Raw genomic sequence first — 144,179 nt, forward strand, 5'->3', positions numbered from 1 at the left:
AGGGGGAGGAGGAGCATTTTATCACTGACATTGTTGAGCGTGGTAATAAAAAGTGGGCTGACTTTAGTCAGTTTTATGATTGTTTGAAATTCTCTACAGGCAAGGTGCCCCCTTGTTTCTCTCCCACAGGACAGAACTTGCTCCCCACCCTTCACGCCTGTTCGCCACTCTGTAGATCCAAGGGCGCCAGGTCCAACAGGGGAAGCTGCAGCTAAAACCCAGCTGTCCTGAGTCCCACCTCAGCGCTTTTCTGTGTCGAACACGTTTGTGCAGAAAGCATTTGTTTCTGAAAGGGGCTCAGAAACACCAGGGGAAACTTCCCAACCACTCTATAATGAACAGTAACAACAACGCGATCTGAAGCCTACGCATCAGCCAAAACGCCTGTTTGGTCCTGTGTGTATTGCGTTTCAAATCATTTCAGCCCACAAGTCTGGGTGACATGTGTCCCTTTAGAAAATAGAGATTGCTTTCGCTTTAATAAGGAGAAAATTGTTATTTCATTTTATTAACAAGAAGCTTGTATCATCCTGAGAAATTCATTGTCTGCGTGCAGCTTGAATATTGTATTCATTATGTTTCCTAATCTGTGTGATTACTACCTGTGTAATTTGATGTCTGGCATCTGCGATCGGAATTTTTTCGGCCCATTATATTTCCCATCTTTTTTTTTTTGTAATGAAGGGTAAGATTGGGACATGGAAAATTGCAGCAGACTGCCTAAGGCGAATTGTAACCAGCCAGCAGCTGGATGGATCAGCAAAGGATGCGAAGTTACATGGGGAGACTGAGAAAGGTGGCCTCCAGGTCTGCAGTCTGCTGTGACAGCCCCGCATATGAAATGGAATTGGCCAGTTTTCCAACAAGGCAATGGACCATTCCCAAATTATCTATGATAACGTGGGTTGGCATTATCCATGCAGTGAAATTACTTGGATAAAATACGTGGGGTATAAGTGGGTAGTACACTGCTAACAATTTTTTTTATCAGAGGTAAAAAGTGGGTGTTGGGACAAAACCAACAAACATGTAACTGATTATTTTTAGATGAATATTAAGTGCATGGAAACAAATCCCAGAAGAAAAAAAAAATGATGCAAATTACCCTTTGCTTTTCTCTCCACTCTAACTACAAGCAGCCATTTCATTTAACGGAGAAGTCAGGTGGTATACCAGATGGATGTACCTACGTGTGAATCCTTTGTCTGATCCATAACACGAGCAAATTATAAGTCTTGTATTCTTTATTTACAAGGAGGACTAAGAGAGCTGTTACTAAATGACATATTCACTCATACATGATAACATATGTAACATGTCTAGTTGGACCATGGATCATAAATGGACCTTAATAATTGATTAGAGCGATTTAATTTTTACGTCCTAGAGGCAAGTGGGATATTGATGTTGTAGAGCATTTACTTGTCACTGTGTTTCCTGATCTTTGTTGGATAGTCTTGTCCAAAAGTTTCCTGACAAATATGGCAGTCTAGTCAGGAAACGGCCACTTGAGTCATTCAGACCTAAATTCAGATATTTAGACGAGATACTGAGGAAGCTCTGAACTCTGGCAGCTGTTTACTTTTTTAATGAAAACCCTCGCCTGAAAACATCCTGCTTGATGTTTTGTCACAGAAACTATTACAGGGTGAAGCTAGCTCTATCACTCCCCTCACATCCCTGATGGCCCGCCAAGTTTCTCCCGTTGTGTCCACAGGACACCACTGCTCTGTGAAGCACCACCAGAATTCCAGTGGGTTAAAGAGTACCATGAGTGGTTTTATTTTTTTTTAATCAAATTTACCAGGATATACAAAATCATGACATTAAGCACATTTATAGAGTTCTTATGATGCAGTTAGTTACCCTTAAAAAATGTAGATGCCCAAGAGTGTGAGGAAGGCTCCTGAAAAATGACATTACAGGTAGGATCCAATATAACGGGAGCAGAGCAGAAAATGGCAGAGGTGCCACCTGAGCCTTCATGCCAACAACATAGCATTTACCTCCTCATAGGTGTATCGGACATCATTTAATGAGATGCTCCCAGAGATCATTTTACACAACTTGTCTCAACATTTCAATATACACTTGGGATGCTATCTAGGGATAGTGTACATGAAAGCTGTCCAATCCAACTTGCTGTCATGGGGAAATTTTCTAGATCTGCACAGCCCAATGCAGTAGCCATCAGCTGTGCATGGCTACAGAGCACTTGCAATGTGCTCAGTGCAATGGAGGAACTGATTTTTTAATTTTATTTTAATCAGTTAAACAGGAATAGCTCTGTGTGGTCTAGTGACTATATCATTGGACATCACAGCTGTACATGAACTGTGTGAATTCCCACTTGATCTTTTCTTGCAGCAGCAGATTTAGCTGGGTGACACTGTTGCTATCTCCTTTAGACCAGGCTAATGTTCCCTTGGCAAACCAGCTTCATCTCATGTTATTTTCTGTTTGGCTTTAGTGATAGTAGAGCCTTTCATATTCTTCATCTATACTCTGCTATTTCTTTCCTTATCCCATTTGCTCACTGCCCTCCCTGTCTCCTCCTTCCACTACTCAATCTGTGATTCAGCTCAGGTCTCCTTAAGTTTTCTGCTGTTATAGTACTTCTATTTTTTTTGCTGTGTGCATCCTCAGTTCTTAGCAGAATGCCTATTTAGTCCCTTCAGTAAAACCGTAATCTATGTATGACAAGCATGTTTTTTGTTGGTGGTGGTGGTGGCACTCTTTGTAGGGTTTTTGTCAAGCATCTTTCTTAGATGAACAGCACTAAAGTATTAGAAATTAGAACAGTTCCCTTTCCCTGCCATGATTCCTGAGTGCCTCAGAGCAGAAATGCTGTGGCACACACAGTATATTAGCTATCTATTGGTCTGTAAAACGGTACCCCCACACTTAGTTGGTTAAAGCAACACACCTTTATGATCTCAGTGTCAGTGGCTCAGGAATTTAGGAGCAGCACTGCTGGGTGGTTCTGGTTCACAGTTTCTCATGAGGTTGCAGGAAGCTATCAGCTAGGGCTGCTATTGTCTAAAGGTTTGACTGGGAAAGATCCATTTCCAAGCTTGTCCATGAGGTCATGGGAGGGCCTCAGCTTCAAACTGGCTGTTGACTACAGAACTGTTTCTTGTCATGGGGCCTTTCAGTAGGCTACCCTCATACTATGAAAGCTATACAAGCTGGCTGCACATACACACATACACACACACACACACACACACACACACACACACAGAGAGAGAGAGAGAGAGAGAGAGAGAGAGAGAGAGAGAGAGAGAGAGAGAGAAGGGAACCCAAAATGGAGGCCCAGTCTTCTGTGTCTCTTTCCTTTTGCCATTTCTCTTGGACGTCCACACCATGCCTAGTACAATGAGGGAGGGACTACACAGGCTATGAATGGCAAGAAGCGGGGTTTGGGGAGCTGGCTGCTATCTACTTTAATGGCTCTTTATGCAGTACGATTCTAACCTAAGGGTCTCTGGGCCTCGGCTAATAGTGCTGGAATCAATGAGTGAGAACGTTCCCTAATGTTTCTTTTGGTGTCAGGCCCCCAGCAACCAACTCTGACTCACAACCTTCTTGAATGTGGACACAGATGAGGAAACTTATGGGCAGAGGTAGAATTAGGCTCAGGACCCTTGTCTTGTCTTTAGATCTGCATCATTGTCACCAGATGACACTGTGCAGATAGTATAATTTCTGTCTGGTTTCCCTTGGCCAAAGCCAACACTCTAGCTTTCTTTTATATATATATATATATAATTGATTTTACACAGAGAGGAATTGAGAGGGATAGAGAGCTAGAAACGTCGATGAGAGAGAAACATCAACCAGCTGCCTCTTGCACACCCCCCACTGGGGATGTGCCTGCAACCAATGTACATGCCCTTGACCGGAACTGAACCCGGGATCTTTCAGTCCACAGGCCGCCGCTCTATCCACTGAGCCAAACCGGTTTCGGCCACTCTAGCTTTCTTACCTAACAAATGGGTATACTAATATAATACTTCTGTGTTACCCAATAGGCCTGGTATGGACCCAACAAGAGAATTTAGTAACCCAGAAGGCACTTGACATGTATGGTGAGACCTTGGTGGGCCTAATACACTAATTATGAACACCTCCCCTTGGTTCTCTTTCTCATCACACCAGCTTTCCCACCATCATGCTGTTCTCTACATGGCCACACATGGCTCCTACTTGAACAAGTCCAACCAGACCAGCTGTTTTCTTTTGGTATCTTTTTATTGCAGCTAAAATTCCAAGGGCTTCAGGGGAAAAGCTGCTGAAAACACCACAGGCCCTGGGCCTCACTTCAAAGCAGCTTTCATCATTCTTCACACGCTGTTTTTGGGACCCTCGTCTGTTCTCTCCCAGGACCCAGATTCTCCTGGAGATTTTCCTCAGTGATATCACTATTTACAGAACTCTGGCCCTGGACATCATGTTTATATCTGATTTGTACATGTCCACATGGCCCATAAAGTTTATAGAGGGGTTAGAGAGCTTTTCTTTGTTCATAAATCTTTCCCTATGGCCTCCCTCTAGGAGTGGGAAAGAAGTGAGTGGAACTAAATAGGAAGGGTGTACCAACTTGAAGCAAGAGAATTATTAGAAGCATGAGGCTCCTCTCTTTGAGCTTCTCTCCATTATTCCCCTCCCTTGGGATCAGTTGGACAGCAGAGCAGAGAGGGTATATATGTGAGGCTGTGAAAGCTGGCCACTGTGGGCAAGTCAGATAAATGTTCTAAATCTCTCTTTCATTATATGTGAAATGGAGATAATGATAGATTGTCCTCAGGATCAAAGAAAATAAGGAACATCACATATTTAATGTAGGCCGTAGAAAATACCAAAAATGCAATGCATTTTAAGTGAGAAAAAGTGTTAAGGGTCTTCTGTGGTATCCATCCACTGCTCTGCTCCTGTCTCTCAGGAATCCAAAAAACAGTCACCTAGCTGACTCTGCAGATGCCCTCACCCCAAAAACCTGGCTTCCCAGAACTCACTGCAATGGGCAAGCTAATACCCACCCCCCAAAAACTCCACTACACATAAGTCTTTCCAGGCATAAGTTTTGCCTTTTTAAAGCTGAGATCTGTTCCATTTCATATTATTGGGTACAACTCTATGGGTGTCTATGTAGAAGCTTCTGAATTTTAGGAGAAAGCATTTCAAAATTTAAAAATGAACATTACATATGTACCTTCCAACTCCCACCCTGTTTGGAATAGGAAATGTCTGCAGGCCAATGGAGGTACACTGGAAGAATACTAGATCAATAATAATTCACCACTGGTCACACAAATTCCCTTGGCAGTTCCAACCAATTGGGATTCAGGAAATTTATTACAGGATGTGTCCACCCAGGCAAGGCAAAGAAGAAATGATTGCCAAATTATTTTTTGAATTGCTTCCACCTGTCAAAATAGGTAACCTAGACTCTAGGTCCTAGAGTAAAATAAATTTGATTCCTGAATCATTTACAGTTGTCTTGAGGATGTTCTCATCTCTGAAATCTAAGTGCCACCCCCAGCTCCCTAACTGCCATTGTCCTCCACGATGTAGTAAGAGTAATTTTTTTTTAAAGAATGCAAATCTGAGTAGCCAGCCTTGTTTATAAAACCTCAATGACCTCTCATTGCTTTTAGGTTAAAACAGAACAGATGAATATGGTCTTCCTGACCTGACCTAATGGGGCCATGCCCACCACCCCAGGCCCACTGTGCAGCTCATTGGGTTCCTTCTGACTTCCAAGCACCTTGTGCCTTCCCCTCTGTCTGCAAAGTCTTCTCCTACTTCCCTTTGTCTCATTAACTCCCACTTGTCCTTTGGATCTTATCCCAAACACCGCTTGTTCTGAGAAGCCTCCTTAACACTCCCCAACCCACAGAGACCACCTAGGGATTTTCCAGTAGCATGCTGTCTTCAATGTGGTGGCCCATTCTGCAACCACCATTAAATGATCCACTGTGTTTGCTTGTATACTATTTGTCTTTCTTGCCAGAATGTGTGTTCACGGGGAATCTGGGCTTTGTCTGTCTTTTCCATCCGCTCAGCACCTTAAACAGTGCTCAGAGCTGAGTAGGTGCTTAATGAATAAACATTGCTCCATGAATGTCAGAATTCATGTCCACAGATATTCACCCATTTCTCTATCTTGTAAGGCCTTGATAACTAAAATGTGGCTCACTGATGGATCCAGAAAGTCCCTAGCTTGCTTAGAGTAATAGAGTCAGAACATTCTAGCAATGGAAAGTATGTTGGATTTTATTAGCCCAATCTCTTCATTTTATAGATGAGGAAACTAATGAGCAACAGGGGTAAGGTCGTTCAACTATTTACTATAGAGCCAAGGCCAGATACAGTCTTCAAAATCCCTATCATGCATTCAAGCTAGTAGATGTCCAGAATACCAAATAAATGCATATTTCAGACATAACTAATGTGAATTGCTGCCCCCCTTCTCCCCACCACTTGGCCAGCTCCTATCCCTGCCTGAGAAGACACAAGCCTTCATTACATGATCACTCTCCCCTGTTCTGATACCACCAAGGGCCCTTCCTTTGAACTCTGCGTTGCCTTGGCAACTGCTCCTTCATGAACATCAACATCTCTGTCCACAATTGCCTATGCTGAGGTGGATGGCTGCCAAGCAAATCATAGGCAATTTTTTTTTTTTTTTTTTTTTTCAGTCAAGAGGGCCGAAAGCCTCAGATCAAGTTCAAATTATTTGGAGGATGTGTGTGTCAGGGACACTTAGCATCAGTTCCGATGGGAAGGCAGATAAAAGCCTGATTTAGGATGCGGGTAGGGGAGGTGCAGGGCAGCTCAGCCTCAGAGCTTGGAGAGCTCCTCCCGAGGCTCTTTGATGTGAAGGAGATGTTGGAAATTGCGTAATTCTTGCAGGCGGTCCAGACACAAAGGCTGCTCCAACAATGCTGAGGGGCCAGTGCACCAAAAGCTTGTTTTGTTTTTCCTTTCTCCCCTGCTCCCCTTCCCCTTCATCTTTCCCAGAGACCCAGGATCCAACATGTAGGCTTTATTCCAAGAAGAGGAACATCAGTGTCGCAGGAGTCAATGTTCAAGGCTCTTGGACTTGGGATGTCACAGGGGCCACGAAAGGTTCTGTGTATGAGGAGAGGTGGTCAACACCGGCACAGTGACGAGGGTGGGGGTGAGAGGGTTGCCTAAGGTGACCCCCGCGGAGAGGGAAACAAATGCCTTACAAATTGGTCACATCCCATTTAGCTCATATTAATTTACATCACCACCCCGGGGCTAGCAGGCAGCATTTTTCTTCCTTTGGTTTCTTCTCCCCATCCCCCAAGTGACTTCCTCTCTTCTTTTCTCTTTCATCCAATAGTGTTGGCCCGACTGTTTTGAGTTTGCTCAAATTTTATTTTCCGATTTAACTGTTGCGCTTGCCAACCCCCAGATCTTTCACATTGTAAAACCCGTACTACACATGTCCCCTTGCAGCCTGCTTTCCATCAGCTTTGCCTAAATCAAGTTGCTGGATCAGTCCCGTGTGTTCGCAGGATAATAACTTTCCTTAGCAGGACAGAACGGTGCGGAGCGAGGGCTGCCTTTTCCGCTTCAAAGGCTTGAGAGATGCCTCTAACCGCAAAAATGAGAAGAGAAGGTAATGGATCTACGAGAGTCCCACGATGGCCATCTCGCTGCTGGAAATGTTCATGAATTACCTGTAATTTACCTCAACATGTACCATATGTTGGACTGCAAGATGCACTTTTCCATTTAAAAAAAAAAATTTTTTTTCTTAAATGGACTGCTATTCAGAACACTTTCCTTCCCTTGACATGGAAATGGATGTTGGGGCTAGGCTGGGGGGAAGTGCCTGTGGAAGTTTCCCAAATTAAAGTAGGCACATGCTATCACCCGAGTGCTTTGTACACGGGAAAGAAGGCGGAATTAGGAGCATGTCCCTCCTTAATGCACTGTCAGCCCCACGGGGTCAGGATGAGAAGATGAAAGACACTTTGGGAGGAGAGAAGGCGGTGAACCTCCACCTCGCTCATTCCTTCATGCATTTCGAGCAAAGGGACGACGTGACAGGCCTCTCCATGGCTTGATTGATGAAGTCAAGAGCCTTGAGGAGTGACTCTGCCAAGACAGAGGGAGGCCCGTTTCCTCATCTCCTGGAACGCCCCCTTGCGTTCTGCAGTTTCCCGGACACATCTCCCCTGTGCTCTCTCCCCTGTGCTCTCTTCCCTGATACACAGTGGTGCCTCGTTCACGTCAGTTTCTAAGTGTCGGAACCTCTACTTTTTCAGATCTGTTGAACACCCTGGGAACCTCAGTTTCCTCATCCCTCTGAAGCTGAACAGAGGTAGAGGGGAAGAGCTGACCATGGCCAACCTTGTTTTCTACCCAGAGCCCTGGCCTTGTCACTCGCCCTGCCACATCTGCGTTTTTGAAAGGAAATGTCATAATATTGCTAATCAATAGGAAGAGTGACAGGCCCATTTGTCAAGAACAATCCAGCACCACAGCTGTTGTCCTCCTCTGCAGCCTTCTCTTGGGCTTTGCAAAGGGAAGCCCAGAGAAGGGCCTGGTGTGTGTCGGGGGACAATGGGAGTCAAGGGGGGGATACAGTGGACATCTTGCCGATGCTCCGCACACGTGGGGCCGAATATAACGGCAGGACGAGGGAGGAAGCATGGAGCTCCTAGCAGCGGCGTGCAAAAGCAGCCAGACACCCCGTAAGCGGAGAGGATCTCCTCCATCAGGAAGTCTATTGACCCTTAATCCAGAGTGCAGCTATTTGTATGTTTCTTTTGAGCTGCAGATGTTTCTTGCTGGTCGGCTGGTCAGAGGGAGGAGCAGGTCATCTCAGAGGAGGAATGAAGTGGGGATGATGATTCTCATCTTTTCTCCGGAGGGAAATGTAACCAGAGGGTGAACCATGGTGGCAGGGCAGGCCGCCGTCTCTGCCTCACTCCCCGGTGCCCCCGTGCTGACATAAACACATATGGGCAGGCCGGCCACAGTAATCAGATCGGTCATGCGTGGGGCCTGGGAGTGTGTCGAGGTCACAGGACTAAAGTGCCCTTTCCCACCCCACCAAAGTAATTTTTAAATTAGGAAATTAATCTTAATCAACTCTTGTATCTCCAACTTTAGTTAGGCCAGATTATTGTTATAGCTTTTCATGCTTGGGGAAGCTCCAAGACCAGTGATTTTGTTAGCTTGGGGCCAGGGAGCCAATGCTGACATCAACAAGGGAGGCCGCAAAGAAAAATTGATAACTTCTTGGCAATTTGCACCTCTTTCCTCTGCGTCTTCTTGCCTTAAGAGAGGCGGTGCTCCAGAAAATAAGCGCCTTTGTTCTTACGGTACACCCAGATTGTGGCATTAGAAAGCAAATATTAATAATATCCAATGTAAAGACAACGGTGATATTGATAGTTCATTGTCAGATATATATCTTTTAGGAAATATGTGAAAGCAAAAAAATATCAGGATGGAATATCTTGCCAATTAATAGTCCAACCCTGAGGTCAGTGAATGCGTTTGCAGGATCCAAAATTCAAAAGCCATTGGAAAAAAAAAATTCTTGATTAAAGGAGGACAATGAGCTTAAAATACTATAACATGTTGTTATAAACTACAATACATTGTGCCCTCCCCTCCCTTAACCCCTCACCAAATTCACATGCTAAAGGCTTAATACCCAATATGTGAGTGTATCTACAGATAGAGTCTTAGGGGGTAATTAACATTAAAGGAGGTAATAACAGGGGGGCCATAATGCAGCAGAACTTATAAGAAAGATGACCTCTCTCTCTCTCTCTCTCTCTCTCTCTCTCTCTCTCTCTCTCTCTCTCTCTCTCTCTCTCTCCACCTTGTGAGGACATAGTACAAAGGTAGCCATCTGCAGTGCAGACAGAGAATAGTCACTGGAAACCAAATCAGCTGGCACTTGGTCTAGACCTACAGCCTCCTCCAGAACTGTGAGAAATAAATGTCTGTTGTTTAATCCGCCCAATCGATGATATTTTATGGCAGCCCACGCTGATTCATTAACGTAGATTCTCCATCAAAGTAAAGTACCCTGATAATCACATTCCAGGCACGGCGTTCTTGCTGTTTCCCTGGAGGCATCAGTATAGGGTAATAAGATTGATTTTATGAAACATTAAAACACCCGTGCAGACGAAAGCAGTTCCCTTTATGGCAGTTTACTCAGAAGACCAGTGTAATCCCAGTGATGACCTCTTTGCTGGGAATCCTGTTGGAGAGCCTCTTACAATCCAGTCAGCAAGTTATCCTTGAATAGCTTCAGTAGTGACCTGTTCTTATTTTAAAAGATAATTTAAGTTCTTTCTTTCTTTTACATGTATAAGTTTGTTCAGAGCAAGTCTGGGAATCAAGCTGATAATTAGAAGTACGTTACAATGGTTTGGGTTAACCACAGGGTGTAGAAGTGCAGTGATAAGGCTTATGGGACTTCCAGCGACCTCAGAAGATTGTTCTAGAAGTGTAGCCTGGGCCATCATTGGCCAGGGGACCCTTGTAGAGCAGGAGGCTGGCTTTCTAGGGGAGTACCTTGCTCTCAGGGGCTTTCAGGTTTATTTTATTTGATCCTTACAAATCTTTGGAGGCAGATTATTTTCATCCACAGAAAGGCAGAGCTTATTTTGTTGACTAAATTCTGGTAAATTTGTTCAAACCAAGCAAAACAAGACACTGATGTGATGACAAAGGACAGATTCTGGAGCAAACAGTGAATGTGAGTCTCAGATCTGCCACTTACAGGCTGTGTGATCCTGACTCAGTCACATAAGCTCCATATGACTCAGTTTTATCACCCATAAAATGGGTGGAGGTCGAACACTTAGTTAAATCAGATGAGAAAATGAATGTGAAACACCCATGTAAAACGACGTTCATGTAGAGCAGGCATTCTGTTCAGTTAATTCCCTTCTCTGTTGCTTTCGTATTTGAGGATAAAAGCTGATATTCAGAGGCAAGGATAAAACAGTAAATAATCAGTGTCAGCTTAACAATGACCTAGACATGGAGTGGAAGGAGCTTTTACTCTGACTTTGAGGTACCGAAGGAAAGGACCCTGTCATTTGTGAAAAGGGCTCTGAATGACTTTCATTTCCTCATGTGAGAGTTCTGCCTCTGTTTATTTAAAACTGTCACTTGACAGCTTTTCCACTGATCCCCTTATCACTCTCTCACTCAGGGATGACAACATCAAGGTGCCCTCACTCTAGATCTCTACACCTGGAGAAGGGTTTTCAGGCCAAAGAGTTTTTTCCTACGACATTAAAGCTGACCACGTTATTCTTCAAAGGAACAGTTCCAAGATTAGGAGGTAAGGAGCGCAATGAAATAAAGACTTGTTGATCGAGGCAGAATGAATGTCAGGGGACATTCCAGGGTTTCTTTGGGTGTTTGTTTTCCTATTTGGGTTTTGTCTTTTACACAAGGAAAATTTCCTAAATCTTATTTTTTTCTCGATGATCAAAAGTAGTAAATCAGTCTAATACAATTGAAGACATCTTCTGGGTTGTCCTATTGTATGTCTAGGCTCACCTGGTGCATAGAGCTCCTAGTGATTGACTGCTGAGGTCGCCATGGCATATGGAGGTCTTTGAGTGGGTGGGAAGAGCAGTGTCCATGCTGACAAATGGTCTTTCTAGGACCTGAAGAAATATGCCCAAGTGGTGTCTGTGCAATTCATCCTCTCACCCAGTAGAATTCTTACCCACAAGTAACTCTACTGCTGTGTCAATATACCAACAGAGAAAAGACTTAAGAATTTTTCTATGATGTGAAATCTTTCAAATTAGGCAATGAGTTAAAGTTGCCAACTTTTCCCATTTCCAACATCCTCACCAAACAACTGGGGAATATCATATTGTCAAGTACTAGGTCAATCGATGTAGACAAGATCTGGCTTAGGGAAAGAGAGGTGGGTAGACAAATGTTCTGTGTGCTCCCTAATTTAATGAGGAAAATCTTTTGGGGATGAATGCACACACAAATGAACTTGGGAATCAGACAAACCTGGATTTGAATCTCAGCACTACTGTAAGAGAATTCATTAACCTGAGCCTCAGTTTCCCTATTTATAAAATGAAGGAAATAATACCTACCTATAAATGAGGACCCAGGTTGTCTCTCCATCAGGAAGCTGGGCTGTAGGTTCCATTATTTTGTAATAAGCATCCCTTAAGGATGATTTCCCCTTAGATTGACCAATTTCGCCTTAGGCTGACCAATAAAATTGGGAAATTGATGAGGCTGTATTAAAACAGTAGGTGCCAGTTTGCTGAGTCTGAATAATCTGCTGTTACAAAATTCTTTAAAAAGCTAAGTTAAAAGGAAGTGGGCTTAAACCTGCAGAACTAACAGGTTGGCTTAGGAAGCTTATAGCAATCTGTACTTCTTTTAGTCTTAAGTAGAGAAATTCCCTACTTAGAAATTTTAACAGAGGACGTTTGTTTGTTTGTTTATTTATTTATTTATTTATTTATTTATTTTTAAAATATATTTTATTGATTTTTCACAGAGAGGAAGGGAGAGGGATAGAGAGTTAGAAACATCGATGAGAGAGAAACATTGACCAGCTGCCTCCTGCACCTCCCCTCCCACTGGGGATGTGCCCGCAACCAATGTACATGCCCTTGACTGGAATCAAACCCGGGACCCTTCAGTCCACAGGCCGACGCTCTATCCACTGAACCAAACTGGTTTTGGATTCACCAGAGGACTTTTAAAGAATGGAGTTGAACTGGAGACAATGAACTGGCAAGTGAGAGAAATGTGGGTCTAGCTGCAGGGTCTGCTGGCCCTCCTCATAGGGAAACCAGGGTTTGGTTCTAATAATAGGCTGAGTCTCCCTATTATTCTATTCACATTTGACTCATCCCAAGGGGAATGAAACAGTGACCCTGTCCCCTTCCCACCAGTCCAATAAGTCTTCCTTGTTTGGGGAGGGGAAACTGTGAGAATTGAGGGGACATTAGAAGCATTGGTTTTCATATGATTTGCTCCCTTGTGTGATGAAATAGAATCAAGTAGACATGGTGACGAGAGATAGAAATCTTCCTGGAGCAAGTGCCAAATAAATGATATGAGAAGTGGGAACTGTGAGGCTGAAACTGTGAAGAGGTAGGATGTTGTGATCAGGGGGAGGTGCCATAGATGCTGAAGAGTTGACATGGGTCTTGAAGAAGAAACAGGAACTGAACTAATGAAATCTTTGGTGTAATATTTTCCAATGCCCTGACCTACGGTGTGGAGTGACTTTTAGAATCTTAGGGACCGGTTTGAATAAAGACACTATGGCTAATAGACTACTGACTAGTCAGGCCAGTAGTCTGTTAGCCATGTGCCAAATGCCACTTTGGAGTTGGTAATGGTAGCCCGGGATCTTAAGGATCTGTGACCGCGGTAGGATTTTGTTCAGCCAAGTTGGCTAAATAGTCATTTTGAGAAACACTACTTTTTATTTTCTTCTTAAATGTTGACAAGAATGAATGTCACAACTGTGAAGAAAAGGATTTATCATATCACCATGCCCTGGGACAGTGTTGGCTGGAGCCAGCAAACCCTAGATTTCAAGCGTGGCCCTGACACTTATTATGGGTTTGACCTCAGACATGTGACATGCCCCCTCTAAAGCACACTTTCCCCCCAGAAACATGAGGATGATAGCAGCATCTATTTCAAAGGGTTTTTATGAGCTTTCAATGAGATACCTAATGTGTGATGTGAAGAGTTTAGCTCCTGATGTACAGTGCATGCTTAGTAACTGCAGTGGCCATAATTGTTGTTTATTGTTATTACTGACATCCTGAAATTCATACTAATGTACAAATGATTCTCAATGGGTTGTCAGAGCCAGACCGCCTAACTGTGGCCAAAAACATGCCTTGCCTTGCTTTTTGTCATCTCTGGGCCTCAGACCTTTCCTTTGACTTACAGGAGATTGTCACCTTGGCTGAGAAGCTGAAGCAGATCTCTTCCCCTCTATTAACATTCCTTCATCTCTCAAGTTCCATTTTGAATTCTATTTGGGGATGTAAGGAAACATTTTATGGTGGGGCTGCTATTCATCTCTCCCTCTCTGCTCCCGCAGGTCTTTATGATTTTATTATGGCATTTATCATACTCTGTCCAGCATTGCAGTTGCATACCATCTGTCTCTTTCACCACAGTAACTGACCTGAGGGTAGGAATAAGAGTCCATTTGTCTTGGAATCATTCAAAGCAGATAGTAGAGAACCTGGCACACAGTAGATGCTCAAGAAATATCTGTTGAATTGGAATGATTCAAAAATTTTAAGAGACTGCTTTATAATCATTCACCTCCTTAGCTGTTCATTCATTATTACAACTGTTAAGGTTAGTTTGGGGAACTATCTATCATTAAGCAAGCCTAGGCTTCATGAACCAAAGGCAGGGTGATTATCTTGAGTTTTTAAACATATTTTTATTGATTTCAGAGAGGAAGGAGAGGGAGAGAGAGAGAAAAAAACATCAATTATGAGAGAGGATCATTGATTGGCTGCCTCTTGCCCTCCCTCTACTGGGGATCAAGCTCAGAAATGGGCATGTGCCTTGACTGGGAATTGAGCTAGTGACCTCCTAGTTTACTGGTATAGGTCGATGCTCAAGCACTGAACCCACACTGACCGGGCTCATTCTTGAGTGTTTGATGCCCTCCCTCGTGGAGATAGATATAAAATACAGAGCAACAAAGTACTGGAAAAACTACAGGTAACTGGCATGTATGTGCTCCAACCCTGCCATTGTGCTACAGTGTGATCTTCAACAAGCTCGGAACCTCTCTGGGCCTCAGTTTCTCCATTTGTAAAATGAAAGTGCTCTCTCCTTTTTATTTACAAATTTATGTAATTCCTAGCTCCTTTATTTAGATATAAAGGAGAATTTTGTCATTGTCCTTTACACCTCTTCCCCCTCAAAACAATGTTGAACAGGTGTTTTTCTTTAATTACTGCTATATTCCTAGTACCTATAACAGTGTCTCACACATAGGAGCTGCTCAACAAATACTTACTGAATAAATGAGTAAACAAATAAATACATTTTGACATAATTTAGTAATGATGTGACTAGTACTTAGGAATAGTTCTAGTCTGGCCCTCCAAGATCCCTGTGCCCTGGGGGACTCACACTCAGGCAAGATGAGCACAGAGGAGGCAGATGAGAATATATGGATTAACCTTCTGGGTTAAGTCCCTCTATACCCATGTAATTAATATTTCAGATGGGACAATTTTTATTGTGTGCAAATGTCCAATATGATATGAAACATTTCCTGCCTGGTGTCAGTACAAACCCCAGTCATTTGTGCCAACCAAAAAATCCACCCCACCCCCAAACACGAACACATCTGAATGCAGGGCACACTCTCATGGAGGACCGCTGACTTGTCCTCGGACCAGATTAGAATATAAATGGGGAGCACTGCCTGTCCTCTCACTTCACTGCAGGAATCTATAATTTAGTTATGAATTTGTCTTCATACCAACTCTGGTCCTGCTTTGTTGGAGTGACTAACTACATGAGAGTTGTAGTCTTGTGGAAAGGCCTGTCCTTTCTTTCCTCTGAGGACAGAATGAATTCCTGCTGGAGAATTGGGTCACTCTTCCAGTCCGTCTTCCAGGAGATAATGGCCAAACCCAAACTGGAAACTCGTGTAGATACAGAATTCCATGAATATGTGTTTAATTCTACTTTGAATTCTGAACAACCTGAGTTACAAAAACCTTTAGTGGCCGATATTAAGCCCAAATTTTCCTGGCAGTGAAGAGAACCTTGATTTGAATTCAGGTCCTGGGGCACAGAAAAACAGACAGTCCTGGCAAAGGTTTTAATACATGAATTCTTTTTTTTTTAATTTTTATTAAATATTTTATTGATTTTTTACAGAGAGGAAGAGAGAGGGATAGAGAGTTAGAAATATCTATGAGAGAGAATCATCCATCAGCTGCCTCCTGCATTACCCCCACTGGGGATGTGCCCGCAACCAAGGTACATGCCCTTGACAGGAATCGAACCCCAGATCCTTCAGTCCACAGGCCAATGCTCTATCCACTGAGCAAAACCGGTTTCAGCTAACACATGAATTCTTGACCAGCCTGCATGGGAGAATCACATCGTTAGATGTAACAGAAGAGATGACTCAAAACAGGACTCCAGTGAGCCATGTGCCTGGAACTGCCCCCTGACCGCATGCCCGTGCGGAAAGACTAAGGAACGTTAAGTCTGTCCTCACCCCTCTTTCTCAGCCAGAGTGGAAATGGTGTTGCCTAGTCACAGAGGTGAGCTCCGCCAAGGGGCAGCACTTCATATTGTGTTTCGTGAAGAATCTAGGTCGTTCTAGTGAAAAGACGGCTAGAACTTCCAGGGGAGATCACAGACCCCGCTTGTCCCCGAATTCTGCTCCTTGGCCACGGAAGTAGTGTGACCAAATGCAGTGTGTGGGGAGAGGCTCGGGTTACTTACATGTGCTAGTAGTAGGTTCTTTTCCCTCTGACTTGGGAAATCTGAATTTTTACACTTTGCAGAACAAATAGATCTCTGACTAATGTTATACAATTTATGTAGCTGGTCTCACGTAATTTTCATAGTTGGTTCACATTTACAACATGAAAGGTGTTTTTCCCACTCTGAGATTTATGAGGTGGAATGGAGTTTGCCTACCCACAGTCCTCTGTGAGATATATATATATATATATATATATATATATATATATATATATATATATATATATATATATCTCCAAAGACCCTCTTCTCCACTTCACCCGGTTTTCAGATGAGGACACTGAGATTTCCAGTGGTTCAATGACTTGTCTAAGGCCCCATAGCTGGCATGCGGCAGAGTAACAACCAAAGCTAGGTCCCACAAGTCCTGGTCATGAGCACATTTATTTGGATGGTTAGGATTCTGCAGGAAAAAATGATATTCCTGATTCTCTTCTTTTTAAAAGCAATGGAGACATCTCCTTGTGTACTACCCATTTTGTCACCATTGTGTGCTATCCATTTTGCATTTTAGCTGCCACACAGTGGGAGGAGAGAGCTGAGGGAAGCTCGGTTCACTGTCTGCAGACTGATGGTAACCCCTTGTGTCTGTTTCTCGAACTGTCAGCCCACGGGTGGGCTAGATCCCGTCCTAGGGAAGGAGGGTGGGGATGGGGGAGGGGGTAGCGTTCAATTGTCTATTTAGCGGAAAAAATAAAACGTTCCCTAGGAGAGTGGGAAAGCAAATAGAAGTGCCTCATAATTTAGTTAGTGTGGCTTTTCTTTGACCCAATTCTCTTAATGTTGGATGAATTTCTTTTGCAAATTGAATAATTTTCACAAGTCAATTACATACATTCCCTCAGCCCATCTGAGTGTAATGAAATAGCTTAATAGAATAAAACAATAACCCCCGAGATGATGATGTTGGCCATTATTAAGTATAACAATAAGAATTAATTATGATAGCAGAAGGGATAATTGATGACTCGGAAAATGGATTCGAAAGCTTTTCTCTATCGTGACTTCCTATTCTTTCAAACAGGTTTATTAATAATACTAGGGCCCAATGCATGAATTCATGCACCTTGAAAGGAACTGTGGGTTGTGAGGCTGAGGTGGGCACAGAGGTGGGTCTTGGCCCATCCTCCACACCCCCACCATGCCCCTCCTGCTGTGCCCCCCACTCCCATCCCCTGTCTGCCAGCAGCCCTGCTCCTGCCTCTGCCACTCCCATGTGCTGATGGTGCCAGCCCCTTTTGCACCTGCTGATTGCACAATTTGGGCCGGCACTGTCAGCGGGTATGAGCAGCAGCTGCTGCCCCATCACCTCTCAGATACAGGGGGAGGTGGAGAAGCCCTCAGGGGTGACCGGGGCCAGCAGCCACTGCTTGCACCCACTGATGGTGCTGAGTAATCGGGACCAGCGCTGGGTGTCAGCAGGGGGTGCAAGTGGGGCCAATGCCCAGTGGGACCATGGTGAGCAGGAGCAAGGAATTTTCATTAACTACCAGAGGCTCACCCTGATTACAGTGATTGGTGCCCCAACTTGGCCTGGCGGCCCCATTCACCTGCTCCACCATTCTGCCAATACCAATGCCCGCCATGTTTCTCACACGCCCCCTGGTGGTCAGCACACATTATATCGACTGGTTAGTTGGTTGTTCTGCCATTCGGTCCATTTGCATACCAGGGTTTTATATATATAGATGTGTTTTTTCCCTTTAATTCCTTACAGTTGGTTAGTCCTTTACAAAACACCTTCATTGACAGAATCTTGTTTCTAATTTAAACAGCACTTAGAGCTTGCTATGTGCCAGGCCCCATTCTGAGCATCTCACACATATTATTAATAAGTCACTTGAGACCAGATGCCAACTCTCTGCTCTGTGATTCTGGGGGCTCTTCACAAATGAGGAAGCTGAAGCTGAAGGTCAGTCTGACATTGACTCCGGGTCCTCCATCTGGGAAGTGGTAGAGTGAGGATTGGGAGTCAATCAGCTTCCTAAGTCCCTGTTCCACCTGCTGCTGAGCATTACAACTGCCTTCAAAGTGGGGATGCCCAGCTCCATTTTCCCAAGAACTAAACATCCCCTGAAACAGAAATTAAATTATTTATCAAAAACATAGATCTAGTTGGTAAGTGCCAGAGCTGGAATTCAAATTCTGGCTTATTCCTCTCCAGTCAGTATACTTCCTGATGTACGTTCATGAAGCAAATTTTTTTTTCTATAAAGTGGTCTGTAATCTTTCTAGAACTCTGGTGCAGTAAGTAAAACATAATATTTCCTTTGGAGAAAAAAAAATCTTGAGGGGCAATGGAAACATATGCAGCTTGTTTTATTGTTAATTTGGGAAAATAGTCTTATAGAATGCTTAAACTACAAGGGATCCTATGGTCTCCTAGTGATTCTTACATTTACTGTGCATATGCAGTCCTAAGATCCTGCCCAGGAATTCTCCTCAGTAGATCTGAGGTCAATTTCAAGACGCTGAATTTTAATAGACACGCTCAAGTTATTAATTACTTAGTGAGATTGGTACTCATTGCTCAGATTTACCGAGATGCTGGGAGAATTAGGACTGTGAGGTCAATACTCACTGCGCACATCCGTTTGTTTGTAAGAGGACATGTTTTATTTATAAAAATCAAAGATTAATTTATTCTCAGAAGAATCACAAACTCGCTAGTGCAATTTATTCTTGTGTTACATTTTTCTTATAAATGGTTCTAAGAGCCACTGAATTTTAAGGAACTAAATGCTACAAATAACTGAGGTTATACAATTTAATGACTGTAAGTGGCAGCACTTACTTTCCCCCAGAATGTAGTTTAATCAATTTATCAACATTAATGCATGAAATTAAATATACGCAAAGTTATGTTACAGAAACAGAGATCTAGAGAGTAGACTGTAGCCAAGTCAGTGGGATTAGCCCATTTAGAAATGAATAGATTGCCCCGGCCAGGTGGCTCTGGCTTAGATAATTGGAGCATTATCCTATCCACCAAAAGGATGTGGGTTTGATCCCCAGTTGGGGCACATGTTGGGGAGAACTGATCGATGTTTCTCTCTCATGTTGATGTTTCTGTCTCTCTAAAAATGAATAAATATATTCTCCTGTGAGAATAAAATTTTTAAAAAGAAAGAATATATCAACAGAAGGAGGCAGTCTGCGTGAAATATGAAAAGTGGGGATTGGAGAACAGAAGGGCTGGAACCATCTGGAACTGTGTGGTGAACAGGAAACCTGGCATCTGTTCCATTCAAGGGTGTGCTCAAGACCCTTCTAAAGAGCCTGCCCAGCCACAGCCCCATTCTCCCGGCCTTCTCTGACCAGTGACTGGTTGGTTCTGGAAGGCGTACTTGCAGTATACTACCTGCCCACAGGCCACCATTGATTGGAGGATCCAGGCACCTGACAAAGAACTGGGCATTTGATTCTCCATCACAGAAAATGATAATTAGGATTCAAAAGCTCTCAGTTTCTTCTGGTTGCTTTAAATACAAACAGGAATTTCTGGAGCCCAAATGGGGGAAAAGGTGCTGTAAAGAAAATTTCAGAGAACATGAGCTATGGCTTCTGCAATTTGGGTGCCTCGGACCTGGTTTCTGAACCGCACCTGAGAAGTTAAAGGGTGTGTGCAGGGCTGAAGAGGTGTATGGCAGTAGAAGTAAGGGGTATCACTTGGAAAGAATCAGCCTTCCCAGAATTCTTCGGGGAGGCAGGGAGGAAGAAGGTGCATACGTTTTTCTCAGGCCTTTAAAAGGCACCACAGACTTGGATGGCTTGAAACAAGAGCAAGTTATTCTCTCACTGGGAGCCAGAGTCCAAAGTCAAGGTGTTGGCAGGATCACACTCCCTCTGAATCCTGCAGGGAAGGACCCTTTCTTTGCCTCTTCCAGCTTCTGGAAGCTGTAGGCAGCCTCATTCTCATCTTCATACAGCCCTTTCCCCTGTGTGCCTCTCTGTCCAGATTGCCCTCCTCCTATAAGAACACCGGTTCACCAAATCCACTATGACCTCATCTCCACTTACCTAATTACATCTGAAATTTGGAAATAAGGTCATATTCTGAGGTTTAGGACTTCAATGTGTGTGTGTGTGTGTGTGTGTGTGTGTGTGTGTGTGTGTGTTTTGCCTGAGGAGGTGGGATAGTTAACTCCTAACAGATGCGTGGGTATTGAGGTAGAACTCTCCAGAACAGGCAGAATAGAGACACATGGTAGACTTGCTGTGGTAGAGTTTTTAGGGATACTCTGGAGTAGTAGAGCCAATCATGGGTCTATGATGAGCATTTATCCTGAATGTAGAAAAACGATTTTCTGTCCACGTTTGCTTCCTCTGTACACACACACACACACACTCCTTTACTTCTCCCCTTTGTTCCCTTTCTCCTAGAAAAGATTTTAAAAGGCTGAAAAACTACCTTTGTGCATTTGGATCAATTTTCCATTTGAAAAAGCTCAGCAAATGGCTGACTACACCTGATGGGCCTCTGGCACACTCTCTTTCATGAAAATCCAGATTTGCAAAGGGCTTACTACAAAGAAAGGGGCAGAGGCCCAGGTGGATGTTAGGACAATGAAGACAAAATTGAGGCTCTGACATTATAATAAAATATCCAAGAAACAAAGCAATAAGAAGGAGTTAATAAAGCCAGAGGTAAACAATGCAATATGCAGGAACCAGACAAAAATGATTTTAAAAGGAAGAGCCATTCTCATTGTTTGAATTAGCCCCTATAACTACAGCTGCTCTTATTATGTGTGCAGTAAAATAGGCCATTTAAAAGAGCTCTTGATATCCCTTATCTTCCTCAGCAGCTTAATGAAAATTGAAGCTTTAGCCAGTTTGGCTCAGAAGATAGAGCGTCAGCCTGGAGACTGAAGGGTCCCGAGTTCAATCTCGGTCAAGGGCACATGCTGGTGTTGTGGGCTCGATCCCCAGTAGGGGGTGTGCAGGAGGCAGCCAATCAATGATGCTCTCTCATCATTTGATGTTTCTATCTCTCCCTCCCCCTTCCTCCCTCTCTGAAATCCATAAAAATATATTTAAAAAAATAATAAAATAAAAAGAGGACACGGAGCCCATAAGTGAAGTCAGCTGTGTCCTCTCTCTTCTCCCCCCTTCGTGGCCAGCTCAGGACATGATTAGGCTATCTTATTTGACTTCCTTCTTTCCAGGCAATGCATTATGAACCTATCAAGTAATGTTTGGCAATCAATTCTTGATCTCTCCTGGAGGTTAGTCAATGACACCATCTAAACTGTCATCTCATTTCTTTCCTTAAAGAGAATCCATCTTTAAGGAAAGAAATGAGATTTCAAGCACATAGAGATTTCAGACTCAGGTACGATACTAACCCATTCATGAGCAAGATGACATTTTTTCTCATCAAGACTGTCAGGCGTTGCTTCTGTGGGAAGATGGACTCAGTTATTAAAGGTGTCTCTTTCATTTAAAGCCCAGTTAATATATTGTTAACTCATCTCACCTCTTCATTGTACGGTCTCTTCATCTCTTACTTTTATTTTGGGGGCAGAGGAAGGATTTTGAAGATTCAGCTATGGAGAAACAGAGGTTTAAAGCCAGAATTCTGAGGTTCAAATCAGGGGAAATTATAGACTGCTGAATATTCATGAGGCAGACGATATGTAAATGAGGCAGGTGATGATGCAAATATGTTGGGAGTACTCCCAAGAAGATAAATGGGATAGAGGTAATAGCCTAAAAGTTAATAGGTTAAACCAAGTGCAAAAACCTTGAGATTGTGGCTCAGTGATTGAGGGCGTCATTTAAAAATGAAAGGCTTGAAAATGCTCCTACTTTTTGTGCTCACTCTGTCTCTTGCACGTGCAACATCCATTTACCGAGAGCACGGTCGGTTGTGTGGAGTGTTCCGTCTCCTCCAGGTCCTGAGCCTTTCAGAGACAGACAGAATGTTCTTGTGGGAGTGTTCGGTGAAAACTCCAACGGCGGCACATCTTTCTGAATGCTTGTGCTTCGAGTTGGCTGGGGGCCATTTTTTTTGGCTTTTCAAATTAATAATTTGAAAAAGATGCAATGCCTATCCATAACGACTTCATCTTGTCTGCAGAAATGATTCAAAACAGCAGTTGCTACACACAAGTTGGTCTCATTAAGTGAGATTTTGATGCAAGAGCACAGGTACGGGTGTCAGCGCTGCTGCTGGGTAACTACTTAACGGTGGAAATAATGGCCGAGCAGAAGGCGGGAGAGAGCATTAACACTGATCGGTATTCTGCTGGGGCTTCAGCGCACTCGATTTCCCCTTTGTTTTCCATTTGGTGCAATGTACTGCACTTAAGCAAAATTCCTGAGGGGGCTACAAGAAATGTAATTGCATTTTAAAAAAAATGTGCTTTGGAGAACATGCTAAGGTATTTCCAAAAATATTTCTGCAGATCTTATTTTATTCTATTGTCAGTTCCATCTCTTTGTTAGAATATACGGCTGAGGGGTTTTGATATGCACATAACTAAAAGGAAACAAAATCAACATTCCCACAAAATCAACAAAATCTTATACATTATCTGGGAAGAAATACGTTTCTTTGGTGACACTTCTTTGACTTTATTTAAATGTAGAGCCATGTCCTTGAGCCATGTCTTTTCACATAGCCTCCATTCTGCCATTCTGTGTCTTTGACCCGAACTTCGAACAGTAATGTGCAAAGGCAGCAACAACAAACCTGAGGGGGACAGAAAACTCAGTATCAAAAAAAAAAGGGGGGGGGGGGAACCTTAAGAAATGTTTCTATGACCACAGAGACTGTCCTATCCAATGTTGACAGATGCTGAAAGTGAACTTGACTTTTTTAGTGTGGAGTTCAGTGGCGTTATGTACATTTGCCTTGTTGAGCACCTACCACCATCCAGCTCCAGAACCTTTTGATCTTCCCCAACTGGAAACTCCATCCCCATTAAACCCCAACTCCCCAGCGCCCCCTACCCCTGGCAGCCACCACTCTGCTTTCTGTCCCTGTGACCCTGGGCGCATCTTGACAGTGATGCCAACTCTACGTATCCCTTGACTTCAGGAACTTTTTTCGTTGTTTATTTCTAAAACCCATCAGAAAAAAAAAAAAAAAAATGCATGGCAGCTGGGGAAGGCGAAAACCTCCGGGGACCCATCGGAGAGACTGATTATGCCAATAACAGAGCTCAGGCAAGGCGCTATCCGCCCCGAACGAGGCAGGCTCTCGCCCAGGTCGTGCCAAATGGAAGGCAACATTTCTGCTCTGAAATGGCCGGTGACAGAGAGCACATTTATGCTGCGAACGGGAGAGGAATTCAGTCACCGGGCCCTGGAAAAGCCGCATGGAAATGGATGTCTCCGGGATCTGGCACGCATTCCTGCCTGAGAGGAAGCATTTGTTCTGGAGTCAGAGTGATTAAAGCACCGCAGGGCCCATCGGCCCATTTGTCTCACGTTATCTAATTACCAGACCAAGGTGAAGATTTGGAACTGTTCTTGATGGAGCCCGCTCGGCCTTGAACTGGCCGTGGTCCCAGGCCCATGAATAAAATGCTGTTTCCCCCCATCCCTCCTTCGCCCTTCCTTCCCAATGCCCCCCCCCCCCCCCACCAGCAAAACAAAATGAATTCAAGTTGAAAAATAATTTACACAGGCAAAGCAGAGAGTGGAAAGCAAGACTAACAGGCAATCTGGAAAATTCTGACCCGAAGGAAAATGCTATTCCCTTAGTGGCAGGAAAGGGCCATTTTCCCCGAATTATCTCAATAATGACTTCGATTCGCCATTTCCCTCCGCCTGTGTGAACACAACCTAGCCTTAAATTATGCCTGTGGTCCCAGGATGTCCTTCTGGGGAGTCTTGCTTATAATATATACATTAAAAATTTTTAACAAGTGTGTAGGGTTTACATAAGGAGAAGAAATAAGCACATGGAGACATGCACTTCCTGTAAAGAAAAATAAGCCGACCCTGAGAGCAATTAGCCCATCCGTCTCGCGTAAGCATGCAGTAAGCCATTTATAGATGCTCTGAATCCAGGGGAGCTTTCCCTGACGCAGGGACATGGTCCCCAGAGCATGCCCGCGGAAGACGGGATATTAATTTCTGTTCCCATGTGCAACACCGGGAGCCTTCTCTCAGGGTTCTAGGGAGGCCTCTTTTGGGCGTGAGGACAGCTAAAGACATGGCTTCTTTTCACGCATGTATGTGGCGAAGCGCTCGGGGCCATAAAAGGGAAAGAGCACATCATAAAAATGAAAGACGTTGGTAGGTTGTTCCATGTCACGTATTAAATCACGGCCACAGCAGAATACTTCTTTTTATCAGATTAGCTGGGGATGGGACCATCGAGGGTTTTATACTTTGATGTGGAGAAGGGGGTCACTCAGAAGGTCACAGGCATGCAGCCAAAGAGGACAGACATCTCCAGGGGTCTGCACCGGGGCAGTGCTGAAAGTGGAGAAGGGGATATAAAAGGGATCATGAGAGGTGGTGAGGTCTCAGAGAGAAGCCCTGCCCCCCTCCCCACCCCAGGGCTGTGAGGCTTTTGGCAGTTCTCCACACCGTGATGATCACTGGGCTTGTCCAGCAGGACTGATTCCACACACGAAAGGTACATGCTCAGGGAGTCTTCATGGAGGAAGGTAATGGCTGGAAGCAAGCCTGGGATGCATGGTGGGTAGGCTTTGGCTCTGAGCACTGGCTGCCTTGGGCACCTGTCATTTCTCCAGCCCTGAGGTGGGGTTCCCAGCAGTGAGAAGAATTACTAAGCTTCCTTCGGAAGGAAGTGCGAGAGGAGAGCCTCTCTCTTTTTTTGCTCTGCAGCGATGTTCCCTAAAGAGAGGGGCTGTGGCCCTGGCTGACATGGCTCAATGGTTAGAGCATCTGCCAGAGCTGAAGGTTGTGGGTTCAGTTCCCCGTCAAGGGCACATACCTGGGTTGCAGGTTAGATCCCTGCCCCAGTCGGGGCAAGTGTGGAGACTACCAACCGATGTGTCTCACATCAATGTCTCTCCCCCTTCCTCCCCCCGCTTCCACTCTCTCTTAAAAAAGAAAAGAAAAGAAATGTGAAAAATGTCCTTGGATGAGGATTAATAAAGAGGGTGGGGGGGTGTGTTTTAACATACAAGCTGTAATTCATTAGGTTGGTTTGATGCCAGCCAATTAGGGCAGAAGCTTCTTTTTGAGAGAGGACATGCCTCGCCCATGTATGGCTGCTTTCTGGCTCACCCACAGTACCAGGGTGTCAACAGGCCACAGCCGAAGCCCCCGAGCTTTCATCTCCTAACAACCCGCACTGCGTGAGTGATGGCAGCTGAGGTGGGAAAAGGATGGTTGAGGCCATTGTCCTCCAAAAGTGTGGGGTTGGCAGCCTTGAAGCTTACTGGGCCCTTGCCTCAGGCCATCTCCGTATGATACGAAGGCAGAACTGCCATGTGACATGTGTGTAAAGAAGATACACCATGTGTGGGTTGAGAGCACAGACCTGAGTATCAGACCTAGGGTTCAGTCCTTGCCCCTCTCCACCACGTAGTGTTTGACCTTGGGCAGGATACTCTGTCTCAGTCTCTTTACCCATGAAATGGGAGTTATACTTGTATTTGTCTCAGGGGATTGTTGTGAGAATTAAATGAGATACTATAGGTAAAGCACTTGGTACAGTGCTTGGCATAAGACCCTTTATGGTAGCTCTTCTTATTAGCATCATCTTATAAAGAAGGAAACGGAAGCTCTGAGAAGGTAATCCTTTTTGCCCAGTGGGTACCACATAGGTGTTATTATCCCCCTTTTTAGTGGAAGGGCTTAGTGCCTTGCTCAAGATCACAACTTCTGGCCTTCAAAACTAGGAAGGTGTATTGGAATGCAACTAGTGAGAGCAGTCTCTAAAAATCCCTAACCTGCACAAAAACATCCACAATCCACAGGATTTCCTGCTTTTCTACAAGAAGCTGTTGTGGGCACAAAGTCTAGGCCTCCTTGCTCACAGGGAAGAGAAGAGAAGTGGATACTTCTAGAAAATAGGCCTGATCCTTAAGAATAACACAGAGCCAATTAGAGTCTGTGTTTTATTTGTGGATTTATTAATTCAACAAGAAATGTTTGTTCTGTGGAATAAATGATTAGATGGGTATCACATACATGTAATAATATATAACTCCTCATCCTTTTTTGAAATTTCAAACCATTAACTGGTTTTTTTATTTTTTTATTTTTTTATTTTGTATTTTTTTTCTTATTGAAGTGACCAATTTTTGTTGTTTAACTGAGTCAATCAGTAGTTTCAATGTCTTGAATAAAAGGCCCGTGTTTGAGTTGCCACATGGCTTTCGATTGGCTCTCATGACCTAAGTCCAATTAGCGAAATGGTTGCTCCGATAGAACCTCTCCACTGAATTAGATCCTCCTCCCTCCTCATCCACTTGCCTATTTCTTTCACTCGCTCAACTAAACCAGCAAGTTGTTTTGAATAAAATCATTTCCCCCACATTGTCCCTAACCACAAATAATCACCATCTTAACATGTCATGTGTTCTATCAGCAAAACAGGAAAATTGAATCCCTTTTTTCACTTCCTATTTCAAGATAATGTTGGGAGAATTAATGGGATATGTAATGCAATTTTAAAACGATAAATCTATTTCCCTTAATATGTTCCCAGTATTACTATATAATAGGCAAGTATTAGTGTGAGGTTTGACAGCGGTACCCAACGCTTATTTGTTCCATTGATTTTCTTCTGCCACAGGTGCATTGAAGTGCAAAGTGTTATATATCCTTGCTGCTTGTTTTTGTGGTCTGTTGGGTTAGAAATAGAACTATTTAATTTTAGGATTGGAAAAAATCTGAAAGGTCATATTGATGAGCTATGCATGTTTAAGTCTTTTCAGCTTTCTGAACAGGAGATCAAATAAATACAAAACATTTGACTTGTAAATAAACTCTGATATAATAAACAATTTCCAACATTTAGCACAGTACCTAACCACATATATATACTTATTAATTATAAATGTCACACAAAAGAGTCTTAGGTATATGATGCTAGCCATTTGTTAAATATTAAAATAAGGCACCATTTCCAAGATGGTTTGGTGTACTGAATGACTACTGTCATTTATTTCCTCAGTGAAATATGTGTACATCTATATCTCAGAAACAAGATAAGAGAAACAATTCGTTCTCCCAGTTGTATTCTCTGGCAATGCTCTCCTCATCAGAACTGCAACTTGCTAAGGAAGTTGTCAGGTAACACTGCACTTCACCCTTGTCTTGAACACAGTCTTCAGACCGGGTATGAGCTGCCCCTCTGAGTCTTCCTCGCCAAGGTGCCCCCTGTGTCCATGGTCCTCACCCACAGCTTTATCTCTATCATGCTAACTGCTCAAGGCCTATGGACTCCCATTTCTCCAACTAGATTATAATCTCCTTGATGCAAAACAAGCATAAGGAAGGGTTCTGACTCACACTTCACTTTTATCTCTTACTAAAGGTCCAGAGCACAAATTCGTCCATGGGTGGGGTCTGGCCAGCCCACCCAGATGGGGGCTATCGGGCTGGGCTAGCAGGGGTGGGGGGGAGGAGAGAAGGGGACGCAGAACATTGGCTGGCAGGCCCTGTCTCCAGTCGAGGTTGGGGGGCCAATGGAGGCAGGGCCCAGCCAGGGGGAGAGGCAGTGGGAGGTTGGGGGTGTCCAATCGAGGCCCCAATCAGGCTGGTTGGCTGCTGCAGTGTGCATTATAATGACCAGTTATTCCAGTCGTTCCGTTGTTCCAGTCGCTTGGCTTTTATATATATAAATGGCCTATAGCACGAAGCCAGGCACATAGGAGGTTCCCAGGGAGCAGTTACTCACTAATTGCTCCGAAAAGGATGAAGATAGACCTATTCTTCCTCTGTGAGACATGAGAATTATTTTCTCAGTGACTACATCATGAGTAGCTTTAAGTAGAAATAATAAAATAAAAAAACAATAACAAACAACAGAGATTAGAATCTATAGTTTGTGGTTTAACCTTTCTCCTGGGAAATGTTTAAACATTTTCCCCAAACATTCAAGACTTTAAAAAAATTGTGGTTTCCAGTACTTATCCAACATGTAATTCACAGGACCGAAGCCTGCTCTTCCTGCCCATCTCCCAATCCTCCTCCCACTTGGTTCTTTCTCAGGAGGACCTTCCTCTCTCCCGTGGTCCATCGTCCTCAGGCCACCATCTTCCTGGTTCTTTGTTTATTCTTGGTTTATTAGAGCCCAATCAGTAAGGCTTTCCTCAGAATCCACATAAATGCTGCTATTTTAAGGAAAGTGAAGAGTTTTCTGAATACATTATTTCCATTTAGAAAAATCTGAAAGTCACAATTTGGAAGGAAAGAAAATAAAAACATCTATTATCTTACATCCCAGAGATTACTGCTGCTCATAGTTGGTAATGCCATTCTACTTTCTAGTCTATATTCTAAACATTTTAATGCATTTTATTATTTCACAAAACTGGAATTATTCTGTACATGATATAAAACGTTTTCTTACAATGTTACATATTTTTCTACCACAATGACTCAAACCATTTGCTGTGCTTGAGAATCACCTAGTAAAGATGTCCAACTGCCCATTTGTACTTCTTTTGCCTGGAAACCCTGAATCGATGGGTCTGTAGGAGTGTCCAGGTTCTTTCTCCAACCATACTTTAAGAAACATGAGTCAACAACCTAATTTTCATAGCTTGCATAGTATTCCATTTTGTGTGTGTGTGTGTGTGTGTGTGTGTGTGTATTTCATTATTTATACTATTTAAAAAATTCTCATTTCATGAGTTCTCCTACAAGTAGAATGAAATAGAGTGATATGAGGAAAAGAAGAATCTGAGGTTCCCAAAACCTCAAATCTATTTTATATGTTGGTTTAACCTACTCATAGTATCATTTTATTCAAACTATCCTTGAATAAGTCCTAGAAATGAACAGGTTCTCCCAGTAATTTTAGGGGTGAATTTGGTTGGCAAAAATTACTTTAGGAAAATTTTACAGAAATGAAAATTACTGTTGTAAAATCCAAGTATAGTCCAAATACCAGTATATTTACACCAAAAATAAAAAAAATAAAAAATCCCATTGTCCTAAGCCCTTCCTACATTTTCTGTATCCTAATTCCTCCATGATTTTATGTGCAATGACTCTGCATATTTCTCTCCTAATGTATATGCTGTTGCTGATGTCTTTCCAGAACATTCTTACCCCTAACTGTCTTATAAACCCTTCCCACCATCTTCTCCACCACTGTCTGAATAGCTCTGTGGGTGCACATCATTGATAACTGTCCAAGGTGTATTTAAAAACCTGACATCATAGCACATGGGCCCTTCAGCTAATGCCTGGGTGAAGTGAGGGAGGACGAGATAACATCAGAGGATCAGGAATCTGGTTTTCATGGTGGATTAGCCAGATAACATTTGTTGACTTTGAAAGCCATGCCTGCTTAAAGTCAGTGGTGGCAGAACTCTAGACGATATTGCCTGCCAGGGAGAACCCACTGACTGACTTGACCTCTGCCCCACATGCAGTTCACTGTTTACATCTGTCTGTTATCATAAGGCTCGTGGAGACGTAGTAGGACTGAGGAGAGCGATGGGAGCTGGCAGTGCTAATGGGGCAGCAGGTAGCGGGGAGTACTGTTTATAAATGATCACCCGATTAGTTTAATCTTTGTTTGAAGCTCTTCATCGTTAAGCAAATGATTTTAAAGAGGGAAAAAAAGTTTGTCTGGTTTTGATGTGTATCAGGTATCATCCAGTATAAATATGTTGGTCAAAGAGAAGACCAAGAACATACGAGAGCCCTGAGATGATGATGATGAAGATGGTGATGGTGACGATGATGATGATGATAGAAAGTTCCAAAGGTTTGAGATGTTTAGACAGTTTATCTGAGAGGCTCCAGCTGCCTCAAGACAGGAGCTCAGATAATCTCAAAACATTAGCCCTCTAAGTGGCCTGTAAGGAGATACCTGGTTTCAAGTATTCCCAGTTCCCAGTGATGAGAGCTCATATGCATGAGCCTTTCTTACATGGCTCCACTGGAAGGCACCTTGGTTTGTATCTGAGTTTCTCTGTGGTCAGTAGTGCTGCTTAGGACATTCCTCCACATGCCTCCTGGGCCTGTTTCTTGAGTTATAGGCCTAGAAGTGCCCACAGGTCTGGAGCCCTGGCTTCCTGCCGGAGGTTAGACCAGGATGTTGGCCTGTGGATATTCTGCAGACAATTGCTAGAGCAGCTTCTTTGGGAAGAGTCACCTGCCCACCCCTGGGAGGGCATTTTACTGACCAGCCTCCTGAGAGACGTCCGGAGGAGTCTCAGGCCTGCTTTTTGCCCCTGGAGACTCTCAGCATCTCCTCCAGTGTCGCTGGGATTGCTTTTCTTTCCCTGAGACCGGATGGGACTGCTATAAAGCAGCTCTGCCACACACACAGCTTCACGCACAGCCTGGCCTGTCTGAGATCGTCCCCTGCCTCCTCCAGACTCAGAGGGCAGGGGTGGGCCAGGGAGCTCTGGGATCAGAAATCTGGCAGCAGATTTGAAGTCAGGCTCCCCAGGTTGAAATCCGACACACAGGCAATAGAGTAAACTTGGTGGGGGTGGGGGGGGGGGGGGTCACTATTTTTAAATGTCAGAGGACAAATAATTTTAACAGGCTTTCATCTTCCTGTTCCTATCTCTCTTGTTTACTTAAGCACAGAATCTGATGACAGCTGGCAAGCTCACAAACAGAAAATGAAGATAGACTGGCTCTGGCTGCCCAAGGTTATCTCCTTAATGAAGTTCTGTAAGAAATTCCTAGCAGCCTGTCCCTAGCTGGCCTTTGCTGGAAACAGTTATAAAACCTTTGTATCAGCTAATGCCAAGGTCCGACATTGTTCCCCCTCACCAAATCCCAGTTCATCCCTTCCCACCCAAAACCACTTAAAGCATAAACAAGTGATGACAAGCCTGCGCTTCACTACTTTCCAGCTGTATGACCTTTAGCAACCATTAAGGTTTCTCCCATCTATACAATGGGCATACTAATCACTCCTGTCACATAGTAATTGTTTGCCGAAACTGGTTTGGCTCAGTGGATAGCGCATCGGCCTGGGGACTGAAAGGTCCCAGGTTTGATTCCGGTCAAGGGCATGTACCTTGGTTGCGGGCACATCCCCAATAGGGGGTGTGCAGGAGGCAGCTAATCGGTAATTCTCTCTCATTGATGTTTCTAACTTTTTATTCCTCTCTCTTTCTCTCTATAAAAAAAAAAAATCAATAAAATATATTTTAAAAAATAAAAAATAAAAAAATAAATGAGATATCTCCTGTGAACATGGAGTAAAGGGGTGAAATGTTTTAAGCACTCAGTAAAGATGAGCTCGGTGATTCTCGGCGGAGGTTGGTTTTGTTCCCAGGGGATATTTGACAGTGTCTAAAGTTATTACACTTTGGAGAGGTGGTGCTGCTGGCATCTAGTGGGTAGATGAGTCCAGGTATGCTACTAAACATCCTGCAATGCACAGGCCAGTCCCCTCTCAAAAAAAAAAAAAAAAAAAAAGATTTATCTTCAATAGGGCTGAGATTGAGTGGGTTAGCTTCACGGCAACAAAGAACACTATAGATGGAAGAGGTATGATAAATAATCAATCCTATCATCAAGTGAATATTTTGCTGAGGGATCAATGTGCAATGTGTACATCGGTTGCTCACAGTTTCCTTGTTATCTATAACAGTGGTCGGCAAACTCATTAGTCAACAGAGCCAATATCAACAGTACAACGACTGAAATTTCTTCTGAGAGCCACATTTTTAAAACTTAAACGTCTTCGAATGCCACTTCTTTTAAATAGACTCGCCCAGACCGTGGTATTTTGTGGAAGGGGCCAGAGAGCCGCATGTGGCTCTTGAGCTGCAGTTTGCCGACCACGGTCCTATAACATGTACTCAGCTTACAAACGAAGAAGAGCCCAGGATATCATGTTCACTTAGCTCCCTTTAGTCCTTTGATCTTAAAAGACAAACTGCTGAGTCCTGAGGCTTCACTTATTTATTTTAATGAATATTTTTTCCCCTTATAAAATAAATGCCATATGAACTTGTTGTTTAAAGAATTGCAGCTCACCATTCTTTCTGACTTTGCTCTGAGCCTGATTTCATTTGTAGTTGGAGCAGACTCCTTAATTGGTTCAGCTTGGTGAGGCTGCCAAACTCTTGAAAGTTTTGTGATCAATTCGCTCTACTGAACAGCATCTATTTGTCCAAACCACGCTGGGTGCTGGAGAGATAGTCACGAATAAGGTGAATACATGGTCCCAATCAATGAGGAAGATGGAAACTCTACACCTAGGAACCAGGTCTAATTACTCCCCACTACTGAGGCAAGACCTTCTTCAATACTCAACCCAACACCCCTTCAATTATAGGCTCTCCAGTCTGGTTGGTGAGAGCAGGCACTATTCCAAGTCTGGCACCAGCCCTGGTACTCTTCCTTCTTGCCCTTTTGGGTAGAGCTTTCTTTCCCCAGCCTCAGGCACTTTCTTTGCACACATGCACTGACCAGTGCTGACTGCTGCCCCTGAGACTCTTTCTCTGAGCAGCTCTCTCATTTGCAGTGCGCTGTTCTGCCAACAACACTCTCTGTAGATTCTCAGCTCTGTCTTCTCAGCTGGAAGCTCTTGCACTCTTCTTGGCTTCCATCTTTCCTGTGCCGTCCCCTAGAAGTATTCTCCATGCAGGAAGTAGTGGCAGTCATGTGACTCTTTCCCCCCGCATCTCTCAGGGAGGACAGTCCTTTGTTGCTTGTGTCTAGTTTTTTAAAGAAAACGCTTCATATATTTTGTCTTTTTTTGAGGATAACGGATTTCAGGTAGGGAGAAAATCTGGCCCCTGTTCCTCCATATTGGCTGGAAGTGGAATTATTTTGAATCTGAAAAATTAAATGATTTTACTCATAAATACTTTAGATAAGAACATACAATTACAATATAAAAACATACAAGTACAATACCTCTATCTCACCTTTTAGTAAGAATGACGATAATCTTAAAATATACATTGTTCAACTATCTTATAAGTGTCACTTTATTTTAACCATTTGTTTGCTTGAATCAAGATCCAAATATGATCCATACCTTAAGGGTGGTGTATGTGGCTCTTAAATCTCTTTTCATCTGTAGGTTGCTCATCCATCTCCTACTACTCTCCCCATACCTCACTTTCTGTTTATTCATCTACTAGTGGCCTGGTGCACAAAATTTATGCATGGCTGGGGGTGTCCCTCAGCCCAACCTGCACCCTCTCCAATCTGGGACCCCTCGAGGGATGTCCAACTACATGGGCTATTTAGATTTTGTATTCCACATGGTCCATATACCATATTTTATTTTACAATTTGAAAAAGTTGAGGACATTAGTCTTCATCTGAAATTTCTGCCTTAACTATACGGTTTATGTCATCTTCTGTTCATAATTTTTTTGAAGGAACCAATCTTTGCCTTGTAGAGTTTTCTGCCATTGTAATTTTTCTGACCCATTCCCATATTTCTTTGTCTCTCTATTTCCTACAAATTATGAATGGATATAGGAATTTGGTTAAGTCCAGATGCTTTATTAGCTCTTTATGTTTTATTAGCTCTTTATTTTTAAAAAAATATATTTTATTGATTTTTGTACAGAGAGGAAGGGAGAGAGATAGAGAGTTAGAAACATCAATGAGAGAGAGTCATCGATCAGCTGCCTCTTGCACACCCCCTACTGGGGATATGCCCGCAACCAAGGTACATGCCCTTGACCAGAATCGAACCCGGGGCCCTTCAGTCCCCATGCTGACGCTCTATCCATTGAGCCAAACTGGTCCCGGCAGCTCTTTATATATGAGTTACAGTAATTATGATGAAATTTCTGAGAAACCACAGAACAGTGTAAGTTCTTCTAACAGAGGTCCTCAAAGGCATGCTTTGTGAGTCTACTTCTTTATTTATCATATCTAACCTAGGATCATTCCATCATGTGTGCAAGGAGTCCTTTAATTCCATGAAAAGGTTAACACAGGGAAAGAGATAACCCAGGAAATGTAAAAATATATTGAATTGCAATCCTCAGTTGAGTGTTCTAGGAAGGCGATAACAAAGAAAACTGACTATGGCTGAATTGACACTGGTGTGAATTTAATTTCAGATTTTATTATCCTAATTTACACATTCATAAAAATGAAATAGGTCATTATCAAGTGCTTAATTTTCAATGCAGGTCATAAAAATGTGTACATATAATCTAGCCTGACTTATAGTTAGGATTTTCATTTTGGTCTCAAGTGATCTGGCACCATAGGATAAGATTGAGTTGAAAAAAAATACTTATTTGTCTTATTCCCCCCTTTCTTCATTCATTCACTCACCCCCTCATTTCCTCACATAATTAGTCAGTAATGTAGTCATACATCCACTCGTGAATGAAGGTGGCAGATGCAGGGCACACAGTGATGCATAGGAGGGAGGCCTTCTCCTTGAATGTTTAAGTCTCGGGGAACATGGAGGAACAGCACAACCTTGAATGTTATAAGAGAGGGTTGTAAAAATTGGTGTGTGTATGGGAAGAGGGGTCCAGAGAATGAAACGACGTTACCTGCCGTGCAAACTCAGGAAAAGGGGATCTTTCCTTGGCTTTCTGAATTTACTACTGAAAGCACATATAATTTTTGGTTACCTTCATAAAAGAGCAACATATTTAATGTTTGCAGTAGATATTCTCCAAGCAACTTTGTCGCCCTAACATGTCTGAGATTCTGAGATCTCTAAGCTAGAATCTGTTGGTCATGGTGAGAGAATCAGCTCAGTCTCTACTTGTAGGAATGATTATGATTTAGGGTCACCGAGAGATGGAAAAATAAGGGAAAGGTCCTAAAGGACAGGGATGAGAAGCAAAGACAGTATGATCCACATCTCAAAACGCCATCTGTGAAGTGGACTGGGGGCCATGAGATACCAGGTCCAAAGGCAAAAGTATTAAGAACCATCATCTGTATGCACCCTGAGATCAAAGTCTACACCTGATCTTAGTGAGCACTAACTATATGCCATGTGCTGTTTTGTTTTCATTTCTTAAATCCTTACAAAACCCTGTGGGATAGCTTTTATTCTCCCTGTCCTACAGGTGAGGAAATAGGCACAAGGAGGCTGAGTCACAGGTAGCAGGTGGCAGAGCCGAGATTGAACCGGGAACATCTGATGCAGAGGCTGCTGCCTTAGGGGGAAGGACACATCACAGGAGCATCAGTCAGCCAGGTGGAGACCCAGGGGAACTGAGGGTGTTGTTCCAGCTGGGTCTGAAGGCTTGAGAACCATAAAAGCCTCTCCTGACAGAAAACAAGCCCAAATCAGGAGTGAAAATGCCATGTGGCTTTATTTCTGTCTTTTAGCCTTGGCTTTCCAGACTATTTTCTCTTTTCTACTGAGTTCTATTGCTGCTAAGCTGGAAAGAAAAGAAAAAAAAAGCTGACTCCAAGGAGTTCTGGTCTAGGCTCCATCTGTAATTGGATGTGTAACCCCAGACAGGTAACTTGACCTGTCTGGACCTCAGGTTCCTTATCTGTAGAGTGGCTTAGATTTTCAACATCCCTTTCAGATCTAAAGCCTTATGATTCTAAATGAAATCTATCAGGCATTTATAAGAGAGCGTCTCTCTGACAGCTCCCACTCCAGACGTTGCAGGTGACAGTCACTGCATCACCACCACCATCTGCTCCTCCAGCCCTCCTTCTGGGGCCCTAAGCTCCATGTACAATGGGAAGTTGCCCTCCCCTTGACAACTAGGCCATCTTCTTCCTACTTTCCTACTTACTGCTCCCATTGTCATACTCCTTGCTTCTTGAAAATTATTCCATCTTGCCAAACAAATTCCAAGCCCGAGTCCTCTCAAAATCTTTTTAAAGCTCTTCACCAGGTAAAGTATTATCTTCTTGGAACTTCCGTAGTATTTTGTTCATAAACTTTTGTCATACCCAACATACTCAACGTTGTACGTATGGTTATGTCCACTTTTAAATTCTAATGTCTCAGAAGGAAGCACACGGCTAACTTACTCCGGTGCGCTGCCATTTTCCCAAACCCCTACCATGTTGTCCTGTGTATGGTGTGTTTGGAACTTAAGAACGGTCCCCTGGAAAAATGAACAAGGAAATGAATGTACAAACCGGTGAAGGAAAAAGTGAGCAAATGTATAGGAGCTTGGCACAATTTTTAAAAATAACATGACATACAAGGAGGAAACAGAGAGCAGGTTTAAAAAAGAAAAGGCCAGGCAGGGAGCCCTAGCTGGTGCGGATCAGTTGGTTCGAGCATCATCCTGTACACGAAAAGGTTGCAGGTCTGATGCCCAGCTGTGTACGGGGTGTGTATGGGAGGCAACAGGTCCATGTTTCTTATGTCAGTGTTTCTCTTTCTCTCTCTCTCTCCCTTCCTCTTTCTCTAAAATCAATTGGTCTATATCAATATCTAGCAGCATATCTATATCTATCAATGTCTATGTCTATGTCTATGTCTATGCCTATGCCTATGCCTCTGTCTCTATCTCTATCTCTATCTCTATCTCTATCTCTATCTCTATCTCTATCTCTATCTCTATCTCTATCATCTATATCATCTATATCTATATCTATCTGTCTATATCTCTCTGTCTATCTATCCATCCATCCATCCATCCTTAGGTGGGGATTTTAAAAAGCCAGGCAGGGAAAAACGACTTCAGATTCCCAGCATTATCTTTCTTTATGTGTCAGAGATACAGGAGGTGGAGGAGAGACTGAGCCCACCCTTACGGCCAAATAGCGGCCAGGTGCCAGTTCCAGGGCAGCTTGCAGTGGGTTAAAGCGACATTTGGTTCTGTCAGGACACCAACACAACAGTGGAGCGGGTCAAACTGAACTTTGCTAAGCCATTAATTCCCTTCTTTCATCTTCATGGGTTTAACTGTAAATTATTCCTCATTCCTCTAGTCTGTTTTCTTTTCTCCAGTTTGTTCCAGTGATTAGAGCGCTGAATAAAAAGTACAAATGCTAAATTTCCCCTTCTGGAGCTAGAAAGGAAAAAAAAAGACCAAAGACTTGGCATTTACAATGAATAAGCATCCCTGAAAGCCACCTGGCTGTGCTGAGGTTACTGCTGGTAGGGATTTTATAAATTGCATCTTTAGACAGTGCAAAAGGTTAAACATGCCAATAAATTAACTTCCAAGTGTCTAACTTAAGAGGAGGAAAATAAGGAGTTAGACAAACACCTGGATCATTCGTATGCTCTGGTGATCCAAAATAGATAGGCCTCGTCTCTGAGACGGTTTTATTTCCCTTGGAAGTTTTGGGACATGTAAATGCAGGAAGGGCAACCTGAGGCTGAAGTCAAATTGCAGGGTTTTTTTTTTTTTTTAGTGCCTGGATGCATATAAGGCAGAGACAGCAGCCAATGTCCAGAAGAGAAATCACACCGCGCTGGGCACAGCCATCAGTGGTTCCACGTAATAGCAACATCACTCACACGGAACTTCGTTTCGCTCGCTGATATTAAGAAAAATCGTTGCCCGCACTATGATGCACAGGGCTGTCAAAACCACACATACGTGGCCTTTGGTCTGAAAATTATTTTGTTTTTATAGCATCAATTCAGAGTGCAAAGTTCATAAATTTGTATTAGGACTATGAGGGCCACATCCCGTCGCCAGAAGAAAATAAAACCATGCCACCAAGAAAATGGAGGTCCGGCTCCCGGCACCGCCATCCAGGGCCACCTCACGTTTGGAAAGGCACGGCGTCCCAAGGGGCCTGGTTCGGTATTTAGGAGAAAGGTGGTTTCCCAAATCTCTCATGACATTGATTGACACGCCTTCTGATGGGAGGTTTTCGGAGGACCAGCCATAAAGGTAAAAACAACCGCAGCAGAGAGAATGCCAAGGAACAGGGGCAGATTTGTGCATCACGTTTCACCGTTTCCAGCTCTAGCTCCAAAACCAAAACTTGCTGCAGGGGGCGTTATTTCTGTTCTCATTCCCATCCAGGGCCAGGCAGTCTTTTTGAGGCAGACTTTTGACAGGGGCAGCGTGGTCTCTAGCGTTGGGACTGCAGATTATGATGCTTCAATTATTAGGCTCTGTACCTGGACCCATTAATTCTGGTGTCATGATAGATAGCACATGTGTAATAGTACCGAGTGTGGAATTAGAGGATCTCTCTGGATTTATGATAATATCAAGACAGCCCTATGCCAGTGGCCATAAGTGTTCCTTGTACAGTGATCGCTCTCTTTAATGAGCTCGCAGCCTCTTTGTGTAAACCGCCACCATTAGACACAGATGTGTCATTTCAGAATCCGAACGCAGTGGTGACTGCTGTGCCAGTAGAATGTGACCTCAACGAAGTGGGAAATGAAGGATGAAATAGAAAAAGGGGAGTGTTTTACAGCGAGAAAATTGGCCTCCGTTTGTAAGAATGCACAATGCCAATGCTGCATCATCTCTCAAGATGGACAATCGTTTTAAAAATTGAGGTTTTATAATTACATGTGTTTTCTGTAAAAAAAAAAAAAAAAAAAAAAAAAAAAAAAAAAAAAAGACAAAGAGCCTTAATTGCGTCCATGTGGAAGTTTAATGCTCTTGTGAGAAAGTCAAATTGGCCTGAAGGGGATCAGCTCTTGCGGTCCTGTTTGGGGAGGTTCTTCTCGGCAAGGGAACTGCGCTTTGCTCAGAAACAGAATGATGGTGGCATCATCAGCCTCAGACAAGTATTGCTTTTAGGGGACATTTGAAAATAAGCCAATAAAGACAAAACTGAAACCTATTAATATAATATCTTTGTAAGAGAGAAATGAGTAGAACTGGGTCTGAAAATCAATACCAATTCAGTCCCTAACAGGTTGCTGTGTGAGGGTAGTTTTGGAGGTCAGGAGCCCTGAGCAGATACATGGGACAGTGTCTTGACACCATCTTTCTGTGGAATATTTCCTAAAAGTGCTGGAAAGTAGCCGTTTCTTCTGAAGGACCCAGCAGGAGACTTTGAACATCTGACTCGATGCTGTGCCTCTAAAAGGTTCGGAAGGCAGCAAATGCAGAACTTTCTTCCCCGGCTTCTCTTCGCTTTCTTTCTCATTGATTCTCAGCAGCCAAGGGCAAGGAGTGGCTGGTTAAATGGAAAATGGTGAATCCACAAAGCAGTTGCCGTGGAAGTGGAAAAGTTCTTTGGTGTGTCAGAAGGATGACCCAAACGTGGCATGCCGTGCCATGCTCCCTCCCATCAGTGCTTAGGGACAAAAAAGGGAGCTGACAGCTGCCCTCCCACCCTGCTCAGCCTGACCTTTCTCTGCCAGGACACAGCCCACAGCACCTGCAGGGCTGGCTGTGGGCAGGTTTCCCTGACCATCCCTGTGGGTCCTCCTCTATGTGGTAGAAACGAAGGGACGCTGGGACACAGACCAGACTAAAAGCCTTCGTCAGTCTGTGGTCTTGTCTCCTGCTTGGTAGGATCCAGCCCACTTAATACGTGCAATCTCTTCTCAACCTGCTCAGTGACAACATTGTCTCATAAAGACAGGGTTTGGCTCTGGAAGGAAAAGCTGATGTGGAGCAGCCACCTTCTGGGCCCTGCACAGAGTACAGGAGCCACGTGGAGATTAGTGGCCACAAGCAGAGGCTATTTGATTCGATGAAGCATTCTCCCTGAAATCAGGTACAGCCCCAACTTGCTGCTTGTGATATGTCAGTGGCTCTATGTGACCTTCCGTTGTGTTTGATGTGGCAGCGCTTGCTTGCCTTGTCTCCGCTTTGGAGGGACAGTCTCTGTTGCTCTTTCACCCCCAGGAGACCGTGATGAATATTAAGCACTGAGAGTAACAGAGAGGTGAAAGGAATTACAGAAATGGCGGGCTCCATGGGAATAGGCGTTCTCATCTCACACCTCGACAGCCACAGTGATTCTGGAACATGCCTGCGAACATGGGAGATATATTTCTGTAAAAGGCAAAGATTCTCTGGGGTGCAAGAGCAGGAGGCCCCAGATAAGAGCATCGTTTCTGGGTTCTTGGTAGCACAGCCCACGCTGGGAATGCTAATGAGACCCGATGCAGCCTTTGTTCACTATCCACTGCCCACGACCAGCCCACACTCCAGAATTAAGACTTTTCCTTCTTCCTCTGAATGTGTCACTTCCTAAGCGAGGATGAAATATCTTATCTGATTTCCAAAGTGTACGTTCACTCCATAGCAGCAAGAAGGTGTGGAATGGAGCTCACCCTCACCATGTCACCGGATGACCTTCAGACTACCAGGGACACCTCTTTCTATTGGCACCAAGTCACTGAGACAGGTTTGGCAGCTATGCCAGTCAGTCCTCAAGGGCAAAAGGTTTTTTAACCTGATACATATCACAAGTTATAAAAATAAATCATAAAACATCCCAAAGATGCCAAATTCATATCCAGAGGCATCAGTTCACATGTGAAGGGACTGAGTGAGGAACTCAGAGCCAGGCCAGATCAGCCTCCCTGGGGGGAGGAGGGATGCCTTCCTGGCTGGGTGAAAGGCATGCATAGGAAGACATGCGGGATTGCTGGGAAGGTTGGTAAATGCAGGGAATGGGGATCCAGATCCACTTGAAAGTGAATATTCAAGGAGTTAACAGCTCTGGGATCATAGTGTAGCCTCTGTGCCACTTACCAGAGCAGAGCTTTGATCTTGGGCCAATAACTTAACCTCGCCAAGACCCATTTTCTTCATCTGTAAAACATGGCTACTCAGCGTACTTACCTCCTGGGCAAATGCACTTGAGATTGTGGGATGGTGCCTGGCACAGGGGAGTTCCACGTGAATATTAGCTGTTAGTTTTAGGACTCAGTGCTTGCTTGGTCCTAGAGTCTTTCCCGGTGGACAGAAGCCAGTCACAGAGCCCAAGACTTCTGAACTTAGGAGTCCCTGGAGGACCTGGCTGGAGAGAAGTACACTGGCGTACTGGCATGAAGCTAAAAGGAGGTTCCTCCACAGCACTCCTACCCAATATGCAAGTTGAAAATTGTTTTCTAAGCCAAGGCTCAACAACAAACTTACAAGCAGCCATTATGGTCTCAGAAATTGTTATTTGTAACATTTTAAAAGTTGGTTGATAAGAGCTTCCTTTGGAAGAAAGCAATAACATTGATCAGAAAAGAGTATTCACGTTGTTAGTCTTAGCAAAAAAAAAAAAAAAAAAGTGCATAATGTATATTGAATTTGTCATTTGAAAAACTTTAACACACAAGTGTCCTATAGCTAATGAGGAATTTGGCCCATATTGGCCTCTGAGTAATGCTGAGTAGTCTCATACAATCTCTTTTCTGGTTTTATAGCGATGCAGGTTGATTATTTTATGTTATTAAGAAGAACTTTTCATATATAATATGCATGTATTATATATTCCATATGATATATTTTTGTCTTTGTATATGTGTAGAATAGTCCTGGAAGAATACACAAGAAACCATTAACAATTACAACTTTTGGCAAGAGGCAGGGGGAACCTAGGGAGGAAGGGAGTGTATTTCTTTTTCTTTTCATACAACTTTGTACTCTTTTTATTTTTTTCTATCTGCAAGGTGCAGTTTTCCAATAAAAGAGAGTTGACAGGAAGAACTGTATGGAGGACCAGGTTGCAAGGAAGCAGGGAGGACAGTTGGGCCATGAGGCCCAAACCCTGCTCCTCCTTGTTGCTTATGGATTACAGCTGTTGAAACCCATGAATAGAAACTGTGAGGCTTCAGCCCCTTTATTTCCAGACTCAGGGAACCTATGGGGCAGCAGCTGTCAGCTGCCTTTGGAAACATGAGCCAGCAGGTGTGCAAAACACAGAAGCCATGGGGAGAGGCCCCTGCCCTGGCCCATGTGGCTTATTCCTTTCACCCATAGGGTTCTCCTCGCTCCTACCACTGGCCAGGCAATCTGTCAGCTCAGAGAAACCTAGATGAGAGATATGTCACTGCCTCAGTGGCTGCTGGGGCAATCCCAAGGCGCACAAGGTTTGTTGGGAGTGTGGACTTGCTTAGGCTTAGGCAAGATGGCTGGCCAAGGACTGAGGGTGAATCGATATTCTAAGAAATCGAGGCTTCTTTTTCTCGAGCTGGCTGCAGAGGTGGAGCCAGGGTGTGGGAGCGGTTTGTCAGCCAAGAGCACAGCACAAATGGAAGGGCCTGCTCTTATTATAAGGCTTGGGAGCTGCGGTGGAGAGGATCTGGCCCCTATAAAGGATTCCCCCCCCCCCCCCGAACATCAAAGAATCAGCCAGGGGGGCTTTGGGAGGAGGACAAAGGTAGACCTTGGAATGTTGGCTCTTCCTCAAAGGCACTTCCTATGCATTTTTCTTTGTTGAGAATCAAATCCAGAGACTCCAATGATAATGATTCTCATTTTTATTACTGTTTTATTATTCAAGGTTGGCTCAGTCTTTCTTCCCCGCCAAATGTATTTGAATGAGAATAAAAAGTGCCAAGTGAATATCTTGATAGAACCAAGCCCTCTCTGTGTAATCAAAGTCTTGGTGGACAGATGTGGTGCCAACGCACGTTCAGCTCTGCCTCCAGGTGTCATTGCAGTGAGGACTGAGGCTGGCCCGGGCTCATGGGACCTGGCATTTCTGAATGGACAAGCAATGGAGAAGTTCTCTTTTTAGTGTTTCCAGCAGCCCGATTCTGTACTCAAAATACTTAAGGAGAAGTTGCCAGAGAAGACAAAGTAGTAGAGATTTTCACTAAACCCATTGAAATTAACAATACTGAGGTTGATAAGGTTCTTTCCAGGGACAATGGCTAATGTCCATTAAGAGGGACAGCTATGGTGTGACACAATATGTCACCCCTTGTTGACTGTAAACCCAAAGCTGATTCAACTTGAATATAGAATATAGAACCAAGCAAAGCAAATTAAGCAGAGAGCATTAAAAGAAACTAATGTGTTAATAATAATGATAATGATAGTGGTAAATTACCAACAATAACAGCTGCTATGACATCTTTTAGAACAAAGAGGAGAAGCCAATATTTGTTGAATGTGCTTGGTGATAGAACAGAGGCATCTGTCTGACCTACAATCACATGCTGCTCAATTGCCTGAAAATTTTAGCAAAAATAAAACTGTGGTGCATCTACACAGTGGAAATCTACACTGCGGTAAAAAAAGAAGGAGCTCTTACCATTTGCAAAAATGTGGATGAAGCTGGAGAGCATTATGCTAAGTAAAATAAGCCAGGCAGAGAAAGATAAATATCACATGATCTCTCTCATTTATGGAAAATAATGAACAGCATAAAGTGATGAACAAAAACAGATCCAGAGACAGAGAAACATTGATCAGAACATCAAACCTCAGGGAATGTAAGGGATGGTGGGGGTAAGGGGTAGAAATCAATCAAAGGACTTGTATGCATGCATATAAGCATAACCAATGGACACAGACAACGGGGGGATGGGTGAGGGCATGAATGGAGGTCAGGAGGGTAATAGGGGAATAAGGACACATGTAATACCTTAATTAATAAATAAATTTAAAAAAATCTTGATGTGTTTGTGAAGCCTGCATAACATCTGAGAATGTTGGTCTAAATGTGGAAAAAAGTAAATGCACTTGCAGCAGACTGGGTATTTTCTAATAAAAAGGGGAAAAAACGTTTCAGTAAACTCAGTGAAATCCAAGAAAAAGTGTGCACCATCTTCCATTTCTTCATTTATTAGTAAAATCTGTGCTATGCACTTTGCAAGCCAAGATCATCCTATGCTAAGAGAGAATGTGATCAAGATTGCTAATCTTCTATTTGGCCCTTAATCACGGCCAGTGTATGAGACATTTGTCAGAAGTGGAAGCAAAGAGTATCACAAAAATTTTCTTATTGCTAGGTGGTAAAAATGTGGATATTTGAATAGGCATCAGAGAGATTAACTCTGCAAGTCAATTTCCCTATCTTTAAAATAGGGATGGTAATAGTAATAGTATCTTAGAGTTGGTCTGAAGGTTAAATGAGTTAATATGGAGAAACTGATGAGAACAGCTGAAACCGGTTTGGCTCAGTGGATAGAGCATCAGCCTGTGGATTGAAGGGTCCCAGGTTCGATTCCGGTCAAGGGCATGTACCTTGGTCTTGGGCACATCCCCAGTGCAGGAGGCAGCTGATCAGTTTCTAACTTTCTATCCCTCTCCTTTCCTCTCTATAAAAAAATCAATAAAATATATATATATTTTAAAATTCTTTAAAGAAAGAAAGAAAGAAAGAAAGAAAGAAAGAAAGAAAGAAAGAAAGAAACTAATGAGAAGAGTACCTAGCAAACTGCAAGCATTTGAGATCCAAATGCGCATGAGAAGGCTAAGAGGGCTAAGTGTTCCGACTGAGAAGACAGAACAAAAGCAAGAACCAGGGAAAGTTTGAAGGGAAGCACAGGGGACAGAGAACCCACATGCTTGGCTATGCCTAGGAAGAAGAGATGGCCTAGGACCAGCAGAAGATGAGGCTGACAAGGTGTGCAGGAGCCTAGCATTTGGACTTCACTCTGCAGGCAGTAGGGTCATGGTCTGAGCTACTTTCAGGAAGATCACTGAAATGTTGTCAGAATGTGAGTTGGTACGAGTAGCAGAGGGAGCCAGGAGTGCCTGTGAGGACATTGAGCATCTTGGGGAGCTCAGTGCCAGGCACCCTGGGGCAGTGACCAGAGCACGGAAGAGGGCTGCTGCATGCTGATCATGGAAGGAAGTCTGACAGACCTGGCCGGGGTGGGACTGGGTGGTGGGGTGGGTGGAGTGGTCAGGGGGAGGGAGGAAACAGAATAAGGCTGGAGTTTCAGGTTGAATAGGAATAGCTGGTTTTCAGACAGGTGCCAAAGATGATGGGTACAGTTTGTGATACTGTTTTGCTTGAAAGTCCCTCAGTGAAGCATCCTTTGGGGTTAATCAATATCGGTGATGAAGCAGCTTGGAGATGGGTGCTAGGATACCACCTGTCATTTATATTGATGTGAATATTGTCATTCAGATTTCTTCCCAAGCCCTAAACAAAGTCAGCTGTTCTGAGGAAGTTTTAGCAGGAGATAGAGAAGGTGGCCAAGTGGCGGGAGAGGGAAGGCGGGTAGGGGATGGACATGGATGGGGGAGAAGCAGCGCTTGGGTGCTGAAGGTGAAAAATGGGGGAGAAGAGATGGCCTAGGACCATGGTCGGCAAACGGCGGCTCGCGAGCCACATGAAAGACGTTTAAGTTTAAAGACTTTGGCTCTCAAAAGAAATTTCAATTGTGGTACTGTTGATATTTGGCTCTGTTGACTAATGAGTTTGCCAAGCACTGGTCTAGGATAAAGACACAGAAAGGGAAGTGGGAGTACACCATCTTCTGAAATTATCAGCCTTTTATGTTACCAGTATATTATTGTATTACCAAGTGATATACAGGATAAAATATGGACAATATAAAGAGAAATAATACATACTCCAACCATCGGAATATTACTAGGACATACAGGGTGAAAATAATACAATAATTAATAAATAATAATACAAAAATAGACTGTGTTTTACATACTCACAACTGTAAACCTACCTTTGCCACCCCCCCCCCATTTGTATAATTTTAGCAGTGGTGAGTTTATAGATGATTAAAATAGTTTACTCTTTGTTTCCTGAGTTTTTTCCTCTTTGAGCACATATTATTATATATGCTTTATGTTTTACACTGTGCTTTACATTTTAATATGTTTTACAGTGTAAATATTTAACAAATTCTATGAACAGGAAGAAACTGTCCCTGCCATAAAGAACTCAAAATCTTTACACACACACACACACACACACACACACACACACACACGATTTATGCTATTGTCCTGTGGCACTAAGAACTTACATTCTAATAAAAACAGATGTGCAAACAATATTTTGGCAAGCAACAGATTCGAAGACTGGGGACTGTCTGTGGCTGATTACACTGCCAGTGTCTCAGAACAAGGGTTTTAAGTTCAAAATGCTTGCTAACAGAAATCATTACAATGCACAGGCTAGCTTGGAGGGAAAGGCAGGCCTAAAATTTGGATACATTTAAAAGAAAATGTTTCAATGTGTTTATATTCAACCTCAGCCTCAAAGAGGTAACCTTTCAACTTGAGAATCATTTTGGACAACTGTTCTTGAAATTGTCTTGCATATAAAAGCCAATTGGTCATGACTATCGAAAATACGTTACCTTTTTCTTATAGCCAGAGCATGCAGCAAAAGAGAGCTCTCTGGGCGATTTGGAAAAAAAAAAAAAAAAAAAAAAAGGTTTTCAGACTGTTTTAATGTGGGAACTGAAGTGCTTTGCTTTCCTTCCTTCCTCTGATTCCTGAGAAAGGTAGATTGCAAATATTTCCTTCAAGGGGGTTTGAAGATTAAGCCCTCCTTGCCTCTATAAAGGGAGCAGTTGGTGTTTATTTGCTGGAGATGTGAGGAAGTTGGGGGGAAAGTGAAGTGACTGGTAAATGCAGTAAGTAGATAGGGCTCCATGAGTCAGAAACCTGCTCCCATAGGGCTCCAATAAGAAGAGATCAGTGGGGCTGGGAAGGAAGGAAAGGGGCCCTCTCCCTGGCAGGGTTAGGAGGTGGCAAGTCTCCAAAAGGAAGGGCTAGGGACATGGGAACATAGGCCGGGTTTTCCTCAGCTGTGGCTTTGAAGGGACCAAGGAAAAGGGGCCAGGGGCCTTCTCAGTGATCATGTTATAAACAAACACCCCATAGTTTCCCCCTGCCTTCAAGCCTTGGCCCGCGTTAAGACCCTAGAACTGGAAATAGCCCTGACATGGAGAGGAAGCCCCAAGAATGACTGAAGTTCCATTTCCGATGTGTCCTGGCAGAGTGGGGAGATGGAACTGAAATTAGAAAGCATCCCAGATTATATGTCTTTTTTTTTTTTCTTCACATCTGAGCTTGAGGACTGAAATCCAGTGCAACATTGAATAAAGGGATGATCCAGTGATTTCCAGTTTGGGATGTGCACACATTTGACAATGATCTAAAAGAGCTCAAATTTGGCGTGCCTGCCCAGGTCCCACTTTAGCCTGAGGCAATTATCCCAGGGTGGTTGGCCACTGAAGACTCACAACAGTGACTCTTTCTGGGAAACACCCGCTGTTTAAGGGGGCAGCCTTACCTTCTTCCTGGAGTCTAAAGACGAACTGATGCAGAGGTACAAGGACCCAGCCCTTTGCCTCAACTTGTGACAACTCTGAAGGTCCGTCTCAGCTTCAGAGCTCCTAGTGGGATCAGCTGAGGCCTCTATTGTATTATAGTTCAACTTCTTCTTCTGCCCAATCTCGCTATCCTCTCTTCCTTGCAAATGTTGATTTCATGTCTGTTCCCCAGTGACATTCCTATTTACAAGTCTCTGTCTCAGAGTCTGAAGGTGTCTCGAGGACGTGTGACTGCCTTATATCTTTCCCATTTAAAAAAATACAATAATTTTAATTCTACCCAAAGAGAGATATCTCTTTTAAAAAATATATATATTTTATTGATTTTTTACAGAGAGGAAGGGAGAGGGATAGAGATCTAGAAACATCAACCAGCTGCATCCTGCACACCCCCTACCGGGGATGTGCCCGCAACCAATATACATGCCCTTAACTGGAATCGAACCTGGGACCCTTCAGTAGGCAGACCAACGCTCTATCCACTGAGTCAAACCAGTCAGGGCAGTGCCTGGCCTCTTTAGGACAACTGTATAAGAATTGTAAGAAGAGAGGCCCAGATTTTAGATTAGTGCAACTAAATCCCAGTCTGATTTGGGCTAGACCAAGATTTATGATTTTAAATTATTTGTTCGGACAAAACCAGCAAATTAACTTTGTTACCATATTTTTCCGTCGTATAAGATGACCCCCTAATTTTACAGTTAAAACATAGGTTTAGGCTTATATTCGCTGTATAAGACTACCCCCCACTTCAAAGAAAAGACTTACTTTGCCATCAAGATCTGCAGGTAATTTTTGTGCAATTTTGGTCTTTTGCCCCCGATTTTCGGTTGACTTTTTTTCATTTCAAAGTCATCTTATACGCCGGAAAATACGGGTCACCGTACTGGCATCACCAACTGGATACAATTTCCCACTTTTACCCAAAGTATCTGCGTAACTACCAAGGACCTAAAAGTCATGGGGGAGTCTGGGTTGCTTGAATACTACTGTTCAGCCTCCCAGGGATATTGGACCAAAGACACGATACTAATTTGACAGTAGTGTTAAATTCACGTGCTTCCTGGATATGGGCATGGGGTGTGGGGAATGAGTAAACCCATTCAGTTTGGGGGCTCTTAGGGCCTGAAATGTGTCCCCCCAAATTCAGCTGTTGTAACCCACAATGTTGAATAGGACTGATGTCCTTGTAGGAGGAGAAAGGGACACACAGAGGAAAGGCCACATCAGAGGCAGGGAAAGGAGAGGTCTCCCCAGAAGCCAGTCCTGTTGGCACATGGATTTCCAGGCTTGTGGAAAATAAAATCCTGTCTCTTTAAGCCACTCCGTTTTTGGTATTTTATTACGCAGCTAATAAAGGGACATTGGTTATAAGTTCCAGAAGTCTGTCAATTTACTAGGATGGCTTTGATGAATCAATATAGGAATAATGTCACCATTTATTGTGCCTTTATTTGCTGCTAGTAAAGGCTTATGGTGTTTGAATGCTCATTTCCTCTTTAGGCTTCTGCTCGTCACTCTTGGGTTGAGCTGCTTACTTGTTAGCTGACTTACGTTAAAACCGATTTTAAGTAAAATATCAATATTTTTCCAAACAAGTTTAATTTTTCTATCTGTTAAGTGATCTTTTCCTTTAAGAAAATTTGGAAACTTGTCTTAAAATGTAGACAGAAGAATTACTTCTAGATCATCATCTTCCAATATTTCGGACATGATTATCACCATGCCTATAAAATCCTATTCTACTCTTCTCATTTTTATCTTACACCATAAAAAAATTTACATTATTTCAAAACGTTGGCAGACATCAGTTGTAATTACTATGTTTTATTAAATCATAACTTATGCCTCTTTTGCCATTTTTCAATATCATAGGCAACTCTGCAGTGATTTCTTCATGCACAGAGCTCTTTCAGTATTTAGAATTATTCTACAGGATATAGCCTCAGGACTGAGTTTACTAAGACAAAGGTTATGACCTTTTGAACGACTCTTGATATCCTTTGCCAAATGGCTTTCCAGGAGTTGTAAGATGTGGGCATCCACTAGCAAAGTGTTTCTCTGAAATGAAATTATGCTTTCACTTGTGTTCCTTCCAGTGCATACCGATGGCATTTTTTCCCTTTTCATTTTTCCCCCCATTGACCTCCTATATTACCTAATTATCCCTCCACTGGGGCACTCCTTTGGGCAAAGGCATTGCATTCATAAATGTCCTCTTCACAAAAGCAAGAACATTCCCTAGGAATCCTTATCATGCATAGGCGTGGCCCAGCTCATTTGTTTTCTGAGCAGATGAGCACACGTGGCCCAGGTTTTGACTGGGGGGCAGGAGAGAGAGAGAGCGAGAGAGGAAGAAGGGACTGGATCCTGAGTTGCCATCTGAAGGGATGGTTGGGCGGTGCAGGGGATGGTGCAGTGGGTCCTGGGTAATGGGAGAGTGAAAATGGATTCTGAAAAGTCAAGTTTGAAAAGACATCAAAAGAACCGATGTAACCTTTATTACAGTCTTGATCCAGAACAGATCTGTCCCTAAGGTGCACGAGGAGGCAGCGCCGTTACAGAAACTGGTCTGGAGGGAGGGAGGGAGCTGAAATTGGGTTCTCCCGCCATGGCCTGCTGAATAGGAGCCCTGGAGAAAGTCACTTCACCTCTGCTTCCCAGCTTCCTCATTGGTCAAGAAAAAAAAAAAAAAAAGAACACACTCAGCCCACTTTATAATGCTGGGAATAGAGTTCAAACTCGGGTGCCTGGGGCACGGGGTGCAGGAGGTCTGTGATCATGAGCCCATAAGGAAAGGAAGGGAGAGAAAGTCCTCTATAAGCTTTGCAGGGTGGTGAGAAAACATAAGATGCCCTCACCCCTTCCTCAGCTCAGTAGGACACATCAGTCAGCAAACACTGTTCTGCTTTCTTTTGTTCAGAACCAAACCCCAAATTCTCCCACGAGCAATAATCTGGTTTCCTTGTGACGAGAATAATTTTAATTAGGAGAAAGTCCTGCTGTGCCTGAATATTTTCTTTCTTGTGTTTTTTTTTTTTTTAAATCCAAAACTCATATATTCAAATAAACTACTAAAGCAAAAAAAAAAAAAAAAAAATCTCCTGATAAATTAATAATAATTAAGTTTAATCAGAATAGTGTGATCCCAAGTTGTGTGTGTCTGTGTTTAAGCTTTCTCACAATTATGGACGTTCTGCATGTACAATTTAAAAAGTACCAAAAAAAAGTATTGAGAACCAATATCACATCTCCCAAAGGCAACCATCATTAACTGCGGTTACTTCCTTCCAGTATTTTCTCTATTCGGTTTTAAATCACCAGTTTGGTCTTTAGGCAACAGAGTGAAATAGAGGCAGTATTTTATTGTGGCGTCTGTGCTGTCTGGGAGCAGTGCCACCTGGGAGTTATGCCATCTGAGGATGTTACCTAGTTTCTCTGTGCCTCGCTTTCCTCCTCCATAAAACAGAGCCAGTGATACCTGCTTTCCAAGTCAGGATTCATCAAAAATAATATCCACTGGTCGGTTCGCAGGAACTACAGTGCACAAAAAACAACCGGCCACCTCAGAAAGCAAGCCAGAGTTTAATTTATAAGCAATGTAGCAAATAATGTTTGCGTGTAATAGATAATAGTGCTCGCGCACACAACTAGCAAATGTGCACATGGGATGCTTTATAAGCAATGATAATCCTGTTGCAAACGTTCAATGACTCCATCAGTTCTGGAAGGGCCATCGCCATGCTGGACTGCTGGGGTCAGAGGCTCAGCTGCCTCCCCCTCAGGAGGTGGTGGTCTGACAGTGAGCGATGTCACCCTGTCAGTGCTCAGGGCTTGTTAGAAACATAAATTTTATTTGTGTAAGATTTAGCCCCTGCTTCCTTCTAAACCAATTAAAGGGCACAGATGTTTCAATACAATTTAAAATAAGGCACAGCCGAAACCGGTTTGGCTCAGTGGGTAGATCATCAGCCTGTGGACTGAAGGGTCCCGGGTTTGATTCCGGTCAAGGGCATGTGCCTTGGTTGCGGGCACATCCCCAGTAGGAGACGTGCAAGAGGCAGCTGATCAATGACTCTCATAGATTTTTCTAACTCTTTATCTTTCTCCCTTTCTCCCTGTAAAAAAAATCAATAAAATATATTTTTAATAAATCAATAAAATATATTTTAATAAATTAATTAATTAATTAATTAAGGCACAGAGGAATGACATCGGACAGAATCATTCCCCCTGATTTTAGTGTTTATTGAGCACCTACTATGTGCTGGGAGCACTCTATAGGGAACTACGAGAAGGGGGCACCCAGGTTAGGAGTCAGATTTTCAGCATGATCTCCAGAGCCCCCCCTGTATAGAACCACGCAGGTTGCTTCCACAAAGTGAAGGAAAAAAAGATTGCTTATCCCCTGTCTGGGGCCCCTCCTCATGCAGGACGTCTGGGGGTCTCCACTGACCACCGCCTCTCTGGCTGCTGGGCATGCATGCTGGGCTTTGAGAACCTGCAGAGAGGACACAGAGTTAGCAACAACTCATTCTGCGGTCATGTTCATGTCCTCAGCAACTCAGCAGGAGCTGGGCGGCCAAGCACGGGGACTTAGGAACCCACAGACCCGTAGGCAATTGCTGACCAACAGAGCGTCTGCCTGAGCCTGTCCGTCTCTGGGCCTCCGTTTCTTCTGTGCAGAGGCTCCATGCTGCCCACCCCAGAGTGGAGTTGCCTTAAGTGAAAAGACGGTTCTGTAGGAAGATGCTTAGCGCGCTGCCTCATGCAAAGGAGGTGCTTGGAAAGTGACACCTCAGCCTTGGCCCTGCGTGGGCATCAGGCAGATCCCCGAGGCACCACAGACTTGTCTGGGGCCAAGGTCATCTGAGGCTTCGACACCACCTCTGCCCTGGGAGCCTGGCCATTGGCCCAGGCAGCTAAGGGCTGCCTTCACTGCGAGCCAGCTGGGAAGAAGGAGGGCTTGCTCTCTCCTTCCCTCCTGCCTGCTCTCCCTCCCCGCCCTCCTCTCTCTGTCCCTGTTTGGTGGAAATGACACCGTGCCCCCAGGACCGCAGCAGAAACCTGTTACCAGTGCTGTCAGAGCCCGCAGCGGCAGATGGATGCAGCCCGCAGCCTCTCGCTGCATCCGGGATGTCTTCACCTGTCCTCCCAGGACCCGCCCAAGGCTGCTGGCACAGGCGGGAGGAGGGATAAACATTCAGTGGAAGGTGCCGTCTTCAGAGGGGCTTTTATGGGCTTGGCTGCATGGGGATGATTTAATGGCAGTCGAGAGGCAGGTAATTAGGAGCAAGCCGCCCTGATCACCCCTGTACACGGCCCCGGATCGCTCCCCAGCACTCCCGAAGCCTTGTTTGCTTTCTCCAGGCAGAAACCCCGGCCGGCAGCGCCTTGCCAGCTGTCGCTGAGCACTGCCAGCGTGCTCCTGAATGGATCTCTGCCCGGCCAGGCCCCGGGCGCCCTCCGCGCCGTCCCCACGTCCCCACCCGCCTGCTGGCCTTTATCTGGCTGGTGCAGGAGCCGCTCCGCACCACGCGGCTGCTGGCCTCTGAGGGTCAGACATGGGACCATCGCCACCGAACAAAACGAGGGGCTGTCACCTTCGGGGGAGACTGATAAGCAGTTGGCAGGCAGGCCAACGGGGAAGGGAAGGTGCCAGCAGCCGGCAATCTGCAAAGGCCGTAAATATGTTCCGCTCTCAGCGGGGAGACGGGCAATATAGGCACCGAGAGGCCTGTGTTTAATGAGCTGTCAGAAAGCAGGCATGAAATTATGTTGGGAAACATGTGCGAGCTGCAGGGACCGCGCGGGGCCTGCAAATGGCCCCATCCTCGCGGTGGATGTTCCGCGCATCTTATCAGTCTGAGCACCGTCAGAGGGCGAGCGCTGTCATTAGCGAACTAATGGTGTTTGAAAGCTGCAAATCTCTCTCTCCTCTCCAGTTTTGACTTAAATGGATTAGGGGCTGGGGGTGAATCCTAATGTTTTTTTCTTCTTCTTCTCTCCTTGAGACTTTGGTAAACATGCAAATTGGAAGAGAACCAAAAAACGAACCACAAAGAGAATATCTCCGGATGCACAGACGGAATGGTTATATTTGGAGAACAACCAGCTCGGAACAACCGGCTCATCTTCCTTCCAATTCTGTCGAGACTGTGTTTGGAGAAACCTAATGTACCTCCAGCCAGCCTTTTATTTCAATCAAGCCCGTAAAAGAAAGTGTGCATTTAAAATAGGCTGCTCTCTTAGTCTCCGAGCATTTGAGTTAGGGGGCAGGTATCATACCCCTTCTACCACATCAGCTATCAAATGTAGGAAATAATTTTCTAAAGACTTGAAAAAAAATTCGTGTGGGTCATGTGACGCGGGTGTTTATTTCTATAAAGGGTGGAGGTTTAGAGACTGAAAAACCTGGCGAGGCCCAGCGGCATCACCGATCCAGAGCACTGGGCCTCAGTTCCTGGTTTCTGAAATGAGGCCTGAGGCCTCGGCGGCCATAGGATGGATCTTTTCCCTTCAGGGCACCACAAACCTGCGTGTCCTGCCTCTAGTCAAAGCAGGCAGCCGGAAACAACTTGTATGAAACCGCTTTCCCCTTAAAAGGCCTGAGACTAAAGCCGGAGCTGCTTTGGGCGAGGCGGCCACCTTAGCCGGGATGGTCCTTCGGGACCCACATTGTCTATGGGTTGAGCAGTGACAAGCTGCTCTCCTCTAATTTTGGAAAAGGAGGAGGAAAAAGCTCTGAGCAGTAAGTAGTGAAGTTAGATTAAAAAGGTAAAGGGACAAAGGTCAGGGAAACATACAATGAAGTCAAAAGACAACTAGGAATCAAAATGGGCCTTCGGGTGCACAGCTAACAGCGATGACTGACATACACACAACAGACTGTTTTCTGATTCTTCGTGCTTTCGCCCATTTGCAAGTGAGAAGTAGGAGGCAGTGCATCTGAAGTCGCTTTGCCAATACAAGTACGAGCCAGCAATGGGCCCAGCTCCTGGCACCTGGGTCCCACCTACATTCCCACCCAGAATAATCTCCTCTGAAAGCTCTGTAGTTCCTCTCTCTCAGGATTCCACAAGGACTCTGAGTACAGCGCCTGATATGTACTGGCTGCTCATTCTGAGTCTCACGTGGCAGGGAGAGCGAGCTATAGTCCATCGAGGTGGGAAAAGAGGAGACGAAAACAAATTGGAAAGAGGACAAGCATGCCCGGGGCACGTGCTGTGCCCAGAATAAGGCCTGGGAGCAAAGGAAACCATCAGCAAAATGAAAAGGCAACCTACAGAATGGGAGATATTATTAGAAAATCATATATCTGATAATGGGCTAATATCTAAAATATATAAAGTATTCATACAATTCAAAAGCAAAAACAAAAAACCACCAAACAACCTGACTAAAAAATGGGGAGAAGATCTGAATAGGTACTTTTCCAAAGAAGACATACCAATTGCCAACAGGTACACGAAAAGGTGCTCAACATCACTAGCCATCAGGAAAATGCAAATGAAAATCACGTTATCACCTCACACATATGTTAGAATGGCTATCATCAAAAAGACCAGAGAACATGTGTTGGCGAGGATATAGAGAAAAGGGAACCTTTATGCATTCTATATCTCCATTTTGATGTCTAGTGGATGTCTCAAATATATCATGTCCCAAACTGAACTCCTGATCTTCTTCACCTACAGAGCCTGCTGTACCCATAGCCTTACCCATCCCAGCCAATGGAGGCACTGCCCTGGTGCCCAGCAGGCCTTCGGTAATGAGGAAGCATGGATTTCTGTGCCTTGGTGAGTATTTACTATCGTTAAAGCAAAGGTTTACTTGTGGTCAGGAAAGGGTGGGGATTCCATATTATAAATCCTTCAAAGCATGAACTAACCTTCATACAGAGGGTCATTATATTACCTCTTTTCAAGTTCTGTCATATTGTAACCTGCAGAAGACCTCATCCTCGTACATTTAGGGACGATTCTCTTTCCTAATTAAAGTCAGATGGTTGGCTTGCAGGTTTCCCCCCTTTTTCCTGAGCTGCCTCTTAACAGCTGTGGTGCATTGCCAATGAGTTATCAGTGGACAGACAAGAGATTCCTTTATGATGTTAAATGACATATTACAGTGTTTCTTCTACAAACTATAAAAGCTGAACATCACGGACAATATTAAATCTTGTGCAAGAGTTGTTCTTTTTAAAAAATACATGTTGATTTCTAAAATATAGCAGCACAATGGTTTTTTTTGGCCGCCTTCCTAACATGTGCTCTATTTCATGAGAAATGTTTTCATAGAATTGGATCATCTCCTTTGGTCTTAAATTTTTAGACAACAAATAAAAACAGCAAAAAAGAAAAAAATTATATTATGACCTTAAATGCTGGAATGAGGAACCATTATTAAGCAGCAGTTAATTTTAATTTTAAAATAAGGTCTACCAATGTAATAATTGATTCAGACAAGAGTCCTCAACATATGCTAAGCCACTTGATAATAGACTGTGTGGTCTTAAATTATCTTCAAATAAATTACTTAGTAATTGCAAGAAGTGATTAGAAGGCCAGCATCTAACCAAGTAGTCCAAATCAGCATCAGTAATCAGATATATTGTCTTTATGCCTCCCGATCTGATGAATCCACCACCTATTTAGTGTTCAAGAATCTTTAACTTGAATGCAATCATGAGGAAACAAAAGCAAAATCCAGCAATAATGATTCTATGGTTATGTAGGGTTGTATAGGGAAAAGTCCTTGTAAGAAAACACACCTAGGGTTGAAGGATCCTAAGAAACCCACTTTCCTTTGGACTTGTCCAACTTTTTTCTCTGGTTCACAATTGTGTTTTTTGTTTTTGTTTTTAAATATATTTTATTGATCTTTAACAGAGAAGAAGGGAGAGAGACAGAAAGCTAGAAACATTGATGAGAGAGAAACATCGACCAGCTGCCTTCTGCACACCCTCTACCGGGGATGTGCCCGCAACCAATGTACATGCCCATAACCGGAATCGAACCTGGGATCCTTCAGTCTGCAGACCGACTCTATCCACTGAGCCAAACCGGTTTCAACTGGTTCACAATTGTTTATTTAGATTCCAGATGTTCTCACAGAGGGAAAACTGACCCTTTAAGTCATGCTCCATGGGGTTACACTGAAATAATGCACGTTAGGACAGACACCCTAAAGCCCTCAAGCCATAGGCAGACATTGGGGCATAATCACTCCTCTGCCATATCATGGAATGGATGCCAAGGGAAAGTCCCTTTTTAAAAAATACATTGTGTTGATTTTTCATAGAGAGTAAGGGAGGAGGATGGAGAGTTAGAAACATCAATCAGCTGCCTCCTGCACACCTCCTACTGGGGAGGTGCCCGCAACCAAGGTACATGCCCTTGACCGGAATCCAACCTGGGACCTTTCAATCTGCAGGCCGACGCTCTATCCACTGAGCCAAACCGGTTAGGGCGGGAATGTCCATTTTTGTTGGAAGAATAAATCATCTCTTTCAGCAAGAGCTTTTGCCTGACAAGTGTCCTCAGGCTGAGGAAGTTGGTGCCCACAGCACTCTACTCTCTCATCACACTTCCCTTCCCCATCTCCTCAATACTGTACCCCTGAAAGCCAGAACCCCATTTCTTCTGCGACTCTGACAACATCCCCTTAAACACTGATTTTCAGTCTGTTACCTATTACTATTAGCAACAGGGCAATGATAATAGTTTCCTTCTGTGCAACGAGCATGTTGTATATACATCATGTTTCAATCGGGGAGGGAGGATAGAGCTCATCAGTTGCCTTTTCTAGATGCAGACACTAAAAGACAAGGAGGTGACACGGCTTGCCCAGGTCCCTCTGAAGCTTTCGATGATGCTGTGTTTGCTGCCTGAAACTTGCTGCCTGTCCATCACAGGCTCAACTTGGGATCTGAAAATAGACAGCGTGTCCTCTTAGGAGTCAGGAGACCCTTCTCTCAGCCTCTTTGGAGATGATCCTGTCATGCAGTGAGTTAGAAAAGCAAGTCTAGGGTAAACAGCATCACAAGTACACTCCTCAGACTTACATCAGCTGCTGAGAACAAAGGAGATCTATTGGCTTATGAAGGGCACACCCTCCCTGCCTTGCAAACTGGTCAACTGGTCACACATCACTTGATACTCCAAGCACACTTCACGGTTTTCCGTTCTATTCTCCCAAGTAGCCTAACTACACGGATGGCAATAAATAACATGTAAAGGAAATTCAGAGTCAACCAGAGGCTAAACAACTGCTTTGAAATAAGGAGGCAAATGTTTTAATTTATTAAGAATTAGCAACTACTTTTATCTGACTTCCACTGGATGAAAATTAAGAACCAAAAGTTATCCATCTGTTCTGTCCCTCTCTCCTCTCTCTCTCTCTCTCTTTTTTTTTCCTTCTCTTTTGGCAGAAGTAATGAGTAGGAGGGTTTAGTTTTGTCAGATAATACTAGTAGAATATTTTTTTTTACTCAAAATTCAAAAAATATATATAATGTACAGTATAGATATGCAGCTGTTGGATGTTGATGACATGACATAGTAACATACATAATGTAGAAAAAGTACATCTACAATTTCAAGGGTGTTTTCTCTGTACATGAACACAATCCTATTAGGATACCTATAATATAATAGGCCCTGATATTAGGACTCCTGGTTTACATGAAATTAGCTTCTTATTGCATGAGCCTTATATTAAATGAGTTTAATTTGATAACTGATTAAAAACTGAGACCGAAAGAAATTGACTTGCATGTTAAAGCGCTTCCATTCCACTCACTACTCTGCCTCCCACTCTGTGATCTTGGACAAAAAGTCTAACTTTCCTTTGCCTCTGATTTCTCACCTATAAACCATAGTGATCAAAAATATTAATGCCCATCTCCCTACTTCTAATGTTTACATCTGCATGTGGACTGGAATTATCACATGGAAGCAACTTCTAAGGATCCCAACTCTTTCTTTCAGTTGATTTGAGACTTAAAAAAAGATTAAAATTAACTGCTGAGCTTACTCAAAATTTCTTGAGCAAAAAGGAACTTTTATTTTAAAAAGAACTTATAAGGGAAATGTAAACAGCTTGGTTTATTCTCTTTTTGCTCAACTTTTAAAACAATAGCAATGTCTGGTCCAGTGTGGCTTAGTGGTTGAGCTTTGACCTATGAACCCGGAGGTCATGGTTTGATTCCTGGTCAGGGCACAGGCCAGGGTTGAGGGCTCCACACAGTGGGGGGTGTTCAGGAGGCAGCCAATCAATGACTCTTTCTCATCATTAGTGTTTCTGTCTCTCTCTCCCTCTCCCCTCCTCTCTGAAACCAATAAATACATTTAAAAAGAAAAAAAATAATAGCAATACTTAAAATACTTATTAGCATTTATTAAGTAGTTACTATTTGGCTGGTACTCTAAATGCTCATGCTTTACATATGCCGTTTCATTTATCTTTACAACATATACATGAGGGATATGATATCTATATATCTCTATATCTATATTTCTATATCTATATCTATCTATATATCTATCTATATATCTATCTAAAATTTCCCTTAATAAATGAAAAACCTGAAGCTTAGAACATTAAATGGCTTTTAGCAGACCACACAGCAGTTTAAAATCTAAGTCCATCTGATGGTGGAACATTCACTAACAATGATTATATCAGGATGTAGGGCTTATTCTTCAGGGGGAAAAAATACTAGTAGATAAATATTAAAATGTGAACAGTAACCCAGCCAATGTAAGTAAAAAGTTAACACTCAAGCTAACATTCCATTATATATATATATATATATATATATACTTTCAGCAGTCATTTCTTTCCATTTGATGTTAAAGTTATTTTTACAGTCATAGGAGAGGAAACTAAAGTGATATTTTGTGTGCTTCAAGTAGAAAAAAAGGGGGCAATGGTTGAATCCAGATTCCATTCTGCCGCAGCCAATCCTGTACAGAAATGGGTTGTAATATAAATGAATGTAGTCTTGTACTAGACAGAAACATATATAGTCTTTAAAGTTATTCAATTTATATTGCTACTCAGTTGTTAAAGTGTTGGTGAATGTAGCATGTATATAAATATGACACCAATGACAGCTATAAAGATAAGCCTCTTATGTTGTAACTTCCCAATTTAAGCACACGAGACCAAATTTGGAGAATAAATCATGATAACGGGTAGCCACTACATTTATATGAAAATGAATAAATGTCTTATGCTATCAGTTTATTAACCTATAATGAGTAGATACTTTATCATCACCTTGTAGGTTTTTTGAAATACGTTGGCACAGTTGTGTGATAGATAATGCAGACTCATCTGGTTGCTAAGAAATTAATTTTATTACCTAAGAAATTGATTTTCCCAGCACTCAATAGTAGATTGGACTGAAAGAATGTGTGACCGCCCCGACACAGGAGCCAGTATGTGACAAACCCAGTGGGAGGACTCTCCCTCTATCTGGGGGAGAGAGGAAGGAGTGGAGATTATATAGAGGCAGCGAGGGGGGTTAAAGGCAACAAGCGCCCTCTGGGCAAAGGGAGCAGGGGCCTCAGGAGCAAGTTCCCAGGATTCCTCCATGAAGCAGATACCATGGCAATGCTTCCTCATCTGGTGCATTGTGGGTGGCCATTTCTGCAGCATGATATGAGGGTCAATACAAGATCCTCCGGTCCTGTGTCTGCCACTAGACCTACCCTGTCGCTTCATTATTTTGGATTTGCTCAGAGATGAAGGCGTTAATTTCAGCAAGGTCTACAGTGCAAATACAGAGTTTGGGAAACAAGAAGATTATCCAAAAAAAAAATGACCCCAGTACATTGTCTGGGTTGCATGGTAACACGCTAGCTGAGACGGTGAGTCGCCTTCCCCGCAGCTGGACTCTCACATCTCTAATATCCGATACCTCAGCAGGACTGGCACCTGAGCTTAGCATTACCTGTGTAAGAGCTTCCTCAGATTCACTGTAGTGGCAGGGACATAACAGAGGGATGGTCCCTGTCTGGGAACACAGTCCCCAGAACCCCCAGCTCACTCCTTGCACCTGCTGACCTTCCTGCCCACACATCCCGCCAGGCAGTCCTCTTCTTACTGGAATCCAAGATGCTGAAAGCCGGATTTGTGCTCCCCATCCCATTTATAGGACATTAGAGAGCACAATTCATGCGTTTCTTTCTACCTGTATTTTCTCTTATATCCTTTTCATGTTTACCTTTTGGCCTATTATTTTTATATTCATTTTGGAATGTGGTGGGATAAAAAGGAACAAAATGCATGTTATATAGGAGAAGGAAGAGGCTCCCATTACATTTCTGGGGGAGGGAGCACCCAACCTCCGGGTGCTTCTAGCCGCATTACAGCCCTGTGGGTGCAGGGAGGGCTGCTGTGCTGGGCGCCAGAGAACACGAAGACCAGGGTGTTTGGAGAAGAGCAACAGTCACACTGTGTTCATTTCCATGCACAACAGTCCCCGGCACATTGTAGGTGCCCCATGAAAGCTTGATGAATACTTGATGGCTTCCTTAGAAGGAACTGCTCTGCAAAACACAAAGGAAGGAAGATTGGGAGGAGAGCTGGCTTCCCCTTCCCATCTGCATCACACTCAGCGAGCTCCCAGCAGGTGCAGCAGCCTCGCCACCTACAACACCAGCCAGCCTGGCCTTCGGGGTGACTAGCCAAACGGGCCAGTTGTGAGAGTGCAGACCATTAACCAAGAGGATGGCCCCTGGCGCCTCTGACACCCGTGGCCCCAGGAGAGGGATTCATGGGAACCAACCTCCCACGTCTGGATTGTTTGTCATGCCGTGAAAACCATAGCCAGAGGCCTCTTTCAGAAGACACCGGAGGAAGCTGGGGAAGCAGAGCCCACACTCCACCTCGGCTCGCCGGGTCAGCCGGAGTCAGCTGCTGAAGAGCGGGCGGAGGTCACTGCGAACCACAACCTCTGCCCAGAGGCCTTCCAGGCCTCGGCTCCTGGCATCCATCCACGTCCGTCCAGACGGATCTGCGGGCAGCGTGGACACCATCTCCCTCTGCCCTGTAACCGCTCGAAGCTCTCAGCATCCCCATCGTCGGCCGCTCAGGTCCGCTCGCTTCCGTCAGCGGCTCCAATTAGGGGATCAGAAAAGAAATGGGTAAGGCTTCTCCCGGATGGCTCTGGAGCAAGACATGAACGGCATGGAATTTGCTAATAGATTTCCCCCGGTCTCTGAACGAGGAGCCAGCAGGCACAAAGTGCCCATTAAAGGGCAAGCTGCCATCAAGACAGTGCGGCCGCACGCCCACCCTGGAGCCACTTTGCTTGCTGAGCTTCTAATCTTTATTTTATCACCGGCACACAAGGTCCGTGACGAGCCAGAGAAATTATCTTCAGTCCTCGATCTGCCATTCCCCCCGGGCCCTCCCCTTTGCAAAGATTCTCGGTGAGGCGATGTCCAGAAAAGGATCTGAGCAGCCGGGCCAATTAGCACTGACCTCCAGCCCGCAGCGCAGCGGGGCCGGGCTGTGGATGAGGGGAGATGGGTTATCACCATGTAAACACACCCCGCGGAGCCAACGGTGTCTCTTCCGGGCAGTTAGTCCTCACATAAATAGCAGCTTTACATCCTAGGATGACAGGGTAGAGAGAAGAGGCCCCCAAATGGTGACCCAAACTCTCTCCCCAATTTGCTCACAAGATGGCGCCTCCTTAACTCTTCTGGGGGAAGCAGGAACAAAAAGCAAAAACATATATTGGTAAGCATATTAGCTGCTATTCTGAGTAATATACCTTCTGAGATGTTAACAGCTTAACCAGCTAAAGCCAAAAATGCTCTCTCTTTAGACTAAGTGTTCTGCTGGAGGTCAGGGCTTGACACGTCTCAGCTGGGCTTGCTCATGCTTTTGTAATGAGCCCGCCCAGCTGACAGGGGTCACTGGTCTGGAATGGCCTCAGCAAGAATGACTCAACAATTGCTCCCATTTGGTCTCTCATCTTGTGGCAGGCCAGCCCAGGCTTGCCCTTGGCCATAGTAGCTCAGATTTTACTTTAATACTAGAGGCCCAGCACAAGAAATAGTGCGTGGGGAGGGTCCCTCGGCCTAGCCTGTGATCAGGGCCCTCTTCTACCTGCTTGCCAGTCCCCAGTCCCACCCTGCCACCATCACCCATCCTGGTTCCCTATGGTTCCCTGTTGTCCATCCAGTATTCAGAGCCTGCAGGCTGGGGGGAGGGACTGAGAGGTGGTCCATGCACCTCATAGTGACCGATCAATTGGTCATTCTGGTCGTGATGCCATTATGGTCACTGGCCTTTTATTATATAGGATAACTTGTGAGAGCTTGCATAATTACAAATGATATAAAGAATGAAAACAAAATCAAATGAGGATTAAAATGGAGTGTGGGAGAATTGGGAAAAACATAAAAGAAAAACAACACCAATGGTAAGGTTAGATATAAAAATCAGATCTTTCATTTGCTGGTGTATGTAAGTCATACACTTTGCTACCAGCATCAGCCTGCAAATTTGAGCTAGAGCTTCCAGAAATGGAGAAAACAGGCAAACTGGTTAATGATGCCATGAGGGAACAGCTTCTCCTTTAACCTGTGTGCCCATTGATACTTATAGCAGCTCCTGTGTTTTGACCACTTACTCCAGGCAGATGGGTTTGATTTCTTTCCCTGCATTGCTAAGTAGAGCTTGTTGCCTTCTGGAGGCGGCACTTGATATATCCAGTGGTGAGCGGTGGTAAGATTTAACGGGATGGGAAGCCTCACAAGCCTTGAGTGGTATGTTTTCATTACGCACCAAAGTTTTGATGACATAACAGAGAGCACATTTGGAAGCCATGCAAGTTGTTGGGCTATTGAGAAACTACCTTATAAATTGCAGCACCAGAGATCCAATGGTCTCTGGCGGTTAAAGAAAGGCCAGGGCTGAAGATGGAGATGCGCTAAGGAAGAGAGAAAGAGGAACACAGAGCCATAAACAAACCCGCCTCCTGATCCAGCCCTCTTGAGCTCTCTGTCTTCTGATCCTGAGCATTGCTGGAGTCTTTGCTAAATACCATCTTGCTCTTCCAAGAAGGAGGGGAACCCAGTAAACACCAACCCAAGCCTAGAGGAAGGTGAGCTCCACCAGGACTTTATGGTCTGAGAACAGGGGAGGAACCGTTCCTGTGAAAAAAAGGAAATGGTCTGGTCTAGAAGAAGAGGAAATGCATGATACATAGGCAAAAACAAGAGGTATTTATTACAGTCCTATGCCATTTGTATCCCGTTTTCTTTTTCTTTTAACTTTAATATATATATATATATATATATATATATATATATATATATTTCTTTATTGATTTCAGAGATGAAGGGAGGAGAGAGAGATAGAAACATCATTGATGCAAGAGAATCATTGATTGGCTGCCTCCTGCACACCCCCTATTGGGGATCGAGCCCACAATCTAGGCATGTGCCCTTGGCCAGAATTGAACCTGGGACCCTTCAGTCTGCAGGCTCTATCCACTGAGCCAAAGACCATATTCCATTTTGTTATTGAAGAAATTGAGACTTTGCAAGATTAAGTGGCAAGCCCCAGATCATGCAGTGATAACTCAAATTCAAATTCAAGCCTGATTGCAAAAATTATTTGCTGCATTCAGATGCTTGCTGTACATTCCTATTACTAATCTAATAATCTCAGTGTATGACAAAAAAAACTGTAGCATAACTGTAGCATGAGCTTTTGAATATTTAAAGAAAAAAGTTAGATCTACAGCATTTTTTAATATTTCATAAATGTTGATGAAAAAGATAACTAAATATGAGATGAGCCCCCAAACTATCTAAATCTTTCTACAAATAGAAAGAAAAAAACACTGAATTTTTTTTTTAAGTTCATGATCCCTTTAGAAAAATTAAATGGTGAAAATGAGTTAATTGATAAATACAAATTCCTTTTTGGAAAGGACACAGATTTAATATAAAATAATTGCCTCTTTATGACTGATTTATCTTAAGCCTGACGGCATTTAAATTATGTCTTGCCCTTATTCAGACCTTATCTAGGGAAATAAATGAACCTTTCATTCTGGAAGGAAAGAGAATGGAGAATGCCCCATGAGGAAACAGAAGAAATAGTCTGAGTTCTTAAAAGATGGATTGAGATCCTTTCCCTCCTCCTGGTTGGTGAGGAAGACATCCATATCCCACTGCAATAAATCTCCAGTCACTTGTAGAGCAGTTCCTTCTAATGTCGGCCTATTAGGAGTGCCCTCGCCACCCCCAGAGCCCGTCAATGCTGTCATGTCCATTCCGAGGCTCCTCTGGGAGTCCGAGGGGCCGTCCTCTCCCCCAGCGCCCATGGAGAGAGCATGTCAATGGCTGTCTATAAGACAGGGTGCAGCCTGCTCTACTCCTAAGACTCCATTCTCATGCTGTGCATTTTCCTTTGAAGTAAAATATGTGACATTCTAAACCTTGGGCCCTTCTCCCTAGGCAGAGGGAAAGCAAACACTGAGACAATTGCTCACATCCTTCAAGGCCAATAGTTCCAACTGAGGCCCAGAGGGTGGATAGGGGTGGGGGGGGGGGGAGAAGAGGGGGAAGGTAAGGGGAAGGAGCAGAATGCCTCAGGTATTCTGCCTCTTCACCTAAACCATCCAATTATCGGATAATTGCCGATGCACCCCTTGGCAGGCATGGACCTAGAAAAGTTTATATTTTCAGTTGGATGGGTTCAATTGTCTCATAAAATTACATTGTACAGAATAGGAGCTGGGCACTCAGCCTTGTCAAATTTGGGGAACACTTGGGCAAAATCTCTTTCCTTCCATTTGTGATAGTCTTTTACAAATATGCAGTTCAGGGACAGGTCTCAGAGGGACAATAGATGGCACATCCCAAGCTGGGCAGGCAATTGTTGTAACCACCATGGACGTCATTGGTGACCTTGATCAGAGCAATTTCCACAGAGAGGTGGGGACAAAATCCTGGCTGGAGTGGATTCCAAAGAGAATGGGAGGTGCTGGAATGGACCCTGGGAAGAGAGGTGTCGCTTTCAAGGAGTTTTGCCATAACAGAGGGCAGAGAAATCAGGCCACAATCAGGGAATTCTATAAGATCAAGAATGTTCTTGCTTTGTTTTACAGTAGGCTGTACATTGATGGGAACAACCCTGTTGAGGTTGATATGTAGAGAAAAGCTGATGCTCGAGTAGGAAGAGGACATTGCTGGAGCTGCACCCTTGAGAAGAGAAAGAATAAGACGCAGTGCACAAGTGAGTGACGTTGGACCATCACTCATCCTAACCAGAGGGCACACAGCCCCCACAAAAGAGGTACAGGGAGATGGGAGGATGTGGTGATCAGTGCCTATGAAGGTTCTCTTCTGATTACTTCCATTGATTAGAAATAGAAAATAAGGTATTCAGTTAAGATAAGGGCAGGGAAGGAACACTGAAGTTTGAGGGAAAGAAATGAAGTAGTCATCTAGTTGAGGGGCAGAAGGGATGACCTACATGGACCACCATGGGAAGCCTGTTTCTGGATTGGGAAATGATAAACTTAAACATGACCCCACAGACTCTGGTTGCCAGAGGACGCTTTGCGTTCTGATTGGAATTGTCAAGTGGTGATGAAATAATGCCTGGCACAGAGTGCAGGAAGGTCCACAGGAGGTAGGTTTAGCCCCTGCCCACAGTCATTCAAATATTAAGTCGTCCATAAAATGAAAGTATCATCAATGAAATAAAATAAAGACAGTCTCCCAGACAAGGGTGGACCTGAAACTAGAACCTTTGGGAGATGCATTAAAAAACATTTGAAGGGCTTGAGGAAAAATCATTTCAAGTCGAGAAGCCAAAAGATAAGGAAGGCACCTTCCGAAGGAAGAAACATAATCTAAATCAGAATGCTGTTTAAATGCTGGGGGAACAAGCCCATCAAGAATATTTTTACAGTATAATTTTGGAAGTGCGGAAGACATACATATTTAAAGCAGCATTTATAAATAAACTTTTAAACAGGGGTTTTGACCCGACTTGCTCACTCCCCTAGGACGGCATTCAGGGGGTCTGCACTCCCGGGATTTGCACACCAAGTGTTGTATGTATATGAGTACATGCATATTTCTGCACGTGAGTAAATAAACGGCCATTGAATTCTCAAAATAGACTCTGATTTTAAAATAATCTTGACTTCCTTAAAAAAAAAAAAAAAAAAAAAAAGAATGCTCTTCATCAGAAAACGTGTTTTAGGGACAGAATATTTAGATCAGAAAATTTCTGAAGTGAAGATTTAGGAACAGCTTGGGCAACGGGAAACACAACGGCCCAGGAATCAAGAGCTAAGATTCTACCGTAGCGCTAGTCTTGCTTCTAACAAGCTGTCTGATGAGAGACAAATCCCCTCATTGATTAGGACATCGGCTCCCTCCCCTGGGAAAGAGTAGAGCAGAGATGCACTGTCACCGAGGTCTCTTCCAGCTCTCACATGGTAAGGAAGGTTCCAGAACATGCACCACACTGTGTGATTTTTGTTGGTAAGAATGAAAAGGAGCCGAAACTGGTTTGGCTCAGTGGTAGAGCATCGGTCTATGGACTGAAAGGTCCCAGGTTCGATTCCGGTCAAGGGCATGTACATTGGTTGCGGGCACATCCCCAGTAGGGGATGTGCAAGAGGCAGCTGGTCGATGTTTCTCTCTCATCGATGTTTCTAGTTCTCTATCCCTCTATCCTCCTCTCTGTAAAAAATCAATAAAATATATTTTAAAAAATGAAAAGGAATGTCTTTATCTAAAATAAAGACTTTGGAGAAGGACCTGTGGCTCCTCCTGGGTCTTCCTTTTCCTCCCCCAGTAAGTCACAAAGACAAGCCATCAACTGAATAAAGAGCAATAACAAGTTAATATCAGAGGATACCTTCGCTGAGCTGGCAAGTACCAAGCAACAGTTAAGATTTCTTTTCACTTGTCAGTTTTATTTGCTTTATTTATTTATTTTTTATCTGGGCATGGGAAGTTGGGGAGAGGGTAGAACCAAATGAGATTCTCTCAAATGATCACCAGCCTTAATATCCTAGGGCTTTACGTTACAGCATTTTCTCATGGGAATGCCGTAGTTCCCAGAAACCACTGCTTGACCAACACTTCGAGTGCTTTATACATAAAACCTAAACATGTCCGGCAAGTGGGCCACAGGCAAGAAAGCCACCTTTACACTCTTAACAGCCAATACCCTTCACCAGAGACCAATGAAGACACAACTTGCCTTTAATTGACAAAAACTGTTGCCTAGGAAAATGGGTGATACTTAACTTCCTAATAACTGGTCCTCCAGTAGCTGGTCTAACTTCATCTCACAGAGCGGAAAGGTCAACAAAGAAACCCTAACTGAGTGAAGCAGGTGGCCCACCCACCAGCGCTCCCTACACCTATGGTTTAGCAGCTGTGACAATGACCAGCCAAGGCCAGTACCCGGATCATAGCCCAGGGCAAACAAGCTCACAGGCGGTCTACATCTTCTAAAGAAGGAAAGACACATGAAAGCCGACTGACTGGTTTAAACTTAAAAAAATAAATAAAAAGTAGAGGTAAGTAGGGGAAGGAGCAAGATAAAATATTTTATCATTTGTCCCAATGCAAACCATGTAGGAAAATATTTTTGCTATATCAATGACTAGATTTAGTAGTATGGTGTCTGTTTTAACTTTTTGGTCAGTTCTCCCAAAGGTAGTTTTATTTTGCTGAAAAGGCAAAGGAATAGGTTAGAAAAATTAGCATTAATTAAACTTTATTTCCCTTGGCTGCTGGCCACACAGTTCACAGAGAGTGCAGCTTCTAGCCGAGTCCCCTCCCAAGCAAAACTCAGAGCGCATGGCTCCGTTCATGTATGTTTGGCTTTCGAACAAGAAAAAAGGAGCAAAGGGGGAGGATGAGAGTAGAAAAAGTAAGAAGGTAAATGGGGAGTATGTCTTCTGTTTGATTTCCTTTACTTTTCTGCTTTGAGGGGAAAGAAGTGAGGGGGGAGCAGAGCAGGATACAGAATTGTGTTTCAACTACGTAAAAATCTGTGCAGGTGTGTAAATAACCAAATCTGACACAAAAGCTCCATTTGTCCAGTTTGGGTCAAAACCCTTGGCCCTATCTTTGACCCCTGCCTCTCACATCCCTCCACTCTGCTTTCAAAATGAGTCCATATCCGATTTGCTTCTCACCACTTCACCGCTCCCTCACGGGTCCAAGCCACAGTCCCCTCCCCCAGAGGGTATTTCAGTAGCCTCCTACATGGGTCTCTGTGGTTCTTTCCAAGAACTGGCTCTCTGCCGTCTGAGCTGGCTCCCTGCTACCTCCAAGACGTCGCCTACCGCTCTCCCCTTCGCTCATTCTGTTCCAGCCACGGCTGTTCCTCAGTGCTAAGCATTCTCTCACTTCGGGGCCTTGGCACTTGATGTTCCCTGTGTCTAGAGCATCCTCTCCCTGCATTTGCTTCAAGGCCTGTGTCCCTGTTTTTTCATGGCTCAAGCGAATGTCCCCCCCTCCTTATCAGACAGGTCTTTCCACTCCACTCTACAGCAAATCTCTGGTACTTAGAATCCCCCCCACCCTCCCGCCAAGTTTTACTTTAGCTTATTTTTCTCCATGTCCTACCGCCCGACAGATATTGGTTTGCTTATTTGTTGTCAGAATCTGTCCCATTAGGATTTATGCAAATTGAGGGACTGTTTTATTGCTGGCCTTTAGTTGATGTTCAATAAATATTAGATGAATACATTGGCGAATAAATGGATAAGTAACTAAAAATAAATAAGTACATAAAAAAGAAAAGGAGGGAAGGTGGAGGAGAATGAAGAGACAGAGAACACACAACCTCCAAATCCGTCTCTCTAAGGTGAACATTTTAGACTTCCCTCGATTTCCCTAAATGGAAAGTCAAGATGGGTTCCTTTGGTAATCAAAAGAGAGTTAACATTCATCCTAACATAATTTTGTCAAATTTAAGATTTGAGAACAGAAAATGTAAAATATAAGTTAAAATAAAAATCAGTGTTTTGGTTTTAAGGCTGGACAAGTTATCCAGTAGTCAGGGTTTTTGAGATAGAGGCCTGAGTCACGCTAAGGGTGCCATCACCCACTGCAGAGACAGGCAGACTCCTTGCCACCAGCTCTGTCTCCCCTCGGTCCCCGGCGAGGCCAAGGCTGTCTGTCCTGCCCAGCTCCACCCTTTCCTTCCCACCGCCAGCATCACCACAGACACCATGGAGCCATGTTTACTCCTTGCTCACCTCCTACATCTAACCATCAAATCACATCCTCTCCGTTCTTCTTCCGGCATCGTTCTCTAATCTAACTCTTCTTGCCAACCCACACTGCCATGGCCTTGGGGCAGTTCTAATCTTTCCCTCCATCCCCCAATTCCTAATTTAACTCCCTGGACCTAATCAGTCCCCCCACCTTAGGCAGCCCTCCTCCCCCAACTTGCTGGAGAGATTTTTCCTAATCATGTACCTGATCATGTCAATCTCCAGACAGCTAACATCCCCCGACTTAGCACACAGGGCCATGTTCAAACCTGCCCTGCCGGCCCTATAGCCCTTATTCCAGCCCAACCCAGCTCCAGCCTGCTGGCTCCCCACATTCGTTGGCCATGTCCTGCCTCCATGCCTCCAGCAGGCCCGTCAGTTTGGAATATCAGTCCTTGGCCTAGTTATCAGACACCTTCTCTTTAAAACTCACCCCCTTGCCACGTTTTCCAGAAGTTCTTCTTTGGCTCCCTGCATGCAGAGGCTGTGCCTCTGGGCTCTCCGAGGAGTGGGTCTGTTTTAGTCATGGATTTATTCGGGGGAATCTTACACCACACTGTTAGCCTCCTAAGGGAACATGTCTGCGACCCTGCATTTTAACCTAACTCACTGTTCAATATCTAGTGGAAATTTACGAAATACTTGGAAGAGGAAAGGGGCAGAGGAGATAGGGCAGTCAGCCAGCTAATTAGATTAGAGCTATAAATATATTGAGGGAAAAGGATATAAGATCTTAGGATGCACACACTAAATCTCTCTGTGGATGTCTGCAAACCTTGAGGCTGAGCGATCTGAAGTGAATCGCGTATAATGGCTAAAAGTAGACAGACCCCGTGGCCCCACGCACATTCCTTAACCAAACAGAGCCTTCGTTTCCTCATCTAGTAAACAAAAAGGACAAAATTGTCACCCTGGTGACTCCCGTGAGAGGTGAGGTAGGATAATCCGCAGAAAGAGTTCGGCACCGTCTCTGGAAGCAGTAACTGCTCAATAAATGACATGAACATGAGGAACATGGTGATGATGATGATGGTAATCATTGGGAAACAAGACACCAAAGTATTTTGAACAGAACAGTCAGAGGAAGCCCAACAATAAAACTCCCCAAATGTATTGAAACTGGGGTCTCAATCAATGGAATTCCAAAGGCCAGCCCCTAAGTCAGCGTCATCATAGAGGGTCTTGGCAGCACGCACACCAGCACCCGGGGAAAGGCAGTGGCTGCTCACCTTCCTTATGGGGTCACAGCAGCTTCAAAGCTGTGTACGCCGAAGAGCCCTACAGGATGGCAATGTGTGTTACATGAAATGAAGTGTTGCAGGATCAAACCAAACCTTGCAAACCAGGCCCAGCAGTGACGTTGCCCGAGGGACCTCTCTGAGTGTCTCTGAGGAGGGGGCAGCAGGAGTCACCCAGGTCACCTTCTGGAACTTTTCAAAACCCGCCAATTCAAGAGAAGCTCCACTGGCCAAATATTTATCAACTAGGAAGAAGGGAGAGGACTCAGGAAGAAAAGAAGAAAAAGCTCACAACCGCCAAATAACAGTATGGGTAAGTATGTTGTATTTTTCTCAGTTTTCCTTCATTTGAACACAAGAATGTGTTACCTCTGTAATAAAACACACACACACACACACACATCACATTCATCTTAAAAGAATCTTGTCAAATTTAAGAGTTAGTTAAGGTTTGAGAACAGACAATGAAATTAGAAGTTTTATAAGAAACTAGAGGCCCAGTGCACAAAATTCACACAAGGGGCTCGGCCCTTGCAGGCCTGGTGGGCCCTCAGCCATGGCTTCATCCAGAAGGACATCCAGAAGGTTGTTCAGCTGTTTGGGCTAATTAGCATATTAGCTCTTTATTCTATGGGATTAATGTTTCCTAGTTTTAGGAGGATTTGAGATACCCTGTTAGCTGTGATGGAACAGAAAGACAGAAGTTAACGGTACAGGTCTCACACATTCCCAAAGAGTGGGCGCAAGGGGCTGGTGAGAGGCACCTGCTCAGACACGCACAGAGGACGCTCCTGGGATTCCCTACTGCTGGCGTGGGCATCTGCTTGCTCCCACCAGGGGCGAGGCCAGATCTCAGCTGACCCCTCTCTGAGAAGATCTCTGACAGAAAGCCTGTAGGTGCTGAGAGCCCAGCACGCCTTGACCCTCTCCTTCCCACTGCCCCCCCCCTCCCACACACACACACCTGCACAGCCTGCAGGTGGGCGCCTTCTGAGGGCCCGGAGTCAGGCCACTCCCCAGGGCGCTGCATTCAGGCCTGCCCGCAGAGACCAGCAGCTGCTCAATGCATCCCTGCCGCTGGGCCCAGCGCTCTTGACTCGCACTCGTTTGCTTGGAAGTATCTCTGGTGATTCAGTAAGTTTCCCCCTTTCATTGCACATTGGTTTCCTGCCATTTTTATGAGAAGGAATTTATTGCTACTTTAAAAAAAATGTAAAAATGTCTTTGTGTCTAAATCTTTCATTAACTGGATCCTCTGCACTGTCTGTTCTCTATCTTGGTTTTTGTTTTCTTTTTCTGAATTTGCTGCATCTGCGCCCAGCTAAATGGAACAGAGTGCAGCCAGGGCAGGGGCAGCCAGGCCCTGGGCAGCCGAGCTGAGGCGCTGCCCTCGCTAAGGTCCTCTTGCTGTGGTCTGTAACTCGCCCAGCCACTTGGCAAGCTCTTCCCCAGGCAGCACACCCCCTGCCTCTCTCCGAACAATACACACAGCCCGCACCTCGGACCGCAGTTCAGCTGCTGCATACACAGATGCCCCGGAGAGGCCGAAGGCTGTGTGCACTCCATGTCCGAGCTTTCTGCAGGCACCTAGGCACCTATGCATCTCACAGCAATGAAGGAGTCCACTGGTCCCCATAATTGGGAAGACCAGGGTTTTAGGACTCAAAATGTCAGATTTGTTGGGTTCAGGATATTAAGATATTAAGCTCTCTCTCTCTCTCTCTCTCTCTCTCTCTCTCTCTCTCTCTCTCTCTAAATGGAAAGATAATATAGATAGCTCAAAAAACATATCCGTACAGCTAAATTGTACCAAATTAATGAGACATGCTCACTCTCTCTCCATATAGCAAATCTCAAGAAAGATGGCCATTTCGAAGCCAATCACTCTGGCTGGGAACAGAGACCTGGGACCGGCCCATCATGGTGGCGGGACCCCTTCTGCCTGTGGGGTCTGTGGAGTGCTGCTGGGGTGGGGTGGGGTGGGATGCCACTCTGCGGTGTGTAGACATACCAGGTCCCGTGGGAAGGGGGACACATGATTCCCTAAAGGAAACTGAGGCAGGCTTATGGGGAAGGCATAGCATCTGGACAAATAAGTTTCTAAAGCCTCACTGTGAAATGCACCGGGAAAGGAATGATCCTGCTGAAAATAAGTTCAGGAAACTAACACTGAGAACAGAGAAAAAACCGAGATGATTTAACAGTGTCGACTGGAATGTTACCAAGGACATATGTGGGCTCAAGAGAGTTTGCTCCAGAAAATACCTGTACAGTGAAGATCCCGGAATGATGGTTTCTGGATCTAAATGTTTGTTTTCATAGACGAGAGTCTAAACAGCCTCAGAGTCAAAACAGCCTTTCCTGGAACTGAGGCATCTCCCCCCCACCCCCCCAAGTTATCCAAATTTGATTAAGATGGATAAACAGCATGTGGACGGCCTGGCCTGGCATCTGGACGTGGTTTAGCCACAGAGACAGTCCTCCGAAGACGGTCCTCCCTCTCCCCCTGAGGGGCTCTGTCCCGGAGTGCGGCTGGGGGTTATCCCATGCCCATCACCAGCAGGCACCTCTCTCTTTGGGGCTCTCCCCGGAGGCCAGCGCGAAGCGGGGACTTCACAGAGCACTCCGAAGGCTCTTCAAGGTCACGGGGCTCTGAAGGGGGGGCGTCTGTCACCAGTGCTTGGCTGTCCTGCTCTGCACAGTTTTATGACTTCTAATCCAGTTCCATCAGTTCTCCTGTTTTATGACTGCCGACGGACGGGACGATAAATGGGGGTCTTCTCTCCACTCTGTCTCCGTCGCTGTCACAGGTTAGAGGACTCCCTGCTGGTCTGTAAACACCACAGCCCCTTCCGAAGCCCAGGCCCTCCCCTCTTCCCCCTACACCCTGCCGCCTCACCCAGGGCGGCTCCTGCGGGCAGGGCACTGAGGGCCGCAGCCTCCCCGGGCAAGGCTAAGCTGATGCCATTGGAAATGGACTTGGCAACGCTCTCTCCCTCGGAGACCCCAGCACGGCTCTGGGTCCAGGCCACTCCTCCGGGGCCATTTCCTCTGCCGTCTAAGAGTCTAATAGGGGTGTCGAACTCAATCAGAGAAGGGGCCAAAATCTAAAATCCAGCCTAAATCGCGGGCCGAATGGTTTACTGAACAGTCATAAACTGTCATTGTGATGGAAACGCAGCAGAGTGCAGTGATGACAGCGCGGTGTGGGCCACATTGCAAGGCCTGGCGGGACGGATTTGGCCCGCGGGCCTTGTGTTTGACACATGTGGCTAGCAGCTCCGTGGCTTGGGACACGTCCCCTCCCCTCTCGGGCACGTTTGTGAAGCGAGCAGACTGGACTCAGAGGGGTCTGGGACCCTTCCCATTCCAACAGCCCCCGGTGCTGATCTGCCTGGACGCTGTCACCCACCACCAGGACCCCGGGGAGTCCTCGACAACCCCAGCCCTCTCTGGCGTCTGTCAGAGAGCCGCCAGCCCCAGCCTCAGCCCCAGCGGGCGTGTCTGCCACGGCAGGAGCGAAAGCAAGGACAGACGGACGGACGGACGGACAGGCACCAGCCACATGCAGATGGAAACGGGAGGGGTGAAGGCAGGAGCATCCTTCATGATGTGGCCGTTCCTTCCTCCCGCTCCCCTCCGGGATGAAAGCTTGTGTGCTGACTGTTGAAAAATCAGTCATTAACAGCCAGGAAATGACTTCCCCATCCATCAGAGCACTGCTCAGCCATGTTTCAGCCTTTCCCCTTTCCCCGCGTAATTATTCTCATCCACCGCTGATTACAGTTTATAATAGCCATAATTCTCCCCGAATCAATCAGGACCGGACCACAGGCTCACCCGTGGAAACATGAGGCAATGCAGATACCCACGGCTGGTTTTATTTTTTTGGAAATTGCCTGCTTTCGTCTGGATCCCATTTAATCATCTGTATGTTCAAAGAAAAGCTAAGATTTTAATTCAAAGGCATTTTTTTTTCCTCTACGTGCCCTTATATTCCCTTCTTCTTATTATTTTTTTTTAAAGAGGAAATGATGGCTGGTTAAATTAAGCTAATATTGTGCAAGATCTGCCAGTGATGTTGTTCCGAGTGATTGGCGGGGGACTCAAGGGGGCTCTCGTCATGAGAGTGCTTCTTTGGCATTGACCTCCCTGGGCGTTGCTCAGGCTGCCATCCTGTGCGATCTCCAGGAAGGTTCAAGAACTGTTATTTCCCTTCGCCGACAGAGTAAAGCAAAAATTCCTAGTGAAGTTTTTTTGTTATACATTCTGGCAATCAGTCATTCACACCTTAGTAAGACTTTAAGGCACTTCACTTTTCTTTTTCTTTTTTTAAAAAAATATATTTTATTGATTTTTTACAGAGGGGAAGGGAGAGAGATAGAGAGCTAGAAACATCGATCAGCTGCCTCCTGTACACCCCCTAATGGGGATATAACTGGAATTGAACTTGGGACCTTTCAGTCTGCAGGCCGATGCCCTATCCACTGAGCCAAACCGGTTTCAGCTAAGGCACTTCACTTTTACTCGGTATTTACTACCCTGATGATGCTCCATATACTGTGCCGGTACTTTGGTGAGTTAACAAGAATGACTAGGATCTAGTCTTTGCATCTTGGAGCGCACCGGGTGACCGGAAATGGTGGGAAGATGAACATGCTAATAAAGATCCCAGCATTCATCACCTGTAGCGTGGGTCCCTAGCGCACAAAGTGCAGCAGGAGGATGAGAAGAAGAGGCTCTTTCTGCACCAGGGATCTGGGCATTCCTAACGGGAATGTGACTTGAGCTGAACCGTAGAGGAGGGGAAGGACTTGAACAAGAAGTCCTTCTGCAGGGACCACTCCCAGAAGCCTGGTTGGGAAGAGAGGATAAGGGAGACCCGGGCTGGGGCAGGGTGAAAGCTGGAGGGCTGGGGCCTGGGGGGCAAAGGGGCGGCAACACCAGGCAACCCCCGGAGAGCTTGGAGAAGCAGGTCCCTCTTCACAGGCAGCTCTAGAAATGCCCGCTGAGCTGGCACTGACAGACTCGAGCAAAGGGCAAACCACCACTCGGAACTTCTTACTGGGAATGCGACCACATGGCTAACGGAGTTTGGGACCGCCTAGCTGTAACGGTGAGAGGAGTGATTTTACAGTATGGGACCCCGGCCAAAGAAAAGTGGTCTTTTCAAACCCAAACAAAGCCAGGTTGAGGTAAGGCTCTCACAGAAGAAGTTTAAATTTTTTTTAATGTTAGCAGAGTCATTGTTAGCGGCTAGACTAACAACAGCACACACTCTGAGACCTGTGACACAATGGAAGGCTTGTGCCTGGGGTGGGGATGGGCTCACCTTTGAGCTCACTCCTGCCCACGGGTGCACGCTGGCTTTAGTGGCACCTACGACCCTCATTGGGCTCCTCTCGCCCTCCTGTGCCCTCCACCCTGCGTATGGGCCTTCAGTCATTTATGCAGCACCACCAGGCCTGCAGCAGGGAAATGCTCCAGGTAGCCGCTAATCTGGAAGTTATTTTCTTTCCCAAAACAGCCAGGGTGGTCCGTATCAGTGGTTTCCAGCTTTTTTATTTCATGAGTCAGTAAAATTAATTTTTAAAAATCTGGGTGGTAATCGGGGGTGTGTGAGGGGGGTGGGGGGACATGGGTTTGCCTGTTTTTTATTTTGCCAAGTCAAGGCATAAAACATAACCACTCACATCTACCCTCTTCATACACACACACACACACACACACACACACACACACACCTTGGTACCAAAAACAAGCACACCATAATCTCAGAATAGAGGATAGTTCTTTCATTAAAACCTTTATTAAAAAGAAAATCTCTGAGGAACAGAATAAACTGGTGAATATAATAGAATCAGGGGCAGAGCATGGGAGTGGACTGGCAATTCTCAGGGGGAAAGGGGTGTGGGTATGGGAAGAGACTGGACTAAAATAGTACACCTATGGATGAGGACTGTGGGGGGGGGGAGGTAAGAACAGAGGGTAGGGAGGGAACCTGGTGGAGGGGAGCTATGGGGGATAAAAGAGAAACAATTGTAATAATCTGAGCAATAAAGATTTATTAAATTAAAAGAAAAGAAAATCTCATTTCACTGTCCTTTTCTCACTGTGCAAAAGAATGCTGAGATGTTTTTCGAAGGGGGTGGCTCTGCAGAGGTCTGGCCTGCATGAGTCCGCTCTCTGGCTGCAGAGGATGAGAGCTCAGAAGCGAGGTCACCTCTCAGGACAGGGGTGCAGGCAGAGGCAGGAGCCAGCACTGCCCGGCTGGTTGGGAGGCGGGTCAGGAGGCAGGCTCAGCTCAAGCTCAGGTGGTGTTTGAAAGCAGCGGGAGATGGAGGCTGAGAACTCGGTCTTTTCAGGGACCATATCTACCTGTCATGGAGCCTGTGACGGCCCAGCCCGTTAGGCCCTCTGTGGACGGGCCTTTAGGCATGTAAGACCGCCAAGCACACAAAACCGGGATGAAGTTTTAAAAGGCTGGAATAGAACCTGGCCAGAAACACGTCTGTTTTACCTCCCTTTAGGCTAAGGCTTTCATTAATCCCAAGTGGGGGCAGAGGGAGGGGAAGGATCGATGATTAATAGTAACTGAAATACCTACTCTGAGCCTACTCCATACCAAGTACATACAGGGGTGGGCAAAAGTAGGTTTGCAGTTGTCATTATGCAAAACAGAGTTTATTCTTGCATATTATTTATTAATTATTGTATTATTTCTTGTATAACAACTGTAACCCTACTTTTGCCCACTCCTCCATATACTGAATAGCTACTATGTTCTATGCCAAGATCTCTATCTACACTGTATCATTTAATCCTTAAGTTCATGAAAGAGGCATTCCAAGCAGTTGCATTTAGTTGGAGAAAACAAGTCTGAGAGAGGTCAAGTTCTTTGATGTCCAAATGGTCATTGTGCCCAGAGTCTCTCCCACCCACCTCACAGCCTGCCCGCTGGGGTTTGGGCATATTACATGCCCCAACCCAGTTTTCTTCTCTACACGGCTGCCCCTGGAATAAGATTTAATAAACAAACTCTTACTGAAATGTCAATGACTAGCCTAGTCTACTTAGTTCTTTCCAAGTCCGTCCCGTTGCAACAGGCTTACATTTGCTTAATCCGAAAGAAGAGGGCTGTAAGGTGAAATCTCGGGCCTGGGTAGCAAGCCAAGGGATATATCTAAAGCTAGAGCAGGCTTCCTCAGCCCCCTCGGGCAGCTGGCCATCTGTTTGTCATTTAAAGAACAAATAATGCTATCAGCAAACAAGTCTTTGAACATGTGAAAGCATGTATTAAAAAATCAGCCATCCAAATAAATGAAAAACCCAAGGATGTCATTTGAATTCCTATTCAAATTGTTCAAAGACGGGAAGATGAATTAAGGGCACGGCGGTAAAACCCGGCAGATAAACAAGGAATTTCACATCAATACTGCTGTCTAGAGAACAGAGGGAAAAAAGGAAAAAGTCCATTGCAATTCAGAAGGCTCTCAGCATAAAAGGCAAATTTTTGGTGTCCCCCAAAACACTTTGGGTCCAGGAAACTATCTGAGGGAGACATGGGCAAGACTTAGGAGAGAAACCAACCACGGTGCCCCTTGGAGACAGAGCGGGAGCTGCAGGCAGCCCGTCACCCCGGCCTGGGTGCCAGCCGGCGGGCAGGTCCGCCCAGAGGGGTTCCCTGCTCTAACGTGTGCATCTGCTTCCTCGAGAGACTGCGGAAGAGCCCGCACTGGATTTTCACAAAGATTTCTTCCAGGCCAGTGGCAGCCCTGGCCCAAGCCCCCTTCATGGGTGGTCTGTGCGCAGGAAAGTCCGAAGCAACGATAGCAAAGGAAGCAGAAACTCACAGGAACGCACACCTCGATCCAACACGGAAGGCACCCCCCACCCTGGCCAGGTGTCTCAGTTGGTTGGCGTGTCACCCTGTACACCCCTCAAAAAAGGAAGCAAAGGAATCGCCGTTGGTAGGAGAATCACACTCAGTGGGTCTCTGCACATCTCCCATGGCATCCGGCCACCAGGGACCAGTCACCCCGGCCCGGATCAGCCCAAGAGGAGCGGCCACCCCTTCTTCCTCCGAGGACCGGCCTGTGCTGTGGGAACCATGTGAGGGAAGCCGGCGGCGTGTAAGGCTCCCGGAGTGTCTCTTGACATCTACAAGCCAAAGAAGTCTCCTTTTTACTAGCAATCCTGCCAATTTAATGTGAACGAGAAATAGGTTTCTATGCAACCTTGACAGCTAGCTTTCTGGGAAGGTGTCTAATATTGGACATAAAATGGAGACATGAATCGATGGGACTCATTAATATTCATAGACAGCAGATGAAGGTTGGCGGAAAAAGTTATTTATGAAACAGGTATTGTCTTCCTCTCGCCAAAGGATTCTGTGGGAAGAGGAAGGAATTGGGTGAGAGTGCTATTATCACAGATTAGGTAGGAATTTGCAGATTTCTGAATTTATCCCCCAAAGGAAAAAAAAATATAAAGCATTTGCAAGCAAAAAAAAAAAAAAAAAAAAAAAAATTGCTGGGCTTAGAACAGTCACTGCTTATGCGCCAGGGCCCAGTAGGTATGACGAGGCTCAGACACCACCGGGAAGGAAGCGGAAGGATGCATCAGGAGGGTGGTTATGTAACAAAGGAACAGGCTGTGCGCGAAACAGGGCTCAGCTGATGTCCAGAAAGGTGGGGAACAGCCCACAGAGGATTCGTATCTCATTTATGTGACGGGATGGGAGGCAGCATAAAACTGAAGAATAGAATTTACAATTTTTCTTACATTAAATAAATACTTGTTGGGCTGCCCGAGAGTCCTTTGTGTTATTTCTGACCAGTCCGGGTAAGCTATTTTATAATCTAATAAAGATGAGAGTGAAAGTCGTTGAGTTAAGGGATCATCTCAGATCCTCAAATAAACTCTGTAAACAGCACTGTGTCCTTACACAATTAAAGGATTTATTGTTAGTCCTTATCTCCATGAACCCTTCCCTCCTTTATCTTTCCAGTGCTTTACAGGCCTGTGGAAATAAGCTGTTCTGATCTGGTGAAATTTTAAAGTGACAGATGATTTATATTTTTCTTCTTTTTATTTTATTTTTTCTTCAGAACTAAGCAATGAGAATGGCTGAGTGAGAACCTTAGATGGAATAAGATCTTGAATTGTTTCCTGGTGCATAAAAAGCACCAAGGATTTTGAAAGGGGAATTTTCTGCTGACTGTAATTTAAAAAATAATTCAGACTCTACCCCCACCCCCAGCTGTATCTCGTTGCTTGGGCATCCTTCTGTACACCAAAAGGTTGTGGTTTTGATTCCAACTAGGGTACAAACCTACATTTCGGGTTCAATCCCCAGTCAGGGTGCAGACAGGAGGCAACTAATTGATGTTTTTCTCTCTCTCTCTTTCTCTCTCCCAACCTCTCTCTAAAATAAATAAACATATACTTGGATGAGGATTTAAAAAAAAAAATCCAGTTTCCTTATGCATGTACCCAGTTCACTGTAAGCAGCTATGTCCCCAAACGCAAATAGGCCTCGCCATGTTTGCATCAGCGATAGTCAGTTGTAGGGGATGCCAGTGTGCTTTCGTGGGAACAATTTTGATGACCTTTTTCCTGCTGGGCGTGGGGAGGACTTCCCGATAGATCGGTGTGGTTATCGGTGTTGGCTCCAGAGCCCGGATGGGGAGAAGGCACCCTCCTCACCCCAGGAACTCCCAGCCCTGAGCGCTGAGCGCTGCTCTCTAGACCTGCGGCCCATCGCCGTGAGCATCAGGTGCCCTGGCTTAGCAATCCAGCCCAGGTGAGACACTTCTACACCAAACACGTGATGTTAGCCCCTAAGGTAAACGAGCCAATGCAGGCTTCCCGGGCGGCTTTCCCTTTTAAAAACAAATCCTGTCCTTCCGCAGCACCCCAATATGCAACCGGTGAGATCAGTTTATTAAGAAGCTATCATTTGGAGAAAGACAGTAATGTGCAGAATGGCCTCAGAAATGTACTCTCTTTTTTTTTTTTTATTTTATTGATTTTTTACAGAGAGGAAGGGAGAGAGATAGAAGCTAGAAACGTCGATGACCAGCTGCCTCTTGCACACCCCCTACCGGGGATGTGCCCGCAACCAAGGTACATGCCCTTGACCAGAATCGAACCTGGGACCTTTCGGTCCGTAGACCGACGCTCTACCACTGAGCCAAACCGGTTTCGGCTGTACTCTCTTCTTGTTTACAATGCGGTTCAGCTCTGCTTTTTCCTTCACTCCAGCCCTCAGGTGCCCTCAGCACTAATCACAGCTCAAGGTGAAGCTTCCAGAAACCACAGAGGGCCCGGGTTTTGGTCTGCTCAGAGCCCCGAGGCAGATGGCCTCCTCCCCTCTGTGGCTTTCGCTCCGAGCGGCCAGGGACTGGCACCTCACCATGGAGTGGGCTTTAGGTGCCTGCCCGGCAGGTGGCTGCTCTCCCATCGTGGGTGTTGGTCGCTGCCTTTCTCTGGTTAGCGACGGTGACTCCCCAGCCCAGACAATGTAGACTCTGGAGGATGTTGGCTTCTGGAGCTTCGTTCTCGAAGCCGCCCTCCTCCATACCTGCACAGGTGACGCAGCTGTGCTGGTACGGTCTGTGTGCACGGAAGCTCACACGTGTGACCCTGGGACCAGGCCTTCTTCGTAGTCTCCAAACCAGGCCACAGCCCAGCCCCCACCCCTCACCACATACTGCCTGACTGACAGCTATCTCAGCCGCACTGCGAAAGGCAGCTGGTCCATGGGGTCAGCCCCATAAACCCCTGGCTTCTCTTAGCTGCCGCTAGTTCTGCACAAAAGTCTTCCCTCTCTAAACAGGAAAAAAAGAAAAAAAGAAAAATAAAAAAAGAAAAATAAAAAAATAAAATAAAAAAATAAAATAAAATAAAAAAAAGAAACAAGCAAAAGTCTCCGCTCTCTACGTTTCTGCGTCCCGCGGTGGGGAAGCGAAGACAAAGTCACCATCTTCCCTCGCTCAAGGATGAGCTCCCACTTTCAGCTGCAACCTCTGGCACGCCCTGAGCCTGGGCCGCCCGAGCCTCCTGCCTGGTGAGCCTGACTGGGGGTCTGAGTCTGTCCATGGGGTGCAGGGAGTGAGGCGGTGTGCACAGCCTGACTGGGGGTCTGTGAGTCTGTCCTCGGGTGCAGGAAGGTCTGTGAGTCTGTCCTCGGGGTGCAGGAAGGTGAGCGGTGTGCACAGCCTGAGGGTCTGTGAGTCTGTCCTCAGGTGCAGGAAGGTCTGTGAGTCTGTCCTCGGGGTGCAGGAAGGTCTGTGAGTCTGTCCTCGGGGTGCAGGAAGGTCTGTGAGTCTGTCCTCGGGTGCAGGAAGGTCAGCAGTGTGCACAGCTGAAGGGTCTGTGAGTCTGTCCTCGGGGTGCAGGAAGGTCTGTGAGTCTGTCCTCGGGTGCAGGAAGGTCAGCCGTGTGCATAACGTGGGGTGCCCCCACTCCCCTCTTCCAGCCCAGAAAAGTGAAGCGACCTTAAAACAATCAGCCAAAGGGACCAACGGCCTGTTTCCCGTCCCTGCTCCTCGCACAAGCCACAGCCAAACGGGAAGGAGCCGGCAGCCGGGAAACCATGGGGTCCCCGGGGGGCACCTGTCCCCAGCCTCACACTTCACGGCGCCTCTCCCAGGGCTGCTGGGCCGCGGACAGGGCCCTGGCTCTGCCATGACAACACGCGGGCTGAGTCCCGGCTCCTGCACTTGCTGGTGGTGTGACCTTGACCAAGTCCTGGGCAGAGCGATCTCAGGGAGCGGAAGTGCCCCGCTGGCACAGAGGGCTGTTAGGGTGCCCGCCTCTGCAGCGGTCCCGCATCCCCAAAGCGCCGAGTGACCCACGGCCCCGTTAGTGGGGTGCTCAGTGGGGTGAGCTGGGGGTGGGGGTGGGGGCTGAGTTTGTGATGCCCACGTCTCACCCACGCAGATGGATCAGGCAGCTGAAATTAATGACATTCTGAGCCACCGCAGTGCTCATCTGCTTAACAATCCAATTTCTAGGACGTTTTAGAAGTTGTTAGCTGGCTGCCAAAAATGAGGATCATTAAAAATAGATTCACAGCTGTTCAGGAAGCCAGAGATATAATTTTACCTTCATTATGCCTTATTGCAGATGTTATTGATTTAATCTCATTGCATTTTACCGTGTAATACCAATCCGTACCGTCTTTGACTTGGAAATCAGCAACTGTATTTATTCTTCTTCTTCTCAGAGCAGAAGGTAGGCTCAGGCTGACAGCCACACGACACGGGTTCTGGGTGGCAGCACCGGTCACGCCTGATGGCCAGGGCTCGGAGCGGGTTTAGCTCAGCGACGGAGAGAAAAATACTCTCATAAGTGAGGCAACGGCTCCCTTTAAGAGTGTGTCTGTGCACACGAATGGTTTAAGTCAGCGGTCCGCAAACTGCGGCTCGCGACTGATGAGTTGCCAACTGACCACTGTTGACTGATGAGTTGCCGACTGACCACTGGTTTAAGTCACTAAATCGAAAGAACCCTGGGTTTTTGCTCTCATGTTCCCAAAGATACTTGTCTCAGGGAATCTTTCACGCTGCTGTCAATGCTTCTGTCCTGAAATTTTCACACTGAAATGGCTAACGGGCAATTCAGTCTGGAATAGATTGGGCTGCGTTAGGCTATTGTTTTCCAGGATGTCTTCCTCAGAACATTTGTCTGGAGATACTCTGATTTTTTTTAAAGGTTTCTGAACGCAGCCGGTTTGGGAAGCCCTGCGCGATAAGCTTTCCCTGAAGGAGATGTGGGGTACGGAGCACACGAATGGCTCCAGACGGGAAAGAGACGTGGTTGACGTTGCTTAGCCCAGCGTTTTCCAAACTAATTTCATGCCAAACGTTTGTTCTCCCCACCCATCCGCATCCCTCAGTGCTGGTGCGCCGAGGAACCCCCTTTGGGAACCACTGCTCTAAGACAGATCTGGAAGAAGGAAGGCCAGCTCAGTCCTGGGAGTGCCACACCTTTGGCGACTGGCACGGTGGCCGCCATCTGAGCCCAAAGGAGCAGCCTGACCTACGGAGGCTCTGCACCGGCCTGGTGCTGCCTCACCTTTTCCTCCCTTTCCTGTTTCACTGCCTGAGCTGCCAGACTCAGTCTATCCCAGTGCCCCAACTTCCTGCCTCCCCACAGCGCCCACCCCCACCCAGCCCTGCCCCAGGAGAGCAGGGCTCCACTGGCCACACCACCAGGCCCATCACCAAAAGGCAGTGGGGTCAGGAAGGCCCATGATACTCTATATTTACAAGGTTCAGCCACTTCTTCAGTGAAGCAGCCACGCACTAGTGAGAAAACTTGTTCATACGATGTGCTCCAAAGCCTGACCTATATAATGAAAGGCTAATATGCAAGTCCACCGAACAGCGGGACGACCAGTCACTGTGATGCGCATTGACCACCAGGGGGCATACGCTCAATGCAGGAGCTGCCCCCGGTGGTCAGTGCACTCCCGCAGGGGGAGCACCGCTCAGCCAGAAGCCGGGCTCACAGCTGGCAAGCACAGTGGCAGTGGCGGCAGCACAAAGGACCCAGAGGCAAACATACCCCGAGAGGGCAAAGGCAGGCTGAGGGAGCTCCCCACTTCCTAGTGCATGAATGCCGTGCACCAGGCCTCTGGTATGATATAAGGCACAAAATTATTCCAAGTTTGTACTATTTTTTGTAACATTCATATGTCTCATGGCCTGCAGCCAGCCATTGAGGTCTTGGTGACCAGTGGGCATAGCACGCACTAAGATGCAAACCATTTCTGTCTATATTTGTAACAACTGAGAAAAGAGCCTCATGTTGCCAATCCTGGCATTTGAAGGGGATCCCGGGCACCATTTGGTTTGATGAGCTCACACTAGAGTAGACATCACACTGCAGCTGACGTCGCCAGGGTGGCATGACAAGGGTTTTTATCCGCTGCCTCCACTGCCTTGCACACTTGTTTGTTTGTTTTTTAAATATATTTTATTGATTTTTTTACAGAGAGGAAGGGAGAGAGACAGAGAGCTAGAAACGTCAATGAGAGAGAAACATCGACCAGCTGCTTCTTGCACACCCCCTACCGGGGATGTGCCCGCAACCAACATACATGCCCTTGACCGGAATCGAACCTGGGACCTTTTAGTCCACAGACCGACGCTCTATCCACAGAGCCAAAACGGTTTCGGCTGCCTTGCACACTTGTACATGCCGTGAGCTCCAGGCTGGCACAGGCCTGTGGAAACCTCATGTGCTGTGTCCGTGGCAGATATTTCAGAGGAACTATCACACCTCTGACCGTGATGTCTAACATTCGCTACCAGCTGGCAGAGAATGTTAACAATTTCATTGTTTCTTCCCTCCTTCTCCCCACCTCTTCTCTATCCCAACGTCGCTGATTTCCTCACAAACCAGCCAGTCCTCAGAGGTGAGTTAACAACACTACTGAGGATGACAACTATGGGCATGAGTCTGGGCAGGGTTTAGGGCCAAGGGAACAGACCTGATCTCATGGGGGCACCTGCTCCCCATTATTACTCACCCTCTGATGACAAACAGCTTCTGTCCCCCCTGGACTGTGAGCTATCGAGTGTCTGGCCTCTTATGCCTCCACATGTCCATCATGGAAGCTAGTACCAAGTTCAATGCCTAAATGTTGTTTTTTTTTTTTAAAAAAAAAACATGGGTTTGTTTTTTTGTTTGTTTCAAAGAGAGAGAGGAAGGGAGAGGGAGGGAGAGATAGAAATGTCAATGATGAGAGAGAATAATTGCATACCCCCTACTGAGGATCGAGCCCACGACCAGTCATATGCCCTGACCAGGAAACAAATCGGTGACCTCTTGGTGCATGGATTCATCCTCAACCCCTGAGCCACACGGGCGGGCGAGGCTCAATGCTGACTTTCTAATGAACAGATTAGCACCTCCCAGCGGGTAAAGGCTGGAGCCAGAGTTGAGTGCAGAGTCTCCCAACAGGCAGCTCCAGCTCCATAGCTCCTGTTCATGGGTGTGATATGGCTGCTCCTCCATGTTCAGGCTCATCCTCCCAGGAACTCCCGTGAGAACCAGGGATGGGAGAGCTAGATGGGGCTCCCAACTGCATCCGTGCTGCCACTGAGAATCACCCGGACTTTTAAAAAGCGTAGCTTGTGCATAACGTCCAAGAATTGTGTTTCACGCAGGCAGGGGGCACAACTGTGTTTCTAACTCATAAGATCACAGCTGTTCAAATTTGAACTAGAACATTGAAGATATTTAGAGAAATGTTCTTATTTTTCTAATTAGGATTTCGAACCCCAGAGAGGGGTATAACTCAGACATACAACTAATTAAGGAAATAATGCCAGAGAAACTCCTCCTTACTGAAATGCAATTAGGAGAATCCACTTCCATTGTCTTCATTAATACCTATTTTTGTTTTCAGCCTCTGAGCTATGTTACATTTATGCGGCTCATATGGGACTCAGAATTTATGTCTTTTTTAAAGTCAAACTAAAATGAAATCTTTAACTAAACTAGAATCTGAGAAAATAACAGACCAAAAAGGAAAATTCAATCTCGATTCATAACTGAAAGTCCTGAAAATCACTGCAAAAATAAAGTATAATTAACCTGAATAATAAGGAAAAAAGTAAGATGAATAACTAGTTCTACTTCTATTAGCATACTTTTATCAAGGCATAATGACTTACCAAAACATGGTAAGAAGAGGATAGAAAGATAAAAATGGTTGTTATATGACTAAAGCTAATTCATTAACATTGCTACTAAACAAAGGAATAAGATAAAAGATTAGAAACAGACGTGAAGAAAACTAGCAGAGCGGCGCCACCTAGTGTCACTTATCTGATAAAGCATCTGACATTTCCTGCGCCCCCCAGTGGTAGACTTTAGCTTTTCTCTGGCAAAACAACCACCACTAATGCTTACATTGTTGGGTTTCTTTCCTCTGCTCTGAATGGGAGATGGAAAGAGATGGTATCTCCGCATATTTTCCATGCAAGAAAATTTATATACTTTCCACATTTTCTACCCTTTCACAAAGTATAGGGGGAAAATTACTTTTATAAAGTACCTCTACTTTCCCTCTCTTTAAAACAGAACAACTACAAAGATTCAATTTCCTGTTGATAACAGAATAATCTTCCTTTGGATGGACATAATCTCAAGTGAACCTTAGGCATTACCCTTGAAGATATGAATGCCCTGAAAATTCTAAGCCTCTTTGTCCCCATGGAATTCTGTTCAGCATGAAGTTTTATGAATATAGTTCCCGTTTCAACATGTTGGAAAGATTTCAAAGCCAAAACAAACTTTAATTAAAAAAAAAAAACACAAACTAATATAGAAGTAAATGGGAGAGGATTGAGCTAGAAATGGGTGTCTCCTTCCCCCGTGCCTCAGTTTACCCATGTGAAGTGTGAAAATTATTCTAGCACCAGTCTACTTATCTTTTTTTTGAGGGGGGCGGGTCGGTGGAGGGGAGTGCCATTGATAAGATCAAATGATATTAATGTCCATGGATGCTAATGAAGAGCAGAAAGTATAAGACTTAGACAACATTGAGAAAGCTTTTTATTTTTATTAAGAATTAAAGATTCACCCTGACTGGTTTGGCTCAGTGGATAGGGCATTGGCCTTCAAACTCAAGGGTCCCAGGTTCGATTCTGGTGTTGTTCCAATTCCCCCAAACATTGCAAGGGTGTTGTGCTTCCTCCAGGTCTCCACCTTTGCTGCTGCAGCTGGTATTCTCTCTACCGACCCCTAGCGGTCAACACTGTGATGGGCTTATGGGAGCCTGCAAGGAGTGAGGATGAGAAAATCAATGTTAGGTATTAGTATTATGGTTTTCAGTGGTATTATTAATAATATCCTTCCAATTTCAGTCTCAAAGCCACTTCCTTCACAAAGCTCTTCCCAACCCCCATGTGTCTGAGATACTGAGCTCCTCTGAGCTCTCCAGACACGTGCTCAATATACCTGGGCCACTTCGCACACTCAGTCTCTGCTGTCAGATACAGACGGCCCTGGCCACACGTGGCTATTGAGCACTTGAAAAGTGGCTTGTTCCAAATGCAGTCTGCTGTAGGTGTAACATACATCCGTATTCCAAAGGCTCTGTATAAATTAGAAGTAAACATTTTATTAATATTTTAATTTGTATTGATTGCATGCTGAAATATTTGAATATATTAGGTTAAAACATGTTATTCATTTTATTTTTGATTTAAAACTGCATTATTATTTTTCTACTGGAGAGCAGTATTGTAAGGTAAATGTTCTGACTGTAAAATGTGATGCTTATTTACAATAAGAGTTGAGGAAATATAGAAAAGCACAGGGTAGAAAAGGAAAATTCTTTCTTTCCACCACTCAGAAACACTAATTTATACCTTCTAGGAATTTTATTTACAAACATATATTTTTGACAAAATATATGTTGTTCTTTTATTTAACACTAGAGGCCTGGTGCATGAAATTCATGAACCTGAGGGTGGGGGATGGGGGCTGAGGGATGGGGATGGGAAGGTCCCTCAGCCCGGCCTGCACCTCTCCTAGTCCAGGAGCCCTTGGGGGATGTACTACTGCTGGGATGCTCCCCCTGGGGAGTGGGCCTAAGCCAGTAGTTGGGCATCTTCAGTGCCATGGAGGCGGGAGAGGATCCCGCCACCACCACTGCGCTCACCAGCTGTGAGCCTGGCTTCTGGCTGAGCGGTGCTGTGGGAGCACACTGACTACCAGGGGGCAGCTCCTGCATTGAGCATCTGCCCCCTGGTGGTCAGTGCATGCCCTAGTGACCAGTTGCTCTGCCATTCTGTCGACTTGCATATTAGCCTTTTATTATATAGGATGGCAGATTTTTCTACTTCATTAAATATTCTTCTACAGCTTTATTTTTAATGTCTGCATAAATATCTTGTCTATGGATGTGCCATACCTCATTTAGCCAATCTATAAATGTGCCAGAGATCGGCTGGATGCTCACCAGTTCTGTTTCCTCCTCTGGGGCTCAGTGGAAAGTTACATTTCCCAGCATCACTTTCATATGGATGTGTCCACCTGGCCAGGTCCTAACCAACAAAATGTGTTCGGAATGATGTAAGCCATGTCCAGCAAGTCCAGGCATTCCTCCTCTCACTCTCTCCATTCATCTGTTGGATGAATGCAGGGGTCTAGAGGAGGACTTTGAGGTTCCAATGACAGTGGAACTACATGGCAGAGGGAGCCAGGGTCCCTAAATCACTACATAGCAGACCACCCAACAATCATCTCGAACTGCATCGTGAGTGAAAAATAAACTGTTTGCTGTGTTAAGCCACTGAGATTTAGTATTATTGGTTAGAGTAAACTAGCACTAATTCCCTTAATAGCTAGTACAGGTCATTTGGGTTGCTTTCCATTTTTGTTATTATAATCTCTCTAGGATAGATGTAGAATTGCAGGGTTAACAGTATGTATGTTATATAGCTTGGAAACTATTGTCAAAGTTCTCTTTAGACTTTTTGTATTCCTTACTAGATGGGAAGCCATTTGGGGCCTTTCACTTCGATCCCTTCTAAGCATCTTGTAGATAATAGGTATATGTTAAATAGTAAGCAAATTAATTATTCAGCTCAAAGTACATTTGCACAAGGAAATTCTGTTACTTTCAAAATCATGACTTTGAAGTACAGAAACTGCGTGAATTGTATAGATGCTTTCAAGAAATAAGAATTATAGAAAAATGGCAGCAAGTAACATTGGCCGGGAACTTTTGTGTAAAAGAAGGTTCTTTTATTCTAATTGTCATGATGAAGCTGTGGGTAGAGTCAGCCCATTTGGGTATATGTACCCCCATTCCATGGGTTGCTGATGTTCACTTGCAACTTTATTTTGTATCTTTTTGTTTCTCTGTGGATTCTAGTAAGAATCTCATTGCATACATTTGGCTCTTTAGGATATATAAAGAATAGATTTGGAAGTAGTTAACAATAAAAACTAATGACCTTTAAGATTTTTTCCAAATCTAAAATTCATGTGAGAGGATCTGCAAGGAGATAAGTATGATTATCTGGTGCATGGGTCTCCTTGGAAAGAAGTCACAGACCAGTCTGAGGCCAAATTCCAGACTATTGGGGGTTTCATATTCTAGAAGCCCAAGAAGTGACAATAGCTTATCTTTTTTTTAAATATATTTTTTCTTGATTTCAGAAAGGAAGGGAGCGGAGAGAGATAGAAACATCAGTGGTGAGAGAGAATCATTGATCAGCCCTCTCCTGCATGCCCCACATGGGAAACTGAGCCTGCAACCCTGGCATGTACCCTGACTGGGAAACAAACTATGACCTCCCAGTTCATAGGTCGACACTCAATCACTGAGCCATGCCAGCTGGGCATAGCTTATCTTTTTATTCAACCACAAACCAGGGCTGTTTCTTCATGTTACAGATAATTGAGGCAACTTCAACCCCTCATTACCCAAGAACCCAAGTTTATGTCCAAAATTCTTTCAGAAAAACACGATTTCACTTCGAGTGCAATTGAAGGTTTCAAGTCCTCAAGATGCTGAGAACAGGGAGAAAACACACACACACAGATTATAGTCCTCCTATAACAAGAAAATTCTCATGCTATTGTAGTAAAAACTTGTGGAGAAGCCCGGGACTTGATTGGAAAGTCTGTAAGGAGGATTCTCTGAAAGGTCGAGGTCTCGGGGTGGGACCTGGCCAAAGGTGGCAGCCCCTACCTTGACTTTTCCAAACAATCTCTATGTTTAGTCTTTAAGGCCCGACCTTGTAGAAGCATGAGCTTTCTCAGGGATATTTACCCTGCTGATTGTATTTAGAGGTTAATTTTACTTCAAGCTGTTGTTACAATAAAAGGCTAACAAGGCAGGCAATTGGGGCTGTTGTGGTTTCTAAAGCCAAACAAGCCCCCTGGCCTCTCTTTCACAGAAGCTGTGTGCCAGAGTAATCATCCGTGGCTCGGGTTCTGCTGGTCAGGCCTGGCAAAAACTTCTACTGAGTACAATTAAAACAAAACAAAACAAAACAAAACAAAACAGTGCATTCCAAATAGATGGGGCCACCATGGCTCCTGATCTTATTTCTGGAAATTATATTAATGAGTGAAGCACAATGACTACAGAGGGATAAGAAGGAATCCCATCACATTCTTTCTTGAAGGAAATTTGAGTTACAGACAAATGGATTCCAGAACACCCCAAGCAAAAAAACCAACTGAAAGATTAAAAGATAAAAAAGTAAAAAGATGACCTTTCCATTGGATGTCAGATAACTTGTCACTGGTTTGTTTTCTTTAGCTGAACTGGCCTGGCTGCCCAGCTACTTGGTGTCACAAAGACACTTTGTGATGGAGGATGAAGAAGGAAATATTTGTAACCAAATATCATGCCTCTGAACAGGTTAGAAAGAGGTGGCTTAGAGGGAATAAAGCTGCTGACACAAACATATCTTTATTTTATTTTTATCTTTTCTACTCTCCTGTGCTTATATGATGATCTTCAAACTATAAACCCATCATCTTCTCAAACTGGCCCAGAGCGGAAGGTCTAAGAAACCAGGAATCCTACTCTTCAGCATTGAGAATGTGCCTGGCATATAGAGGGCACTCAAAAAGTATTTTCGGAAAGACAGAGGGAAGGAAGAGGAGAATCTTGAAACACTCATTGGAGACATGTTTAAAGGAAGAACAAAATTGCCGGTTCTCCCAACACCTGGGAGGTCAGTACTGACCACTAACACATGTCAGATGCAGCGCCCAAAATATAAACAATAGCAGGAACAACGGCAGGGCAACGACTTTCCTAGTCAGAAAGCAGATTTCTCACTTATATCAACTTACACCTTAGAAACTGATCTCACAAAAGGGCAGGAAAATAGTAATTGGCCATAAAGCAAAGCATGTGCCTTTCATTAGGGTGTGTTCTCTGCTGTTGCTTGAAATGCCTTCCCTATCTCTGTATCAGTTTGTGGTGAGAGAACGGCTCCCCAAAGTCCTATCTAGTGACACAGTCCAAATTTTCTTGGCCGTGGAGTATACATTTTTAAATAACATGGAAATATAGAGACTTATTTAAATGAAAGCATTCAGTGGATCCATTTGGCATGGTATTAATGAATGGATAAGAGTGGCTTGACTGGACAACTGTAGGGACAAAGAATCAAGCAAAGGAGAATTCTTCCTCTCCATCCACACAAATCACATGGTCTCCCTTATTGGGGCACGTCATGGCTGATCCTCCCTCATTTGTGGGCAATCACCCAGTGCTAGGCCCTTGGTGGAAATTCAGTAGACAGAGCATTTATTAAATTCGAATGAAACCCACCGCCTCTGGATTGAGCAACTTCTCCAAAATGCTTTCCCTACACTCTGAACTGGAGCCTGTTGCCCTTCCAGTCTCCTTGCTTTGTCCTGGCCACCTTCGTTTTGGTTTAGCTGCACGAGGTGTTTGGGGAAATGGCTGCCCTAATCATAATCTTTAAGATCTCCACAGAAAGTGTCTATAACTGGAATTTCCTCATTACTTTAATGTCCTTCTAGTCATAGCTTCATGGGCCTATTATGTGTAAATTAGAAACACATTATTCCACCCGCAAAGCTTTTCTTTCAAATGCATAGAATTTTATAACCTGTCACAATCTATTAAATTCTGAATAGTTTGTACTGAAGCTGACTTTCTTCTGTAAGAAGATGTCAAAGGATCTTAATTTCAGCTAATTCTGGCAACCAAAACGAGTCTCCTCTACTTAATAGCTGGCAGTGGTCTCTGCACTAAAATGCTTCCAGGAACAATTGGAAATCGCTAAGATAATGGAGTGTTTCTTTAGATTAGCATCACCCCTGAAACGCGGACCTTTTGCCAATTCAAAGCTCCTTCGCTGTCTTTCTAAAACGGAATTTTCTGAGAAGTTCTTAAATATTAAGAAGAGTTGACGTAAGTAGACAAGAAGACAGCAAACAGGAAAGCTAATGGATGGATCGTGAGTGACCTGTAGAGAGTTCTAGAATTTCACAGGGGGGCCTTCCCAAATAAGGGAAAAGTTGGCAGGCATGAGTTTGCCCTCCTTTTCAGAGCCCGAGTCTCCTTTTGTTTTGGGGCTTCATGGCCATCAACTGCAGTATTTCCAGGGATGATACGTTTTGGGTGGGGAAAGCATTATTTCCTTCACAACCAGCTCATAAAATACGGCGTAAACTGAGCGCTGGGGTGAAGAGTGTGCTGATAGGCATCTAATCACAGACTTTGCACCTTAACTCAAATAGCTAATACCAGGTGTTGTCGGGCAAAGCAAGGAAAACTCTATGTTTGATGCTTGATGAAGAGTAACTGTAATATTAATAATAGCTACTATTAAATGCCATGCATGACAATAAATGCTTTATGTACACTATCTTACTTATTTTTATTTTTTTAAATATATATTTTATTGATTTCAGAGAGGAAGGGAGAGGGATAGAGAGATAGAAACATCAATGATGAGAGAGAATCATTGATTGGCTGCCTTCTGCATACCCCATACTGGGGGATCAAGCCCGCATGTGCCCTTGGCCGGAATCGAACCTGAGACCCTTCAGTCTGCAGGCTGACACTCAATCCATTGAGCCAAACTAGCTAGGGCTGCACTATCTTATTTAATCCTTAAAAAAAAAAAAAGTCTATGAGGCAGGTTTATTATTACTCCCATTATACAGAGGACCACCCTAAGGCTAAAGAGGGAGATTTAAGATCTGAATTCACCTCACCCTTCAAAGCCTAAAAAAAATAAATAAATAATTATTTTTTTTTTTTTAGAAAAAAGCGATCAATTTGTCTCATATGAGTGGCCTGGATCATAAAGAGGGCTCTGAGCCAGACAATGGAACTTTCCTGTTGGCCTCTACACTTTTGTTCTCCGTAAGGAGGGATGTGTGTGTGTAGATACTCATAAAGGAAGTGAGGCCTCGTATTCCAGACAAACATGTCACAGGAGGATTCCCCAGGCACTCCGATGGGCCAGTCAGTTCAGTCCATTTAGGACTGAACGGTTCAAATCAGTGGGTTGTCTTAGCATTGTGCCAACGAAGCTTTAGACAAAGGATCAGTCCATTTCAGTGAACCCATTGTCCCTGCGGCTTGGCCCTGTGTATGCAAATCAGTTGGTGGATGTTTTCACTTTTCTCTCCATATTTTTTTTTTTTTTACGATATGTGATTTTCCTTGCTTGCTTTTCCTACGTCTGTTTGATAAATCCTGACTGAACCACTCTGAGCTTGTTACAGAACCATTTTACCAATTATGGTTATGGTAATGCCAAATGCGGGTGTGCTTAGTTTAACTTTAGTAATAAAAATAATTACATTTTGCCCCAAATAATGGCATATGTTTGCCATGCTTCATGGGCTATAATTTTTTTATTTGCTTTTCTCTGCATGTGATTTCCAATAAAATTCATTCTCAATAAAAAATTCTCAGAAATGAAATGCTCAGTTTTACTATTTTATGGGACCCCAGAAACTTGAACAATAGCCCTTGAGGACAGATATAATTTGGATGTATCACACTTGAGCAAGGATGTCTCTAGTCAAGTGACATTTGGGCTGCAATTGATGGAAATTCACTAAAATTAGATGAAAAACAAAAACTTAATTTTTTTATGAAAGTGTTTTGAAAATAAGAACCAGACAATCATGTACATTGCAATGTGATCCCCCTGATATGTCAAACACCCATCTGGCACCATACATAGTTATTACAATATTATTGACTGGATTCCCTGGGCTGTCCTTTATATCCTTTGACTATTTTGTAAGCACCAATCTGTACCTTTTAATCCCCTCACCTTTTCACCCAGTCTCCCAACCCAACCTCCACTCCTCTGGCAACCATCAGTCTGTTCTCTGTATCTGCAAGTCTGCTGCTGTTGTGCTTGTTAGTTTATTTTGTTCTTTAGATTCTACATGTAAGTGAAATCGTATTGTATTTATCTTTCTCTGTCTGGCTTATTTCACTTAGCATAACACCCTCTATATCCATCCATGCTGTTATAAATGGTAAGATTTCATTCTTCTTTATGGCTGAATAATATTCCAGAGTAGATGACTGTCTAGCAACAATGCTGTCCACCTGAAACTAAAAGAAAATAATATTGAGCCAAAACCAGTTTAGCTCAATGGTAGAGCATCGGTCTGCAGACTGCAAGGTCCCAGGTTCGATTCCGGTCAGGGGCATGTACATTGGTTGCGGGCACATCCCCGGTGGGGGGTGTGGAGGAGGCAGCTGGTCAATGTTTCTCTTTCATTGACGTTTCTATTCCTCTCTCCTCTCTGTGAAAAATCAATAAAATATATATTTTTTAAAGAAAGAAAATAATATTGAATATCAACTATAATTAAAAAGTAAATTTTTAAAAATTACTAATTTAGGGGGAAAAAAGTAAGAACCAGACAAAAAGGATATGTCAATTAATGACAGAGTTCAATTCATCATAACAAACTTTTGCAAAGTATTCTAGCTCACCAAATTTCATTCTTCCATTTGTTGATTTATCCACTCATTCGTTCCTTTAAGATGGACTGAGCATCTGTGAAAAGCCAGGTGCCGGAGACACAGATAGGGAGGCTCCTTGTTCTCAGGGAGCCGGGCCTTCCCGCCCTCGTTAATCCTTCCTCCAGGCATCTCTGCAGGTGTGCCGTTGAAGAGTTGCTGAAAATGGTGCAAAAGATAGGAGTGGGGTGAGGAGAAGCTATAAAAGGGTCACTCAAGCTTAAATCTGTTAGAGATTAGCTTTGGAGACACAAATGAGGGGCTTGGTTAAGATGAGTCTATAAAAGTATATTTCTGTGGAATGCACTACTCGTTGACTTCAGGGCAAATACAATTCAAAGCTTCAAAAATTGAGCTCAGTAGTCACTCAGATAGACATAACTATTTCCTTTGAATGATACTTAAGGCTCTAACAGAAGAAATCTCCTAACAACTCTGTTGCTCTTAGCTCATTCCCACTGCATGAGAGGTGGTTCCACAGAACGGCCTGGGCCTCATGGTAACCCAGGCCGCTGGTTCAAGGCCAGATTTCTGGGTTTCCATCCCCAGAGTTTCTGATCCCTTAGGTTCCTGAGGGAGCCTGGTCATTTGCAGTTCTCACATTTTGAGAACTGTTGTTTTAAATAAATGTTATTCAAAATGCCAACTGCAGATATGAGCTATTTGTTACCTGTCTGTGACAAGATAAGCACAGAAACTAAATCAAAGGGAAGCTTCGGGAATCTTTTATCATTTGACATTGCCATCTTCCAAGTACATGATCAATGGAGGGCAAATCTCATTGAACAGGGTCTAGATGAGCTCAGGACTGTCACATCTGCATTGGGAGTCACATGTGATATAAGCTGCATTCTAGATAGACACAGGGAGCCCACGCTTTCTTCTGTGATGGACTGAACGTATGAAACCCTGGCCATTCCGCAAAGGTCCCTGAGAAGCACTGCTCTCTAAACCATCATGCTATACTATTTCATTAAAAACATGGTTGACACACAAATGGCTCAGGGTCATTCCCTTTCCCATAGTCTGGGGCAGGTGGGAAGAGGAAAGGGCCAGGTCTACCCCCGGAGGCCCAGGGCTCAGACAGGGCTGTAGAGAGTAGTGTGTGTGTGACACCACATAACGATAGAGTGGGTCAGCCCAGGGGCCCAGGAGGCCAGGCTTGTTTTTTAGAGTGGAGGCCTGGCCAGTCAGGATTTAGGATGCACAGTCCTGGGTTAGGGTCAAACTGGGTAAGCAGGAAGGTTGGATGTTCCCAGCGAGGTCAACATGGGCCCTTCAATTGCAGGCAGTCAGGGAGACTTGAGACCCAATATAGAAGGTTCTTCATTGTCAGTTGCCTGAACCCCCGGTCTGGAAGATTGACTTTATACCTGGGCTCAGAAGATTGGGTATGACTAGGTCTCCTAGGGGAGACCGAGAACAGACCCATCATGGTGTCCCCAGAAAGACCAAGCCAGGTCAAGGGAAAGCAACCAAATAAAATTTTTAAAAGCCTGTTGATCTCAGCTACGTGGGCTAGCGTTTTCTTTGATCTCTTTCAACACTTTTATTCCAGTTTCCAATGATCTGATTCCTGGTTGTCAGGATTTAGCTGTTCTCAGCCTTAAACTCTACGCCCCTCTTAGGCTGGCTGGAAGGAAGCCCATGCGAGTGGGGCATCCTCCTCTGAGTTCAAAGCCAGATGAATGTGTCTCTGATTGACTTTGCTAACTCTTTCAAATGGATCTCCTGGTAGCCCTATGATTTTACTAGCAGTGATTTACTTTTTAATATTTTGTACTTCAAGCTCTGATAAACTCAGTGTTCTCTCCAAGCACTTCTACAAATTAGACTGCCATTGGAGGAGGTTCGCATTTTTACATGTTCAGGATGTCGAGGCCTGATAAGCAGCCACGGAGCTCAGCCCTAGCTTGGCTGGAATCACCCCAAGAAGAGGCTTTCATTACCTTGGATCTAGAACTAGCCATTAGCTCTGTTCTCATGGCCTCCAGTCACTGATTTGAGTGACCTTAAGTGCCCACCAGCTACCTCCTGGGGCCCCTGCCTTCCAGCCAGACCAGAAATGCTGGCCGAGACCTAGTGATGCTATGGGCTTCCCATAAAGGTGTGCATTTCAGATGACCAGTGTGAATGGGAGGTATGTACTGTTCGTGGATCAGACAGAGAGGAGCTTGAATCTTCCTGTATTATTTTAAATGCTTTTGATTCCACTTGACAACAAAACCAAATCAAACTGGTTTAACAGGGAAGGAAATCTAGCAGCTCATATTGGACGACAGGCAGAGCTGGCTTCCAGGTTAGTTGTTCCAGGGGCTCATGGAAGTCAGTGGCCCTTCTCTCCACTCTACTGTTGTAGCTTCATCTTCAGACTGATTCCCTAATTTCCCCCAAGGCTGAAAGCTGGCTGCAAGCTGCAATCGGGGGGCTTCCTCATTAGGGGTCAGCAGGGGAACAAAAGGGAGAGCTGGGGTCCCCCAACCACTGATTGGCTACAGTCTGGTTAATCTGAACCAATCACCGAGCAAAAGCGATAGGACCCCCCTGGTTGGTTTAAACCCATGAGAGTTAGTCATTGGAGTTGGAGATAGAGCTGACCACACAAAAAACAAAGGTATGCTCCACCTAAGGGGAGGTGGGAAGGGGTGCCGGAGACAACCATCATGTTCATTGTGCCAGCTCAGCTACTTGCATTCTCTTGACCTTGTCCTTTAACCTCTTTGAGTCTCAGTTTTCTCATCTATGAAATGAAGATTACATACCTTGCTGGCTGTGGTAGGGATTAGGAGTACAAGGAGCTTTGTACTGCGCCTGGCACACTGCAAGTGCTCAGTAAAGGTTATGAGGGAGAAGGTAAGCTAAAGTAAGTGCCCATTGTATGTAGGCATTACATTCTTTCATAGGCTTGTTTCAGATGGACCTTCCTCCTTAATGTGGGCAGAAGTGGCTATACATGGACGACAGAGACTGTTCAGAGAGAGGCCGTTTAAATGCTGATCTATGTGAACATTATTTGAGTGAAAAACTCAAACGAGGCAATTCTAACACACGCAAAGAGTATCTCTGAGTAGTGAGTTTAATAATGATGATATTAAAACAAAAAGAATAAAGTGAAGGAAAAGAATACAGAACAGAAGTACTTTTATTTATTGAGCACTTCTGGGTGTTAAACTAAGCACTTTATGAGTTGTGAGCCTGTGAGGTTGGTTTTATCATACTTATTTGCACCTGAGAAACGAATTTATGGAAGTTAAGGAATTTGCTTGAAGCCAATAGCCATTAAATGACAAAACCTGGACATGAGCACCAGGTTTTGTCTGGTGAATAGGTAGGACTCCAAAGTTCATCTCATGTTCCCTATACCAAAACTGCTTGCAAAGGAGGGTGCCCTCACTCATTCATTCATTTATTCACACATGCATTCATTCCCTCACCCTTGCCCCCCTGCCACGCTTGGTATTGGGGCAAAGATGAATAGGACACAGCAGTGCCTTGGAGAAGGAGACTGTGTCCCAGTCCTGGGATTGCAGGCTTATTTTAGGAGTTCCCCAGGGCAAGGTTGTGTGGGGCAGGGTTTTGTGCCCTTTCTCAGTCAAATGAGAACTGTTGAATCGCTAATGATGATGGAGGCCTGGCAGCTTAGGGCACAGCGTGCTCCACGGCCTGAGAGACACAGGGGGCTGCTCTCTCCCCCCAGCTCGCTCTGCCATCTGCTCTCCTCAATAAGAGGGTTTAATCTTGAGCTATCTCAGGGCGAAGGAGGTCTGAACGTCAGAGGTCACCTTAGCTCTCCGTAACTCCGCTCCAAAGAAATAATTGTTTCACAGGAAAATGGCTGTGACCGGTCAGAGTCTTCTTTATTCAGAATCTGGACAAGATGAAGAGAATGGGTCTCGGGGTTTATATTGTTGATTCTGCTCAATTCATCCAACTGCGTTTGAGATGGCCTGTGTGCTGGGGGGTTGTGCTGAGTGCTGGGAATATGCAAATGAGCATCACAGTTCCCTTTGGCCTTTGGGGTGCGCTAGCTGGCAGTGCAGACAGATGCACCCAGAATGCAGGATATATTAGACTAGAACAGTCTGCTGTGCCCTGGTATGGCTGCACAAGATGTTAAAATTTGTGTTACACTTTGGAAAGTAAATTTAAATTGGTGAACACTCACTGTCCCAACTGCCCATCCACCTGCCCGACAATATCCACCTTCTTCTTCCCTTTCTGCCCTGACCCTTCCTCAAGGACATCCTTTTCACCTAACAGCCCCCAGCTTTCCCAGGGTCCAAAGGAGGGGCCTCCCAGACCCTGCCCAGAACTGCAGGAGACTTGGTTTTCTAATGGATCTGCATCTGAGCATTGTGATTGTCATTGCTGAGTAAAGGCACGTGCCCCCTGGGAGTAGAGGAATGGGGAGGAGATGTTGGATACTCCAAGAACACGCATTAGTTGAGCATCTGTTGTCTCCTTGGACCTCGGGTCGCACTTCAGTCATGTTCCCCAGAACGTCCCAAGTCTCCCATCACCCCACCCTGCACTCACCCTGCTCTGAGTCCTAAGGCAGCTCCTCACTGCTGCACAGGCCAGCAATGGCTCAGAAGCCTGCGGCTCCAGAGGGCAGAGCCTGCCTCGGGAGTCAGTTTCAGTTCCTCTGCACTTTTAGTTTGGTTACTGTAAGAATAAAGAGCTTTGACTTTGTATTTTGCAGAAACAAAGGACTCAACAACCAGATGGCTGGATCCTTGTAACTGATGATTGGAACTCTGTTCATTAGGAGGCTTTTGGCTGCTAATTTTAAAACAAATCCAACTGGCTTGAACAAAAGAGAAAGTAAAAGGAAAACCAGTATGGGCCCAGGCATGATCCCCCCGCAGTGTCTGAGGGAGCCCGGTGTCTCAGCCTCTGTGTCTGCCATCCTCAGTTACCTTCAGCCTCAGGTAGGCCTTTCACGTTGCAAGATGATAGACAGCAAACAAAATCAGAACAAAGCTGTTTGTCCCGGTGTTTCTGTCTTCTGGGAAAAATGGAAATCTTTTCCAAAAGCCCTCAGTGGGGCCACCCTTCTGTCTCATAGTCAGAAATGGGTCCCATCTTTACCCCTGTCCAATGGCCACTGATGGGACTGAAGTCACCATGGCTGGTTTTTTCAATCAAGATTTGACCATAGAGTCCCTATGTGTATCCCTATATATATTGCCAGCAAATGAATATCAGTGGGCAACCAGCAGTACCTGCTGCTGGGAACTACTGGAAAGAGAAAGGCGGAATTGGAGAAGATAATGTTGGCGAGAACAGTGGGGAACATGGGAGTGTGACACTAGAGACTGAGGGTCAAAAGACAAAGAACTTTGGTGTAAAGAAGCCTGGCTGGAATGTTAGCATTTCTTGGGTGATTGTTTCACTTATATAACAATCACCCTAATTCTTAGTGGCTTAAAACAACAACCATCTATTATTGCTCACTGGTAGGCAGATCAGCTTAGTGGTTCTGCTAATCTGAGCCAGACTCGTCTGAGCTCTTTGGACTCCTAAGTGTCTGCAGGAGGCTGGCTGGTCTAGGATGGTCTCAGTTGGGGCAGCTTAGCTCTTACTTCAAGTGGTCCCTCATCCCCCAGCAGCTGTTCTCGGCCTGTTCACCTAGCATCCTCTCAGAATTCCAAGAGAAAGAGTAGAGATGCTGGAGGTCTAGGCTCAGAACTGGGACCCTTCAGCAAAGCCTCATTCTGTTGGCCAAAAGCAAGCCCGGAGACCAGCCCGAAGCTGCAAAGCCACACTGCGGCGTGTGAGTACTGGGAAGAGTGCAGAGTGGTGACCACTATGGTGAGCAACCTATCATCGTGACCTTTGCGAGGCCTTTCTCTCCCCTGCTCCACAGCCTCATCACCCCCAGAATGCAGCTAATAACAGTCCCTACCTCAGTCTTATTTGAGGACTAAATGAGAAAATGCATGTAAAGTGCTTAACACAGTGGTGGGCACATGGTAAGCATTAAATAAGTATTAGATTTTATTATGATTGTACTCATGACTCCAGCTAGTATTATTGTCATCATTATTATGGTTGTTACAATGATTATTATGATTTTGAATATCTATGTGCTGGGTTATGACTCCCCCTAGGACGCAAGTTTAGTGGAATGGTTCCCAAAAATGCCCAGACTTTATGGAAACCCTCTCTGGCTCCCACAAGCCTGTGACTCAAGGGGTATGATTTCAGAATGGCCCCCATCTGCCTTCCCGCGGCTGTTTGGTGAGTGCTGTTCTTCCGGGACAGGGGTCCTTTGCTGGCTGCTTGGAGCTCCCTGAGCGCCATCCCTCATTCAAACCCTCCAAGGAGAAGTGGGAGCCGCTATTTCAACAGAACCCACTCATTTTGGCCAGTGTACCTCCTAGGGGAAGGGGCTGGCTGCCCTTCGGGCGGCTGCTTTTGTGCTCACACTGCTGCTCCCTGTGTGCCCGCCTGTGCCCACTCCCTGGGGGTGATAGTGACTTCAAGGAGTCCAGGGTGGGTTGTGAGGGGGCAAGAGAAACCTTCCAGCCACCTCTCACACCTAATCCAACCCAGGCTTCTAGAATGCAAACCGGTTAGCAACTTCTTGAAAAAGGGAACCTGTCTCTTAAATCTGTGAGCAGGAAAGCTGTTGTTAATGGCTGTTTTGTTCATGTGGAGCCGCCTCCGGATGATGTTCTGTGTTGATGCCCCACGCAGGCTCTGAACTCCTGCCGCAGGCAAGATTCGGGCGCTCCCTCCACCAGGCAGCCGCTAAGCTCACCTCCACGTGGTTCTCCCATCTGCTGAGGGGCGGCCCAGGCCGTTCTCCATGTAACCCACAGCCCTCTGTCATTTAGGCTCAAGCAGAATCAGCAGCTCGCTCAGGATGCCAGGGCGAGGATTCAAAGGGTGACAGGGTCTGTCCTTGTTCAAAACCAATGCTGGGCCCTCGCCTGTGAGCTCCCCTCCCTCCACCCCGCTCCCGGAGTCTGTTCCTCTCTCTCCCTACAGGGTCTCACAGCCCCTCACAATTTTTCTTCACCTGTCCCTTTTTTGAAACCCTAGATTCCCACCTTGCAGATGTGCTGGTCTACCTAGACACCTCCCATAAGTTATATGGCCTTGGTGGCCATTGGTGGCCTCGGCCAGCTAATTGTGGCCTCACTCCATTCACATGGCCAGGCTAATGCAGAGGCTCCGTTTGCATTATTTTATGCCTTTCCTATGGGTTCCAGCTACGTGCTTGTGCATAACGTATGTGCAATTCTGCTGACATTGAGAATTCATTTGGCCTGAGATACTTAGAAAGGGGGTGGAGGAGACCTGGTTTGTGTAAATGCAAAAGCTAGCAGACAGCTTAGATTTCTTCCCTGAGAACTGGAAGATGGCTTCTCATGGGAGTGCTTTGGGTCACACTTGATGGAAGGGTGAGCTCTTTTGCTTAAAGAATGTTGGTTCCATTTGGGCTGTCAGTCTCCTGGGCAGGGCAGGGGACCAAGGACGGTTTTCAAGTTCAAAGGCAAGCCTGTCACTGCATTGCAACTACAGCCAGAGGATGTCAGAGAGAGGAGGCCCTGGCATCTGCCTCACTCTCTTCCTTTTGCGGGAGGCTCAGTTGGTTGTATGTCATGTCAACAAGTCCTTAATTTCCTCCTGATAAAGCAACATTGCCACAAGGCACCTTTCTAAGCACCTCTCATAGAATCTTATGCAGTCCTCATAAAAGTCCCATAACAGTAGGACTTACTGCTGTCATTCTCGTTTCACAGATGAGGAAACCGAAGCACAGAATTTAAATAACTTTTCCAAGGTCACACAATACTACACAGCAGAGCAAGAATTCAAATCCAGGTAGCGTGGCTCAAGACACAAATCGGGGAATGAGTTAGGGGGAATTAAAGGAATGGTAATCAGGCCCTAGCCGGTTTGGCTTACTGGATAGAGCGTCGGCCTGCAGACTTAAGGGTCCCAGGTTTGATTCTGGTCAAGGGCACGTGTGGAGCAGCAGTGGAAGGCTTGGAGCGAGTGTGGCTTGAAGCCGGTCTGTGTGTTTCATTTGCTCGTGCTCTCCCCGCCTGGGAATCATAAGTGAGTATGGATTATCTATCCTTGTTGTTAATCCTCATCCTAGGAAGCTTTTCCCATTGATTTTTAGAGAAAGTGGAAGGGAGGAGAGAGGGATGAAGAGAGAGAGAGAGAGAGAGAACTAAGGTTGGTCTCCACTTTGCTCTGGAATGTGGCTGTAAAAGAGAAAAAGACCCCACATGAAGCTCAGAAAAATGTCCCAAAGCAGCCCTTCCATGGTTGACATAAACAACTCCCATCTGCTGTGGGATGACAATGACGGGTGTATTTTGAAAACTTCTCAGTCAACGAACTTTTCTGTGTGGCCTACACCTGCTGTGGCTGGATGCTGCCCAGTGCGATGGCAGCAATAGGGCCCCTCCGTCATCATCATCGGTGTACTCCCCTGTGCTCCCTCAGTGTGCCTGTTTGTCCCGCCCTTCTTCCCTGCCCAGCTTCTCCCTGATTCGTCAAGCCTTTCAGTTGCCTTCACCATGTTTTAAAGGTCTTCAAGGGCAGGCGGCAAGCTTGTGTGACTCAGAATAGACCCTAAAAATAAATGTTGCTGGATCGAGGAAGGAAGAGAAAGAAGGGGAGATAACATCTCTCCTAGAATATGTGAATTTGATCAACTGAAGGGAATTTGGGGTCCCCCGCAGAGCAGGACATTGCACCTTGGAGAACCCAGAAAGGTCAAGTCTAGGTTTCCCCTCCTGGAAGGGGGAGCCATGAATATCAACCCTGTCCCTGGCCCAGCACACGCTAACAGTTGATATTCCCATGAGTGACAGGTGGTTGAGGGCCCAGTCAGTTTACCTGGAATCCCTGAGCACTGATTTTCCAGCCATTTTTCTCCCACCTGGTATGCAAGTGATCCAAAGTGAGGTTACTAAAGAGACGATATTGAAGCCACTCTAGTGTATGGGAGAGGGGGACACATCACTTGCACCTTTTGCTCTTTTGTTCTTAGTGACAGGTTTCTTGAGGCAAACCAGTTCGTGGGCGCCCCACCACCAGCAGCAGCCACCTGCCAGCACACTCTCCAGCAGGGCTTACCAGCCACTCGCTGCCCCCTACCCTAAATTAAGACCCACAAGTTCGAATCAGAAGTCTTTCCTCGGCCAGTACCTGCTTTCTGCTTTTGACCCACAAGCTCTATAAACAAAAAGGAAGGTGGAAACATTTCCAACTCAAAAAGAAAAGTCACCCCTTGGAAATATGTTCATCTTACTGGCAAACCACACACAAGCAAAAAAACCTTTATTTCTAGAATGCCCAGGTTTTGGCTGCCTAAATTTGAGATCATTGTCATGTGCAATCTTTGGGACATACACGTAGTAAAAATTATCTGTTGCTTATCTGAAATTCAAATTGAACTGGGCCTTTGTATTTATCTGACAATCTTTTTTCTTCTCCTTTATTATTTGTTTTTCAATTACAGTTTTCATTGAATATTATTCATTCTCTACGCGGCTTCTTCCTTAGACCCCTGGTTATGATGCTGGACTTGAGTCGGTTGTTCGAGCCGATTGAGCTATAATTTAGCTGTAAATCCTGTTTGGCACTGGGTGGAGGGGCCGGCAGCTTCCCCCTATTCCTCTGCCAGCTTGGATCTCCTCGATCTGACAGTCTTCTCACTCACCAAGCACTTTCCTATCTCCTATTTCTTCTGATCAAAGGGATTTGAAGTACTAAGTACCTCGTCATGGAAGCCTTTCAATACTGAGCCGTCTTTCAAAGGGAAAGGCTGAGCCTCCCAGAAATCACAGTGCAGGCGGAGGTCCAACGGGCCTGTGGGAAGGGAGGCCAATCCCGGGGAGAAGGGGAAGCGAGGGAGTGGCAGCAAAGGAGAGATGGAACAGGACGGAGGGGGCATCTTCGGAGACCACAGCCGTGCAGGGCAGTCCGCTGCCACCCCAGAGAGGGCTGCTCTGCCCAGTCCTGTCTCCCTCCTCCAGGAAAGTGGGGAACGAGCCCCAATTCGGTGCATTGGAAACGGGAATATTCTGGCTTTCCGTCTCTTTCCCTTCCCTGTGTGACTCAGCCCAGGACTTTCACTAAGTTCTCACAAAGGCGAGACAACTGTTTGTAGGTGGAAAACATTAATTGGGCTTTGATAAGCTCACAGAAACAGTTAAGTGTGTGTGTGTGTGTGTGGATAGTTTAATCACAGTATCTGGAGTATATAAACATGGCACATGCTATCCGCCTCCTCCCTCCCCCCTTTTTCTGTGGCCTCAAAATTTGATCCAAGTCTGGGAGTTAAAAAGTCCCATTTTGTGTAATCAGGTTTGGGTTGAACATGATTGCGGAATTATTTTAAATTGAAGACACATGTCTGGAGGCCGATAGTACGTATTATTTCAGGATGGTGTCCATTAGGTCTTATCCACAGGGGCTATCTTCAACTTTTGCCACATTCAATGCATTCTTTATGCATCGCTATTTGCAAAATGGCGGATCGTATACAGGGGAAAATTGGAGGGAATATGGTCCTCGTTAAAGGGTGATTTTTTAAAATTATCTTGAATGCATTTTTCAGACCTGTTTCCAGTCTCCCCCGCTAAGGGTCCCAGAGCAGCTTGGAATTTTTTTTGGGGGGTGCGGGGGGGGGGAGAGAATATTTTAAAGACAATCACAATGCATAAATAAATAAATCCCTGCAGAGTGCAAGACCCTGATGCACGCCTGTGACTCTGGAAACTCTGCAACTGAATCAACATTTACTTTAACCCCTTGTCAGCCCTAAACACTTAAAGTGTCCTAATTGCAGATCGAAATTGTTGCCACCGCCACGGGCTTTCTGCTTTGAATGCATTTGTCCCTGAACTGAGGTTGTTGTCAGACTTCACCTGCGAGGGCCCCCCGTTGATTTTGTAAATTGTTGCATCATGTCCCGCCCTGGCTTGCAGGTCCCGGCTCTCCCCGAGGGGTGGCTGGGTGAGGAAAACTCTCCTGCTCCCTCAGTGCGGAGGCCCAGCCACGCCAGGCCTCACCGTCCTCCAGAGATGTCCTCCGTGCAAAGAGCGGGGTGCCTGTCGCATGGCTGTTGGTTTTATAAGCTTTATTGAGCATCCTTTCCATACCATACAATTCTCTCCCAGGGAGTGTCCAAGGCCATGTTTCTGGTAAGCTGACAGAGCTGTGCAACCCTCCCCTAGTTTTAAAATAAACCTGTGCCGCTGCGCAGTTGCTCCCCATTTCCACCCCCAGCCCCAAGCAACCACGAATCTCCTCTCTGTCTAGAGAGATGCCTTTCCCAACACCTCACAACCGGACAACATGCGGTCTGTCTTGGGTGGCTTCTCTCGCTTGGCGTAGCTTGGCGGGTATCAGCATGGACCTCACTTTGTCCTTACTGCTGGATAGCGTCCCGCCACAGAGAAACATCAGGCCGCTGGTGCTTACTTGAGTTGCTTCTTCTTTGACATGATGGTGGAAAATGCAGCTGTGGACATTCTTCTACAAAGATGCCTTTATATTGATAGTAAATTCGATGGAGCTGTGTTAGCGTCCTTCCCAGTGAACTGTAAGGAGGATTGCGCTGCATTCTGCTCAGGTGTTACCCATGCTCTTGTTAAAGTTGTCTACTGGAACACTGCGGAAGAAGGTAGGCTCCCGAGAGCTTCCAGAAATAATAGTGACCACAGCGAGAACCTCCGTGACCGCAGGGCAGGAAGTGATTGGGATAAGGGAGGGAGCCTTAGCCGGTCCGGCTCAGTAGTTAGAGCATTGGCCCGTGAACTGAGGGGTCGACGGTTCAATTCCAGGTGCAAGCTCCACCCCCAGCCCCAAATGGGCACCTGTGGGAGGCAACCAATCGATGTGTCTCCCCTCCTCCCACTCTCTCTAAAAATCAGTGGGAAAATATCCTCGGGTGAGGATCAACAAACAAATGAGGAGAGAATAAGGGAGGGAACACGTGGAAATTCTGAGACTAAAAGAGGCCCCGTTCCTCTGGGCCAGCCCCGCCCTGAGCTGGCGGAGCTCAGAACCCGGGCCTGAGTCTGAGGTCCCGCTGACTCCAATCACAGGGAGCCGCTCAGACGGGGGCCAAGTTGGAAGTGGCGGGGAGGTGAACAGGTCAGAGCACGGGAACAGTTGTCAGGCTCTGTTTACGTTCACGCTTTCTGTGACTCAGCAGCTGATAGGAGATGCTGGCCGCTCTGTCATCGGGGAGAGCGTGGAGCTGTCTCAGGAAGTCCCCTTTGCATGTGGCCTCCAATCACCCAACTCGGTCCATGAAAAACCCCCACCAAAACCCGTCCCCCAAATCGCCACGGAAAGCAGGCCGAGCACAAGCAACGTGGCTCCCAGAATGTGGGTCGGATCCCAGGGAAAGGCCAGCATCCTTGTCCTGGCTGGTCGCTAACCCTGTCCTGGGCCATGCCACTCGCCTCTCTGGTGAAACAAGGACAGTGGACATCATGATTCTTGCCCCAAGTTTTTAATTTTTTCCCCTACTTCCAATGTTCTGTTTCTCTGATGACTCTGAGACTTAGACTTTGAAAACTCACATTTAAAAGCTAAACCAGTACCCTCATCCCTTGAGCAACCAACTCACTGATGTCCAGAGACGTGACGTGGCACACGAACTGGCGAGTCATTAGCGTTTGGAACACAGTTTTTAAAATGCACACCGCGTCCCAGTGGCACCCCAGCCCTATTATGCAGACAGGAACGTTATTGTTGATTTTCCTACATAGTCTCTTGCAACTCGTCTAGCTTCTTTGTGTCAGAGTTGGGAGTTGGACCAGCATTTTAGGGCTTTCAGACCTTTATTGTATCAATTAATCCTGATTGCCTGGGAGTAAGGAAAACAATCACCCAAGAGCTTGTGTAAACGAATCCACCATTAAGAAAAAAAAAAAAAAAAAAAAAAAAAAAAAAATCTCTGACTCCCTGGCCAAAACAAGCCTTCCTTGTTGTTCTGGTTGTGTGGCTTCGGTTCTTACTGGAACAGGGGAGCTGCTGGAGGAGAGGTTGGCAGGATTGCAGTTCAATAGGTAGGAAGGCTGCACCCTCCCCAGAACAGAGCGTGCTCCCTGCTGAGAATGCCAGTGTGGCTTTCCGCCCCTTTCCCCCGTTACCTGTGGAGCAATCTGACATCCCTGCCCCAGTCTCTCCCACACAGAGCCAGCTCCTGGGGTAACACTGCTTTCACAAGGACTTCCAAGTGCATCTCTTTACAAATTTTTTTTTATTGATTTCTGAGAGGAAGGGAGAGGGAGAGAGAGAAAAAAACATCAATGATGAGAGAGAATCACAAAATGGCTGCCTCTTTGCACGCCCCACCCTGGGGATTGAGCCCACAACCTAGGCATTTGCCCTGATCAGGAATCCAACCATGACCTCTTGGTTCATAGGTTGACGCTCAACCACTGAGCCTAAAGTACATCTCTTAATAGGAAGCAGCAATCGTGTCTACTTCCCTGTGCCAACAACCAACCACAGTGTCCACAGGGATGCCTGCTCCTTTCAACCCCATGCAGAACATTCCAGAACCCTGGCATTCTGACCGTTCTCCCAAGCCAGCGACCATCCTGGTAGGGAAAGAAGCCTGGAGACAGATGGTGTGAGACAGAAATCGCGTTATCACCGCCCTCTCTCCAATGCTGGCTTGCTGTTTTGGCAAATCGCCACATAGCTCGTGGCGCCCCTGCTGGTCTGTGGGAGGCCTGCGTCTTCACCGCGGATGCCAGAAAGCCGGGGCTGATGGAGGGATGGCGCCTTACGGAGGAAATGGCATTAATGTCGTGTGGTCCCTCCACGGCCGTCGGAACCACACGGACAGCTGACGAAGCCCGCATGCCACCAGGCAAACGCGGGGGTTCTTTTCACTCCCAGACCCATCTGTCGTTTGGAAACTGGATCGGTGAGAGGCCACGCAGTGCTGGAAACGGAGCCTAGTCCTCGGGATAAACATGTCTGCAAGGTTCTTTGGTTCTGAGGCTCATCTTTGACTGAAGCTGAAAGAAAGTAAAGGCCGGGGAAGCAAGCACACAGCATCATGGGGAGATCCTGGCCTTCTCCCGGGATGCCGCAGGCGTCTGACAGCCTCTCCTCTGCTTCCCCTCTCCCGTTACCAGCCGAGCACTACAGCCCAGGCTGCATTCTGGAAGGCGCCCGCAGGGGAGAGGAAGGAGGTGCAGGAGGAAGCACCCGGGAGCACTCTGGGGGATGGCGCCGATTGATTCCCAGTCCATGTGATGCTGGTTCCGCTTCTTCCAGTTTCCAACTTCGCTGAAGGCCACCAGCAGCGCAGGCGCCAACAGGGTGCTGGCTGGTACCAGCTCCTCACCTGAAGGTGCTCGTTGATGCTCATGACAAAGAACTCTATCTCCTTTTCTGAAACATTCCAAAATGAGACAAATATTGGGTAAGTCCATACACTTACAGGTCTGACTTTCAATTCTCTGAGCAAAGGTTTTTAAAGAATACACAAAACTGTATTTCTCCAAACTCTTACCAAAAAAAAAAAAAATCAAACGTAATTTATTAAGGAATAAAATACGCACGTGTTACTCTATTCATTGTCACCCCAAAAGGAGGGAGAGGCAGGCATTTGGGGTTCAGTGGTTTGCATCCTAAACTTCCTGCTCTGCCACTTCTGACTTGGATGATTACACAGAGTCCACACTTCGGTGTTTTTGTTTATAAAACTCAGGGAAAGAACAATTACTATTGTTGTTATTATTATTATTATTATTGCAACTTCAAAGGATTTTTGTGAAAATGAATTGCTGTATGTATTTTAAATTGTAAAGCCCTCCCCAAAGGTTAGTTATCATCTACAGAGAGAGAAAAACACACACAAATCCACCCAGGCATCTGGAAAAGGTTTGTCTTTTGTGTGGGGTTGTCATTCGTGTGGGACGCAGAGAAAACGTCTGCCAATCCTGAGACGAGAAGCGAGCTGTTTGAACAACTTCCTTGTCTGTGGTTCTCTCTTTCTGATGGTCTCCGGAAGTTCCTCACTTCTTGAGATGACTTCTGTCCGCGTAAAACAAGGAGCTGGTGCTGTCCAAGAACTCCAGGCTGTGACAGCGGCCCCTTCTCGGTCCCCCCATCTCAGATCTCTCCCAATCCCCTTTCCTGGGAGCCCAGACTCGCTCTCCTGCAAGATGCTCACTCTACGGAGGTTGCTCTGCATTCCCTTCCCTTTTGCTCACGGGCAGCTGGAGCTGTGCCTTTGCTTGAGGAGTCAGGGATGTGCTGAAGGAGGAGACAGTGGAGGTGGCTGTGGGGAAGCTTCTGGAATGGCGCCAGCAAACGTGGGCTTTGACAGTATCCTCTCCATCCTAGTTGATTGTAAAGGATTCATTGCTTTCCCATAAACATTATTGTTAAAAATACTGGAACCCTGGGCTTCTAAGTTAATAAAAACCCCTTTCAACAGAACAATATTCCTTTCATAACTTGTTTCTGACGCAGACTCGTTGTACGAGCAGATACTGATTCATTCTTAAATGGATAGCAGCACTGCCTGTCTGCCCGACACTCAGAGCCATCTGTGCCTCCTGAAGCCAGGGTACCGGGAGGGGTTCTTTGGCTAGTCCCGAGGGAGAAGGTAGGAAAGACTGGGGACAGGAGATAAGCAGGTGTGACTCTCAGAAGACAGGGGGCCTTCGATGTGAAGAAAAGAGGTTTGGGATGGCATTCATTTAAGGACCTACGTCTCCTTAACGTTATACACTGCCACACTGTATGGAAGTCATAGCCCGTGGATCGACTTGGGCAGCACATGGACCAATGAGTGTTCTCAAACATCTTCCTTTTCATCTGGATGGTACAGGGACAAGCTGCCAGCGACGTATTCTGAATCTTTTCTGAAGGGGGAGTGTCAAGGATACTTTTGAAAAGCTGATAAAGATCTCTCTTCAGAGATAAAAATAAGTACAAAAGTTTGCCCATCAGTTACGGGCATTTCATGGATTGGCTGAACTCCACATTACAATTACCTGGAGTGCCTAAGGCTCCTGAATTTACCATTTCTTAGCTATTTTCCACACGAATAATGGACATATTCACAATGGAGACCCTCCTGACACAGGAAGCCATATGCCATGAGTGGTATGCAGTACTATTTATGTGGCCGATGGCATTGATAAACATTACAGTCCTCTGAGCTAAATAGTAACTTTTTGTTTCCAAAACTTTTCAGTCCTGAACAGATAGCAGATGATAAAGACATCATCTTTTGACGGATCTTTTAAATATTGTCAAGTTAATAAAAACCAAACAATTTCCTGGAAAAGATTCTTTAATTCTTCAATTTCCAGGAAGAATCTGTCTCTTTGCATCTGTCTGTCTGTGTTCTTAACTGTCAATCATCACTGCAACAAAAGTCTTCAGAAAAACACACGTTAAATCAACTTTAGAAGAACAATAGCAGTTAAAGAAAAAGCTAAAGTACATGGTAATTGCTTTCGGTGGAAAATGGGTCAAAATTAAAGTTGTTCCAAAAAAAATAAAATTTTCATGCAGACAAAACCTTGGTTTCATTTTTAAAGCACAGTATTCCATTAATTTTGAATAATGATAGAAGATGTAATATCATTTCATTCCTCCTCTTTTATTGAGAATTAAGATATACCCAAACTCTTTCATAAGATACATTAAAAACACACTTGAAATTTGAAAAGATTTCATCAAAAGTTTTAATGTAATGAAATCAACTTCTAAAAAGACAATGTTATCTTATTCTGAAGTTAAGAGTTCACAAATTCATTCTCATACAAAACTTAAGCTATTTTTTTAAATATAGAAAAGCATCTTGTAGCCAAGTTAAACTTCGAAAATGAATTCCAAACAGCTGCAAATTATAAAAAGGCACGTTTTGTTTTTCTTGATTATATCACCGAGCAAACTATGACATTAAAAATACCTGGGTCGGACGAACGTACGCCACGCAGCCTCCTCGTGGAACTTCCCGAAGAGCCAGGACAGCAGAGAACTCTATATGGGCTGATTATAGAGGTGAGGACATGGCTTAATTGTACTTTACATCCAGTCTCCAAGGTGGTTGCTTTATAGACTAAAACAGCCCACAAAACACGAAATGTGTAAGTAGCCTGTTCTGCATTTGTGGAGCGAACGTTTCATTTTCAGAATTGCCGATGCATAAAAATCAGACGTCCCCGCTGGTGGAAGACCACCAAACTTTCATGTGTTCTGTAAAACTTAAATGCTGGCGGCCAGCACTCACAAAATTTAATGATCTTTCTGCTAATAAAATCCAACTTCTTTTTAAGAAAATAAGGAAAACAAAGCATATACACCCCAAGTGTCATAGTTTGTTTTCAAGGAGCATGGATGAAATCACCTATTTGACATTTTTAATCTTCTCATGCTTGTTCAAATCCACCCCCCACCCCTGCCCCTGGATAACTGGAAATGTGAAATCAGGACTGATGTGTGTGGTCTATCTTGTCATACCTGGAAGGAAACCCGTTCCTTTTGGAAAAATTAACAAGTAAAATAAGAATGGGGCTGGTTTGTTTTTTAATATCTTTTTTTTTTTTTTTTTTTTTTAAGAAAGAAGGGGCATTTTATTTACACAAAGCATAAAACCCACTTTCTTTTAAACATGTTTTGTCATTACGCTTAGGGATTTTCTGCCCCGGGGTGTCTGATCAGCATCCACAGTGCGGGCCTTCCCAGTGAGCTGTCCGCTAAGTTTCTCTTTCGTTATTCAGATCTCAACACATCTTTTCTCAGAGTCAGGCGTCCAGCTGGGTGGGTGGGAGGATTCTGTGGCTGGCTCTCAAAACTCAAAGTAACTCAAATTTAGTTTGTTCTCTAGATGAGTAGAGTTTAAAGCAGCAATCAACCGTTTAGTAAAACCAAAAAAAAACAAAAAAACTTTGAATAGAAAAACCCATCCCATCTCCCTTCTCAGGCCTTCAGAAGTACTTCTCCACTGGGGCTGTAGGAATAGGAGGTAATTGTAAAGACCATGAGCTCTTCAATCCTCTAGCATCGTTTAAAAAGATAAAATTAGGACTCTCATACAAATATAAAATAAATTCACTTAAAGATTATTTTAATTTATTAATCAATGATAGAACAAATAAGATGTCATCCTGAAGTCAATTAAATCAATAAACCATGCGTATATGAACAATAAGGAATGCTGAGATGAATTTATACAGAAATGCAAAAGAGAACATCCCTGGAACAAAGATCAGTTACATTCCACCAGACACCATCCATTTGCATTTCATAAATAAAGATCATTTTTATTTTACCAGTTCCTACAATTTGCAGAATCTAAAACGAAACAAGTGGACAAACAGCAAAAATCAGAAGCAGTCTCATTCCCATGAGAACAAACGCAGGGTTGCCAGAGCGGGGAGGGATGAGGTGAAGCGAGTAAGAGGCACAGGTGCCAGCGCCCGCCTCAGGAAGCCATGCAGATGCGACGCTCAGGCGGCGTGGTAGTCCCTAGCACAGTGGCAGGCGGTCGCTAGGCCCGGCATGGTGGTCACTTCCTTTGGGTGTTAATGTCCAGAAACAAGGCTGTGCACCTGAAGCTAATATAACATTATATGTTAATAATACTTTAATAAAAAATAGCCAGTTAAATTGTACTTAACATTGAATTAAAAACATTTTTGAAGAAGTGGGCCAGGGAAGGGATGGGAACCGCCCTCCTAAAGCCGGCACGTGTCTCACCTCTGTGTACCCACTGCCCCTCACCGGCCTCTCCCCTCAGGGCGTTCTGAGAAGAGATGGCAGTCCCCGGCAGCTTGGCCATCCATTGGGTCCCCGATAGAAAACTTTATTTCAGGTACTTCTGGTATCTTATATAATCTGAGCTAGGAGGATAAGCCATAGGTATGCGTGTGTATGAGAGAGAGAGAGAGAGAGAGAGAGAGAGAGAGAGAGAGAGAGAGAGACAGAGAGACAGAGAGACAGAGAGAGAGAAGCCAAAGGCTACCCCAAGAGCCTAGACTTTCACTCCTCATTTTCTTGGTTCTCCAGGAGCTAAAACCAGTACCTCAGGGACCAGAGGCTGAAGGATTGCCTTGTGCTCCCCTCCCCCTCCTCCCATCCCCTCTCTTGAACTTTCCAAAGAGCATGCAAGACAGTCTGTTCCCTCCCCCCCGCCCCACCACACACACACACACACACACACACACACACACACACACACACACGGTGGCCCATGTGCAGTCGCCACCTCCTCTGTGTGAACTGTGCTTGCTCGTGCACCTGGGTGACAGCCATCCCTCCAGCCAGCAGCGCGGCCTGCGGTCACCATCAGCTGCTCCACAGTCACCTACTGAGGACGGGCCCTGCGGTGCTTGCAGAAGGGTGCGGTTCAGAAAGGGGCCTGTGCCCAATTCAAGAAGGGGGCTGGTCCTCCCTCCTGCTCCTTCTATTCTAACCCGGAGCCGGGGGAGCCTGGCCTGGGTGCGAGGGCGCCCGCTGCGTCCCAGGGAGGGAGGCGGGAACCAAAGCAAACGGAGGACCCTCTCCTCCCTCCCAAAGCTGCCATTCCTAATGCGCTGCAGCTTTTAAAACATCTCACTGGGGAGGTTTCCGCAGCCTGCGTGGGAGCGAATTCCTGCTCTCTCCCAGGACCCCCGCTCCGGCCGCAGAGGGTGCCCGGCCAGCGGGCAACCGGGTTTTCCTGGCGGTTCCTTTTCAGCACCTTCTGTCATCACGGCGTAACTTTTAACAACTGTGTTTTCCTCTCCGCCGGGGATGGGAAGCACGTTTTGCACCGGTTGCTAACTACAGGCCAAATGGACCCCTTCCCCCAGGCTGCTGCTCAGACACGCCACGCAGTTCGCGGTGCTGGGTGCTGGGTGCTAGGTGCTGGGTGCTGGGTGCTGGGTGGGTGCCTGGCTTTCACGCAGGCGCCCTGAGCTCTCGGTGGGTGTGTGTCTCCTCTCAGCCCACATCCACCCCACACCCACCTCTCACGGTGGATGGCCATCTGGGAGCCCGTGTTTGTCGGATGGGGAGCCGGGGCAGCCCCGTGGGCGTGGCTGTCCCATGCATCTGGGGGACTGTTCGCAGTGGGGACTGCGGCTCCGTCTGGTCAGTGGCCTCCCGGCACCTCTGTCGCCACCACTCCACACGGGGTGTGGTCCTGGGGCATCCGCCGCCCATGCATTTGGTAGACGCTCCTCTGATTCCGCCACACGCCATGCACCGACTCCCCAAAGCCTGCTGTGCTGGGCCCCAGGCGACACCCTGAAACTCGGGGACCTCAAGGAAGCAGGATTTCTTAGCATGTCCCCTGGCTGCCTTAGCTGTGTACTCACTGTCAGAACGACTTACTAAGCCAGTGGCCGAAGGAAGGACCAGAGGAGAGAACTGGCGGGGGGGCCGCTCCCTGCAGGCGGGAAAGTGATGAGCGCGCTCCAAGGCCGCAGAGATTTCAAAGTGATTTCTACCTCCTAACGTTACAGCCGTTAAACCAAGAATTCAGACCTTCAGCCAAAACGCTCTGTTTCCTAATACCAAGCTCTTACTTGGCAAAATGCGGCTTACGAATGCCTCCTGCTCTCTGCTCGCTCGGAGCCCGTTTTGTATCAAACGGGGAGCGAAGCCGCAGAAACAGGAGGACTGATGCTCCGGGCTCATCCCCGGCCCCATGTTTTGCTACCAGTCCAGAGTCCAATGGAGCCCAAGGGCCATTCAGCCGTGAACTTGCTGCCTACACCGGGGGAGGCTTGTAGCCTGCGCTTCCAATTCATTTACGCTCGACTCACCCAAACAGGTTGATTTCTGTTTTCGGAAAGAAAGAGCTATTTGATATTTGAGGAATGGTTCCCACCTTTTAAGCCAGATCTCCCAGGGCCTCCTCTCCCCACGCCCGGACGCCGCCCGGGAGAGGAGGCCGGAGCCCAGTGCAGGCCCGTGAGTGCAGAGAGGGTTCAAAAGTTGGCAACTCGAACCCTCTGGTCTCTCCGCACAAATGATAAATAACAACCACAACAGGGGCCGGCGAGGGGGAAGCCGGTGGAAGGAAAGCAGTAACTTACGGCCCGCGGCTCCCATAAAGCAGGGGCTGCGCAGAGGCAGGGGCTGCTGCGGGGCGCAGGGCGGGCCTCACCGTAAATCACCGCCGGCTAAGCTCTCCTCCAGGCCCCCCCGGGCAGGCAGCTCCGCCAGACCCATCACCCCGCTCTGTGCTTCCTAAATTACCCGGCATCTGGTGGTGACATCTGAAAAGCTACAGGAGGAAAGATCCCCGCCCCCCCCCCCCCGAATCTGACCTTCCCCTACCATTTTATACATAAAACTCCCCCCCATCCCCAAGAAATAGATGCAGTGGCATCCTATTTGTAAACAGGAAGCGGGCCCAGGGTGAGTGTATAGATGCACCTCTGAGCAGACAGTACACGTTCTCGGTAGTCTTGCAAGCAGTAAGTAGGCTTTCCAGCTGTCTTCAGACGTGCAGACACACAGACAGACACACAGACAGACACGCGTGCACAGACATCTGAGGACCTGGAACGTCTGAGGGCACAGCCCCGGCGCCTTGAAATGCGATCGAGCCTGGCGAGCAGGTACCCGGGCAACAGAAACAGCTGTTCTCCATGGAAGTTCTACAGCACGTAGGAAAGCCTTCTCTCGCCTGTGTCACCTGACACGCTTCATTTGTCCGCGTCCACAGAACTGGGGCCGGCGGAGCCAACAGTGGGCGACATTAGAACGGGCCTTTGTGAAGGAGGCTGGGACACCGGGCACAAAGGGGCGCGGGCAGGACGCCGTGGGCACCTCATACACACCCGAGGGCTGGCTCCGTGCGGTGGAGGATACGGAAGAAGGGAGCAAACACAGGTTTCAAACCCCTGAAGCCAGAGGGCGGACGGGAACAGCCAGGTCACAGACACGTAACTTCTTTGTGTTTCCCCGTTTGCTTCCTGGAGTTCAGCCTTTGTCATAAGCGCGAGGAAGTGACGAGACCCTCTCACTCCCACATGTCGCTCCTGGAGCACACGGTTATACTGAGATGGGAAAGGTGCTCCCCTGATGCCCGCCCTTCCCATGGCGGTTGCTCAGTGTCAGTCGGCTGGCTTTGGATGTGCTCGGACATCTGTTTTGAAAGGAAGACCCTTGTACCTGCGCAGGGACACGCCTGGTCCTGCCGACAACGGCTTTAACTGATTGTGCTTCCTGGGGGAGAAGGGTCGTGGTCACTGTCTGGAAAGCCCCTTCCCTGAGCCACCTGCGGCCCTGAATGGCCAAGGCTTGCAGAGCATGGAGAAGAGGAGATTGTCTTCTCTCCATTTCCAAATTTTCATGCACACTGACAGGAAGGAATAGCCTGTCCCAGCTTTGCAGGTGAGAGCACGGAGACCTGGAGAGAGCTTGGTCCACGGCCTGAAGTCACCAGGTGGCGAGCCCTGGACCAAACCCGGACGGCCTCACCCAGAGTGCGTGTTCTAGACCCCAGGCCGCCTGCCCGGAGCACCTCCCCTCCGCTAGGGATGTTTTCAAAAAGAGGATTGCGAAGGCACATTATTGCTCCGTTTTATCACTGGTTATACACATATGCCTCAGTTTTTTGCTCAGTCCCTCCTTTCTGTTTTAGCAGGATTGAAGTAAGATGCACACACACAAAAGTGCGGAAGTGTTTGGCTCCCGAATGTTCTAGGTGCATGGAACCAGCACCCCGGTCCAGAAACAAATCATTTCCACCAGCCTACTGTGCCCTCCTCACGTCATGGCTCCCCATCCCGCCCAGCCATGGTTCTCCCTCACCTTTTTAGCGGAGGATGGAAGGGTGGGGATCTTGGGTTAAGGTAGGGGTGTCGAACTTAATCAGAGAAGGGGCCAAAATCTAAAATCCAGCCTAAATCACGGGCCGAATGGTTTACTGAACAGTCATAAACTGTCATTGTGATGGAAACGCAGCGAAGTGCAGTGATGACAGCGTGGTGCGGGCCACATTGCAAGGCCTGGCGGGACGGATTTGGCCCGCGGGCCTTGTGTTTGACACACGCCTTAACCGTTAAGGCGTCCGCTTTGGCAGCAGCATGCCTGGGCTGAAGTCCCACGGAAGGCTTTTATAAAACGCACACCCGTGGCCAAGTGACTTAACTTCTCTGCATCTGAGTTTTTCTCAACTTTAAAATGGGGATGTGCATGGCATCCATTCCATGGCATCCCGGTGAAGGCTAAATGCTCCAGCACATGGGCAGAGCTTGGGTCAGGGTCCATGGAAAAGGTCGAGGTGAGCTCTCAGCAAGTGCCAGCTGTTCTGATTGCTGGGACATTGCTCCCCACTCTCTGACACTGTCCAAGAAAGACCGCGAAGATGCAAAGATGGGTGAGCAAGGGAGAGAGAGATGGAGGAACTCTCACCGAGCACGTGCAGTGCGTCAGCCTAAGGAAGAAGCCCATCTCTAGGTTGGGAAGAGGACCGATCGGACCAAACGGCCTGAGGGCAAGCTCAGCTAGATAGCTTTCCAGGCCGCGGAGCCAAGGCTTCGGGGGCGAGACAGTTCTTAGAAACACAGTGTGTGTTCTCAGGAGCCCTGCCTGCTCCCAGCCCCGGTGCAGACGGACACACAGACCAGACGAGGAGCAGGCAGGACCGCCTTTCAGTCCTCACAACCTTTCCATCCCCTGAGACTCAGTCTAGATTGAAGGCCAAATGTTTATGTCCTGTAATAAAAGAAAAGGGCATGAATTTGTTTTCTTACCCCAATTCATAATCTAACCCATCCACCTATGAAACATCATTAACCAGGCCGCTTTGACCACAATGGCAAAAATCCCTGCTGCACATGACTTTTTAGGTAGGGTAGATTAAGGCATTGTTCTGTGTCCCATTTTTAAAAAATATATATCCTGTGTCATTTGAAATCATTTATACCCCTTACATTTAGGATTTCTCAAAATTCTCTGTGGTGGAAATAGCTCATGGAGGGCGTAGGTTTGGGGAAAGCAGAAGCTCCAGGAAAATAAAAATACAAGATTGGAGATGGGCTATGCAGCTTTTTTCCAGGTCCAAAGGATGCATTTCCTGCAACATCTACCAGTTTTATGCAATGCTTAATCGAGTTATCAGTGTTAAAAAAGAGAAAAAACAAAAACATATTTTAAGTAATATTTTAAAAATGCAAGCATATTTAAATAATAAATTGATTAGAATAAAAGATTAGGATCCTGGCAAGTATCAAATAGATTGAAGCCTGATCTATTGATTTGCTAAGTTATTAAGTTATTAACTGGGTTTAGGAAAACTCAATATGGAAAGAAAAAGAGGCTCATGATTGATATATTCATTCTCTCTCTCTCTCTCTCTCTCTCTCTCTCTCTCTCTCTTATTCTCTCTCTCTCCCTCTCTCTCTCTCTCTCTCTCTCTCTCTCTCTCTCTCTCTCCCTCCATTGCCCTCCCTCTCTGGCCGCTGCAGTTTTTGCAGCATCTAATGCCGTCCACTTGCCAGTTCTGATAGATCTTTTCAGCGCGATGGAGATAACGGTACTTTCAGAGCTTTCCAACCGCAGGGCCAGGCCTGCTTCTGCAAGAAAGAAACGCTTCCTTCCCAGCCGCCGGCTGGAGCCGGAACAGTACTTGATGTTCAAGATACGAAGACGAAAGTTCCAAGCTCAAAGCGTGTCTGCTTTAACCAAATGAGGTAAAGGAGGCGTCGGAAGGACCTTGAGAAGCTGCCTTATTTGCAGCCCCGGGCCAGGGCCCACGTTGGGCAGCCTCCCTCACGCTCAGAGGTAGGAGGCCCTGTCCCCACGCCTTAGCTCTGCGTAGACATAAACAGGACACGCAGCAGTGATGTTGCCTTTTAGGGACATGGTAAATGCCGAAGAGATCATTACTGAGTGATGATTCTGAATGCCCTGGCGTGTGCTTTGAAAGATAAATTGAATTTATAACTTCCTGCCCAGCAACTAAAGACTGTGTCCACCCATTTCCAAAACCAGGGACCACCGCTGGACCCCGTAGGTCCCTCCAACCTTTTAGACAGTTGGGCTCACTGGGAGCAGGATGCTGGCCGTCATCTCACCCATGGGAGCCGGCCTTCAGACTGAGCCGCCCCCGGACCACATGCCCAGCTTCTGTCCACAGCAAGCTGGTCACCTCCACCTTCTTCTGGACCTCAGATTCCTCATCTCCAAAATGGGGTGACAGCAATATTAGTGCCTGCCTCTCGGGGGCATTTCTCTCAGTATCCCCTCATGAGCCAGCCTGCTACAGCCTGGAGGGAAGACATCCAGAGCTCTCGTGGCTGTCCACGCCCTCCTCCGTGGGGCGGGAAGAAGGAGGCCTGCCTCAGGGAGTAGAATGGCATAGAACTCAACAAACTGTTTGTACCAACTCGGCATCTCTCGTTCTGATTCCAGTTATGTGTGTCTCCTGTTTGTGAGAATCTGACAGGAGCCAGGGATACCCTTGGCCCGTGGTCGGCAAACTGTGGCTTTTGAGCCACATGCGGTTCTTTGGCACCTTGACTGTGGCTCTTCCACAAAATACCACGGCCTGGGCGAGTCTATTTTGAAGAAGTGGCGTTAGAAGAAGTTTAAGTCTAAAAAATTTGGCTCTCCAAAGAAATGTCAATTGTTGTACTGTCATATGGCTCTGTTGGCTAATGAGTTTGCCGACCACTGGCCTCGGCCTTATCCTTGCCTCTCCTCCATGGACACAACTGAAATTCTGCCTCTGACCAACTCAAGCCCCACCGGTGTGACTGTGAAATTCTTAATAACTTTATCCCGGAACTTGTGAGGTCAGTGGGCAATGGAGCATGTGTGAGAGTGGAGGAGACACGCACACTAAGTGTGTCCCCTGTTTCTTGCTCCCCTAGTCACACATACGATTGGCGATGCCTCACGAGCAGCAACCCTGTGCACCCACCATGCGTGGAGCTCAGTGAGACTCAGAATGGGCACAAGGGAAGCCACAGACCACACCATCTCCCAGAGGGGAAGGTGGGGGAGGGGCGCACTGCCCAGGTGGGTGCTGCAAATGCACCCCTTCTCCTCCCCTAGACCATCCTCCCCTCACTCCCCAGGCTCTCTGTCTTGGGTTGTGCCCTCCAATCGGTTTTCAGGCACTGCTTTCGGTAAGACGTTTTTGAGCGTAGACACCCACATGTGTTTGTATATGCATAAAATTATGCATACACAGTATTCTGCTAGTATGTTTTGTGCATTCTGGAAACACATGTTTACTACACATAAATTTTAAAAGAATGAGATGAGGAAGTAAGGAGAAAAGGAATTTGTTTTCTTCGTGCACCGAGACAGATCACCTTGGCTCCCTCAGCGGCCGCCATCCTCCGGGCCCTGCGGGAAGGTGCTTTCCTGTGGGGCCCTGGACTGCCATGTCTGTGAGAGACCCGCACACAACCACAGGCCAAGAGCAGGTCCCTGGGCCGGAACCAGCCCGCATGCTCAGCACAGCGGCATCCGTCAGCCCCACGAGTGTGTGGCGAGTGCAGGCCAACCGCCCCGTACTCAGATGGGCCCCAGGTTTGGTTCAATCTCAGCCGCTGCCATCTTGAAATTCTTAATAACTTTATCCCGGAACTTGTGAGGTCAGTGGGCAATGGAGCATGTGTGAGAGTGGAGGAGACACGCACACTAAGTGTGTCCCCTGTTTCTTGCTCCCCTAGTCACACATACGATTGGCGATGCCTCACGAGCAGCAACCCTGTGCACCCACCATGCGTGGAGCTCAGTGAGACTCAGAATGGGCACAAGGGAAGCCACCTGCTTGCAGTAGAATTTCACATTTCAAGAAGTGAAACAAAAACAATTTAGTTTTGTGACATGCTTCTACCCTGTTTCCCCGAAAATAAGACAGTGTCTTATATTAATTTTTCTCTCCCAAAGTTGTGCTAGGTCTTATTTTCAGGGGATGTCTTATCTTTCCATGCACTAGTTCTTATTTTCGGAGGATGTCTTATTTTCAGGGAAACACGGTACTCTCCTGGTAAGGATTAAATACATATACATGTACAGGCTTTGCAAAACACTATAATTTGTATAATTTCAGCCATTTTGCACGCAAATTCAGTGCTTTTATACTGGCATTGTACAATATAAAGATGAACAGTACAATCATGCTAATAATTCAAGTCTTATATTTCTTACTTGAAATGATATCAGATAGCAAATAAAAAACACCATACAAGCCCTAGCTGGTTTGCTCAGTGGATAGAGCGTCAGACTGAAGGGTCCTGGGTTTGATTCCTGCCAAGGGCATATGCCAGGATTGCAGACTTGATCCCCAGTAGGGGGCGTGCAGGAGGCAGCCAATCAGTGATTCTCTCATCATTGATGTTTCCATCTTTCTCCCTCTCCCTTGCGCTCTGAAATGAATAAAAATATATTTTTAAAAAACAAACAACATGACAATCTGAATGTGGTAAAAAGGGAAATGTTTTTTATTTTAATACTTTTCAGTAATCAATATTAACTTATAATATTAATATTAACATATTGTAATATTAATAATTAATATTAACTTATTAATATTAATTTAATAGCCTTTCTCCCTTGCTTTTTAAACAAGAGATCTCACATATTTATTTTACACTATAACCACCTCTGGGTTGTGCCCTCGGATTGGTCCCCCGACCGGTGTCCAGTGACCGTCCTATCTCAAGAGTGACCTTTCCTTGGAAGAAAAAAGATTCTCCCTCCAATCTGCTCTCAGAAAGGATCTGTCCTTCCTAGGCCACAGCAAAGTTGATTTCATACTTCATAGTCCATTCAGCCAATACGTATTTGTGTATTTATATAGTTAACATGTAAACAATAAAATTGTTAAGTATTTGCCCAAGAGAATGAAATAGGGAGTTCTTCTAGATACCTTGCTTCTTGCACAGCAGAAAATCCAGGCAAGACAGAGCTCAGCTCGGCTCAGACACACACTGCTGCTGAAACCCGAGGCCCCAGCCCAAAGCCTCCCGCCTTCAGACATGGTCCCCCGGGCCAGGGGCTAACGGCTTCCAGAGGCGGCCACGGGAAGAAGTCACGGGAACGTGGGTCACTGTGTCAGGATCACGTCAAGGAAGGGAGGTCACCAGTTCCAAATATCTCAGAGGTGAAAAGGTCACGCTTACAAAAGCCGTGTCCTCCCCATCCAGCAACCGCGGAACGTGCTTCGTCATCCTTTGGTGAGCATCAGCTGTCCCCCCGGAGCCTCTGTCCCGATGGAATTCCTCCGTCTCCACCAGCCAGATGTCACTCTGACCTCTTGGTGGACACCTTCCGGGAGCAGACCTGGGTCGGGGTTTTGCCTCTCCACCAGACCAAGTCGGTGGCTCACCAAGTGTAGTCCAGGGGCCCCTCCCGGTGGGCTCCTCTAGCGAACACGGTTTCATGACGACACCACAGGCTGTCTGTCTCCCCATTCTCTGCTGCCATGAGTGTGCAGTGCAGGTTTCTGGAGGCTGCAGATGTCAGCGCTCTGGTGGCTAATGATTGTATTTTAAACATTTCTGCATTTTAATTTCCCATACACTTAATATGTACAGGTTTGACCCAGATAAACATAAGCTCTCAGGAGTTCTCAGGGATTTTCAAGACTGCAAAGGGATCCTAAGACCAGAAAGTCTGAGAAGTGCTGGACTTAGTGAAGTAGATCCACCACCCTTTCCACTTCTTCCAAGATGGGTCTGCCCTCTCCGTCCTCACAGTGCCAGCAGCTCCCAGCAATCCTCAGCACTGACGAAGCAGCCTGCCATGTCAGTGCCCAATGGGCAGGTAACTGTAATTCACCTTGTCAGCTGGGCAAACAGCACTAACGGTATAAACCTCTGGGCTTTGCAAAGTGACTCTTCATCTGGCGTAAGCCACATACCATGTTTTGTGTAAGCAATAGGATTTTAAATGTTTTTGCATAAAGCAGGGTCTAGTATATATTAATTTTTAAAGTACATTTAAAAAATATCACTTGGTCTTTCCCCCCAAAAAAAAACAACAACAACAATAAAACAAAACACAAAACACAGTTAAATAAATTGCATCTGACAGAGCACATCCCTGGAAAAGGAAACCTCCAGTACCTCCTAAAAATGTCTTCAATACACACACACACACACACACACACACACACACTGTTAATACATACCAGTTATAGAACAGCCAATGCATTTACCTTTTCATGAACTGTGAGTCATTCTCCTGAGCTTCATAAATATTGATCATACTCCCTAAATTCTAACAGGCAGCTTCCTCAAACATGACTGATACCGCTCAGCCTCAACCCTTGCATTCTGTATTAGTCACTCTGGCTTCTGCCAAAGAAAAGGTATTCCTTGTAGATGAATACTCCCGATAACTGAAGCTTCGCCACTTCAAATCCCGAGACACTCAAACATTCATTCACTCATTCATTCATTCATTCATTCAAAAACACTCCAGAACTATGAGCAAGCAAGCAATTGTGATGGACCTTGAGAATACAATGACAAGCTCACATTTAACTGGGTATTGACTAGAATTTGTCCCAAAATGTATCCCAATGGTCTTTAAAGTGACTTTTGATCTATTGGTGTGTATGTATTCTGATGTAAACAATGCATTAGTTTAGTAGCACATGCAGAAATTATAAATTAAATTAAATAAAAATTCACATTTGTTGAGAGTGAATGCCCCCTAATTTTTACTGATGGGGGGGGTGCAATTAAAAAAAAAAAAAAGGTGAGGATAGATGCCCCTCCCTCCCCTCACCCCCATCTCCCCTGTATTTCCAACAAGCTCCCCGTGGTTTCTATCGATAGCAGGAGTCCGGGAGATGGAGACTGGGCTGAGGCCTGGAGTCTCCTGCAGGCTCTCTCCTGGTCGCACACAGTCCGGGCTTTGAGAGCAGGAACCGCGGTGTCAGGGACAGAGGTGCGGGATGTTGAACCCGGGAGAAGGGGCTGCGGATGGCTGATGCCGCTAACTCGGGGCCTGCTTTTCAGGAGCCTGTCGGCCTCTGCTCCTTTGATGTCAGGCTGCTCACCCTCATTCCTTACTGCCTTCAGTGCCATCTCTGCTAATCTCTCTCCCCTCCTTCCTCGGGCCCCTCTCATTTTCTGCTTTTAATTTGTTGTGGGCTGGGAGACTACACAAATAGGCTTGTTAGGAGCGCGTCTTAATTAAGAGGCAATTAGACCTAGTTAAAGTGCATCGCCGGGTGACTGGTGCTTCCGCTGCCTGCAGCCCGGTGGTTTGCTTCCTTCCTGCCCTGGGCCCCGCTCCAGCGGGCGGAGGCGGGGGACGCTGACCTCCGGGTGAGTGGGGCACCGGGATATTTACTTTCTTGTCACATTTCACTGCTGTCAAAGCTCAGGGAGTCTGGTCGCCCCGGAGGAGCCAGTGTGCTTAATGACTCGGGACACCTGAGTCTGACCCGGTCCCCCCGGCCGCTCAGGCTCCGCGTGATTTACAGGAGGCGGGGAGGGGACCCGGAGGCAGGGCCTGGGCCTGCAGGAAGTAAGAAGGGGCTCCTCTGAGCCTTGTGCTAATTTCCAGTTCAAGGAGGTTTGTCTAGGTCCGGCCGGTCTAATAGAGGCTGGAGAATCTCAGCCATGACACCCACAAGGGCATGTGGGGTGGGGAGAGCTAAGCCATGGGCCTGGGGGCGGGGAGAGAGGGCCCCAGGAGAGACTCCATCGATGTAACACTGCGGCTCATTCCGTGCAAACACACTGTGTGTTATTTTAAAATCTTCGGAGGGTGACAGACTCAGAGCCTCCGCGTTCTTTGTCTGGGATGCCCCTGCAAGTGACATAAGCACAGTCACAACAGTCATGAAGTGTTCAGCCTCGCCCTGTGTTAGGAAATGAAAATTCATTGTCCCCACCGCGTCCCAGCGTCCTTCAGCCTTCCTTCTTTGCACACAAACATACACTCTTCAGGAGAGAGACAACTCCTTCATTTTTTTCCCCAAAGTTATAAAATGGCAAAAATGAAAGCAAACGCGTACCCAGAGTCCACGTACCTTCCTTCGCAGGATTCAGTGTTTCCTGTCAGCTAATTTCTTGTTTTTCCCACAAAAAGTAATACCTTCAGCGACTATCCCAGGCCGGGGCGTGCCTGACGGACGCCAGAGCCTGTGGTTAGTTTTTTAAACTTGGGATTTTGAAAAGAGGCAGAAAGCGAACGGTGCTCATATGCGGGGTGGTGGTCGCTCAGATCCACTGTCGGTGCTTAATTACAAATCTGCTCCAACTGATTTCCTTACTGTGCCCGCAGCTGCTGTGCTCCTGTCACCGGGTTATTTTGTTTTGAGAATCTGCAAGGCATCAGGCCCGCCCTGCCCGGCATCGGAGGAGAACCCGTGTCCCAGATGCCTCGTTACTGGTCTCGTTTGCAGGTCTGTTTCGTTGTGTATGTCTTGCATTCAGATCATTTATTTTGCTCAAACCCTCTTTTGCTTTGAAAATGATTTTAGAACTCGGGCCTGCTTCCATCACTGCGCTGTCTGCCTTGCTGGGCAACAGGCACAACACGATTCACTCACCTCGCAGTGGCCCAGTCATCGCTGGGCAGGCCTTGTCTAGGAAACATGGGAAAGGGTTAGGCTGCAGAAAGACACCCCCTACTGCCCCCCACACACTCCGGGGAGCGTGTGCCTTTGTTGGGAAGCAAAAAATGTCATGCTGATGAAATCACAGTGACTTGGGGAGGTTTTCATTTTTAAAAAATATATACTTATTTATTAAATTGATTGGGTGACATTGGTTAACATGAACATACAGGTTTCAGGTGTGGGTTTCTGTGTTACAATATCTGTATATTGTACCGTGTGCCCACCACCCAGAGTCAGATCTCCCGTCACCTTACGTTGGGGCCCCCTGTGCTCCCCTACCCCCCCTTCCCCCTGGCAATCTCATTTTTAAGTCTAAATGTCAGCTGGGGGAGTTTGGAACTAGCAAAGGTTGTGCTTTCACAGCCAATAAGACGGGCCACCAAAACTAGTCAGGACCCTTGGGGGTTGGAGGGCAGACACCATGGATGTTAGTAAGATGTGTTAGCATGCAACAGCATGTTAGAAAGCTTGCATGCTGGTTCCTGGGAGTCAGAGAGACCTGAGTGCAAATCCTGCCTTGGGTGGGTTTTCTTAACCTCTGTGCCTCAGTGCTTCCACATGTAAGAGAGAGTGAGGAGCATCTAATGTCCAGAGTTATAACGAGAACTAGGTTGGGTGATGCTTGGAAAAGCCTAGGCAAGAAGGCCAGGCATGTAGTCAACTCAGTACATGAAAACGGTTATTATTACTATTACTTGCTTCTTGGAGGAGGAAGAGCTGGTTGTTTGGCCAAATATTTCTGTTTCATTTTAGTTAATTTCGGTATTGTGGGAAACAATCTAAGCTGCCAGCACATGGGAGTGTTGTATGAATGTCTCTAGACAGGCTGGCCAGATAATCTGTGGCCCAGACATGGACACTTTGAGTGGAAATGTGCGCCATGATAATGTCCTGCCAGGACAACAGGCATTGGTCAGGACCATCTCAGGCAAACCAGTTCCTACTGACCTGTTACCATGGGAGCCTCACACTGAAAAAATTATTAGAACAGGAAGTAACCTTTGATATTTCCTAGTTCAATGCTCCAATTTTACAGACAAGGAGAATACCATCCTGAGCAGCGATGTCTCTTTCCCCAAGCCACACAGCTAATAACTGAAAGCCAGTCTGTAGCACCAGCCATGAATTTGAACTCTGACTGTTTCATGATAACAGAAGTTTTCCAATAGCTACTAGAGGCCTGGTGCATGAAATTCATGCAAGGATAGGGTCCCTAGGCTGGCCAGTGATTAGGGGCTGTGCAGGCCCCTCCCCGCCTGACCAGGATGTGTCCACATGAGCGGGGATGAAGGGGAGCACGGAGAACCATGGCTCCTGGTGGCCTGAGAGGCAGAGGACAGCAGGTCACTTCTCCACACAGAAGTCCAGGTGCCAGCCCCGCTGCTTAGCCTGGGAGATTCCCGGCCAGATCCCAATCCGCACTGCCAGCTCATCATGCATCGCTCCCATATGTGGTTCCCGCTGAGCTGCATGCCTCCCCCTCCACACCTGGCTTCTGTTCTCCCTGTTCTCTTTCTGAGCCCCACCCCCTCCATCTCTGTCTAACACCCAGTCTATTCAGGTGCTTCTCAGTGAGACCTTTCTGAGCCTCTGTGTTGTAGGCTGGTGTATAAATAAGTAATAAAAGAAAGTTCCTCTTGTGAACTCTCCACTGGAAGGGTTCGCCCTCCTCCCACCCTCCTGGAGGGCACCCCCTGTGAGAAGAATGCAGGTAGGGTGCCTTGTAGGGTGGCTGTTTGTCCTCCCGTCCTGGTCTGTCTGGAAGATGACAAGCTCCATGGAGGGAGAGGCTGCATTTTCCCTGTTCATCAGCGCATTCTGGCAGGACGGCACCCAGGCCAGAGTCTCCATCCGGGCTGGTAATTCGGTGCTGTGGCGGCTGTGCTGTTCGTGCAGGATTCTGAGCAGCGTCCCTGACTTCTACCGGTTAGATGCCAGCACCGCTCTGTCCCCAGTTGTGACAACCCCAAATGTCTCCAGATTTGGCCGAATGAATTAGGGGGAGTGGAGAGCAAGTCACCCTGGTTGAGAACCACTGCTCCAGGCTCTCAATGAAAACATTTTAAAATATTTTGTTATACAAAATAAAACATATATGTACAAGTAGAAATAAAGGAGTCATAAACATATGTATCCATAACTCCTCTCCAATAAGTTAATGTTTTGTGAATCTTATTTCCTTTGCCATCACCTATTTTTTTTTTAAGTATTTGAAAACAAATCTTAAGCAACAAGTCATTTCACTCATAAGTACTTAAATATATATCTTTAAAAGAGGACTTAAAATTATTAGAATGTCACCACATCTAACAAGATTAATAATTATTTCTTACTACTATCTAATACACAGCAGATGTTCAGATTCCCACGATTATCTCAAATCACAGTGACTTTTTAAAAAAATCGATTTGCTCACATCAGTATTAAATAAAGCCACGAAATGCATTTAAATTAATCTTATCTTTTTATGACATTTGTTTTTGGAAATAATACATATTTTAAATTACTGACAGTGAGAGGTGCTGAACCTAATTTTGTGGCAAAAGAAGATTTCTTAAAGTTGGTGTGAAATTTCCTTCCTGGAAAGCAGTCAAGATAAACAAACTCGTGGCCAGGGGCGTTGGTTTTGTTCTGCTCAGAGTCACCATTGACACTTTGGTTGCCTAAAATATCATTTACTTCATGTGTTTATCAACAAACACCTTCATCTTGTTTTTAAGTGTATCTTTAATGCTCAAAAATTAAATATATACATTTACTTATAAATAAACCAATGCGTTCTCTTAGAGAGAATAATGCAGCTTCCCTCGCTGTTCCCTTGGTGCGGTCTTCCACGCCAAAGCGCCAAAGTCAAGTGCAAACAGAAAGTCCCCTCCTGTTGACATTGGCTGCTCCTCTGAGGACCAGGAAGTTCGGATATTTAAAGCAATTGCGTGGCCAATAGTTGCTTTGATCAGTGGTGTACTCGTGTTTAAACATATGTTTCCAGACTTTCGATAATGACTTTCTCTTTGTGTTTACAAGATTGTTCCTACAGCAAAATAAGGGTATGATTTATTTTTCTCTGCAAAAGTAACCTCAGGGTGATAAGAAGAATTATCTATCTATCATGCTGCACCGTTGTTTGCTTGTAGAAGCTGCAATTTGTTTTCCTCTCTTGGAATGTTTGCTTTCCTTATGACAAAGGGGATATGGGGAGATATATTGTGTATGCATGTGCTCTGTGCATGTACTCCTGCCCGTGGGTAGACGCCTAGTGTCCACGGAAGAATGTGGCATTCGATTGAAAGCCAGGGAGCCTGGTAGTTTTCCAGCAGTTACAGTTCACGGTTCTGCTTGAAGCAAATACCTCCAACTGGGGATAATGGACCTTCCTGGAGAACCTGAGACAAGTTGCTGGTTAATGTCTCTGAAACAGCCTGTTAAGACTGTTACTACAAATTAGAGTCTGGATCATTCCGAAACCCAAATAGACTTCTTTCATCTTCCAGATGGCCGTCTGATTGGGAGCTGGGCAGGATCACGTTTCAGGTTGTGACTTAATGATTCAGGACAATATTTATGGTTATTACTTGACAGAGGGCAGTGAGGAAAATTAAAGCACAGCCCCATGCTTCATTTATGACAAAAAACAAATTCATGGCAGGGTTGTAGATTAGAGATGGCACCTCCAAGCTCCAGGCAAACTCCAGGCACCGTTCTGAGCTGACCCACCTGACCAGGTACAGCGTGGTTAGGCAGGCAGGTCCTGACTGGAAGACTCCAGTCGACACGCATTCTCTCTAGAAACAAGTGAATAACTCTCTAACGGGAATCTCATGAAAGAGAGAGCTTTGAGTGAGAGATTTCAGAGGAGACCAATAATGCAATTGTGTTCTTTGCTGATGTGACGATTGCATGCAGCTGAAATATTATGTTTTAGGGCACATTTCAGACTTTATTATTACAGTCGGCGATATCAGCAGGAGAAGAGATAATTGTGTTTGCCAGTGTGGGCATTCTGTTTATGTAGTGTGTAATTTCTGCATTAACTTTTCCTTCTAAAACATGCCTACGTGATATAATATTTATCTCTTACATTACCCAGAACTTTAGGAATCCTATAATTGGGTGCATTGGGGAAGAGGAAGACAAGACGGGGAAGGCGAGGCACAGGGAAGGGATAAATACAGTTTGAGCCAGTTAATGAAAGTGCAGATTGCCAGAGGAAAAGCCGGGAGAAAGTTTATCTCGCTCCATTAATCCTGCGCTCTGTGAAATGAGAATGCACATATTGTTCTTGAGGGGAAAAGAGAGGGAAACTAAACCATATGCCATTAATACATTTGACCAACTGTGACATTTTTTAAATAAGGTTTTAACTGGCTTTATTACACCAACTGTGTAATTTCAAAATGACTCTGTCATCTATTATATCTATTATAAACAAGTGCTCTGTTTAACCAAGCCAGTAATAACCTTCACAGGCTGAGAAGGCTGGCATCTGAGCCCTCTGATTGTTTCGAAAGGGGGAGAAGGAGATTATTCGGCTGGAAACACACAAAAAGAACATTACCTTGGGGGAAAAAATGTTTTTAATGTATCACACCAATAACTTGATGTGTTGGAGTGTGTGCACCATCTTGGTTCCACACTCACAGTCCGGCTTCCAAAGGGACAGCAGGGTGGAGCTGTGAGAACACCACAGCGCCCCCGAGGGGCTGTTTTCTGGAGAAGGGGCGGGCAGGTGACTTACAGAGCAGTCAGGACCTCCTCCTCAGGCCTGGAGGGGTCACCAGTGAATACTTGCTGAACTGAGCCAGTGGAGGGAAGGAGGGATTCCTGGACTTGTCAGCAAACACATCTTATCCAGTTGCCTCCTCCCTTGCAGTTGTGCAGACCTATTGATCTGAAAAGCAATACAGATCAAATTTTCGTGTAGGGAGAGGAGTTTTATCGTGAGCTCCTTCCCCTGGGAGCTCAGTGGTCTGGTGAAGGGGGAGCGGGGTTGTCTGAATCGCTGCATGATGTGGCGTCTTCCTTAGAGTGGAGGGACCGGGGCATTCCGGGTCTTTCCTTACCTTGTGATGCATAGGGCCTATTTCCCCCAGACGGACTCTGTCCCCACACTCAGCCAGGCAGCAGCTCTGAGCCTGGTTTACCTACAAGCCCTCGGGGAGGGGGGAGGGTCCAGGCCCGAAGGGAGGGTGTGGTTTCTTCTCAGACCCAGAGGGAGGTGGACTCAGGCAGAGTGGAGGCGTCTGCCAATTAGGGCCGAAGTGAAACAGATGACACCTGACACTGGGCGGGGGAGGCGGGCGGGCTCCGATGCGGATTGGATTCCGTTGTCACCGAAAGGTCAGCTTTAATCACGTCCCCAGTGTAAATATGGCCAGTATAAACTAAACAGCGGAGGTTAAACGGCTGCGCTCGAGGTCAGTGACTCTTGGTCAAGCTGGAAGATGTCACGTCAAATGGACGGGCTGGAATTTACCTGGAGGCCCCCGGTGTCCCTCGGGGAAACACGAGCCCGCAGGCCTAGCCAGCGGCTGGACAGGCACAGAGATGTGAGCACCCGGCTCTCCGCTGGCCGCTCAGCAGCTGAAAGCCAGATGCCCGGGCCCGGGGTTCCCTAAACGCAGGCTGCAGCCGCTCCGAGGCCGAGAGTCCAAGCGAACATTGGATGCCCAAGAGGATGCATCTGCTTCCTGAAGTCCCCAGGGACAGACACCAGGGAGGGCCCCCCCCACACACACACGGTTCTGGACGCTGCAGTCCCTCCGGAGCCTCCGGCCACCCTGACCGAATGGGCCACAAGGCCTGGCTGCAGAGAGGGGGCCGCTGTGTCCCACCAGAGGCAGCCTGGCCTGGAGTCCGGTGGACGTGACCCTGATGACCTGCGCATTGGAGGCTGTCCTCCGGTCTGCCTGCCCTGTGCTCCGCCTGGCCCTGTGGAGTCGCATCCTCGGGATCATTGGTCTCTGACGCCTGCGCACCCACTGCCCAGCCCCTCAGGCCTGTCTTTACCCCTTGCGCGCTGTCTGCAGGTCCCTGCCTTCTTGGGGTTTACGCGCTTCCAGAGAGACCAGGACGAGAAGACAAATGCCACCCAGCAAGGCACCCGCTGTCTTCTGGCGCTTGTCAGAGTGGGTGCCCTCCAGGAGGGTGGGAGGAGAGGGAACCCCTCCAGTGGGGGGTTCACAAGAGGAGCTTTGTATTATTACCTATGTATACACCAACCTACAACACAGAGGCTCAGAAAGGTCTCACTGCGAAGGCACCTGAGTGGACTGGGTGTTAGACAGAGATGGAGGGGGCGGGGCTACAGAGAGAACAGGGAGAACAGAAGCCAGGTGTGGAGGGGGAGGCACGCAGCTCAGCTGGAACCACACATGGGAGCGATGCGTGATGAGCTGGCAGTGCAGATTGGGATCTGGCCGGAAATCTCCCAGGCTAAGCAGCGGGGCTGGCACCTGGACTTCTGTGTGGAGAAGTGACCTGCTGTCCTCTGCCTCCCAGGCCACCAGGAGCCATGGTTCTCCATGCTTCCCTTCATCCCGCTCATGTGGACACGTCCTGGTCAGGCGGGGAGGGGCCTGCACAGCCCCTGGGGCTCCATGCTCGGGAGAGACCAGCAGCCGCTGGGTCACCCCGCCAGGCTCCTCAGCGTGGCACCCGTTGGACTGAGCTGCCCGCCTGTCCCTCTCCTCCCAGAGAAGTGTGCCACTCACTAGCAGCCATCCAGCCCCAGGAGCAGGGGCCGCAGGTAGGGGTGCGAATGTGGGTGCGCGGGAGTGGGGGACAGGACTCACATCCGCCTGCAGCGTTACCTCGAATGCACACGGCTGCCCTAAGGTCGTGGGCTGAGCCTCACTATGCACCCCAACGTGGTGGGAAACGGAGTTTTCCTAGGGACCCACAGCTCCGAGGCGGCACAGGGGGGACTCAGCGCCAGAACGTCCTGCTTACAAAGCCACACACACAGCGAGCGTCACCTCCTCCATCCCATCTGAGTGGCAGTGATCCCAGCTGGGAGCCCCTGGCTGCCCTGGCCGGAGGGGCCTCCTGGCGAGCACCCCACAGACTGAGACGGGCAGGGTGGCCTTAAGGCCGTGCCAGGGCAAGGTGGCAGCTGTCTCCTAGCGAGGGGGGCGGGAGGTGTGCTGGCCCTTGTGTTGCTTGGCGAGTCTCATGGAGCTTGAGTGCTTGGCCCAGGGGAGTTATCAGGAGGTGGAGAAGGAGCAGGACGGCTGCCAAGTCTATGTCAGAGTTACCAAGCCGGGCCCGATGCGGGAGCAGGTTGGGTGGTCTGGCTGGTGCCTTCCCAAAACAAGCCGGAGACGCCTGTGTTCCCGGCAGACTCCCTCTGCGGCTGCTCTGGCAGCCCGGGCCGGGCCGGGTTGGAGAGCTCGTTAGTGAGCACAGAGAGACGCTGTCCCATCCGGGCAGACGGCGCCGGAAGAGCAGGTGGGGAGCGATGAGAAAAGCTAGAAGCCACCCACTCTAAGACTTCAATAGAGCCGCCTGGGCAGCGGAAGGACCCCGAGCGGGGAGGGTACCGTAGTAACTTGGCAAACCTTTGGCAAACCACAAACACCTTGCAGACAGATGTCAGTGCCTATGATGGAGAATCAGCCAGACCGGGTTCACATCCTGGTTCTGACACTAGCTGTGGGGCCCTGAGCGAATCACTGAACTCCTCTGAGCTTCACTCTCCTTGTCAGGGAATGGCGGAGAAGGCGGTTTCCTCATAGCATGGCTGAAGGATTAATAAGCTGCAGAGATTCTAGACTGCGTGGCCCAGCGCCCTCCCATTGTGATTATTCAACACGTGGTGGATCAATGGCTAGTCCTCTGACCTTGTCTCTTCTCCTGGCTCAAGAACATGCCCATTGGAACATCTGCCAGGATGGGGCCACCACTGAAGGACACCAGCTGTCCCACGGGGCCAATTTTTGGAGTGAATAATTCTAACCCCAGAGCAGTGACATACGGTGGGCAGCTGGCTTTGTGCACGTGACTGATGACAGAGAAGAGCCCGCAGTCACTAAGGGGTTGGTGTCCCGACCCTCAGACTCCTCGGGCAGGACAATAGCTTCATCCTCCTTGTATTCTCCATCTGTCAGCCTCCCTCTGCCCCCCAGTTACTTGTCTTAACATGTCTGTTGGACAAATGATTTTTAACCAATTGCTTAGGCATCACGGACAGCCAGGCCCTGTGTTGGGAGGCGGACCCTCCACGGCCCCAGCTCTAGAAGTTGCAGGAACAGTGAGCGAGCCCGCGACGCCAGCTGTGTGCCTCTTCAGACCTCTCCAGCCTGGAGACCACAGAGAGAGTCTCCGAGAGAAGCAACCTCGTGGATTGTTTACTGTTCCTGCTTCCTGCGGGGCAGCTCCAGCAGGCGCCCAGATGGCCCTTCTGCGTTTTCCTCAAAGACAACGGACCCCTCACAGGACTGGGCAGAGTGTGGAAATCTGGAAAGCACGACCGTGATGATCTGAAGATGTCTGCTTTTCCGCCCGCTAAGAGTTCGGCTTGAGTTTGGGTCAAAGGTCAGGCCAATGTGGGAACTCTCCCTCCGGGTCACCCCACGCTGGGAAGGGGCCCTTTGGGTCTGCTTTGAGACAGCCATCGCCAGTATCCTTGTCATCACTCCGTCCTGCCCTTTCGGAGGCTGGGCTATGGATGTTTTGCTTCTCCTGGTGTTAGTTGAGTCCGATGGTCACTGGGCCGTTGTGGCTGACTGCCCGCCACGTCTGTCTTTCTGTTGGGTTTGACCGAGTCAGCACCCCTGCGTTCACCTTCCCATTCCTTGCTCACAACAGATTCAGGGGCTCCTTGGTTCTGAGAACTAAGTCCAGTAGGACTTTTCTGAATCCCACCCCTCCCCCATCCACTCCACCCCCCAATACAGGCGGTGATGGAGAAAGTGCTGCCCCCAGCCACAGAGAGGGCTGCCCGTGATGCTGTTACAGGGAGCAGCCCTGCCTTCAGCTGAACTCAAGGCCAGGGGCATGGATTAGAACCTCCTCTGACACAGGAGCTCCCCATGAACATGACAACTCTCCCAGGTTAGGGGAGCCACAGGGCCTGGAGAGGAGGAGGGGTTGTGGAGGGGTTCAGATGCCGTGCTGACGATTGCTAATGCACCTGTGAGGGGTCTTTCGTCCACATGCTGTACATTGTGATGTGTTCCAAAGACCCTTCTGGCTGGCTCGTGACTACTGGATATTCTCCCCAACCCAATGGCACAGTGGCTACCAGGCACCACACATAGTGTGTTAGGTAAGAGCCAGACTCTGGAGCCAGCGTGTGTGGGTTTGAATCCTGGCTCTACTGCTTATTAGCTGTGTAGCCTCAGGTGAATTCCTCAGTCTCTCTGTGCTTCCATTTCCTCATCCATAGAAGAGGCGTGATAACAGGACGTACCTAATGGGGTTATTACAAGAATCAGATGAGGTAATATTTGGAAAGTGCTTGTATAAGCACCTGACATGCACTAAGAGTTTGTTAAATATGGTAAAGATTCAGAGGTCTAATGTCTATTTTTCCATAGGATAGTGGGGTAATTATTGAGCTCATGCTCTGTGCTCTGAAGTCATTTTTGGTTGTCGTAGCTGGTGATATGCTACTGATACCTAGGAGGGAGAGGCAGATGCTGCTAAATTCACCCTACAACGTATAGCTCAGTTCCCTACAACGAAGAATTTCACAGCCCCCAAGTATCCCACTGCCAAGGTTGACCAACCCAAGTCTAGTTATTGCCACCGGCCCCACATCCCAGGCTGCTGCATAACCAGTCTGAGCAGAAATACCTCTGAGCTGATTTTCCACTATTTCCACAGAGAGAAGAAGAATGGTAACTAGATGCACTGGATTAACTTCAGGCTTTACAAACACCTGAGTCAGGGGAGCCCAGGAAAGCAATGTTGGTACCACACTGTGCTCCCAGAACTGCTATTTGTAGAGTTCTCCTGATGATGGTCATAGGCTTCTCAGATGTGGGTTCTGGCTCAATGGGTTTCTGCAGGACCACTCTCCCCCAGCTGTAGTCTCCACTGCTGCGGATGGCCACACCCTCCCCCACACAGTCACCCAAGCTGGAAACTTGGAAATCATCCTCAATGCTTTGCTCTCCCTTGTCCTCATATTCAGTCTGCCCAGTTGATTCACTAGATGTCATTCACTTTGCCCACCTCTCCCCATTCCCACTGTCATTGTCTTAGGCTGGGCTTCCATGATCTCTAAATTACATCCAAGTTACTCCAAGTGCTCCTAACAGTCTCTCTGCCTCCAATCCCTTTCACCTCCAATCTCCACTACCTTCCTCCAAGAAACATCTTCCCAAGACACAAATCATGCCACTCGCCTACTGAAAATGCTTGTTGCCTGGAGCACAGAGCATAAAATGCAAAGTTCTACATGAATCTAGCCTTCACCTCCTTCTCCAAATGTACTTAGCACTCCCTATGCTTTGGTGTTGTACTCAGTCAAGCCTCTGAGCCTTTTCAGATGCTGTTCCTGTGCCTACAACACTATTCCCAGCATCTTCTGTGGCCTGACTCAACTTGCCTTGAAGACTCAGTTCAAGCATCACTTCCTCTGGGAAAGACTTCCTGGAACTCTCCCCAGGAGGCTGCATTTGGGGCTTTCCTCTCCACTTCCACAGCCCCTTGTGCACCTTCTTTTTATCCTGCTTTATGATCGTGGGTGTTCTTATCTGATTCTTCCATGCACTATATTAAATGTCTGCTTTCTTTCTCCTTTGATTTATTTATCAAGTACCTACTATGTGCCAGTCACTGTTCATCTCTCTAAGAATGTAGAGATGAATAAGACTTAGTCTCTTCCTTATGAAGTTTGCAGTCTGGCTGAGAGCACAGATCTACAAATTAATCCCTTCCTCCATCCCCCATAAATCAATAAATGCTACCCACTATTTACCCTATTGCTCAAATATTTTTAAAAAAATTTCTATATTCATCTCTTTAACTTACCCATCTCAATGAACCCAGCAGAAGGTCCCATTGAGTGTACCTTTCAGTCATAATACCCTTCATCTTTATCCTTCATCTTCACCTTTATTCTAATCCTGTGATCAAAGCCAGCATTTTTCTCTTTGACTCATTGGTCTCCCTGCTTCCAATTTGACCTTTGTAATTAATTCTTCCTATTAATTATAGCCTAATGATCTTTTAATAATTTAAACATGTCACTTGCATTCTTAACCTTAGTTACTCCCCATCTTGTCATACCTACCAGGATCATTGCTCTCAGTGTTTCCCTCCTTCCCTTAATAGAATTTTGCATTCAAACTCTCACCATGGCTTCTTAATGGGAAGACTGTATTTTCCTACCCCTTGACCTTGAAATTGACCATGTAAATCCTTTGGCCAACGGAATGTTAGCAAACATTTTGCAAACAGAGGCTTGCATAATCTAGCCTGCCTTTCTCTTTCTATGACCCACCAGGAGATACTATGCCTCAGTAGCTCCTGATCCAAGGAAAATATGTGTGGAGACTTGTGGGGCAGATTGGAACCTAACCTGGAGCCTGGAGCAAAGCCCTGCCAACCCACACACCTGCAAACAGGGCCAGCTCCATGGGTGTTCAACCTGCGCCTTCATACAAGACTCCTTGCTTAGCAGGACCCCAGGCTTGGTTTAATGGCTCTCCTGTGATTATTTTGAAATTCAGAATATTTTTTTTATTTTTTTTTTTACCAAAGAGCCCCATATTTTTATTTTATATTGGGCACCAATTATGTAGGTGGTAATCAAGAAAAATAAAAGTTGTTATGTTATTTTACACGGTTTTATTTATATTCTTTCTTCATATTGTCTATCAACTTCTGAAATTACCTAGTTCACTTATTTACTTTTTACTACTGTCTCCTCCAAGCAGAAACTAAACTCCATAACAGCAAGCACCTTGTTTGTCTTGTGTGTCTTTGTATATCCAGGGCCGGGTGCATCTGGGCCTTTCAGAAACTATGTGTTGAATAAACAAGTGAAGAACTTGCATAGCTTCCAGAATCAGGCTGTGAGGATTTCATAAACAAAAGCATTGGTTCTACCTGAAAGAAGAATGTTTACAGAAGAAGCAGTGCTCAAGATTGTGCATTTCCCTCACTCGCCCTTTCCTATCTTTTATTTATTCAGAATGCCCAGTGAAATTAAGAACTTCTACAAAATCTAGTTGGAGAAAAGGTTTCTTTTTTTGGAACACCTGAGAATAAGTTCATTTGTTTAAGGTTGGGGGTAGAGTACAGACTTCTCACTGTCCCTCTGGATTTATTAATTTAATTTTTAAAATATGTTTTTATTGATTTTAGAGAGAGAGGAAGGAAGCAGAATAGAGAGACAGAAACATTGATCGGCTGCCTCCTGTACCACCCCTACTGGGAATCAAACCAGTGACCTCTCAGTTCATGAGTCAACACTCAACCATTGAACCACATAGCGAGGCTCTATTAATTTTAATAATATAATGGCCAGAGTTTTCTCTCAGCCTAGGCCTCCCTTGTAACTAGTTGTGCCGTGTGACTCATGGGAGCCAATAAGATATGAGGAAAAATAAACTGCACAATTGCTGGGAACCAATTCCAGCATGTAATAATTTCAAGAATTTCATCAAAAGGTTGGTGAAGCTTGGGAGGCTCAACAAGGGCTGAGCCACATATGTAGTTTACCTGTTGGAATGGCTAAATGGCACTTCCCCCAAACCTGAATAGGATTGCTTGCTGCCAGACAGCTCAGGGCATCTTAAATCTGCATATTATTGCCTCCTGTTGGCCAAACACCTGAACAGCTGTAGGCTATTCCCCAATCTGACAATGCTTCTGTACCCTACCCTTTGAAAGCTTACCCTTTGAAGTATATGTCTCCACCTTGCCTTAGGACAAATTGTGTTAATAAATAGCACGGGGTCCTTAGACAAGTAGTCTCTCAGTTCTTTAGCTGAAGCTCCCCTGACCCCCAATGCTTTCAAAATCATCTTTCATCTTTGGACTCCTTCTTTAATCTACACATCACCCCCTTTCTCCAGATTGCTGAACCCTTTGCAAGGCTGGGGCAAGAATCCAATGTACAATAACATCCACTTTACAGAATTGCTGTAAGAATAGAATGAGCTGGCATTGCACTCATAGGGTTTGGATCAGTGTCTGACTCAGAATGAGCAATCAATAAATATCGGTCACTTTGATTACTCTTGAAACTTTCAATTTTGCACTCACTGTGGAAGGATTGATCATGAATCTTCCACTATTATAACCATGTGGTGTCATGAATTTCTCATTATTGCTTCAGAGACAGTTTGTTTATTGGTGTTTAGTGGAGTCTGTTATTTTTCAAGAGATATTGCAATGAAAAGAAACTAACCAAGTACCTCTTCTATCACATGCCAGTTCCTGTGGGCAAAAGTACCATTGGGGCCTCAGAAAATTCATCCCAGCTTAGATCTGATGTTCACGTTCTGTGCTCACAGGAGGCTTTACCCAGCACAGGCATGTCCAAGGGCATTTAGGGGCTCCGTGGAAGTGACCAGAAGCATGTGTGCTTTTTAGTAATAACTAGCTCCCTATGTACAATATTTCCAAAACACTGTGCTAGAAAGCTGGGGCAGTTATGAGAAAAGACAACATAATCAAATAGTTCCCCTGGGAAGCAACTGATTCTGAGGTTGTGTTGTACATTCATGACCCTTTCTTGTGTCTTCTGATGTGGCCAAATAATACAGAGCTGGTAGTTGGAGCACATGACCTTGAAGACAGACAACCTGGGTGTAAGTCCCAGCTCTGCTCTCCATCTGGGTGACATTGGGCCAGACAGTCTCACCAACTGCTTAAGTATGGAATAGTAATGCCCACCTCCCACAGTTGTGGTTGATTTAGGGAGTAAATGAGATGAGGGATGAAAGTGAATAAAATGGCATCTGGACCCCAGTGGGATGCCATGGTTATTACTGGTACGTAGTCCAAAACTAACTGGGCCCAAGGCATTTCGGCACATAACTTTCAACAGAACTTCCCGATGACAGAGCTGTTTCCGAAAGTCACCCACAGTCAACTGACCCAGTTGACAAATCATTTCCATTCTCCCAGAGAGATTCCAATTTCCTATTATTCTGGTCAAACTGAAGAATCCATAACTGCCCCCTGCCCTTAGTGGTCAGCATTTTAAAGCGCGTTCCATAAACAGACACATTCTATCTTCTCTTAGCCCAGCCTCTCCCAGTCAGGACCATCTCTCATGGAGCATTCCCACTCATTTCACTGTGTTTTCCCATTCAGACCTGGTTCGTGGCCTTGGGAATCACACCCTCCATTGGCTCCTAACCACAGGTGACTCGGAGCAGGCCTCGCTGAGGGGCTCCGACATGTCCCTTGGGCTGAGGCATGGGCCCAGGACATTGTAAGCAGCAGGAAATTCCTTCAGAGTTGCACGGGCGATGGCAAAGGTTCATGGGAAAGTGCTTGCAGACTCGGGTTCCTCAACTCTGAAGGATCAGGAGCAGAGCTCGTGAGAAAATGGGATAAGTGTTACGTAGGGCTCAGCCCCTTTTCCTCCCGCACTTTTATTTACACCCTTCCCTGCATTTCCTCCCAGAAGGCAGCAAAGAGAAGCATGAGCCACACAGTGCAGTAAGCCCAAGCTAGACCAAAAACAACAAAGCTCTCCCACGGCCCCGCTGTACAGAGCTCACTTGGCCAGCGTGCAAATATCTGTGATGATACAACTCAGGAATAAGTCAGCTCATATTCTACTGGTCTTCGTGATTGAATCAATAACAGTTCCCCATTTTAAATGTATACGCTACTCTCCTGAAAACAATGCTCAGTGGTTTAGCCATAAGCTCAGAATAGCCCTCCGTCGCATATAACCCGGCGACCGAAGACGGCGAGAGGAATAGGCGATCACCCAGCAGAGTGCATGGGTCTCCGTGGGTCTCTGGCGTTCTCCTCGTGCAATAATGAAGGCATTAAATTACCGGGTCAGAGGCCCCAATTCACACAGAAATAATATCGCTTTATTATTTCTAATCTTATTAACTTAGAAAATAGTCTGGAGATGTAATGTCATCCCAGAACGGCGAAAATATTGATTATGGGAAGCTGCCTTCATGGATAATTCAAGGAGCCTGATTTCATTTAATTTCTGTAATTTTTAAAGCATTTTAAATTTTCTATGAAGCAAATAATCCTAAATTATTCCATAAATAATGCAGATATATGGTCGGGTTACTTAGTATTTACCAGTTACACACTTTGCATTATGAGTTAGAAAGAAAAGAAGGTTTTAAATCCTGTTTTCCTATCCCCAGGGTCTTCCTCGAGGCAAATAGGCCTTTAAAAATATATATTGCAATTTAAAAAGATAAATATGGATGTTATTAATAAAGGACTTGTGACAATCCATCGACACTGTCATTTTCCAGTAATTCGATTATGTCCAGAGCTGAAACCTCAGTACTCGATGATTTGAAATTCTGACTGCAAGGAAAGCAAGCACATAGCCAGGCATCTCAGCTGCGACCCACTGAGGCTGGCCTACCGAGAGCCCTTACCCCTGCCCGCACCTCTTTCGCCCTGCCCTCTGGCAAAGCTCTAACCAAGGGCAGGGCCAAAAACAAGCTTCAGTTTCCCCAGCCACACACCACACTAACCCACACTCTAGAAAGGTGGCCCAAGTCCCCAGCAGCGGGGGAGCAGGAAAGGCCAGCTACGAGTGCCCACAGCTCCGTGCACCATTTAATGAGCTCTTGCCATGTGCTGAGACCCAGGCTGAGCTCTAAGCAGGGGTCTTCAAACTACGGCCCGCGGGCCACATGCGGCCCGCAGAGGAGTCTGATCCGGCCCGCCAGGTTTTTTGGGCAGTGAGCGCAGCTGAGGTGTTACAGTAGGAATTAGTAGTTCATATAGTCCGGCCCTCCAGCTCTCTGAGGGACCGTGATCTGGCCCCCACTTTAAAAAGTTTGAGGACCCCTGCAAGGGATACAAGACTAATCAGATGGAGCTTCCTTCCTTCAGAACGTTTCCCATGTGGTGTATGTCTAGACAGTTCAGGGTGATGTCCAGGGTGGCTAAGGGTCCCTTTTCCCCAAGTGGAGAGTGTCAGAATGAAAACGTCATCACCCTCTAGGCCAGTGGTCAGTAAAATGTGGCTCGTGAGCCACATGTGGCTCTTTGGCCTCTTGAGTTTTTAGCAAAGGCCAGCTTAGGAGGACCCTAATTAAGTTAATAACAATGTATCTACCTATATAGTCTAAGTTTAAAAAATTTGGATCTCAAAAGAAATTTCAATCGTTGTACTGTTGATATTTAGCCCTGTTGACTAATGAGTTTGCCGACCACTGCTCTAGGCCACAGCACCATTATGGCATTGTTTTCGGCATTCTTCTTCTCTTGTGCATGGGCATTATTTTTTTTTCATTTGCCAGGCAGCTAGTCGACACCTGCCATGTACCAGATGCTTCTCTAGGCATTAGGAGTACAGCAACCAATGAGAGCCAGACTGGGCCCTGGCGAGGCTCCAGTCTAGTAAAGAAGGCAATGAATGTCAATGAAACAGTACAGCATGATACACCATGTAAGGATACAAGTTTGGTACTATAGGGTCGTGGAAGGCTGTTTGGGGGACGTGACATCTACGGCTCCAAACAGGAAAGGACCGCAGGAAGGAAGAGGTGGAAGTGAGGTATGGCGCTGTAGACAGAGAGAAACAGCACATGCGAAAGCTCAGAGATGAAGGAGAGATGTGACAGGAACTTAGGGAATTCCCCCGTGGTCTGTCATTAGCACATGTACAAGGAGGAGAG

The 144,179-nt window shown here is 46.0% G+C and overlaps 1 long non-coding RNA gene across 1 annotated transcript; it reads left to right on the forward strand.

The window, feature by feature from the left end:
• Positions 1 to 11,231: 11,231 nt before the first annotated feature.
• On the forward strand, positions 11,232 to 80,569 carry LOC123653015. Its single transcript, XR_006742639.1, has 4 exons — positions 11,232 to 11,359; positions 55,459 to 55,560; positions 65,904 to 66,031; positions 80,401 to 80,569. It is a non-coding gene; the product is annotated as an uncharacterized LOC123653015 (long non-coding RNA).
• Positions 80,570 to 144,179: the final 63,610 nt, after the last annotated feature.

This window comes from Pipistrellus kuhlii, unplaced genomic scaffold (genome assembly GCF_014108245.1).
Source record: "Pipistrellus kuhlii isolate mPipKuh1 unplaced genomic scaffold, mPipKuh1.p scaffold_m20_p_26, whole genome shotgun sequence".
In the NCBI taxonomy this organism is placed as follows: Eukaryota; Metazoa; Chordata; class Mammalia; order Chiroptera; family Vespertilionidae; genus Pipistrellus; species Pipistrellus kuhlii.